The 126,886-nt window shown below is 44.3% G+C and overlaps 1 protein-coding gene across 1 annotated transcript; it reads right to left on the bottom strand.

Moving 5' to 3' along the window:
- Positions 1 to 14,686: 14,686 nt before the first annotated feature.
- Positions 14,687 to 67,726, bottom strand: GPD1L (glycerol-3-phosphate dehydrogenase 1 like). Its single transcript, XM_040353084.1, has 8 exons — positions 67,594 to 67,726; positions 62,118 to 62,295; positions 54,827 to 54,967; positions 49,526 to 49,664; positions 46,957 to 47,069; positions 29,705 to 29,938; positions 27,382 to 27,488; positions 14,687 to 15,638 (listed from the first exon to the last, which is right to left on the bottom strand). The coding sequence occupies exons 1-8, from the start codon at positions 67,635 to 67,637 to the stop codon at positions 15,542 to 15,544; spliced, it is 1,053 nt and encodes a 350-aa protein (XP_040209018.1). The 5' UTR covers positions 67,638 to 67,726; the 3' UTR covers positions 14,687 to 15,541.
- Between the last annotated feature and the right edge of the window lie 59,160 nt (positions 67,727 to 126,886).

Here is a 126,886-nt window from a genome sequence, read left to right on the forward strand (position 1 = left end):
ATAGCTGGAGTAACCTTACGCTTACGGAAACGACGTAAACTACGGTGAAGTGGCGCAAAAACGTTCGGGAATTGACGTATTCGGCTCATTTGCATATGCGACGGTGAAATCGACGTAAAAGCCACCTAGCGGCCAGCGTAGTATTGCATTTAGGATCCGACGGTGTAAGTGACTTACACCAGTCGGATCCTAGCCTAATTCTGGCTTATCTTGTTTTGAGAATACAAAACAATGATACGCCGGCGGGATTTTCGAATTACGCCGGTGTATCTGTAGATACACCGGCGTAATTCTTTTGAGAATCTGGCCCAGGGTGTTGAGAGGCAGTTCACCTTTTCCTTTTCATTTTTTGTGAAAAGGTGAAATAACCATTTAAACAGTTTTTTTTTTTTTAGTTTGCCAAAAGCTGCAAACTTTTTGCAAAGAGCTGCAAATAGTTATTGCGAGCCCTTCAATTGCAGCCCCCATACTTCTCTTATCGCAAGTTAATAAAAAAAAAAAAAAAAAATGGTAAGGGGTATATTTTATATTGCTCTAATGCTACTTTGGAGCAGTGTAGGCAGGAATATATGAATCAAGCTGCAGCTTTATAGTAAATCTGACTCGTAATCTGTCTCACTGCTCCTGTATAGCATTGCCTTACCGAGCAATAAAGTTGATAAATCTACAGCTCTATGTAAAAGTCTGGCAATAGACATGAAATATTTGGCTGATACAGAAACAGTTCAAACATTTTATAGAATAAAACACTGCATGTGTTTAGTGGACAATTACAATGGAAAATGTTGCTCACAGACAAGCCAAGCATAAACTGAGAACGCGTCTTTTCTCTGTAATAGGAACAGTTTAAATAGAAAACCTCCAACGCAACGAAGGAAGATTGCATCTGCCAGTGTTGTTCTGAAATCATTTCTTGCAATATTTTCTTAAAGTAACTGTAAAGCTTAAAGTGGATGTAAACCCGAAATTAAAAAAAAAAAAAAATGTATGTCACAATGTACAGTATAAGATTTCCTATCATCTGTGCCCAGTCTTGCCACACAGAGTTAATCCAGCTCGGAGCAATCCTCTTTTATTGTTCAGTGAAATAAGAGAAAAACCTTGGTCTGTTCTTCCCCCTTGCTGTGAGTGACACGTTATTTACATATCTCATGCACTAGCCTGGAGACAGGCATTATTTTTTAATTTCCACCCCCACTCCTTTTCTGAAGTCACTGGATTTTGACTGGATGTTAGTAATCAGAATTTAGTGTAAGGAATACACAGGAGAAAATGCATGTTGGCAGGGGGAGTGTAGAGGAGGACGGGGAGTCTACTGACATCACGACTCCTCCCACCGAGCTCCAGACAACAGATCCACCCACAGAATCTGCAATTTTTCAGTTATTATAACAGACAGGAGAAACATTTGACAGGTAAGGATACATGCAGGAGGCATGTATGTCCTTATAGATCAGCACTATGGCAGTAGTTTAGAAAGGATGAGAGTGGGTTTACATCCACTTTAAGACGATGGTAAACAGCACCTTGTAAAACAACCCATTCAGTTTAAAAAAAAAGAAGTATGGGGTTTGGGGTTTTTGCAGATTTATACTTACGTAGGTGGATGCAGCATTGGTCCAATACTGCATCTGTCCCCCGCCTCCTCTAACGCTGAGAACCGAGCGATCTAACACTGCTGATTGCTCAGTTCTCAGAGCTCCCTGAGCAGAGAGTGGTGACTGTCAGCCACTACTCTCTGCTCTGTCCCCGTCCTCACTCACTGGAGCGCTGGGCTGTGGAGAAGGTAGGGGCGGCTGGCTCAGGCTCTTAGCGGCTCGCTGAGAAGCCGAGCTGTGTGCCGGTCCAGGCCTGTGGGTGGATTCAGACCCTAGCGTTGCGATCTTGTCCGAGCCTGGACCGGCTCTGTGACATCAGTAGACTTCAGCCTGCTGTCTGCTGAAAACTGGGTCACAGGAGTTCCAAACGAACCCACTTCCTGACCAGGCCATTTTATTGCGATACGGCCCTGCGTTGCTTTAACTGTCAATTGCGCGGTCATGCAACATTGTACACAGACAAAATTTAAGTCCTTTTTTCCCCCAAAATAGAGCTTTCTTTTAGTGGTATTTGATCACCTCTGCGTTTTTTATTTTTTGCGCTATTAACAAAAAGAAACAGACAATTTTGAAAAAAAAACAAAACAATATTTTTTACTTTTTGCTATAAATCCCAAAAAACTAAAAAATGTCTTCATCAGTTTATGCCAATACGTATTGTTCTACATATTTTTTATAAAAAAAACTCAATAAGATTTCCTGCTGATCAAAATAGAGTCAGCCCTGTGTGGAAGTGTTACTAAACCCACAACAGTAAATCAGTCTGTATATGCAGCATATCATTCTTGTTATACTCATTGGGGGTTAATCCTCTGCATTATTTAAAAAGGCTGTTTGATCCTGTATACATAGATCCTTTCCCTCCTGCAATGTCTATCTGGGGAAAGCCAGCTAACACAGGCAGGGTAGCCGACCTGCACATGCTCAGTTGTGTCTTTTATGCTGGAGAGAACATTTACAGCATGTATACAGGCTGTAGTGGAAATCTCCTCCTACCTGAACTCTCAGCACTGGAGAAACTGTGCAGTTTATAATGTGACTTTGGTATGAAAATATATCCAAAAAGGTATATAGTGGCAGTATTTTAATGTAAAAAGAAGATTTTAAAGCTGTGGGGGGTCCGGACGGATGAACTATTTTCATATTACTGGATTTAGTAACACTTCAAGGATCAATAAGCTGCAATATAATACTTTTTTTTAACAATATTTATTTGAGAAGTTCACCCGAGCAGGAAAAAAACTGCTGTCAAGAAAAAAAAAATGTAAAGTAAGGGAGCCAAATCGACAAAGTTCTACATTGTGTATGATAGTGCACAATGTTCAAGGCAGTTTGTCAAGTTGCATATTACAAAACGTACTTAACACAATAGTATGTGATATAATGAGAGAGAACACATAGTACTGTTGGCATAGAATGTTCGGTAAATGTACTTACATTTTAACATTTCAGATGGTGCCGAGGGGAAGTTTCCAAGGCTTAAAGGAGTTGTAAAGGTAAAAGTTTTTTCACCTTAATGCATTCTATGCATTAAGGTGAAAAAACATCTGCGGATTAGAGGCCTCCCGAACCCCCCCTTTACTTACCTGACCCCTCGAAAGTCCCAGGCCGTGAACACGCAGGCTTCTCGGTCATCTTCCTGGCTTATTCATTGGTTGATTGAAAGCAGCGCAGCAATTGGCTCGCGCTGCTGTCAATCACATCCAATGACGCGGCGTGCCGGGCCGAGTGATACAGTCACTATGGCCGTCGGCTGTATTATGGGAGCGCAAGAATTCAACACCATGCTCGCTCGCTCGCATGAAGGTGTTGAGTCCTTGCGAGGGGGAGCCGAGACAGCCGCCGAGGGACCCCAGAAGTCCAGGTTCAGGGCCACTCGAAGTATAACATGTTTGTTATTTAAAAAAAAAATTATAATTTAACTTTAGTGATCCTTCAACATGGGGAAGTACGACCAAGGGATGAAAAAGCCCCAAGCCCAAATCTAGGGAAGTGTAGGGCACCAAGAAATTATAGCTGAAATTAAAAAAGAAAAGGGGGGGAATGTATTTTGTCACAATCTTCTGATGAAGTCACGAGACGTGACGACACGCGTCAGGAACAGCCCACGTGCCCGGAAGTGACGTGAGTCCGTCCCCCAGTCCGTTTGGATGCTATACCATTTTTTTCCTGTTGGTTTTAAATTTTCTACATGTAAGCGCATATCATACCTTTTTAATAAATAAGACATACTTATACGTACTTCACTATGGATATTTCTTCTGTTCATTCCGGTTTGGTTTGCTCATACATCTGATCTCTCGGGGAGTCTCCATTTTCCTGAAGCCCATCACAGCCTGTATCAGATACCTGCACACAGCAACCACGATCTGCCTGAGAGGCTGGAATTCAGCCATTTAAAGCAGTTTTTTCCCTGTTTCAAGGTAAGCGCTCTGTGAGCCCACTACCAGGAAGAATTATATTTGGAAAGTTCTTTCTGCTTGAATGTCAAGATACACAATATGGACTGTTTATGATACAGTTTATTGAACGCACCAGAAACCAGTGACCAGGATTCATTGTTGTTCATTGTTTACTTTTCAGGACACAGTTATTGCAGTATATTATTAGTTTGTTATGTTTTTTTGTTCATATGATTTTATTGATGGTGTGAACACTGAGCTCTGACTCAATGCAATAAGTTTGGAACACATTTAAAGGCACACACAATCTTTGTAGTTATTATTAGACACCATATGTGTAATTGTTATTGCGCTCATCAACCACTTTTTCTTTACCCATTCACAGTGATTTGTATTCACATAGATTTGAGCGGCAGTTTCATTTATATACACTTAACCTACCATTCTTTTATTTTGAGTTTTTCATTTATTTCACTTTGGCCAGCGCAGAAGACCCCTAAACACATTAATACAGGAATATAAAAGCAGGTACTGTATGCGTGAGATGAAAAGTACACTGTTCAAAAAAATTAAAGGAACACTTTTGAATCAAAATTCCTGGGATAGTTAAGTAGCAGAGGGGGAGGGGTGTATACAGAGGGGGTTGTTAACCGGTTAAGACCCGGAGCATTATGCAGGTTAAGGACCTTGCCCCTTTTCGCGATTCGGCACTGCGTCGCTTTAACTGACAATTGCACGGTCGTGCGACGTGGTTCCCAAACAAAATTGGCGTCCTTTTTTTCTCCCACAAATAGAGCTTTCTTTTGGTGGTATTTGATCACCTCTGCGGTTTTTATTTTTTGCGCTATAAACAAAAATACAGTGAACATTTTGAAAAAAAAAAACAATATTTTTAACTTTTTGCTATAATAAATATCCCCAAAAAAGATAAAAAAAAACATTTATTTTCCTCAGTTTAGGCAGATACTAGTGTTTTTCACTAGTTTTGCATTTGGCTAGGATCAGTGAAACTACTAGTAGTAGTACGAGGCGATACTTGCACCCTATAAAGGTTGCACAGGCAGTGCAATACGTGTCATTGCCAGAAGGTTTGCCATGTCTCCCAGCACAGTCTCAAGAGCATGGAGGAGATTCCAAGAGACAGGCAGTTACTCTAGGAGAGCTGGACAGAGCCGTAGAAGGTCTCAAACCCATCAGCAGGACCGATATCTGCTCCTTTGTGCAAGGAGGAACAGGATGAGCACTGCCAGAGCCCTACAAAATGACCTCCAGCAGGGCCACGGTGATACCAGACCCTTTGGTCTGGTATGGATTTTAAGTTGAACACCTACGCCGAAAAAACGGCGTGGGGGTTCTCCCAAAATCCATACCAGACCCTTAGCCGAGCACGCCGCCCGGCCTGTCAAGAATGGGGGTGGGGGCGAGCGGCCCCCCTCCTGAACCGTACCAGGCCGCATTGCCCTCAACATGGGGGGGGGGGGGGGGGGGTGGGTGCTTTGGGGCAGGAGGGGGGCACTGGGGACAAGGGCCTCTTCCCGACCAATCTGGAAGCCCCCTTTAATAAGGGGGCCCCCAGCCCCCCACCCTACGTGAATGAGTATGGGGTACATCGTACCCCTACTTATTCACCGGAAGGAAAAGTATCAATAAAATAAACACAACACAGGTTTTTAAAATCATTTATTTGTCAGGGGGTCTTTATATAGGCCTCTTATGACATCACAGTCCCAGCATGCTCCGGGTGGTGACGACATAAGGGGGCGGGGTAATTATGTCGTCACCACCCGGAGCATGCTGGGACTGTGACGTCATAAGAGGCCTATATAAATCATCGCGCACCGCACACCCGGCATTACAGCGTGAGGGAGCGTTGTGGCAACATCGGAAGAAAAGAAGAGGGAAGAAGGCAGAAGGCGACGAGGAAAAGCAGGCTGGCCGCCGCTAGTAAAAGAGCTGCAAGAAGCTAGCGGCGACCAGCCCGGAAGAAGGCACTGGAGAGCGGGAGAAGACCCCCGAAGGTGACAATAAAGACCGGGCTGGCCGCCGCAAGTAAAGAGCTGCAAGAAGATAGCGGTGGCCAGCCCCGAAGAAGGCACCGGAGAGCGGAAAAGACCCCCGGAGCTGACAAATAAATGATTTTAAAAACCTGGTGTTGTGTGTTTATTTTATTGACACTTTTCCTCCCGGTGAATGGGTAGGGTTACGATGTACCCCATACTCATTCACGTAGGGTGGGGGGCCGGGATCTGGGGGCCCCCTTATTAAAAGGGGGCTCCCAGATTCCAATAAGCCCCCGCCTGCATACCCCCGACAACCAACGGCCAGGGTTGTCGGGAAGAGGCCTTGTCCTCATCAACATGGGGACAAGGTGCTTTGGGGTGGGGGGGGCAGTGCCCCCCTGCCCCAAAGCACCCACCCCCCAATATTGAGGGCATGCGGCCTGGTACAGTTCAGGAGGGGGGGCGCTCGCTCGTCCCCCACCCCTATTCCTGACCGGCCGGATGGCGTGCACGGATAAGGGTCTGGTATGAATTTTGGAGGAACCCCTACGCTGATTTTTCGGCGTAGGTGTTGCCCTTAAAATCCATACCAGACCCAAGGGTCTGGTAGCATCCTGGGGGGGGGAACCTCTCGCAAATTTTTTTTTTTTTTTAATTTGCGCAGGGTTCCCCTTCAAGATTCATTGCACACAAGTCGCCCCGCAAGTCGGATCATCTTGATCCGACTTCTGGTGCGACCTATATTCAAATGAATGGGCTCCCATAGGGAACCATTGATTTTGAATAGAGAAAGAAAAACGTGGCTGAAAGCTAGCGCGGCAAAACATGCATTGAAATCAATGCAAAACACAGAAAAAAAATCGCGTTAAAAACGCCGCTTTTTTTCCTGGCCTCTGTACTAGCTTTACAGCCCGTTTTTTAAAATGTCAGTGGGCATGAGGTCTAATACTTACTCCTTGTTTCCACTTACTTATATTGTTAAACTGGGATCATCTCTATGATCCTTGCCTGGAGATGAACAAGGCCTATAAATGCCACATGTCATGTTTTAGGCGCATCCAAGGACTTTACTCATTTATGTGATAAACGAATATAAGCCATGTTACACAAAAGACCAAATTCTGCAAAAATCCATAGGTTTTTGCTTCCTTTAATAAAACTCAAATATCTAAAATAGATGTCAGCGCAACACACTATTCATGTTCTTGTATGAAAACATAACAATATTATCCACTTAACAACCAGGCCAATTCTGACACTTCGCTCCTACATGTAAAAATCATAATTTTTTTTGCTAGAAAATCACATAGAACCCCCAAACATTACATATGTTTTTTTTTAGCAGAGACCCTAGAGAATACAATGGCGGTCATTGCAACTTTTCATATCGCATGGTATTTGCGCAGAAATATTTTAAACGCGTTTTTTTTGGATCAAGTTACGCTGAGTAAATAGATACCTAACATGTCACACTTCAAAATTGCACACGCTCATGGAATGGCACCAAACTTCGATACTTAAAAATCCCCATAAGCGACGCTTTACATTTTTATACTGGTTACATGTATTTAGTTACAAAACATGCCCGGATGTTTTTAGTTACAAAGGAGGTCTAGGGCTAGAATTATTGCTCTCGCTCTAACGTTCGCGGCCACACCTCACAAGTGTGGTTTGAACACAGTTTTCATATGTGGGCTGGACCTATGTATGCGTTCGCTTCTGCGTGCAAAAACACAGGGACAGGGGCGCTTTAAAAAAGAAATAATTATTGTTAATTTTACTTTAAAAAAAATATTTTGACACTTTAAAAAAAATATATATAATTTCGATCAGTTTTATTCCTATTAGGCTCAGTTCATACCTATGCATGTTGCTTTTGAGCGTTTTTGCAGTGCTTGCTGCGTTTTTCGACAAGCATTTTTACCGCAATTTTAGCACGATTTGCGTTTCTTTTTTTATAAATTTTTTTGTCAACAACTTTTTTTTTTTTTTTACATTTCCTTTAACAACCAGCCAACCAAAAACGGAGCGAAACCGCAGAAAAATCACAGTACTTGCATTTTGGATGTGGGTCCATTAAATTCTATTACATGCAAAACGCTGCTTTTTGCGGGGAAATAAGTCCCCGACCCTTTCCAAAAACACAGAGGCACAAAAATGCATTTATGTGAACATATTCCATAGGAACCTATGTTAAAAAATGTCCCTGCATTTGTGCAAAATGCATCAAAAAATGCATTAGTGTGAATCGAGCCTTACAAGGAATGTAAACATCCCTTGTTATAGGAATATGGCATGACAGGACCTCTTTACAGTGAGATATGGGGTCAATAAGACGCCACATCTCACCTTTAGGCTGGGAAGACTAAAATAATAATAATAATAAAAAATAAAAAAAAAAGATCACCGTTTCACAGCCGAAGCGGCACCATTTTTTGGAATGCAGAGGCCAGGCGTGATATCATAACATCGCGCCGTCCTCCGACGATCATAGACTGTTAACACTTCTATATCGGAAGGCATTGTTAATTTACAGCATTTGTTTTTTTTTTTTAAAACCTGTGTAAAACTTTTGCGCACACACAAATACAGTTTATCATATATAAGTGGCTACATCATAAATAATGCTGTACATACAATAGTAACTTGGTTTGAAAATGTTTTGCAAGACAAGCAAAATGTTTAACCACTTGCTTACTAGGCACATATACCCCCCTCCTGCCCAGGTGAAATTTCAGCTTCCGGCACTGCGTCGCTTTAACTGACAATTGCGCGGTCGTGCGACGTGTCTCCCAAACAAAATTGACGCCCTTTTTTTCCCCACAAATAGAGCTTTCTTTTGGTGGTATTTGATCACCTCTGCGGTTTTTATTTTTTGTGCTATAAACAAAAAAAGCAACAATTTTGAAAAAAAAAAATCAATATTTTTTACTTGTTGCTATAATAAATAACCCAATTAAAAAAAAAAAAAAAAATCGCAATAAGCGCTTACAAAATATGGGACAGAATTATTATTTTTTTTTTTACTAGTAATGGCGGCGATCTGCGATTTTTTTATTGGGACTGCGACATTATGGCGGACACATCTGACACTTTTGGCGCCATTCACATTTATACAGCGATCAGTGCTATAAATATGCACTAATTACTGTATAAATGTGACTGGCATTGAAGGGGTTAACACTTGGGGGTGAGGAAGCGGTTAAATGTGTACCTGTATTGTGTTCTAACTGTGGGGGGTGACCGATCTGTGTCCCTATGTACAAGGGACACAGATCGGTCTCCTCTCTCCCCTGACAGGACGTGGAGCTCTGTGTTTACACACAGAGCTCCACGTCCCTGCTCTGTCATTACCGATCGCGGGTACCTGGCGGACATCGCGCCCGCCAGGCACGCGCGTCGGCATTTTGGGGGCGCACCCCCCAGTGGCCGCAGGAATCCAGGACGTCATATGACGTCCTGTTGGATTTTCAAAGCCACAATGAAGCCATCATTTTACAATGGCCCGGGGTTCAGGTGGTTAAATACCATTTGGACTTGATATACAAGCAGTGTCAAAACAGTCACATCCAAGTATGCAGGCATCCGGGGTAAAGTTGTCCACATAGACCATCCTCTGCACCACCAGTGATGTCATCCCTTCCATGCTGCACTCCACAAGCGATTCAGGCCTCACTTTCAGGGTAGTCTTCCCGGTCACGATTGCAAAATGACAGCGGTGAGAGTCGGCGGTGCAGAGGATGGTCTATGTGGATAGCTTTACCCCGGATGCCTTCATACTTAGATGTGACCGTTTTAATCATCAACCATGCAAGTTGCCAAATGTTATACCTTCATTAAATGTAACCATATTGCTACACTTGGAGGCACCTCTCTTCTCTTTTATACTCAGGAGCTCCTGCTGGATTTTGCTTCTAATCCCCTTGTGGAGGCTTCCATTTGTAAATGGACATTTTAGTGTTACACAACCAACAAATCACATTGCTATAATCTTTTTATATGGACTATAAAACTGAAAAAGAGCCATGAGTAATGGTTGTTGAACAAATCACCCGAGTTTCTATTATTTCTTATGGGGAAATTCGCTTTGATATACAAGTGCTTTGGATTCCAAGCATGTTTCTGGAATGAATTGTTTGCAGCAATCCAAGGTTTTACCGTATATCAAATACATATAAACATCTAAAAATATACATATCAGATGTCATAGTATAAAAGCAATTTTACTCCAGATAGCATCACACAGAGAGGGCGAGAACAGAGAAGGGGTCTTGCACCCCAAAATGCCAATATTGTTTGAGACTTCACTTAACTTCTTTACACTTTGCTTTATGTTGCATCTGATATGTATATTTGAAATGTTTAGCATTGCTTATACACTGTATAATGTGGCCACTTTGCTATATACAGTATCTCACAAAAGTGAGTACACCCCTCGCATTTTTGTAAATATTTTATTATATATTTTCATGTGATAACACTGAAGAAATTACACTTTGCTACAATGTAAAGTAGTTGGTGTACAGCTTGTATAATGCTGTAAATTTTCTGTCCCCTCAAAATGACTAAAAACACACCATTATTGTCTAAACCGCTGGAAACAAAAGTGAGTACACCCCTAAGGCTCCATTCACATCTCCGCGACAAGCAACGCCGCGTACGCGGCGTATTTTGCTGCGGATAGTGTATCTTTTTTTTTTTTTTTCAAATTCTTCCCATTGCTGTCAATGGGCGAACGCCAATGTCGCCTGGAAAAAAAGGGTCCGGGACTTTTTTTCAGGCGACAGGCGTACGGCGTCTATGAGATGTGAACCATCTCCATAGACAGCAATGGGAATTTCCCCCTCTAGCGGCACAAGCGGCCGGCGTCGGGCGTTTTGTCGCCTAGATGTGAATGGAGACTAAGTGAAAATGTCCAAATTGGGTGCAATTAGCCATTTTCCCTCCCTGGTGTCATGCGACTCGTTACAAGGTCTCAGGTGTGAATGGTGAGCAGGCGTGTTAATTTGGGGTTATCGCTCTCACTCTCGTCACTGGAAGTTCAACATGGCACCTCATGGCAAAAAAACTAAGGAGCTGAATTGTTGCTCTACATAAAGATAGTTTCTCGGCAGAATTCAGCCAGAAACTCGGTCGGAGCTGGATTCTGCCGAGAAACTCGGTCGTGTGTACACTTTTCAGCGAGGAACCCGTCGAGGAACTCATCGGGCCGAAAAGAGAACATGTTCTCTATTTCCTCGTTGTTCAATGAGGAAAGTTGGCCCGCCGAGCTCCTCGGCGGCTTCCACACTGAACTCGCCGAGGAACTCGATGTGTTTGGCACGTCGAGTTCCTCGGTCGTGTGTACGGGGCCTGAGCTTTAAGAAGATTGCCAAGACCCTGAAACTGAGCTGCAGCATGGTGGCCAAAACCATACCATGGTTTAACAGGACAGGTTCCACTCAGAACAGGCCTGGCCATGGCAGACCAAAGAGGTTGAGTGCACATGCTCAGGATCATATACAGAGGTAGTGATATCATCTGGGAACTGAGCTTGTAGTGCATGACTGAGCTGTAAATACCTAAAAGGCATATCATTGGCTCAAATTCCTCTTTCAGGGTTTGAAAGGTCTTTAGGCCTGGGTGCGATACCTGATGGGACATCCTCAAACGATAGGTGGAGGAGCGCAAGGTCTCCAACATCCACCAGCTCCCTAATGTAGTCATAGAGGAGTGGAAGAGGACTTCGGTGGCAACCTGTGAAGCTCTGGCGAACTCCATGCCCAAGAGGGTTAAGGCAGTGCTGGAAAATAATGGTGGCCACACAAAATATTGACACTTTGGGCCCAACTTGGACATTTTCACTTAGGGGTGTACTCACTTTTGTTGCCAGCGGTTTAGACATCATTGGCTGTGTGTTATTTTGAGGGGACAGCAAATTGACACTGTTATACAAGCTGTACACTCACTACTTTACATTGTAGCAAAGTGTAATTTCCTCAGTTTTGTTACATGAAGAGATATAATAAAATATTTACAAAAATGTGAGGTGCTTACGCACTTTTGTGAAATACTGTGTGTACACTGATAAACACAAACCCTTTAACTACTTGGTGCCCGTGCTATAGCCGAAAGACAACTACGGCTTAAATTGCTATAGCCGAAAGTCAGCTTAAAAATTGCCAGGAGGGCGTACATTGATGTCCTCCTGTGCTCACGCGATCCATGTGGCACATTCTGTGGTCACCAAGTCCTTGGGTATACACTCTTAATTTTGGTTAAAGGTGAGGGGGGGGGGGGGGGAGGGACCCGACAGATCCCTGCATCAACACAGATGTGTAATGTGGCAATCTCTCCTGCAACAAACCCAAATTTCCTGTCTAACAGTTCAAGTTAAAAACAATGGGTTTAGTTTGCACACATTTGCAAGTACATGTGCAAGCTGCTGCAGCCACATCATGGCACCCCAGTGAACTGCAGTCCTAACGCAATCATTTTGCCAGTCACCTTGGTTGCAACGTGAACTGCTAGACAAGGTCAATTTGGTTTGTTGCAGGCTGGCAGGCAAGTAAACTGGGAATTTGTGTTTGTTGTTTTTTTGACATGCTCTAACCACTCTAATTCACAAAATTTGCTGCATATCGCAGAGCATTGGCTGTACTAGATTACAGCAGGGGTTTTGAGCCAGGGTTATCTATATCCCCTGTGGGTATGGGATCCAAATCAGGGTATGAGACGGAATCTACACATAAAAGACTGAACACAAATCTACATATGGTGGACTTTTTCTGTAGCACAGCATTTCTAGAAATAAAGATTTCAGATTATCTCTAAACTGACAGCCTCCACAGTCCCTTTTATAGCTCAAAACACACACTTTTATATGCTGGGCATACGTTATAAAATTCTCTTCGATTTCTTTTAAGCCCTGTACACACGATCGGAATTTCCGATGGAAAAGGGATTATGCCAATGATATTTTTCTCATTTTTTACCTAAATAATTGATGTAAACAACAGTCGGCATAATTCTCATGTTATCAACTATTAAGAGTACAGTTAAAATTTTATTGAAATAAAAGTTATTTTATTCCCCCCCCCCCCCCAAAAAAAAAAACCACACACACAGACCTTACAATGCACTGTTCCATGCACACTAAGTTTCAAAACACTTTATAGTTTGTAAAGAACTAAAAAAAATTGCCACTTGTTGTGTTTGCAGCATATTTACTGAAATAAAAAGCTATTTCAAATCAAACATTGAACAACATTTAAAACATTTTAACAGGTCACATTACATTTTAACATAGGACCCCTTATTTGATAGCAGCTTCACAAGTCTTGTATCCATTGAACTTATGAGTTTTTGGACAGTTTCTGCTTGAATTTGTTTGTAAGATTTCAGAATAGCCTCCCATAGCTGCTGTTTGGATGTAAACTGCCTCCCACCCTCATAGATCTTTTGCTTGAGGATGCTCCAAAGGTCCTCAATAGGATTGAGGTCAGGGGAGGATGGAGGCCACATCATGACTTTCTCTCCATTATCCCCATAGCAGCCATTGATGCAGAGGTATTCTTTGCAGTATGAGATGGTGCATTGTCATGCATGAAGATGATTTTATTACAGAAAGCATAGTTCTTCCTTCTGTACCAGGGAAGGAAGTGGTCAGTCAGGAACTCCACATACTTTGCAGAGGTCATCTTTACACCTCCAGGGACCCTAAAGGGGCCGACCAGCTCCCTTTCCCATGATTCCGGCCCAAAACATGACTCCACCAACGCCTTGCTGACATTCATCAGGTATCACACCCAGTCCCAAAGACCTTTCAAACCCCGAAAGAGGAATTTGAGCCAACAATATGCTTTTTAGGTATTTACAGCTCAGTCACGCACTGCAAGCTCAGTTCCCAGATGATATCACTACCTTTCAATCTCTGCCCTTGATAGATACCATCACTGGCACAGAACCCACTAGATTGAGATCTGCTCTGTGCAGCCCCACTGCCACTCATACGGCCCACAGGGTAAAAATCTCAGTGGATGTTGGGTCTCTAGAGGATGCCGAGTAGGAGGTGGTACTGGAGGGCACCAAACTGGATTCATCTAGATTACCTAACAGACAGACTCATGCAACAGTATATTATACAAAGAGCATACCTAATTCCACTCTGGGTTTTTAGATACTGCCCAAACCACTGCCCATTGTGCCTCCACTGTCAAAAGGGGAAATGGGCACTCTTTCACCTACTGTGGACCTGTATATAGAAACATAATACAATCTGGGATAGGTGGCTTGAGCAGTCAGACACCTGTGCTGTATAAAATTGTGCTCAGGCTCTTATAATTCATTATGGGGTTCTGCATCTATGCTTGTACCCTTGTAATGTATTATGTGCAATGCCACTCTGTGTCCCTCTTCAATGATCAAACCTTTTTCTTCCCTTCCCTATCCTTGGTGCCCATTTTTTTTTACAGGATTCCCACTCTATGAACGTTGGTATTAAGTATTTCTATTACCATTGTACTTACTCTATTCTTTTATGTCGGATAACTCCATATTGTGACTTTATACTATGGAGACCACTTATGCGCCTTTTTTTCTTCTTCTATACACCGTACCATGCAATTGTATATTTAAATTTCTTCTTTACAATTAAAACTTTTTTTTTTCTAAATAAGAATAAAGGCAAGAATTTCCACACTGCACAAATTGTTACCGAATGATTTAATAGTGTGATGGTAAATCTCATGTGCGGATTACTGCGTTGTGGAATGGCACAGTACTAGGATTTTATAAAATATGCATCAATGATAAAATCATGAAATACAATAGAAGATACATGTTTAAAAGATGTACACTTAAAATAGGACTTCCCACTTAATTTGTCTTAGACATATAAAGAGTGCTCCTAATGTTACAAGTATGGTTCACAAAAAAAATAATAATCAAAAATATGAAATAATTTTGCCTTGTAGTAATAAAAGTTGATAACACCAAGCTGATATAATAACAAACTGATATAGTTGCACTGTGTTACAGCGTCTAGCTGGTACCTCGGAACTCAGGAGGGCCAACCTTACAATGCAAATGCAGCATGTAGATAATGGAATTTTGTGGGGGGAACCAGAAATACAGACAAATAGTTTAGTAATATTCATTCCCTTTCAGAGAAAGTAGTATAATTCAAGCCATGATCTCTAGGAGAATAGAATTCTGCACTAAAATAGGTTGTCAGCACAGGAATGTTCCCTAACACAAGTGTCAGCTGCCCATAGGAATAATACTTACAGCATTTGCTTAAACCATGCTTAAACATTTGCCTACAACATTCTGTATTACAAATTTCATGAGGTCCACGATTGGTCAATATAAAAAGGGGGCATTTAAATATATTGGTGTCCCCTTTAACCTTACTAGTCTGCAACCAGACCCAAAGCAAATGATAACATACTTTACACATTCATGCCTTTGTGCGTTAAAGGGAGCATTTTTCTCCAGGATTCTGCAGCATAAAAGAAAAAAAAAAAAAGAAGACTGGTCATGTTGGAGATTTGTCCCCAAGTTACATATGTTCTGGGTGACTCTGTAAACAAGAAATTACTTCCTCCACAGGTGTTTTCTCATAGCAAATTCGATAAACAGCAGTGAAAAGTGGAAATCTGTGGGATAAAGAAACAAATGTGTAAAAAATATATACTGCAACAGGAACCATTTTTTTCCTCATTAAAACCCTACTGAAGTCTCGCACCTTTTTTTATTTATACAGTAGTACATTATAAACGTCCCACGTTAAGATTTGTAAAATAGCTATGTTACTTGTACTAGAGTTTAGATTAGGCCTGAACATCTACCTGATAAAAAACACATAAACATGTGCAAAGAGGACCAGACAGCAACTCAAAGACGTGCTATGATGAGCATGAAAACATGCAGTGGTGATGGAAACAAGATGGGCAACCTTGAGAGAGTGAAAGTTGACAGCGGCATATCCCTGACATGCTCAAGGGGCAGTTTCTGAAGAGTTGAGACCCAAAAAAAGAGATTTTTAATACAGCTTACCTGTAAAATCTTTTTCTTGGAGTACATCACGGGACACAGAGTGGCATTCATTACTATATGGGTTATATGGAGTACCTTCAGGTGATGGACACTGGCAATCTCAAACAGGAAATGCCCCTCCCTATATAACCCCCTCCCATAGGAGGAGTACCTCAGTTTTGTAGCAAGCAGTATGCCTCCCAAAATGGTCCTCAAAAGAGGGGTGGGAGCTCTGTGTCCCGTGATGTACTCCAAGAAAAAGATTTTACAGGTAAGCTGTATTAAAAATCTCTTTTTCTTTATCGTTACATCACGGGACACAGAGCGGCATTCATTACTATATGGGATGTCCCAAAGCAATGCTTACAATGAGGGGAGGGAGAACATCTCCAAGACAAAAGGATTTAATTTAGAGAAATACTCAAATCATAATAAATCCAACTTAGTTGAGAAAAATAATCTTAAATTTTAAATTTAACTCAAAAAAGAGGAGCCCCCGGAATCCGAGGGTCTCAAACTGCAGCCTGCAGCACTGCCTGCCCAAAGGCTGTATCAGAATTTCTTCTTACGTCCAACTGGTAGAATTTTGTAAACGTGTGGACAGAAGACCAGGTTGCCGCCTTGCAAACTTGAGCCATAGAGATCTGGTGGTGTGCTGCCCAGGAGGCGCCCATGGCCCTAGTAGAATGAGCCTTTAATGATACTGGAGGAGGCAACCCTTTCAAGCCGTAGGCCTGAGTGATTAATTGCTTAATCCACCTAGAAATGGTGGACTTTGCAGCTGCCTGCCCCTTCTTGGGCCCATCCGGTAAAATGAACAGCACATCTGTTTTCCGGATCTTCTTTGTAGCTTTAAGATAGGCCTTCATGGCCCTGACAATATCCAAGGTATGCAGCAACCCTTCCTTTCTGGAAGTAGGTTTAGGGAAGAAGGATGGTAATACCAAATCCTGGTTCAAATGAAAACTGGATATAACCTTCGGTAGGAAGGAAGGATGAGGGCGGAGAACGACCCTGTCCTTATGAAAAATAAGATATGGTTCCTTACAGGATAAGGCCGCCAGTTCCGATACTCTTCTTGCGGAAACTATGGCGACCAAAAATACTAACTTCCTTGTCAGTAAAACCAAAGGAATTTCAGCCAACGGCTCAAACGGTTGTTTCTGTAAACTTGACAGAACAAGATTTAAATCCCACGGGCAAAGCGGGGATTTAACTGGAGGTTTAATACGCAAGACCCCTTGAAGGAAGGTCTTAACCAGCGAGTGGGTGGCCAGCGGCCGCTGAAACCACACTGACAAAGCTGAAATCTGTCCTTTGATTGTGCTTAATGCCAATCCTTTATCCACTCCTAGCTGGAGAAAACTTAAAACTATCAATGGTGAATTTGCGAGGAAGCCATAGCTTGGACTCACACCAGCCTACATAGGCCTTCCAGACCCTGTGATAAATCACCCTAGAGACCGGTTTCCTGGCTCTGATTAGGGTAGAGATTACTTTCTGAGACAGACCTCTACCCCTGAGAATCAGGGATTCAGCTTCCAGGCCGTCAAATTTTAGATGCCGTAAGGCAGGGTGGAGGATCGGACCTTGCGATAGCAGGTCTGGCCGTAGAGGAAGAGTCCAAGGGTCTCCCACTACCATCCTTAAGATTAGTGAGTACCATGCCCTTCTGGGCCATGCTGGAGCTACCAGGATAACTGGTATGTGCTCCACCCTGATCCTGCGCAGCAGGCGGGGTAGTAACTGGAGCGGGGGAAACGCATAAAGAAGTTTGAACTGATGCCAAGGGCAAACCAGCGCATCGGTTCCGCAGGCCATCGGATCCCTTGAGCGGGACATGAACCTGTCTAGCTTCTTGTTGAGTCTCGATGCCATGACATCCACGTCCGGCACTCCCCATCTTTGGCAGAGTGCTTGAAAGATTTGTGGATGCAGAGACCATTCCCCCGGCCATAGAGTCTGGCGGCTTAAGAAGTCCGCCTGAAAGTTGTCCACTCCGGGAATGAATATTGCCGATATGCAGGGCACATGAGCCTCTGCCCATAGGAGAATCAAGCTCACCTCTCTCTGAGCGGCTTGACTCCTGGTTCCCCCTTGGTGATTTATGTATGCCACGGCCGTGGCATTGTCTGATTGAATTCTCACCAGGAACCCCTGCAATTTTGACGTCCAAGCCCTGAGGGCTAGTCGAGCAGCTCTGAGCTCCAAGATGTTGATGGGCAACTGCTTCTCTAGCTTTGCCCAAGTACCTTGGCGAGTGCAACCATCCAAAATTGCTCCCCAGCCTGTCAGGCTGGCGTCTGTGGTCACCATCTTCCAAGCCACTGGGCTGAAAGATCTCCCCTTCAGTAGATTCTGAGGGTCTAACCACCAACACAGACTTTGTCGGACTCTTGATGAGAGCGGCAACGGGATATCCAAGGCCTGTGGCCTTCTGCTCCATGCTGACAGGATGGCTGCCTGCAGGATGCGAGTGTGACTCTGGGCGTATGGTACCGCCTCGAATGTGGCCACCATCTTGCCTAGTAACTTCATACATAGGCGAATAGTCGGTTCCTTTTTGCTTAGAACCAGTAGGATTAATTCCTTGATGGCTTTGACCTTCCTCAGAGGTAGAAACACTCTTTGTTGTTCTGTGTCTAATCTCATGCCGAGATATTCCAACTGCCTTGTGGGCAGGAAAGCTGACTTTTCTCGATTTAGGACCCAGCCGAACTTCTCGAGGTATTGGACCGTGAGGGCCACTGCTCGCTCCAAGCCGGGAGACGAGTGATCTATGACTAGGAGGTCGTCCAGGTATGCTAGGATCGTGACCCCTTGGATCCTTAGTTTGGCTAGGATTGGAGCTAGGACCTTCGTGAACACCCGGGGGGCCGTAGCCAACCCAAAGGGAAGCGCCACGAATTGGAAGTGACGCAAAGCCACCATGAAGCGTAGATATTTTTGATGTGGCTGATAAATTGGAACATGAAGGTAGGCATCCTTTATGTCTATGGACGCCATGAAGTCGTCCTTTTGGAGTGTGGCAGCTGCTGACCGCACGGATTCCATCCGAAATGAGCGGATCTTTAGGTATGCATTTACCATCTTTAGGTCCAAAATTGGCCTGACATCTCCATTGGACTTCGGGATGATGAATAGGTTGGAGTAGAAACCTAGCCCCTGTTCCAGGACTGGTACCTCTACTATTACTTCCTGGGAAAGTAGATGATTTAATGCCGACATTAATGCGGCTCCTTTCTCCGGATCGTTTGGAATCCTCGACTCCTGGAAATGAGGAGGAGGAAACTTTAGGAAATCTAATTTGTAGCCCGTGGCCACGGAAGACCGTACCCACTCGTCGGGAATGCTGGCTTCCCAAACCTCTGAAAAGAGTCGCAGCCTTCCCCCCACCTTCGTGGGTGGGGGCGCCCCTTCATAAGGTCGGCTTGGGGGCTGGTTTTGCTGGTTTGCGAAACCACTGCTTTCTGCCTCTAGCAGCCTGTCCTTGAGACTTGCTGTTGAAGCCGAAGTTTGCTTTCGCAGGAGGCCGTCGATACTGTTTGGCATTAGAGGGCCCCTGCCCAGGGGAGTACTGTCGTTTAAACGCAGGCCCCTGAAACTTCTTCTTAGTTGGCAAGAGAGTACTTTTGCCGTTTGAAATGGTCTGAATGTATTTATCTAGGTCTTCTCCGAAGAGTCGTCCTCCATGGAAGGGGAACCCTACCAGGAGCTTCTTGCATGGGGGCTCGGCCTCCCAGCTTTTTAACCATAAGAGTCTTCTCATATGGATAAGGGATAACGATAAACGTGACGCTTGCTGGATAGAATCCTTAATTGCGTCTACCGTAAAACATATGGCCTTAGGGACATCCGAAAATTCTTCTGCCTGCTGGGCAGGAATAAGTTTAAGCATCTGCTTAATTTGATCCGATAATGCTTGAGCAACCCCAATCGCAGCCACAGCTGGCTGTACTACTGCCCCTGCAGTAGTGAAGGAGTTCTTAAGTAGTGCTTCCAAGCGTTTATCAACTGGATCCTTGAATACCTGTATGTTTTCTACAGGGCATGTTAACGACTTGTTAACACATGAGATGGCTGCGTCCACTGCAGGAGTAGCCCATTTCTTGGAAAATTTATCTTCCATAGGATATAGGGCAGAGAATCTTTTAGGTGGTAAGAAGATTTTATCTGGCTTGTTCCAATCTTGGAACAAAACTCCCTCTAATAGAGGGTGGATCGGAAACACTGCATTGCTTTGAGGCGCCCTCAGTGAGCCCAAAGCTGAAACCGTCGATACCTGGAGATCTGGTACTGGCAAGTTGAATGCATTATGGACCAAGTCCGTTAAGGCTTGAATCCACCAGCTCTCCCCTTGGGAGACTGCTCCAGACTCCTCTGTATCCGGATCTTCGATCCCTGAACCTACTTGGTCCTTGTCCAAGAGGTCGTCCAATTCCCCTGAGGAAAGGACCTCCTCTTCTGAGGGTCCACGCTCGGGCGACGGAGATCTAATCCGTTTACTGCCCCGCATAGCTGTGGCTATCATTTTTCCCATTCTTTTCTCCATCTCTCTTAAAGAGGTGAGTAATACCTCGTCCGTGACCATCTTAGGGTTGGACTGACCCGCGCCAGCTCCAGCCCCAGATCCCGATGGCCCCAAGGCTCCCTGTGGGGAAAGCAGCGGCATAGCTTTGTCCGAGACCTCAGACTCTCTGGGGGAATCCCCACCTCTTGTACCCTCTGACCCGGATGCCATGGTACAATACCGAGGTACACCTGCTACTTATTGGTACTTGGAACTATAAAAGTTAATTGCCCAAACACCTGTTTGGGGGATAAAAAATGCTTCCTCTCCCCTAGATGACTTTCTTTTTTTTTTTTTTTCAATCTTTTTTTTTTTTGTTTTTGTTTTTGTTTCAAATCCAGGAAAGAAAAAGCATTCTGTCCCCCTGAGTAGTATTGCAAGAAAAACTATGAGATGGAAAAGAAACAGCCTATTTCTAGGCTTGAAAACAGTCTTCTGAAGACTGCAATATTCTTTCTGGCCACTGTGTGTCCTCGGCGCCCCGTGCTGCCGCTCTGGTCTTTCCTCCCCAGTTCCAATGTATTGAATGAGCTGTTTGGAACGAAAAAGGAAGGGCCGCCCCTTCCTTAAACCACTGACCCGCCCTTCCCCCCTCAGCTAAACGGCGCGAATTGCGCCTATAACACGTGAACGCGCGCCGATAGGGGGGGGGGGGGTTGGGGGGGAAGGGAGCCTCTCTGCTCCAGCAGGAACCACAAGGAGGTCAGCGTTCTGCCTGCTTGCAGGCTCTGAGGAGGAAGACTGATGGAGCATCGCCTGGAGGCTTGCAGGTAAGCATAGCTCTCTGACACACACATACACTTTATATCACACAGGCCCCACTCAATGCTTTTCCAACACTACAAGGGAGGTCACTTCTTATGGGGAATAATACACATAGAGCCATCCTATCATTAAGATATGTGACTAGTTTGCCAGATGCAGCGCATAACTTTAGGCATGTCCCCTGTGACCCCCCAGAAAAAACCTGCTAAGAACCAAGTTCCGCAAGTTTTCCCCTCACTTACCTGCTCCATGCCGCAGGACTTTGCCAAGCAAGAGGCCCAATCTTCCCCCATCTCCGTGGGGATGTCTAGACCTTCAGGCCCTGGGTTCCTATGAAGGATCCACTGTCCTGGGCCCATATAGCACTCTGGCAACAGAAAACATTAGGCACCCAAAGGTTTCTAAGTTCTGGGCCCAGGGTCCAGCTCTCTAAAAAGAAAAGCATTATGGGCTATACCCCAAGGGTTTGGGGTCCGGTTACTGACCACTTTAGCGCTGAGGCCTTTGGACAGAACCGGTTAGCTCACCTAATCCCAAGGATGCGGAGGCAAGCTAAACCATGACCAACACCTAAGACACTGGCGTAAAAAACTGAGGTACTCCTCCTATGGGAGGGGGTTATATAGGGAGGGGCATTTCCTGTTTGAGATTGCCAGTGTCCATCACCTGAAGGTACTCCATATAACCCATATAGTAATGAATGCCGCTCTGTGTCCCGTGATGTAACGATAAAGAAATATATTCAATATCCTCAAGGTTCCCCAAACTATGTAAAATATTCATAAAAAGGTTGAGAAGTCACTAGTAGAATATCAATAACCCAAAAAATTTATAACCTGGCTGAGAAAAAAAAAAACACTCTATAAATAAACCTTGTGAATACTCAAATATGCTGACTAATAGAGATGCCACTATACTATATATATATATATATATATATATATATATATATATATATATATATATATATATATATATATATATATATATATATATATATACTGTGCCGTGAGCTCATTCTGTCGTTGCTGGGGTGCTGTTCCCACCCCTGGGCGATAGGTGGCAGAAGTGGAGTCGAGGTCTGGGTGCTCTTCCCCAGCAGCCTATCGGGGGGGGGGTCACTCGCTGTGCATGCTGGGGGAAGGGTATTTATGAGACAGACGCCATTGGTCTGGGTCGTCTTCTTCGAGCGCGGCACCCACCTTTAGGATGACCGCATCACAGTGCAACGGCCTTCCAGGCCGGGGTGCGCGTGCCATGCGGTGTTCCTGGTTTCGGGGTCATGTTGGTCCGGAACATTTAAGCTGTGGCGAGGAGCCCAGTAGTCGACTAGGTTCCCAATCTTGAAAGATCCCAAGCGAGAAAGCTGTTCGGTGGGGAGTCCATATGAGGGGAGCCAATGAGAAGCTGGTGATCCAATAGGGTCTCGACAAACCACCAGGGATCAAGGTAACCGGACACTGAGAGGCTGGTCACCATTAGTCGGTAACCTGAAAACTACCTGAAGAAGATCCAGGCAACAAAATCTATTAAGGAGGATCATCTCCGCCATCACAATTCTGGGGAGGGCCTGTGGCAGAGACTTTTCCTTGCCAGGCCAGTGAGAGAGGCCTGTCCAGGTATGCTATACAAACTCTGGCTAGAGTGACGAAGAATTCAAAGTGTTGTTGGAAGCAGGACCTTTTCCTATTGTTACGCCTGAGTCTGCCATTTCTCCTACTTCATCTCTACTCTTCACCACAAGTTTTATTGTTTTTACCCGGCTGGGTAATAAAGAGCACAGAAAAAAAAAAAAAAAAAAAGAGACACCTGTCGTGGACATTCCGTTACTGTTACATACACCCCTAGGACGGCGGAGGAGCCACGAGGTAACGTGCCATACAAACAAACCAGCAGCTCCTTCGGGGGTAGTGAGACACACACACACACACACACACACACACACACACACAAAATTATATAAAAAATATATATATCACAACAAAATTTAGCCATGATGAAACGCCAAGAAGAAACAAAAAGCAACCCAGTTTAAAATAGAAAATAAAAAAAACGAAACATTTTTTGTATAGATTTTTTTTTTTTTTTTTTTTAAATAAGTTATCACATCCCCCCCCCCCCCCCCCCATGTTCCCAGCTGCATAAGAGCTGGGGGCAGGAGAAGCAGCAGCACATGAGCTTCCTAGTGAATGGCTGTGCAGCGGGGGCGTGTCAGGACAAGTCTGATCATTGGAGAAGAGTACACAGAGTTTTCAGCATAGCTAAAGAACTGACTAGAGTGTATTCTTAGTGTGGTCAGTTTTTAATAGGAAAGCAAGGGGACTAGCAGGAACACCAGGGATTTCACATAAAAAGAAAAGAATACAAAGAACAGGATACTTTCTCATACAAGAACAAGGTACAGCTGGCACATATCAGGAATATGATGTGTTGGGGTAACTAACGCTTAAAGGCTAAAAATGTTGAACCAGTCCCAATAGGAGAAAAGACAGGATCCATCCCTCATGTAGGAAACCCTGGGCATGAAAGTAACTAGGAGGAGGCACAGATATTTAAAGCAATGAGCCAGTTCCAATGCAAACTTCTGGAGGTTCAGGATCCCCCCCAAATCTGTAATGTTTGAACAGTCTGTTGTACATTAACTGATAAAATCTGTGCCGACTGTTACCTCAGCAGAAGGTTTTCCAGGTAATCCACTATGGGAAATCCCTGTGAACAAAGCAAGGCACTTTGGCAAAGGCCCGCAGTACAAGTGACATACCAAAAAGGTAGGGCAATGAACTGGTAATGTTGCACACCCACCATAAAATAGAAAAGGTTGATGTGCTAGGAAGATGGGAACATACAAATAAGCATTCTTAGCCAGGAAGTGCCCCAGCTGTAGAGAGGAGATGATTACCGACCTGGTAGATTCCATGCAAAATTTCTCCCCCAAAGAAAATAGTTGAGATGTTTTAGATCCCAGGTGGGCCATTGGGATTGAAAACAGATTTGAATAAAAAAAAAAAAAAAAACATGCGCATGCTCAGAATCAAGTAAGAGATGGGAGCGCTCCTTCTGGTAAAATTAGCGCTCGTAATGGCAATAGCATATTCCTCACGCTGCAAATTATTAAGTGCGAATCGTCTCTCAACAAACTTTTACTAACACGCGATAACACAAAATCAGCAAAAGCAGCCCAAAGGGTTAGCGCCAGTGGAATGGAACTTCCCCTTTATAGTGTTGTCGTACGTCACCACGCTTTGGATCGGCGGGATTTTGTATGACAGTCTGTACGCAAGACAATCTTGGCAGAAATCCCGTCTGGAAAACTGCCCCCCCCCCCAGACGTGCCAGTGAAAGGGTTTGTTTGGCATACAAATTTACATGGATTTACCCACCATGGCTTTCTTTTACAAAAAAGTTTTATTGTCATATAAACCAACAGTACTGGTTTACGATAAGATATTATAGTATACATCATACAAAGCAAATCCGGGCCTGCAAGCCCTAACCAACATAAAAGGAAGCAGGAGCCAAGCTCTTATGCTATACTCAAATATAAGATAAAAAAGTCCTTAGAACCATACGGTCTAGAACTCGGGCTATACCCGGCTGTCTGTAAACCTGTAGAACAAGTACATAATACACAACAAAAGAACCTAAAGGTTAGCATCCTCTAGAAAAGAGTAGAGAGGATTAACTGCCAAGAGAAAAAAAGAGACTATGGGAGAATGGAAAAAGAAGAAGAATGGAGCAGAGCGAGAAGAGGAGTAGAAGGCGAAGAGGGAACGACAGAGGAAGGGAGTGTGATGTCCATGGGGTGCGCGCAAGAGGAGTCCTATATTGACAGTAATGCAGTGTCAAACCGAGAAGGGTGGTGGTATGCAATCCAAGGCTGCCAAACCCTAAGAAATTTGTCATGCATATCAGAAAGTACCGCTGTCAGTTTCTCATTAACCATGACGTCATTCAGGCGGTTTTTGACTGCCTCAAAGCCAAGTGCGGGGGTTTTCCATGCCCTCGCGATTGTCAACCTTGTTGCAGTAAAGAGATGCTGGGCTAGTTGCCTCTCTGGGAGGCAGTCATTTCAATAGACTTACCAAGGAGTGCTACATAAAGGATCCCCATTAATGTTAATCTGAAATAGATTGCGAAGGAGAGTGTATACCCTAATCCACAGTCTGCACGCTCGCGGGCATGACCACCATATGTGTGCCATGGAGCCCTCCTGGGAGCACCCCCTAAAAACAGAGTGGGGAATAATTTGGAATAAAGCGAGCCAATCTCACCGGTGTGTAGTACCACCTGTACAGAACCTTATAGGCGTTTTCCAAGATCAACACGTTACGTGAGTACTTGGACAAAGTTAGTGTCATCGCTTGCCAGTCCTCAGGGTCCAACCGCTTCCCCAACTCTCTCTTCCATTGAAGGCGGTAGGATCTCACCAGGGGTCTCCTTGTGGATATCACAGCCGAATATATCAGTGAAATCAGGCCCGGTGAATGTGGTCTGGCTCTACAGAGACCCTCAAAGGGGGTCAAAGTATAAGGGGAAGGCTGAGACTTAAGACTCTGAAGAAAGTGGCGAAGCTGTAAATAGCGATACTGCTCTCGCAAAGGAATACTGTGAGAAGAGCGTAAAGCGTCAAATGTCAGAATCCTAGTAGGCCTCAAGAGTGAATGAACGTCTGGGAACACGTTCATGATCCACCATGAGAATTGGGAGGGATTTTCGTGACCCGGCAGAGATCGAGGGCAATGTAAATGTCGTAAGCATGGGAGATGAGGAGAGATCATCCCCGCAGAGTACTTTACCAAGGCGCAGAGAATAGGCCAGACAGGGCCCCATATCTGCTGGTCGATGCACAGGAGGGAACAGGGTCAATGTCAACCAAATCAAGCATAGCCCAGAGTGGGAGCCGACAAGTCTCATGAAGGCATGAGAGAGGTGCTATATTAGCTATATAATAGGCCCGTAGATTAGGAACCGAGAGACCGCCATTGATTCGCTTAGCAAACAAGACCTGTTTGCCAATTCGGGGGCGGGTCGAACCCATATAAAATTGCATAATTTTGCATTGATGTATGCAGAGAATATGCAAGGGAACCAGAACAGGCAAGACACGGAAAAATATATAGTAATTTTGGGAGGTAGGACATACGAATAGCCGTTATTCTGCCGAACCAAGACAAAGGCAAATGTGACCAGGACAGCAGCATATCCGTTAGCCTTTAAAACAAATGTGGAAAGTTAGCTTGGTACAATCCAGAATACGTAGGGGTAAGGTGGATCTCCAAGTAGGGTAGCGAGGAGACCCACTGGAAAGAGGATGCCGACTGTAAATCCCCCAACAGACCAGCAGAAAGATTGACCGATACCCACCATGGCTTTCAAATATCTGTAACTGGGAGAACCATTCAACTTTCCACTGGTAGTGCTTCTAAAGTAATGTCACAGACCATGCTGCAATTTGTGATCCAGGCTTGGTCCGATTAGACAGAAGATGCATGTTGAAGCCAAGTTTAAACTAACTGCGCAAGACCCTCAGTGGCCCCGACAAGGTTTCTTTGTAAAAATATTGTTTTTTTCCCACAAAGCTTAAACACAAAAAAAGACAATAAAGGTACAGCACGGACAGCTTTTTTTGTTACATTTGTACATTAGTGGGCACAGAGGTTACATTTTTTTGCAGATATGACAATTCTCAGCTATTCTACCATACACTGCACCTTCCTTTCTTCCGCTCCATTAAGAGTTTTTTTGGGAAGAAGGAAGGTCTGAACTGCCATATAAACAAGCCCTTTGGCAAGTCAAAGTCATCATTGCTTACAAAACGCTTTTATGAGAATGAAAGCAACATTTTATCTGCAACAATGCCTGCTCGCCAGCCATGTGCCATTTGTATATGGCATTCAGAACACAGTTTTCAAAAATGTATCCTTTGATCGGTAAGCACAAAAGAAACATCACGCAGTCCTTTGTATGCCGTGCCATCTCTATTTGCAGAAAATTCCACTAATAAAAAGAATGAATAAAAAGAAACTTACTTATCTACCATGCCTTTCTGCTGCAGGATGCGGTAGACTTCTGCTGAGGTCTGAGGACCCTGAAGTTTCTGTCCATTAAGCATTTCCTTCTCAAGCTGTTCAATACTCTGAAACAAACAAACACGCTTACAGTATTGCATTTGAGGTGATCATCAGAACGTTTGACAATTACAAAATGGTTTAAAAACCCAATATAAAAGATGACTGGTATAGAACAAAACATTGAAGATATTTATTGATACACAAGTTGTAGTAATGTAACCAAAAAGCTGTCTTTCACTACCGATTTCTCAGCTGCAAGGCTCCAATACCCCACGGCCAAACAGAATTGAGTCATCACAGGAAGATAATGCAGTGACAGCATACCGCAAAATTGAATCTTCCCAGTAACAAGAACACATGCAGAGGTATGCAAACTGTTAGTAAACTTGCAGCTTGCTGTGCACAATCAAAGACTGCAGGGGGATTCTGACAGACCCATGTCAACACTTTACAGGCTGTACGAACATCAGCAGAGTCGGCTTCTGGTGAAATAAGGTAACACAATGTTACAATATTGGGAACAAAGTGTATTTTATAATAATGTGGGTCTGATTTTAAATCCAAAGTCTCCTCTCTATTCTGGTGACAACTCAAAATATTGGATCTGCCCTGACAGTGGTCATAAGAACAAAAAGTGAATTTCCCTAGTGTTTCCCTAACCTCTCTTCAGTCCAATCAAAATATAAAGCATGCATGCCAAACTTCTCGGGGCCACATGTACTGTGACATACTGAAGCAGGGCAGTATTTCAACATGATAACGACCCCAAACACACCTCCAAGACAACCACTGCTTTGCTAAAGAAGCTAAGGGTAGAGGTGATGGACTGGCCAAGCATTTCTCCAGACCTAAACCCCATTGAGCATCTGTGGGGCATCCTCAAACGGAAGGTGGAGGAGCGCAAGGTCTCCAACATCCACCAGCTCTGTGATGTGGTCATGGAGGGGTGGAAGCGGACTCCATCGGCAACCTGTGAAGCTTGGGGGAACGCCAAGAGGGTTAAGGCGGTGCTGGAAAATAATGGTTGCCACACAAAATATTGACACTTTTTCAGACAACCACTGTCTCCTGAAGCATGTCCCCCAATCTCCAGAAACTCCTGTACCCTGTCTGCAGTTCCTGACCATCTCCTGTACCCCGTCTGCAGTCTCTGATCAGTTCCTTTAATGTCTCCAGTGTCTTACCATCTCTGCATACATTTGGCAGAGGTCTAGTGGCATATATGCCTCGACTGGTCAGGGCTGTTTTGGCACCAAAAAGGGGACCTACTCATCCCTGCCCTCCAGCTGTTTTCCAGTTTAAAAGTTAAACTTCCTTGCATAATTTTGCAGATATGGTTTGTGGCTCCTTGTTATTGGGATTAATTAAATTTACATTTTACTATCTTTTTAAGTTCCAACACACTATAATCTTTTCTGGAAGCACGTGTGGCTCCAAGACAGAATTCAGCCACCTTGAAGATAGTCCTCCTCTCCCACCGTCTCATCAAAGTTTGAAATGCCTGCTTAAAAAGTAAGCTCTTAAGTGCTCTATGCATAGTAGAAATGGTCAGCAGGCAACTACACTTACCTATTCTTACACTTAGGCCCCTTTCACACTGGGGTGGGAGGCGCGGTGGCTGTAAAGCGCCGCTATACCGTCGGAATTGCCGCGGGATTAAGCCGCTAGCGGTATTAACCCCCGCTAGTGGCCGATAAAGGGTCAATACCGCCCGCAATGCGGCTCTGCAGAGGCGCATTGCGGGTGGTATTACAGCGGTTTCCCATTGTTTTAAATGGGAAGGAGCGGTGAAGGAGCAGTATACATACCGCTCCTCTCACCGCTCCAAAGATGCTGCTTGCAGGAGATTTTTTTCTCTCCTGCCAGCGCATCGCCTCAGTGTGAAAGCCCTCGGGCTTTCACATTAAGACGGCTGGGCAGGAGTTTTTCCAGGCGGTATTTAGGCGCTATTTTTAGCGCTGTACCGCCTGAAAAACTCCTCAGTGTGAAAGGAGCCTTAGTAAGTTGTTGGGAGTTTCCTGAAAACACCAACACCTGCAGCAGTCCATTATCCAGATACCAACTTCAGCTAGGAGGTCGACACTTTGTGCTGCCCCTCTGCTGTGCCTCATAATTGGCCAATGACTCTACTTGGTGGCTTCACTGACCAATCATGAGGTACAGAAGAGGGAGGGTCAGAGGGCTAACTTCTTTCAAATTGAGGTCAGAGAGCACTTTAAGTGCAAGTTATCCACAGCTTTAAATTCATATAGTCAAGATAGAGCTCAGTTCATAGAAATACCTTGCCAGATTTCACAAAAGCCTCAGCAACTTTTCTGTTGCGTCCTCCATAACAAGTAGTGATGAGATCAGCCACGCCACAGCTCTCAAGGAACGTGGCAGTAGACACGTGGCCTTTACAGAAGATTTTGGCAAATGCAATCATTTCCATTAGTCCCAAACGGATCACTGCAGCTTTGGTGTTGTCTCCACACTGCAGGCCATCGCAAAATCCAGCACCGACTGCCACAATATTCTGCAGGAAAACACAAACATGGTAAAGACTGAGAACGTAACATGCCACATCTTGTCGATATGTAATGCATTTATACAAAAATAAAATATTCATACTATGAATAAAAGCTCACATACTAAGGCCCAAAATATAAATCAATAACATTTTAAACAAACACACACACACACCTTAAGGAAATCTGTGAAAAAAAAAAAAAGAAAAAAAAAGGCAACAAACCTGTTTTGTGAAGACTCAAATGGAAAACAGATGGATATTTGTCAAATTCACTGTAGACCAGGTAATAAATTTATTGCGGGCCAGTAAAAAAAGGAGTGGCAGTTAGTTTAAAACAAAAGGGTATTCACTGCCAAGTTCTACGGATTAGGGCAGTGTACCTGTAGAGAGCATTATATCTAAAATGAATTATCCTGCCTAGGATAAAGGCAACAATACCTACTTTATGATATAAACCAGAGACAGGTTCACCCAATAAAAAAATTCTGCATCCAGTCTACTACACGACCCAGAGACTTATTTATCACACGATGGATGAACACTGTCCAAAGTGCACTTGGCAGTTGGTACGTTTATTCATATGGTTTGGACCCATCCCTGAATACAGCAGTTCTGGGGTGAGGTGGGAAGAGATCTTGATGCCGTTATTGTAATTTGGTTTAGTATCAGCCTTTTGCAGTCCCTATACAGCAGAGCTAAAACTGAGGGGGGATAAGCAGCATATGGAGCAAACTGGTTTATGTGCAGATAAGAAGCATTCCAACAGGAAGAGAATAGAAGAATAGAGAGTTTCAGAGAGGCGAGCTTACCATTGTGCCGCCTTTCTTTCACAGGCCCCTTTTACACCGAGTGCGTTTTGCAGGGGCTATAGCGTTAAAAATAGCACCTGAAATCTGCCCTTAAACAGCTGCTCCTCACACTCCAGTGTGAAAGCCCGAGGGCTTTCACACTGGAGCAGTGCGCTGGCAGGGTATCAGAAAAAGTCCTGCCAGCAGCTTCTTTGGAGCGCATTAGCAGCGGTGAACTCACCGCTGCCAATGCGCTCCTGCTCATTGAAAATCAATGGGCAACGCTGCCGTACTGCCGGCAATAAGCCGCTGAAGCTGCACATTACGGCTGGTTTTAACCCTTTCTCGGCTGCAAGAGGGGGGTTAAAAGTGCCCCGCTAGTGGCCAAAATGCACAGCAAATCTGACAGTAAAACAGCGGCGTCTTACCGCTATTTTACCGCCGATGCTATGTGCGGCACAGTGTGAAAGGGCTCTTAGGTTCAGGACAACCTGTGCACAGGGAAAGTAGGTTAAATGATGCTGACCATCAAGTTGAGGACATCTAGGAGGCAGAAAAAAAGTACAGCGGAGGAAAGCGCTGGGCAAATGGTGAATATTAAAACAAATGATGGCTTTGTACATTTTTTTTTTTAATCTAGTCATTTTTGGCTGCTTTAGTTCTGCTTTAACTCACAAAGTACGAGTTCAGCTCAGCGAAGAGTAAAAGCCTTGTCTTAGGTCCAATTTGATCTGGTTGGAGCTTATACAGAGCAAAGAACATCTACCCTTATCTTCATATGCCAGCACTCAGGCCTTGTGATTGGCTGTCACATTGGTCAGTGGTGCATCATGAAAAAAAAAAAAAAAAAAAAAAAAAAATAGGAGTTTCGTACTCGCCATAAAATCCTTTTTTCTGAAGTTCATTGATGGACACAGCACTTTAATCTTGACCATAGGGACGTCCCCAGTTTTTTTCTGCCTAGTCCTCTCCTGAAGGTGGCGATATAACCCTAAGGTCAAAATTAAAGTGCCGTGTCCGTCAATGAACGAAAGAGAAATTGGAAATGTTCCTCCATTCCTGAAAGGGATACTGAATTTCACTTGCTCTAGCAACCTAGAAAGCAGCAGAGAGGCAAACAGAAGAAGAGTAACCAAGGTCAATGGCAACTAAATGAAGCTGTAGCTTTGTCCTGCATGGCATGCAAGGTGGCCTTGGGTGTTCCGAGAGGCACATATAAAATGTATTATTGTCAAAGCACAGGTTCATTTTAGGTGGATCCCCCCCCCCTTAAATTCAGCTTCCTCTCATCTATAGTACAAAACAAAAAAAATACACACACACACACACACACACCACACCACACCACACCCACAAAAGATTAAAGGCCATCCAGAGGAAAACAATTAAAATAAAAAATTCCAGACAATAATTATAAAACATCCCAACAATTACAGCTTTACAGAGGCAAAACCAATGCTGTGGAGTCAAGTGATGTGATGCATCACCAAGATCATAAAACCATATTAACAAGCTCTCACGGTTTATGAGGACACACTGGGCAGCCAACCTTGATTAAAAACACAGTAAAAAGAGAATAAAGCAGCCAAGTGTCTTTACAGACCCCACAGCTATGCTTATTTAGCAGCGATCGGCTTGGGTTTCCGCGATCTTGAATACAAGCATAGTGCATGGTTTTCTTTTTTTTTTTTTAACGACGTATTGTAATTAATCTTGCATTATCCATATCATTCTAACCCTATTATAGGAGACATTTAAATTCGCTTTTTTTTCTACTTCCATAAACTGAAGCCAAATTACGTTTTTAAGACATTTTGCAGTTATCAAAGGCTGCGTGTGTTTCCGAAGTCAGTGTGAAGATGGAAGAATCAGAGGAGTGCGTTCACTGACAGAATGGCATATGAATGTCAAACAGCAGAGTGCCTTTTGAAGAACAGTAAAGTGTATGTCCCCCTGAAGCAAATATACCTTTCAGCAATCTCACATGCTATGAAGCTGCTGGGTAATAATAATAATAAAAACTGGGAGTAAAAAAAAGAAAACAAAAAAGCGTGGATGTCTTATCTTTGCCGTTTCCGAGGCACTCCGACGCGGGCTGCATCCAAATGAGGCAAAAGCAATTTCTGTGTTTAGCACTGAGCTACGAGTCAGGATATAAATACCCTTTTAAGTAATGAGTGGCCACTGCAGCAGAGCACAACACAATGGGAAAAGACAAACAAATAAACAGAACATCAGTGGCAGATTAGGTAATGGGCAATTTTATATTTTTATAGGTAATAAGAGCTGGAGATATGTAATGATTTAAATGCAATGGAAGGTCTTAACATAGGCTTCTCGGGCACATTAACAGGCTGGTGGTGGTGAGCTGAGCAAGGCATGCAGGGGAAATGACTATTATAATGGAGCCCCATTATCTTTCATGTGCTGAAGATCAGGGGCGGATAAAAATATATAATAAAAGCATTACAGCAGGTTAACATCCTAGTAATCTTTAAAGCCAAATATCAAGGGAGTTGCCCAGTTTTAATGGACATCCCTGGTCTGCGTTTATTTAATAATGAGCAAAGGCTTCAAAGATTGCATTAGGAACAGAAAAGCACTCATCTTGTAGGTCTTTTCACTTACTGAAGGATGAAAGATAAAAAAAAAAAAAAAAAAAAAACACATTTGTAGAAAATCCCCCCACCCCACACACTTTAGACCAGGGGTAAGTGTATGTGAATTAAAAGATCAAGGAGGTGCCGTTACTTAAATTTTCTTCCAGTCAAGGTCCAAATCGAGTTTGTGCCATGACTATGATTGTAGTCATTGTACGTCTATCAAAAATAGATAAGGTGCCCCTTTAGACTGATTGAGCTCAAAGTTAACAATGTACTTGTACCGAATGGATAATTCCCTGTAATCAGGCAGGGGCAGGAGCAGAAGCGAGTTGCAGGGGGTGTGAGCTGAGCAGAGAAGAAGTTTGCTGCAGGGCACACACATGACATCATTGGTTGCTAGGAAGCCAGCGGTCCAAACAACAGTGATTCAGATTGGCAGACTGATGGTCCCGACAGGAGCATCACTTGGTCCGCCTGCCATTTCGTAACCACTTATTTTTTTAGACTGTAAGAGACGCAATACCTAATGCCATCTGTAGGAGTTTTGGCAAAGTGGTAGTAAACCCCAAAAAATTATATATACAGTGGAACCTCGGATTACAGGCATAATCCGTTGCAGGAGAATGCTCATAATCCAAAGTACTCGCATATCAAAGTGAGTTTCCCCATTGAAGTCAAAGGAAACTAAAATAGTTTGTTCCACATTGACTTCATTGGCATGCAATACCGCATAAGGCCAGGAGGTGGGGGCAACGGAGAGCCTCGGAAACGGCCGGAAAGGCCCGAGGTCACCTCAGAAAGACTCCGTTCCCAAGGTTTGCAGAGGTCAGCCGAGCCGTCCTCTGGCCTTTCCGAACGGGTTTGGCGCCACTCGGCTCCCCCACCTCAGGCCAAACGCGGTACTGCACACCGGTTTGGCCTGAATCCTGCTCATTTTGCGAGACAACACTCAAACAGAGTTAGGATTTTTTTTAAATACAGTGCTCGTATTGAGAAACGCTTGTTAACCGCGTTACTCGCAATCCAAGGTTCCACTATATTGCAGTTTACCAATCAATAGAGTATTCCCCCCCAATCATTTAATTTTCACCTGGTGATCTGGCCAGTAACACACCTAATTATTGGTAAGCGGCAATATAATAAAATGATTGCTTTTTGGTTAAACACCATTTTAAGCATTTACGCTAATGGCTCTGGTTTAAAAAAACTGCATGTAGGAATGTAGCCACTTTCTCTTGGTTGTTCTCTAGATCAGGGGTCTCCAAACCAAAAGGGCCAGTTTATTGTCCTTCAGACTTTGAGGGCCGGAGTGTGGCCAGCAAGGGCAGAAATGTCTCCGGCCTGGCATCAGTGAGAATAAATATGGCCTCAGGGTTGGTGGTCAAAGAGGTGGAGTAGTGCCCGGAGGAGTAGTGCCCGGAGGAGGAGTATCCAGTCATTGGTATCAGTGGAAGAAATAGTGAACCATTGTTGGTGTCAGTGGGAGGAATAGTGCACCAAGGGTCGGATAAAGGCATGCAAAAGGCCGCATTTGGCCCTTGGGCCAGAGTTAGGAGACCCCTGCTCTAGATGAAATACAGACTATGCCATTTGTAGTGTGCATAGAACAGGGGGGGGGGCATTTGCAGAGGCACCTGTGGGTCTATATGGTGAATGTTTACTGGAAATTTTGGAGGATTGTAAGAAGGGTGTAGAATTCCAGTCCTTTTATTTTAATAAATTAAACACCATATGACGAATTTCATGACAGGTTGTCACTTATTCAGATATGACATGAACACAAACTTTCCCAGAGGTTACGTCTGAGCGCAGCTCATTCATTTTCACTACAGATTGCTACAGACATAGAAAAGACTGGTATCTGGGACCTTTCTTACGAGCTTCCAAAATCTCTAGGGAACATACACCACCTAAACCCATGTTTGCTTCTGCTACTTTTTTTTTTTTTTTAACTCTGAACAGTTGACCTGATCATCCACATTACCCTTAAAAGGGTCTAGGATTGGTCTGTGGTACGCCATTTATTCAGTGTCGCACGTACCTGTACATTGGAAATCCGTCACCCCCTCCCATCTATTCAACAATGGCTACACCGATTACAGGACATTCGCTTTATGGAGAAATTTCCCAGTATGTTGAACGGTAGAGAAGAGCAATGGTATAACTTACCTCATCTGGGAATTAATATTCATCCAAGTAACAACTCCTCCTTACTGGCTGTACTTTACGACTCTTTCCTACGACTCTTCCTAAACTGTCCCCACTCCAGCTGGGTGTTCTGCACCAGAATCCTACAGGAACATGAATTTCATGTTTGTGCATTCCCCCATTCCTTCTTCGTCTTTCTAAATAGAGCATTGCGCTCTCCTTGCCCTCTGGAATTTATAATTTCCCCCATAGTTCCATAAGGAAGGTTCCGATGATAGATATCTGCATTCCTGGGATGCAGCATTTTTGATCAATTGACATAATTAGGACTTCATACAAGGGCTGTATGTGTATTGGACATCCCTTGAATTGTTCCTTCCTGAATCCCTGAATTTGTCCACACTAGCTCATTTTACATTGTATTCAATTACCATTGCTTTCTTTACATGCATCACTGACCAATCCCAGGTAATGTGTGTTTTTTTTTTTTTTTTTACAGAATATACATACACACCACATACACTAAAAAAAATTATATTTATACACACACACACACACACACACACACACACACACACAGTACAGACCAAAAGTTTGGACACATCTTCTCATTCAAAGAGTTTTCTTTATTTTCATGGCTATCAAAACTATGAATTAACACATGTGGAATTATACATAACAAAAAAGTGTGAAACAACTGAAAATATATTTCATATTCTTGGTTCTTCAAAGTAGCCACCTTTTGCAGCAGACACATCTCTAGAACTGTTAAGAGGAGACTGTGTGAATCAGGCCTTCATGGTAGAATATTTGCTAGGAAACCACTGCTAAAGAAAGGAAACAAGCAGAAGAGACTTGTTTGGGCTAAAGAACACAAGGAATGGACATTAGACCAGTGGAAATCTGTGCTTTGGTCTGATGAGTGCAAACTTGAGATCTTTGGTTCCAACCCCCGTGTCTTTGTGCGACGCAGAAAAGGTGAACGGATGGACTCTACATGCCTGGTTCCCACTGTGAAGCATGGAGGAGGAGGTGTGATGGTGCTTTGCTGGAGACACTGTTGGGGATTTATTCAAAATTGAAGGCATACTGAACCAGCATGGCTACCACAGCATCTTGCAGCGGCATGCTATTCCATCCGGTTTGCGTTTAGTTGGACCATCATTTATTTTTCAACAGGACAATGACCCCAAACACACCTCCAGGCTGTGTAAGGGCTATTTGACCAAGAAGGAGAGTGATGGGGTGCTGCGCCAGGTGACTGACTACCTCTTGAAGCTCATCAAGAGAATGGCAAGAGTGTGCCAAGCAGTAATCAAAGCAAAAGGTGGCTACTTTGAAGAACCTAGAATATGAAATATATTTTCAGTTGTTTCACACTTTTTTGTTATGTATAATTCCACATGTGTTCATTCATAGTTTTGATGCCTTCAGTGTGAATCTACAATTTTCATAGTCATGAAAATAAAGAAAACTCTTTGAATGAGACAGTGTGTCCAAACTTTTGGTCTGTAGTGTGTGTGTGTGTGTGTGTGTGTGTGTGTGTGTGTGTGTGTGTGTGTGTGTGTGTGAGTGTGAGTGTGAGTGTGAGTGTGAGTGTGAGTGTGAGTGTGAGTGTGAGTGTGAGTGTGAGTGTGAGTGTGAGTGTGAGAGAGATAGATATAGATATAGATAGAGATATATATATATATATATATATATATATATATATATATATATATATATATATATATAAAATAAATCCATTGTATGTAATAGGCAGCACATCTAATAGTATATTTAGCAGATCAAAAGAAAATTCATGGTTAGGGTTGCCATACACTTTAAGTGGCCTCTCCAGTCTGTATTACTGTATGTCATTTTAGGATGCCTCAAGATCTATGTAGCACACCTTTAATGACACTGCAGCTTGATGAATCAGGGCCATTGAGTCTCACTCCAAGACTAATCATAAAGTATGCAATTAGTAACTAAAGCCACAATAGAGCCTTTGTGTGCCATGGGATGACATCACAGCACACAAAGGGTATCAAGGAACTGATACCGATTTGTAATGTTAAAAAAGAATGCATAGTTTTTCCTTTTTGATTTTTTTGGTTCTGGATCCTATAAATCCAACTTTTGTAGTCTACCCCAATATTATACTCCTGTTTTTTTTTAGTATTTGAATTTAAGAAATCCTGTTTTCTTTTTTATACATACAGCATTCATTTGGTAGCAGATCTGGAAACCTCAAGTTTATATGGTAGTTTTTAACTGGGTAGAAATAGGGACAAAATTAGAACATGTCATTTTCAGAGCAAAAATTATGCGCAACGTGCAGAGCTTGAGATATTTACACAAAAATAAATAACTGATTAACCTGACTTAAGGAGATTAGAGTGATTTTGATATAACAAAATACAATGAACACCATTTGTATATATTGTTAGTGCAGCATTAAGACTCCATTAAGCATCAAGACTCCATTTGCACCGATATCAGTGCAACCCTAGGTGCAACTTGGATACGATATTGGCTTTGACCAGTGATAATGGACAACTGTTGCATTGTATTACATTCAGGTACAACTTTCATGCAGCTTGAGGGTTAACATTGAAGTCTATGGCCCACAAGTTGCATGAAAATCAGACGTGTAGTGCATGAACTACTTTGAGGTTGCTGTACCAAGTCGCACATACAGTGCCGATCCTGACCTCCCTGGGGCCCTAAGCAAAATGACATGGCACATTAAAGAAAGTTGAGAAGCGGGGGAAAGGGGTGTTCTGCTGTCGGAAATGACATCTTACATTAAATTGAGAAGCGGGGGGGTGCCGACTTCTTATCTCTTCTCCCATGCAGCCAGCGAATTCAGAAGCGGGGTGAGGGGGCGAAAATGACTTCTCACCAGGCGGGGCCTCTAGTAATTTGGGGGGCCCTTCGCAGCTTTGCGGGGCACTAATCGCCTTGCATAGTGAGCCTATAGGGTGGATCGGCACTGCGCACATATATAAAAAAATGGTCATCATTGGAAAACATGGGGAATGACATGTAATGCGACTTTGATGTCCAAAGCTGCATGACAAGCCGTGAGCCTAAAACAAGATCAAGTCGGGGTTTTCATAGATTGAAATGTTGCCATTGCATGTGTTTCTCAGATTTGTGACCGTTAAAATTCCATGAGAGGAACATTAGTCATGGGATTGTCCAAATCAAGCCATTGGGGACTGGATACTACCTCTTATTCACTTTTGCAGCTCACAATCAATATTTATCTATTGTTTGCCGTTAATAATAAATGTATCAATGCTGTAGTGATCTGTTTCTACAGGACATGCCATTAAAATCAACGTGGAAGCAATAATTTGCACTGTTCTGCTTTGAAGTGCTCTGTAGTAGTATCAAGCTCAGGAGCTGATCAAGTTCGTTTGGGGCTTATTGCTGGAATGCATTAGACATCCCTGGGATTCACCATATGAGATCTGGAATGGGGCTTGGACAAACAAAGGCTCAGGCTGGGTTCACACTGGTGCGATGCGGGAAACCATGCAAATCAGTGCCAGTTCCCGCATTACACCTGAATCACACACTGGTTCACACTGACATTTGTGATATGCTGGGGGTGTCAATGTAAAAGTTAATGACACCCCCAGATTGGTTTGCAGATTGAAGTTAAATGGTGCAGGAATCGTATAGCACAGGTGTGAACACCCGTGCGATCAGATTACAGAGCGGACCAAAAGAAAGGGTCCTGCGCCAATTTGGTGCAATTGCGATGCGATTTCAGACAGTTTTTCAGCAATGTCTAATCTCACTAGTGTGAACCCAGCCCAAACCAGCATTATTTTATAACTGCATCTGGAAAAATAGGTGGCTAATGTGTTTTAAAAACAGTTTCAGCATTTCCTTTATATAAACATATTAATAATATTATTATTATTATTATATTGCTGTACTGTTCCTTCACAATGCAAGCCTTTGGGGCCGATTCACTAAAGGAAAATGGCCTGTCTTCTTTCCTAAGGAAATTTCCCCAGTGCCTAGTGACAAGGTGAAGCTCTGCCGACTTCCATCGTCCAATCATGTGCAAGGAAAAATGCTCTGGGGAAAATATTTGCCTTTAGTAAAATCACCCTCACTTGCCAGCTCAACCGTTGAAAGCAAAAGCACTCCTTAGATGGCTGATATCTTGAATGTAAGAGAGACATGGTGTCTATATTACCTCCGTAAGGGCACATTTTTAGATTTAAAAACAAAAATACATTCAAGCAAGCACAGCCATATCAAAATTAAAGGTAAATGCTGCAATAAGAACTAAAAATGTTTGTTCATTGGAATTTCTCTCTCCCGTTAATACCATGACTGTAAAAATAAGCATGGCCACTAGATGGCGGTCATATATACAGGCTACCAAACAAGCCCATTTTATTTTGGAAATACTGCTGCGTAGACTTGAGCGCTTGTAATATATGGACCTGCATGGCTATGCACCCAGACAGTTTTAAAGGGAAACCTGTACTAGAAGTACAGAAGCTGGGATTTAGTCCCCTTTTACCTGGGGGCTTTCACACTGGAGTGGTGCGCTAGCAGGACGGTAAAAAAAAAAAAAAAGTCCTGCCAGCAGCATCTTTAGAGCAGTGTGTATACTGCTCCCGCCAATTGAAATCAATGGGACAGCGTGGCTATACGCCTCTGCAGAGGCACATTGCCGGTGGTTTTAACCCTTTCTCGGGCCGCTAGCGACCAAATAGCGCCACGAAATTGGCGGTAAAGCGCTGCTAAAAATAGCGGCGACTTACCACCGACGCTGCTCCCGCCCCAATGTGAAAGGGGCCTAAAAAAATAAAAAACACACACACACACACACACACACACACACACTATAAAAAACTGTGCAATGCACCAAAACAGCACATAGCACCACCCCCTCACTGACCAGCAAAACTGATACCAGCCCGATTAAGAATACAAAACGTTTTAGCACACAGGTAGTGTTAACAGGCCCTAAAGCAGCAATCACCAAAAACGTACATTACAAATGTAACCACACCTTGAGAGTCCCCAACACACCAATCATGTAGAAAAGCCTCTATATTGACTTTCAATAGAAAACTAAACAGCACTTATGCAGATTATATTGCAGGGACCAATTCCATTCAAATAATGGTCAAAAATCATAGCAGAATGTACAGATCTGTCAGCTACAGTACTGCTGACTTAGCATCAGTGCATTTAAAGGGCTGTAGCTAGAAAAAAAAAAAACCACACAGCATGGAGGTAGTTATCACATCATACTTAAAATTCACACCCTACCTCCCCGCCTCCACAGACACATTCACACTTTTTAGCAGGTAAGTGTATAATATAATATAAGGATATTAAAGGTCAGCAGCTGCTGACGTTTACATTTATTTTTTTCAAAACGGGCTGGAACTCCGCTTTAACCACTTGCCGATCAGCTCACGCAGATATACTGCGGCAGGTTGGCAACGCTGCACAAATCGTCGTACCTGTACGGCTGCTCGCGCAGTTCCATGGCTCTGTGTCTGCTGGCAGCCCACGATCACCTAGTAGAGAGGCAGAAGGGGGGAATCTGCCAGTGTAAACAAGGTGGATCCCCGTTCTGACAGGGGACATGTCAGATCTTCTGTTCCCAGTGATCAGGAACGGTGATCTCAGTCAAGTCCCAGTGAGCCCACCTCCCCCCCCCCCACACCCCTACAGTTAGGAACTGATCAATGTAATAATGTCACTGATTTTTTGATAGATAGATAATATTATCTATCTATCTCAATCACACACACACACACACACAACACTACATGCAAGTAGCAAACTTGCCCAGGGTACCCAGCCAAGACTCTCAGAGTTTATAATTTTTTTTAAGGGCAGCCTTGTCTGGTGTATATAAGAGGTACCCTACTAATACCTCAATACAGTTTTTTGCCCACCCATCTATAGAGAATAACTAAAAATGCAAAAAACTTTTATTTTTTTTATTTGAATACACTACTATTTTTTCAGCATCGGCAAATTCATTTGCTCGAATTATTATGATCCAACGATCATCAATGTCACAGGGAATTAAATGAAAGTGAGGGTAATGTGATCGGAAACTCCCTGAAAACTGAGCATGTGCAGAGTTGCCAACACTGCTCTGCAAAATCCCTACCGCAATTGGGGGACTTGGATAGACAGTGGAGATAGAGAGCAACAGGATCAACCAGGTTTTTTGCAGAATACCGAAAATGAATCTCATAGTGACTGATTGAGTATGAACAGCGTGCAATACGGCATTCACTGATAGTTTATGATGTGGATTCAGTGACACTTTAACAACAAGTCAGAAAAAAGCTTCTACCAAGTATGACACCGGCTGTTTAAAAGAAGAAGCAGCCGAGAAGGACGTGTGACTGATGAGCCACTAAATTACACTGTAAACCAGGATTTCGATTTTAAAAAGTTCATTTAACTCGCTGGCATAAGCAAAATAAATGAATGTCAACATAGCTGAAAATAAACATGAAAAAATAAAAACCCACAACAGTATTAGCAACAGAAAAATAAGCAATCTTCCAGCAAAACTCTAATGACTACTGATGCAAGAACACAGATTTCCTATCTGCCATGCAGGCTCCGAGTTTTAAATACGTATATTAGTCTTTCGCTGGAATTGACTTCTTCCTCTAATCTCAGGGCCAGAAATAAGAGTTATTTGGCAGGTCGCGTCTATAAACAGAATCACGATATGGATATAATGCTGTTCCCATGTAAGCAGCAAATCTTATTATACACTGCAGGCTGCACCAGATGATGGCAAAATGTGCGGCACTCCTGTCAACGGTAAACGTGGCTTATCTATTACTCAGCTGTGTAAACACTCAGTACATTGACAGGCTGCACACGCGTCAGGAGAAGGAAAACAGCAAGAATCACAGCAAAGTGTTCTCAAAACAAGCCAACGGTAAATTGCTTCAAATCTATTAATGTATGGAGAAATATCTGATTGGCTAAGAAAAACGCCAGCCTTTAAATGATGCAAATGCACGCCCAATCCACACATGTATTTCTGCTCAAAAGCAAGGTTTTTCGGCAATAGAACACTAATAAAATGAGTAATTAGCTAAAACCTGTTTTTTTTTTTGTAGAAAAAGGTTTGCAAGGCCCTTATTATAGTAGGGTTAAAATTCCTTTAAAAAAAGTTATTTCCATAAAAAAAAAAAAAAAAAAAATCCCACACAACATAAATAAAAGAAATCTCACTTCCATTAATTTTTCCCCCCCCCCATCGTGTTCTGTACCCCAGGGGACAAAATAAAACATAGTGCTTCCTGTGTGTTATCCAAGGCTACACTGGTCTACTAACTTTGGGAAATGATCAACCTCCGAGATAAAATGTGCCAATTCTTACATGTTTTGGATTAGATGAATTAGAAAAACAAGTGATAAAAGGAGCTAGTTGGCTAAAGATATTTAACAATAGAGATTTATACACAGGCGAGTAGGTTCTCCTACAAGGGAGGGAGGTGTCCGATGATCAAAGTGCGATAGAACAATGAGAATTGTACCACATGGAAGTTATTTTCACTTTGAGACTAAAGATTACCCAACTGCAATTTATTGTTATTTTATTGCAAGGTACATTTGTTTGGGTCAGGTCTACGTATCACAGATCTACGTATCACACAGTTACGTCTGGTGGCTTGTGCGATTGTGCCAAGCAGAAGCAGCCAAATATAGTGCTCAATATGGATTATAAATATGCATCGCAGCAGCCATAGATATCATAAATAAAGTGATTTGTGGAACAGCCTGTTGCACAAATCGCTTTATTTAATATCTATGCTTTTCTGCACAGTGGCACACAGCACACACAACATCATCAAGACAGAGTTGTACCTGCTCGGCTGCTGCTGCTGGTGACGTCATAGATCCCCGCTCCTGGCCTGGGGGAGATGATGCCGGCCGCGCAGAGGAGTCATCGCACGCCTGTCACTCCCAGTTTTCACACAGGCAACTGTTAGTGCGGGGGGGCACGAGAGCCGAAAAGTCGCCGGGGCTGGGGCCACTGGAGGCCTTGTCAGGAATCCGGCCCCACCCACGCGACATCACTTCCGGTATCGGAGCATTTTCACAAGTATTGATACTCTTAAAAATGCCCAGTATCTGCACCGATACCAGTATCGGTATCGGTATCCGTGCATCCCTAGGTCATTGCCTAACATTTCCAAGGAACGAACAGTTGTGTGGCATTTTCCCTCAGAAGCCAAGACGCCTCAAAACTTAAAAAACACACACATACTAAACTGCATATTGGGAGGATTGGATAATTGGCTGCAATACTAAGAACTCTCACTAGATGTCAGTGTACTTATTATTACTAATAATATATATTACTGATGATATGCATATAATTTTTCTACATGGGGATAATGGGTGGAATCAGGGCCGTCTTTAACACAGGGCAAAAGGGGAAGCTGCTCTGGGCCCTGCCATTGCTGTGGGGCCCAAAGTAGCTGACACTTAGGCCCTGCATTGCCCACAGTTTTCCCAGAGTAGCGGGTGCAGCTGATATCCCCCCTCACCGTCCCAAGCGGCAGGCACGATAAAAATAGGAGAGCGGGACATCTGCAGGCTTCATGTTCTTGAGCCCGCTCGTCCCGTTTCTCCATCTGTCAGAAGCTGCGGACCGGAGTGACAGGAAATGACAGAGTGGCGCTGATTTTTTTCTCTGCCCTGCGTGATACATACACCTCACAGTACACACTCCCAATCCCTGTGTGTCAGCCTGGACTCCCCCATCCCATCATCCTGGACTCTGCTATTTATATAGCGCTGACATTTTGCGCAGCGCTTTACAACATAAGGGCAGACAGTACCGTTACAATACAATTTATAACTTAAGTTTGTGTGTTTGTTTTTTACACATTTTTTGGGGGGAATGTTGGGGTGGAGGGGAAATTTGCGTGGAGGGGAAATTTGCATGCCCCCCCCCCCCCCCAAGAAAATGTTTGCCCAGGGCCCAATCAATATTAAAGATGGCCCTGGGTGGAATATTATAGTTAAAAGAAATGGGTTGAATATATTCCTATGTATGTTTAACTACAATATACCACCCATCATCCTCATGTAGAAAAATACTTATATGCACATTCTTAAAAGAAATAGGTTCAATGTTCCCATGTATGTTTAAAAATGTGCATATAATTATTTTTCTACATGGGGATGATGGGTGGAATATCATGGTTACACTTGACAAAAAAACATACTTAACAAGTTCTTGATAAGATAATGGATCAGAAATGGGATAAATAGGTTCCTATGTATGCTCAACTATGATATTCCACCCATAATCCCCATGTAGAAAAATAAATTATATGCAAATTGTTATCAAACAGGTTAGGTGTCAACATTAAATTCCACCCATAACCCCATGTAGAAAAATTATATGCATATTCTTATCAAAAATAGGCAAAATATGTGCCTATGTAAAAGTTGTTTAACTGCAATATTCCACCCATAATCCCCATGTAGAAAAAATATTAGTGTAGCACCCTGCTCCCATTGAGTGGGCGCTATATGTTAAATTATAGTTGCCTGAGCAGTAGTTTTGGCTCAAGATGATTATCCTAAATTGTTGGTTCTGTTCAGTTCAGCTGGGTTGCACAAGTTTCCCCCTGACAGTGGTTGTCGCTGTCACCGCAGGTCACGGTTGGAAAGGCAACAGGCTGAATGTATTGGGTATCTCTCTCAGAAGAGGCTCAGGTGGCGTGGTGAACCAGCTGTGCATTCTGGCGAGGGGAACTTAAGGGACAGACATCGTTTTGCGGGGTTCGTCTTCCGATTCCGACCTGAGGGTCCTCATGGCCTCAGGGATGCCGAGCCGTTTTATAGCCTTGGGGCTGGCTGGCCCGAGGCCTAGCAACTGAGAGTAGGCCCAGTTATTACTGGGGTCTACTGATCCAGGGATGGTCCTACGCTACCTTATCTAAAGAAAGGAGCTGGACCAGTGGGATTCAACTGATGGACATACCCTGGCGGAGTTACCTCACTGTACTGCCGGTCCGGCTGAAAGATTCCAAGCACCGTGAGTCGTGTAACTTTTGTTGGAACTATATTGAGTGTGCAGTCGGTTACATGATCTTGCGGCAAAAGATCGTGGGATGGCCTGACGTCACTTGTCAAGTCTGTGGCAGAGACGCTATGAATAAGCACTGTGCGAAACACGTTAGCCTTTTCCTGATTGTTTGCTGTGGCGTGTGATGTTCTGTGACCAGTTTTAATAAAAAGGAATGTTTTTGGAGTGCGGCTGTCCCAGCTTCTTCTCTTCAATGTGGCAGAGACTTTGTCGAACTTTGCATCAGCTGCTAGGCCGATGAGAGTAGGCCTATCTGGTGGTTGCTACAATCCAGTGTGGAGCCGAGTTAACCCTCTGGATCTAAGTGGTACCCGTGATCTGCAAAGCAGAAGTGTCCGAGTCTTTCCCTATCTCTCTACCCCTCTGTTGGGGAACTTTGTTAATAAAACCCTTGAAAGACTTTGTGTTGGTGCGTACATTCTTATGGACAACCCCTGAAAACGAGCGTATGGAACAGTAAGGCAACGGCAGGCCCAAATCTAAACCAGCAGCTCCTTCGGTAATTGGTTAAATATGTTCATTGTCAGGTGTTCACATGATATTCCTCCCATAAGCCCCATGAGAAATAATTCTACCCATATTCTCATCAAAAACAGGTCAAATGTAATTTTTCCATTACTTCTTTATAATTTACAATGATCCTGTTGTACATAATATATATATATATATATATATATATATATATATATATATATATATTTTATCACACACACACACATACACACACACACACACACACACATTGTGACGGTATGCGACCTCGCATACGTTCTATTATGAGAGACTGAACCGGAATCCGGTCCGGGTTTTACAGCCTCTGGGACTGGCTAGGGTTCCGGTCCGGATGTTTGGGTCCACTGGAGTCCAAAATCAGCTGGACTTTAAAAGACCAGGAAGAGAGCACAACAGGGCTCTGGCTTTGAGACTCAGGAAGGGACCTGAGTGAAGGGAGCGTTGAAATGTTGGACTAAAGAAAGGTTTGCTTTACTGCATGTTTTGTGGGCGACGGGGACCAGCCCTGCACTGTATAGAGAGGAGACTATTTGTTTAGTTAGCGCCGGACGGCAAGAATTTAATTTATTGTTTTCTTTATTTTTAACCTGCAAACCTTTTAAATAAAACCTGGCATCCGCCAGACTTAAGAAAGTGCCTGCTTGCGGACTATCATTCAGAAAAGGTGATCTCCGCGAGCTAATCTCCCATAATATACACACACACACACCATAATGCTATGCAAAACATAAAATACAAGATATTTTCAAAAAATCTGAACAGCATTTGATATGGAGACTTATACCACAGTTGCAGAGATGTACAAGAGAACAGCAGAAGTCACATGAAAATAAATAAATAAAATCTATATGTCACCTTTAAGGCACCACAAAGTTCCACAGTATCTGCATCTTCCACCACAGTTATACGGAAATTTGGGGTCTGCAGAAGTTCTTTAAATAAAAACCCTTGTTCAAGCACTTTGCTCCCTGGATAAAAAAATACAACAAACTGCATTAAAACACACATTCCACAAAATGGATAGAAATAGATTATTTTTTCAGAATCTTAGGTTCTGTAGTGGGTCCTGGAACCTGGAGACTTTGTAGAGTTTTGGGTGGGATTGAGCCTCCATTCCTAGGCCCACATCTTATCTGGTAGCCAGACCTCATTTAGTTTTAACTGTCCACAGGCCTTTATATATGTGTGAGCTGACTGATGTGCAGGGCTCCCTTCCTCTCTGCTGTGGGAGTACTGAACAAAAACACCAAAAAAAAAAAAAAAGCTAAGATTTCCTTGCCTCCAATTTCAGGCCCCACACACGGTCCTGTTCCCTACCTTGGGTTGAGTATTCCCAACGACCCCTGAGCACAGAAAATAAGTAGATAGGGGGATAGTTCTAAAAATACCCAAGCCACATTTAGCCTTTCAAAATTCCCAGAAGAAGTCGATTCACCAAATATCGATCTCAAAAGAAAGGGCACAATTATAATGTGGCTGAACAGGCAACATTAAAAAGATACATCAACTGCCCTGAACGGGTTTTAATGACCATTTTAATATACATATTAATAAACCTGAGCACTTTTAATGGGTGTCACATGATTACCTGATCTCCAAAGCATGAAATTGGATCGCAAGAACATTATGTTTCCCCATTTGTCGCTTTCAAGACATTCAGGAGACATAATGAAATTATGCAGGGCAAAAAATTCTGTGTCTGATTGCGCAGAATATATTCCTTGATTGGATATAAATAGCTTTTTATTGTGTACGCTGAGAGATATAGTTTAATGCGTTATATAATATGGATAATAATTCCATTACTACAAGTGGCCATACAGAAAATCTACTCTTTTTTTCCCCATTCATTTTTCCCCCCAAAGGTCTACATTAGCTGAGGCTTTTAAAACCGACAATGGACACCCCTATACCCCTATGCTCCGAATATTATATATATATATATATATATATATAAATAAATAAAAAGCAGCACAATATATAAAAAGCCGCAGGACAATGGACTGCAAAATGCACTAAAAATGCATAGGTGTGAATCCAGCCACAGGGAAGGGGGGGGGGGGGGGCCCCTTTACCCAACTCCGCGATTCTGTTTTTGCCTTTTTAATTTTTTCTGCCATGTTGGTATTTGATCTTTCACTTGGATGTTATAAGTTGCACTGAATATAGCTGGGTTAAAATAAAAATAATAAATGTATTTAATTTTTTTCTATTTTATTGCCATTGCTTTGATTTAGCTGTACACGCGTACTCCCTTTTCTACCTCACACCCCTCCCAGCAGCACTTTGATAACATGGAAAAACATTGTATGTTACCATTTTGTTATATCTTTAGTTATCAAAGGATGCCATTGACCATGGATGCCATCCTTCCTTTTTTTTCCCCCTCCAACTGACTTCGATTAGCAGCTGTGTCTTATGTAGTGTGTGTGTGTGTGTGTATATAAAACATATATTTTTACACACACACACACACACACACACTACATAAGGCAAAGTCAGTAAGAAGAAAAAAGAAAAAGAAAAAAGGGGAGGGGGGGGGGGGGTGTCATCCATGGTCAATAGTATCCTTCGATAACTAAAGATATAACATAATGGTAACATACAATGGTTTTCCATTTTCTCAAGGTGCTGCTGGGAGGGGTGTGAGGTAGAAAAGGAGTATGAGTGTACAGCTAAATAAAAGCTTGTGGCAACCAAATGGGAAAAATAAAAATACAATTTATTATACATTTTTATTCCCCCCCCCCCCCCCCATCTCCTGCAGGCCCCTTTGTGCTGCAAGGCCAAGGTCTGTAGTCACATCTTCCCCACAGTATAGCAGTCAGATGTTCTGTCTGCAAATAAAACCAATCAAGGGCTTACAGCCCTGCATTGGATGCAAGGACAACGAGGGACAGTCTACTGCTGAAGGATAGGGAAGCGCCAGATCAGGCAAGTAAAACGCATTTTACATCCCTTACACACAGAGCTTTTTTCCCTCAGAAAATAGGTGCAGGAACTCAACCACGACCCCGTTCAGATTTCACAAACAGTAGAAGGGTCTTAAAGGGGCATTAAATACCAGGATTGCATTACATACAGAGTGCAGAGTTCAGGGGGTTACACACAGTGCAGAGCTGTCACTTGTAAACACAGAAACCAGACTTCTGTGTTTTACAAGTGATTGTGGTGAGCAGGCACCAAAGGGTCTGAGCCAAAGGTGGTGGAACTGAGTTCCCCCTGAAAAAAAGCCCTGCTTACACATAAACAAGCACGCAACTCTAGCAGCACGGAGGCAGCCCCACTGCAAGGGTGGATATTTAACCCCAGAGTTGGGCATTAGAGTGTGCCTGCAGAACTATAGGGATACTTTGCCCGCCACACTCAGAACAGAGATCCTTCAATGTGAAAGTATACACAAGTATAGCTATCTGCAGCTTACCTATTGTTGTCTCACAAAACTTCTCTGCGGCCACTTCATTTGCAATGTTAGCCCCCATCAATACACTAATATCGATTCCCATTTTCTCACGAATAATGTCAGAAATTAGTTTCAGACCCTCTGGGCCTTCGTCTATACCCTGAAAAAATAAATAAATGGAGTGTAAAAATATTCAAGAGAAAAAACCGACTTTCTATATACAGTGACAGTGACATTTTTTTTTTTTAAAGTTGAATTCCAGATCCAATCCTTTTAGGTATTTTATTCCTCATAAAAACAGATCGAGTCCGTCTTGATAACTGCAACCTATAATCCACTGAATATCAGCACTGAGAATACATGCTGCCATGACTGACTTTAACCCCAGATTTCACAAAGCTCAGGTAAAAAGGACCTCTCTGGACATATCCCTGGTAGACGAGGACTGGTCAGAATTTAGTGACACATAAAAAACCTCTGTTATTGCTTCCCGGGACCACATCATACAGGTCAAAATTTTTCTTCAAACCCACCTCACTCAGGCTAGGTTACACAAGATGGGTGTCCTGCCCTCGGCTGCCGGTTTCGGTGGCTGTGGCCAAGAGGCCGATTTCTTACACTGCTTCTGGTCATGCCCGGTAGTCCGGGAAGAAGTAGGTGCTTTCATCTCATCGGCGCTAGGCCTCCCAAACATAATCCACCCCAAGAACTGCCCATTAGGCATTTTTTGGCGAATTACACCTATCAACACATGCCAAGAGACCGCTCCGTATACTCTTCTTCTATGTTAAAAAAGCCATTTTACTGTCCTGGAAGGGCGCACAAACCTCTCTGAAATCCCTCTGGTTAAAACGTATAAAATGATGCTATCCCACTGTATAAACTTACTTTTGAACTCCGGAAACAAAACAAAACCTTCCACAAAAATTTGGGGTAGATGGTTGGCGAGTCCGTTAACCCTCTCCCAGCACTGATTGTACTACTCTTGCTTGACCTTTGAAGGGCCGTGCCTCACGGATCTCTAATGTCTGGGCCTCCGCTTTTGCTATATTCAGGAGGTCCTTCAAAGTGCATAGCCACACCCATTGCTCCGCCCGCATGAGACATCATCCAGGAGAGCCCCTGCAACACACTGTGCCCGTGTACAGAGCTCCAGACTGTTCTTCAGCCGCAGCTATTCCTCCATCTGTGGGTATAGGATTGTATCTCCCCACCTTCTATTGGAAGCAATAGAAAGACTTGTGTCTTTTTTCAACCAGACTAACTATGCAACTCAAATAGATTTACACACATCTTTGAACAGTGCACAAGGCAGGCTGTGGTCGCAAGCTATATTTTAAACTAGAATGCAAGGTACAACACCTTGCTAACTGCTTGCCGACCAGCCGCCGCAGTCATACGGCGGCAGGTCGGCTCTGCTGGGCGAGATCACATAGCTATACGTCATCTCGCCGTTCAGCCAATAGGGACGCGCGCGCTGCCGGAAAAGCGCACGCGCGCCCCCCGCTTGTCCCCGACGACGACGCGCATGCCCAACCGGCGCGATCACCGCCGGGCACCCACAATCGGATTTTACAGAGCGAGAACCGGAGCTGTGTGTGTATACACACAGCTCTGGGTCCTGTCAGGGGGAGAAATTACTTATCGTCTGTTCATACAATGTATGAACGGCGATCTGTCATTTCCCCATGTCAGTCCCACCCGCCCTTCAGTTAGAACACACCCAGGGAACATACTTAACCCCTTCCCTGCCAGTGGCATTTTTATAGTAATCAATGCATTTTAATAGCACTGATCGCTATAAAAATGCCAATGGTCCCAAAAATGTGTCCAAAGTGTCCTCCATAATGTCGCAGTACCGATAAAAAAAAAAAAAAAAAAGGCTGATCGCCGCCATTACTAGTAATAAAAAAAAAAAAAGCCATAAAAACTATCCCCCATTTTGTAAACGCTATAACTTTTGTGCAAAACGAACGCTTATTGCGATTTTTTTTTTTTTTTTTTTACGAAAAATATGCAGAATACATATCAGACGAAACTGAGGAAAAAAATAGTTTTTTTAATATATTTTTGGGGGATATTTAATTTAGCAAAAAGTAAAAAATATTCATATTTTTTTCAAAATTGTCGCTCTATTTTTGTTTACATCGCAAAAACTAAAAACCGCAGAGGTGATCAAATACCACCAAAAGAAACTATTTGTAAAAAAAAAAAAACACGCCAATTTTGTTTGGGAGCCACGTCAGTTAAAGCAACGCAGTGCCGAATCGCAAAAAGTGGCCCGGTCATTGACCAGCAATATGGTCCGGGGCTTAAGTGGTTAAAGAAAGGTGTTTAAAATCTCTGTTCGACTAAATCTGCTGCAGCGGGGACATTTTTTTTTTTTTTAAAGAAACACACCCCATCATCTTAATGCACAGAACCTTCTCAATATGCGTTACTGTTTAAAATAAAAGTGCTATACTTCAGTTGTATAGCAAAATAGGTATATTTATACAATTATGCATGAAGGGTGTTCTTCCTGCAGTTTAGCTTAGTGCTTGTGCTCCCCCCCCAATGTTAATGTAACTGGTTTTACCTCAGTATTTCCAATTAAGGGTGCCATTTGCATTAATTAAAAAGTGTATACAAAGCCACAAGTTAATTTAGTTTTTTCATTTTCTCTTATTTTAGACTTGTTTCAGGTTTTTATTGCTGTGCAATGATGGGGCATCTCACTATCTCTATTTATCCAAGTGGTAATATGGACAATGCTCCAAGGAGGACAGTTCCTCCAGTGCCAACTGTCCAGAAAGGGCATTTTCTTCACTTTGGTGAGATTTATGCCGCGTACACACAAACGTATTTTCCGTTGGGGGGGCAAACACAATTTTGGATGTTTTTTTCCCTGACGGAATTCCATTCAAGCTTGGCTTGCATACACACAGTCACACCAAATTTCGACCGTCAAGACCGAGGTGACGTACAACACAACGACAAGCCAAGAAAAATTAAGTTCAATGCTTCCGAGCATGCGTCAAATTGTTTGAGCATGCATGTTTTTTCCCCCCCATCGGAATTACATACAGACGAACTGTGAGCCGTTTCGTGTGGGAGTGGAGCAGCAGGTTGGCTGGGAGATACGTATCTGGCAGCAATAATACAGGCTTTAATATAGCCTCTTTGAGGTAAGGGGCTTGCATGAACGTTTGATCTGTACATCTACACTGTGGAAAGCCTGGTGGTTGGTGGAGCACTTATGCACCTTTCAATTTTATGATTGAAATGTATTCATTGGATCTATCATATTTTGCACTGGACACAATATTGGAATTTATTCATTGGATTCTGCACTGGACACATTATTTAATTTTTATATTATATTTTTTTAATTGATATATTTTTTTATGACACGTTTTTTTGTGTTTTTTCTGAACTTTATGGGACATTGCACTGTACCTTATTTATGGATTGGGTTTTATTCACCCATGCATGTCATTGAATTTTTTCACTTATAAGGAATTCTGCTTATATGACTTTTATTGGACAACAACAGTTACTTGATCGCACATATGCACTTCTAGTGAATGGAGCACTTATACGTTTTTTTCACATATTAATTATCATATTATTTCTTTATGGTATCTGAATTTTTATTGTCAGTATTTTATTTATATTCACATATTATATTAATATTGTGCATATATTGGTACGTTTATATACCGGATTAGGAAATTTGGTTTTTATACCACTTTTTATACCCCCCACATTATTGTATTGATGTTTGGGCGGTTTCTTTATCACAGTTTGAGGATTTATTGTGTTTATTCTACATTGTGTTTTTATTTGGCACGTTTGTTCACTGAACAGGGATATTCTTATTAATATTTCTTCACTCCCATCACCCTCCACATTATTTCATTGATGTTGGATGGTTTTTTTGATTACATCTGGAGTGGAACACTTTTAGACACACAGGAAGTGGTGAATTTATTTTATTTTGGTTGCATAATTTTTTCCACCAACAGGAATTGCTATTATGATTATTTAGTTTTAGTTATTTATTGCAAGCGCCATTACACCCCCCTTATTTTCAGTCTGTTATCGGTGTGTGAGCACTACTAGTTGTGGCTGCTGCTTGTTAGTTATATTTATTTAGTTTAGCTGTATGTGCCCTTGTCAGGTTGGTTTGCGCATTGGTTCCCCCCCATTTTTATACAGACGAACGTATTTTCCGATAGGAATTTTTTCCGTCTGAAGAATTGAGAACCTGCTCTTTGTCAAAGTCTGTTGGAAAATCCAACGGAAAGTCTCCCATCTGACTTTTTCCATCGGGAATTCCAACCGTGTACGCTGCGTTACACTTATTTCCCATTGCGAAGAGACCGTTTCCTGCTATCTGTACATGCATAATAGATGTGTAGATTAATCGCACAGCATACACCATCCATTTTTTTTTTTATACACACACTTTATTTTTTTTAGTTACACATGCATACATAAGCACAGACATCCTTTGCGGCTGTCGGCTTGTAGTTCTCTGAACTACCAGGCGCTGTGCATTTATTATTTTATTTCTAAAAAGTTAACTTGCCCTTTAAATGTGTGCCCAACCAGGGTTTGTATATACACAGTAGTAGTGTTTCTCTCCCCCCCCCCCCCAAATAAACAAAATCCACCACATCCCTGCTGACAGGATGGAGCTCTGCATGGTTTATGAGCGAGTGAGTGAAAAACGTATATAGCGCTGCACATGCAAACTGAATCGCCTCTGGGCGCTTGTTTGACCATTTGTTTCTCTCCTGGAAAATCAGTGGGTGTCGGTGGACATCTATTGGCTGGCTCCCATTGATCGGCTTCTGCTGTGACTAATCACAGCAGAAGTTATACGCTCCGATGCAAAAAGTGCGCACACACACGATTCTGCACAAAACTGTAGCAGTAAATCTGCTATAGTACGGTTGGCAAGTGGATAAAACTATAAAAATAAATAAAAAGTTATACAAAACAGATCTAGAATTATACTTCCTTTCATGGCATTGGAGGAATAAGACAGGAAATAAAACCTGAGAACACACAAAATGGACAGGAAAACCCAAACTGAACCAGACCTACACCCTTTCAGCTTGACACATATGGGACCACAAGCCCTGCTCAGATATTACTGGGAATAGCTTTATACCAGTAGGTGTTTGTGTTGTACACTGACAAATGCATATCTAGAATGGTTGCAATACTAGTTATAAAGTTACACAGCAGAGAAAAAGAACACACTCAAATCGGCCCGCTTATTAAAACTGGCGCATCTCATCTCTCTTCCCATATTTGCTGAAAAATCATCACCTTAATAAGCGTTATTCCAAGAGCTTTGTTATGGACTTTCCCCGAAATCTCCTGGCAGATTTTATGTATAAACTGATGAGGAATGACAAACACTAAGAGATCGGCATCCTGTACAGCATCAATAAGATTTGGAACGGCAACCTAGAAGAAGGAGAAGAAATGTTTATTATTGAATACCATGCATCAAGAGAGATAGAGAAAAAAGGAACAAATAATATAGTGTATACAATTGCGACACAAGTCATATTGTAATTGAATGTCATTACCTTTCCAATCTGCAGCCTCTCTAATTTTCTAAAAAAGGAATGGAATATGGCTACCTGAAGTTGTTCTGTACATAGAGCGTGTACTGACCACTCCCCAGATAATATTATATATCCATGTGCTCCTCCCCTTATACTTAACCGAGCCCAATGCTCTGGCCTCTTAACCACTTAAGCCCCGGACCAAAATGCAGGTAAAGGACCAGGCCCCTTTTTGCAAATCGGGACTTCGTCGCTTTAACTGACAATTGCGCGGGCGTGCGACGTGGCTCCCAAACAAAATTGGCGTCCTTTTTTTCCCACAAATAGAGCTTTCTTTTGGTGGTATTTGATCACCTCTGCGTTTTTTTTTTTTGCGCTATAAACAAAAAAATAGAGCGTCAATTTGAAAAAAAATGCAACATTTTTTACTTTTTGCTATAATAAATATCCCCCAAAAATAAATTATATATATATATATATATATATATATATATATATATATATATATATATATATAAAATTGTATTCCTCAGTTTAGGCCGATACGTATTCTTCTACCTATTTTTGGTTAAAAAAACAAAACAAAAACAAAACAAAAAAAAAAACGCAATAAGCGTTTATCAATTGCTTTGTGCAACATTTATAGCGTTTACAAAATAGGGGATAGTTTTATTGCATTTTTAATTATTTTTTTTTTTTACTACTAATGGCGGCGATGAGCGATTTTTTTCGTGACTGCGACATTATGGCGGACACTTCGGACAATTTTGACACATTTTTGGGACCATTGTCATTTTCTCAGCAAAAAATGCATTTAAAATGCATTGTTTACTGTGGAAATGACAGTTGCAGTTTGGGAGTTAACCACAAGGGGGCGCTGATGGGGTTATGTGTGACCTGAAGTGTGTTTACAACTGTAGGGGGGTGTGGCTGTAGGTGTGACGTCATCGATTGTGTCCCCCTATAAAAGGGATCACACGATCGATGACGCCGCCACAGTGAAGAACGGGGAAGCCATGTTTACATACAGCTCTCCCCGTTCTTCAGCTCGAGGGACCGATCGCAGGACTCCAGCGGTGATAGGGTCCGCAGGTCCCGCAGCTTCGGACCTGGGTCGCGGGGGCGCGCACCCGCGACTCCACGGCTGGGCTTAAAGGGCAACGTACATATACGTTGATGTGCCCAGCCGTGCCATTCTGCCGACGTATATCGTCGTGCAGCGGTCCTTAAGTGGTTAAGGAAGATTGATAGCATTGGCTCCTGCCAATCAAATCCAGTGATGGAGGGAGCAGGGGGCAGGACGGAGCCGAGCCACACTGTGCGTCGATGACACAGACAGCGCAGTTTGGGATCGAGCCCACAGGTGTGCCACATTAGAAACCAGCTTCCCATTGTGGCACACTGAGAAGAGGAGGAGCCAGTAGAGAACCTGAGAAGGAGGATCAGGGCACAGGGATGGCAAGTACAACATGTGTGTACCTTTATATTATTTAATCACTTTAAAATGTGATGTCCTTTGGAGACTTAAAATCTTATGATCATTCCACATGGAACTGAGCAGACCAGGTGTTAGAAATGTTTAAAGTGTTATGCAAGCATGATTGTTATACAAAAACTACTTTAAACTTTGGCTGTACAGTCCCTACCCAAAATTAGGCTACAGTGCCAATATCTGAATATGACAGACTTGAAAAGGTACAGAAGTTTATTACCCAATTATATTGTAATGTATTAGCAAGGATGCCATCTTCTTATCAATGTATGCAACAAGAGGATTTCATTTTCACCACCAGAAGGTGCATCACTTTATTTTGTGCAATAACCATGACAAAACAAAGTCTTAGTAACTTCCTCGTTATACTCAAAGATATACGTACAAAAAAAAATACAATAAATAAAAGGGGGGGGGGAGTGGCAAAAGATCAAGAGACGATCTAGTGCTTCAACCATAAGAGTTACAAACTGAAGCGCATCAAAAAAAAAAAAAAAAAAAAAAGGGGGGGGGGGGGGAGACTACGACTAGGTTGCCACCTCCTGCTTTGGGATGGTGGTTTGGCATGCCCAGATCGCAGGTTGCCGACCTGCCATCCCAGAGCATCATTGTTGTGAATGAAGCCGGCGGTAGAGAAAGCAAGCTGCTGCGGAGCCGCATAAGCTGATGCTTTCTGTATAGCGTCACAATCGATACCAAATACCCTTAACCACTATACTACCAGCCGCCGTCAAATGACGGCAGCAAGGTAGCTCAGTTATTCTGACAGGACGTCATACGACGTCCTCATCTTTTAAAGCCGCTAGGGGGGCGCGCGCACACCCGTCGCGTTACTGGGAACCAGGCCCGTCCCTACAAGGCAGGCAAACCAAGCAATTGCTTGGGGCCCCGAGCTGGCCTGGGGCCCCAAACAGTGCCCTTGCTTGCCATCCTTCCTACAGTGATCAGACATCCCTGGATTATGGCTACGATCCCCGGACCCCATTCAGTACTTGGGCAGCCAGGCTGCGGCTGTTTCCCGGCCAACGGGGGGGGCGTTTCCCGGCCAACGGGGGGGGCGTTTCCCGGCCAACGGGGGGGGCGTTGTCCATGAGAGATAGCACATGCAGAGCTGTGTAGTGGAGGAGCTGGAGCGACTCCAGCCAGCCTATGCTGTGCTAGTTGTAGTAGCGTAGCCGCCGAACCTCCTCAGCTTAAGATTCCATCACATGACCGCCCACTCTTCCAGCATGCCGCCCCTCTCCCACCAATGCTTCCTCCTCCAATCGCACTCCTGGCAGCATAGGGGAACAGAGTACAGAGTTCCTCCTCTTCCCTCCCTGCAAGGTACTATGGGAATTGTAGTGAAGAAGTAGTACAGAGTGAATGGCCACAAGCAGGTGAGTTTTTATGCTTGCAGGCTAACATAAGTAATATTTTTCCTTCACTGGTGGGTACCGACATGCGGCACTGATGGGCACTCATGTAGTGGCACTGGCAGGCATTTATGTGGTGGCACTGGCAGGCGGCACTGATGGGTAGTCATGTGGCACTGATAGGCGGCACTCATGTGGTGGCACTGACAGGCGGCACTGATGGGCACTCATGTGGTGGCACTGACAGGCAGCAATGATGGGCACTCATGTGGTGGCACTGACAGGTGGCACTGACAGGCGGCATTGATGGGCACTGGTGAGGCTGCATTGATGGGCACTGACGAGGCTGCAAGAAGGACACAGGGAGGGGAGTAAGAAGGATATAAGGAAGGGGGGGGGGGGGGGGGGGGGGGGAGTAGTAAAAATAACATGGGGGGGGGGGGGGGGTCTCCATGTCCATTTTGCTTGGGGCCCCCAAATTCCTTCAAACAGCCCTGCTGGGAACACGATGTGCGTGCCACACACAGAGATCCACGTCCTGTCAGGGAGAGGAGATCGATGAGGTGTCCCTTGTACATAGGGACACGGATCGGTCACCTCCCCAGTCACCCCCTCCCCCTACAGTTAGAATCACTCACTAGGATACATATTTAACCCCTTCCCCGCCCCCTAGTGGTTAACCCCTTCCCTGCCAGTCACATTTATAGCACTGTTCACTGTATAAATGTGAATGGGCCCCAAAAATGTGTCAAAAGTGTCCGATATAATGTCGCAGTCCCAATAATTTTTTTTTTTTTATGTCCCCTATTTTGTAGATGCTATAACTTTTGCGCAAACCAGTCACTATACGGTTATTGCGTTTTTTTTTTTTTTTTAATGGGATATTTATTATAGCAAAAGTAAAAAATATTGTGTTTTCTTTCAAAATTGACGCTCTTTTTTTGTTTATAGCCCAAAAAATAAAAGCCGCACAGGCGATCAAATACCACCAAAAGAAAGCTCTATTTGTGAAGAAAAAAAAAAAAAAAACACACGTCAATTTTGTTTGGGAGCCAAGTAGCACGACCGCGCAATTGTCAGTTAAAGCGACGCAGTGCCGGAAGCTGAAATTTTGCCTGGGCAGGAAGGGGGTATATGTGCACAGTAAGCAAGTGGTTAATAAGTCTTTCATTCAGTTTTGTGTAAGTTTATTACTGAAGTCGCAGTGTAAATATGGGCCCATCTGTTCTGCAGCAGTTACTGGGCAGCTTTCAAACTAATCTGCAGGTGCAGCACAGTGCATCTGTGGGTTACCTGCACTGAGCCATAGACTTCTGTTATTACCTACGGGTTTGGTGTGCTTTCAGAAAGTGCACCACACCTGCAGGATATAATAGAAGTCTATTGCAAAGTGCAGCTAACCTGCAGGAAAGCCACAGGGGCACGTGGTGCATCAGTGTGAAACCAGCCTTAGGACCCTATAGCGTGGGCTGTGTCCGTGCCCGTTCTGGCTTTCATGGCCATCACTCTTCAAAAGGTTGGGCGCCCCTGTCCTGCATGTACTACAGAAAAGCTGGAGCCTGGGTCTAGTGCACAGGCTTTAGCCTACAAGAGTGAAGCAACCTTCTTTAGTGGTCTTATAGATCCTATAGACAGCACAACTATCTGGAAAAATTACCATCTCCTTCAACAAAAGATGGAGAAAAGATTGACCTCTCACCACTTCACATTCATTATGGGTAATATACACACTGCACAGTATAGTAGAGCCTCAAACACAGCAACTTCTATTCTTACCAATGTACAGCTTGGCTGTCTTTCATAAAGATGAAGAACATCAGTTCTCTGCAGCACAGAACTGGCACTCATTGCAATATTGTGAGTAATGCAACCTTGGGAGCTTGCCCAAGGATGCCAACTCCTTAACAAATGTGACACAATGTCCTGAAATAAAGCAGCCTGCATGTCTACCCCATTCAGACACAGATTTATGATGGCATCCAGAGCACTTTTCAAATGAAAGTGAAGTTTTAGCACAAAGCTGTACAACATATGCGAGTGAAGTACTGCTATACCCTAGAAAAAATAAATTAAAAAAAAAAAATTATAATTTTTTTGCTCGTCGTAGTAGAGGACATCACAGCGTTCTTGCCATTCAAAACAACGGTGGTTCTTTTGAATGGCTGTCTGTATGCACGGCAAGCTTGCAAAGAATCCCGTTGGGAAAACCAACGTTTTTTCTGGACGGGATTCCCAGCCGTGTGTACAGGGCTTAACAGAGAAAAATTCCAAGCAGTTTGTAGAGCTTTCCTTTCACTTCCAGTTGGGTCTACAAAGACAGGAACTAAAAGGGTAATCCCCCCAAGTGGACAGTTTTTATTTTTTTAACTGACAAGTGTTTTAAAATAGTGGTGCAACGGATTGTCATTAATCCGTGATTGCACGGATCAATGACTACGGATCGGCACACACATGATCCTGGAGCGCAGGTGGAGGGGGGCGAGCAGAGCGGTAAAACACGCTGCATAGGCCGACACTGAAATAGTCTCCACTCTGCTCGCACAGCCCCGCCTCCTCCTTACTCCGCGCTTGTATACACAGAATGGGCACGGCAGCCAATCACCTTCTGGTGTGTCCGGCCACTCCCCCAGCGTGGATAACTGCTGAAGGAGTGATGGACGCCGCTGCAGGTGAGCGGCTGTCCCGCAGTAAACTGTGAGAGAAGCGGGGGGGGGGGGGGGTTCGGTGCATGGCGGCAGGTGAGGCTCCATGTGTGGGGGGGTCGCGTAGGTATGGAAGAATTTACCTCCCAGGGGGGGAATGTTTATCCCACCAGGAAGGAGAGGGGGAGCAGAGGGCACATGACACCAGCCTGGGGGGGTGATATGCAGGCTGCATGAGTGACAGACATATGGAGGGAATATAGAGGTATAGACCCGACTGTCCTCCACCACCTGGGGGGGGGGGGGGGGGGAGGAGACATGCCCATGGGCTAAGGAGGGTCAGGGGAGGAGATGAGCATCGGGACGAGAAGGTGGAGGAAGAGAGGAGCGTCAAGTAGAGGTGAGAGTGAGGCGGCAATGGGGGCACAGTGAGGCTACGATCCGATCCGTGAGTTTTTTGATCCGTTGCACCCCTAGCAGACTGGGAGATGAGAAGTCCGGTGCTGCAGACACGCCCCCTCTACGAGAGTCACACAAGCACTCATCTTGCGCAGGTACTGACAGAAGCAGTGGACGAATGGAAGCTAAAGAGGCCCAGTACTAATATCCCAGTCACAACAGATAATGCCAAAAATCTAATTAATGCCGTGATTGAGGCAGGACTGGGCCCACAGATAAGGTGCTTTGCACATGTCGTGAATTTGGCATCTCAGAAGGGAATCTGTCAGTAGGATGGACCGCCTCCTTGGGAGGATCAGGAAGGTGGTTTCCTACTTCCACCGAAGCACAACAGCTGCTCATGTGCTTAAAACAAAGCAAGAAATGCTAAAGCTGCCTAAACACAAGCTCATAAATGATGTGCCAACAAGGTGGAACTCCACTTATGATATGCTGGAGCGTTATCTGGAGCAGCAGGCAGCTATATACTCTGCACTGACTGACAAGACCCTAAAGAAAATTGTTTTCTGCAGGGTCAAGCTCAAGCTGCAGAGCCAACAGGAGCAAACTTGGACTCATCATCTCTTCCACAAAAGAAGTCGGCGATGGCAGAGCTTTTTTTGGAGAGACCTTTGCCAGCAAAGACAACAAGACTTCTGCTGACATCATCAAAGAGGAGGTGGAATCCTATCTGCTAGCAGCAAGCGGCATTACAGTGGATGGTGATCCGATGACATGGTGGAAAAGCAATGAGTGTAAATACCCTCATGTTGCCAGATGGCAAGATGCTATCTCGCTGTGCCAGGCTCTTCAGTTCCTTCTGAGAGAGTGTTCTCAACAGCAGGGGACATAGTGACTGCACAGAGGTCCACACTCTCCCCAGAGAATGTAGACATCCTTGTCTTTTTTAAAAAGAATTTGAAATTATAAGCTCAGGAATGCATTGCTTTCTTTCTTTTATTCTTCTTTGATGTGAGTTTTTTGATCCGTTGCACCCCTAATTATATATGGGTGTACTTTCATAACTAGACACTATAATAGTCCCCCCCCCATTCTCTCTCTCGTTTGCTTCTATATAAAAATACTGGCAATGCAAAGGAGTTGAAAAAAGAATCTCACCACATTCTCAGGCAGCTTATACCCTGGGAGATATTTAACATTCTCATGCTCCGTATTGATGATCTCTGTGAGTTTTCTCCCATTAATATTTTCTTCAAACACCCACATATTGACAGTAGGAGCAAACTTCTGCAGCTTCTTTACATTGTTTCCTACGATTTTCGCAATAGCAGATCCCCTTGACACAAGAAAAAAAAAAAAAAAAAGAAGAAGAATTATGAACAGGAACAAATGAACAATGTCTAAATGTAAAAACACATCAATAGTAAGGATTATATGAAAAGTTCACCAATTAAGGATTGGTGGAGAGGAATTTCAGGTTTCTTTATAAAAAAGTCCAGCGTGTTCTTTCTCTTGTGCCCGGAAGGATGATGACTAAACACACAAAGATCAATGCTCAGGGGTTGGGTGGAATGGAATTTGGCACATAGTAGAAAACAGGTTGTTTCACAGAGTCTGCTGGTACTATTGTAAACCAAGCAGGGGCCTTGGTAATGTAAATTAAAAAAAAGTTAAAAATTGTACAGATATTATAAAATTCTACTTGTGTTACTAAACCCAGAACAGTAAAATCGAACTGTATATGCAGTAAAGCTTGCTTGATATACTCACTGTGGAACCTAAGGGGTTAATCATCTACATTGTGAAAATAGGCTGTTTGATCCTGCCTGCTCCGATCCCCCCCCCCCCCCCCCTTCTTCCACTGTCCCCAATCCTTCTCCTGATAGTACAGGGCCCTGGGGGCACTCTGCACATGCTCAGTTTGGTTTGTATTGCTAGAGAGTTCTAGTGATCAGTACAGCCTCATAGGACAATCAGGGGAGAATGAAAACTTCTACTACAAGCTTTAACCAGTGATCTGCTGGACACCGATAGAAGTCACAAGAATGCTTTATACTGCTGATGAGAAAAAGGTATTTAACAGTTTAGAATTAGTAAAATAAAATTGCATTTCTGTGTACTGCGAGAGACCAAATCTAGTGAATGCAGGGTCCTGGATTTGGTAACACTTTAAAGAGGATGTAACCCCCCACCCCCCCCCAAAAAAAAATACATCATGCAAAACAAAGTCATAACGAGCTAGTATGCATAGCATACAAGCTCATTATGAATTACTTACCTGAGATCGAAGCCGCCGCAGCGGTCCCCGTTCCTCTCCTCCACCATCTTTCCCAGAGTGACTTCCTCATATCACGGCTCCGTCGCTGTGACTGGCCGGAGCCACCATGACATCACTCTCGTGAATGCGCGCGGGAGCTGTCAGGGACGGCACGATCCCATTCAGAAACGACACGCTCAGTGCGCATGCGCCGTAGACATTGGTGCGGTCTTTCTTGCAAATATCTCCTTAACCGTGTAGGTTAAGGAGCTATTTCTTGCACCTACAGGTAAGCCTTAATCTATACAGAGAGAAGCACCCGTTTGCCAACGAAGCAGAAGATCAGCTATGTGTCGGGGCATTGCATCCGGACAGTGGCGCCTGCTGCTTTCAGAATACAATGATCAGCAGCCACCGATTGGAGAAAATGTTTCCAACTTGTCCGTTTGACAGAAATCAATTTAATGGTCAACTATTGTCAAGAGGGGGCGGACCCACACTGATCAAAATTTGTCGAGTCCCTGCTAGACCAGCCTCAGTTCGATCAGCATATGGCCAGCTTAAAGGGGTTGTAAAGGTTTGTTTTCTATTTTATAAATAGGTCTAAATTTGTCATTAATAGTCCCTCTAATCAGATTAAACACATGAATGACAGGCTGTTATTGTACACACAGAGACTGGTAATTATGGCAACACAACACCTCCAGGGCATTATAAGAAGAAAGCTAAATGCAAAAGGCCAGACTCCCTAAAAAAAAACAACAACTTTAAAACAAAGATTTTAAATAATATAGAGGCAATGGTCAGCTCTTAGACCCCTTTCACACCGATTTCCTACCCCCCCTTTATATTCATGCTAACACAGTCCTAGGGCATACAAGCCAAGGTCCCTACTTCACATGCGTACACAATAGTGCCAATTCGGACAGGAGGCAAATCAGAAGGATGCAGTGGGGTTGATTTACTAAAACTAGAGAGTGCAAGCTCTGGTGCAGCTGTGCATGGTGGTCAATGAGCTTCTAACTTTAGCTTGTTCAATTAGGCTTCTACAGAAGTTGTGTTCTGCCTGTAGAAGCAACTCAATGTTATCCTATGTGTCCATGCACATTATGAGGTTTAGGGCCCTTTCACACAGGGCGGATCAGTAATGATCCACCTCCGTGTGTCTGTAAAGCTCAGTGGGGATCCTCCGTAAAATCCCTGCTAAGCCGTCGGCTGACAGGGCGGTCCCCGCACACTGTGCAGGGACCGCCCTGTCTTTCCTCCACTCTCCCCTATGGGGGGGGGGGGGGGGGGGGGAGGAGGAATCGGATGAACACGGACCGTATGTCCGTGTTCACCCGATCCGATCTGCCAGACGGAAGAAAAAAAAATAGGATTTTCTTCTGTCCGAAAAATCGGAGCTTTGCGGAGGCGGGTGATTACGGGTGTCAGCGGATGGTCATCCGCTGACACCCACAATCACATAGGGACCAATGTATGTCCCGTTTTCATCCGCAACGGATGGATGAAAATGCGGACATACGGTCCGCACATCTGAAAGGGGCCTAAGAGGCATATTTTGGAGAATAACGTTTAGGAGGCACGAGAAAAAAAAAAAAACCTTCTCATTCGCGTTTGATTGAAGCTCACCGGCAGAAAAAAAAAAAAAAACATAAAAAACTCTCCTAAACTTTGTACAAAAAAAAATGCTCTATACAGACGTTTTTTTTTTTGTTTTTTTAAGGCCCCTTTCAGACGTCCACTCCGCCTGTCCGTTAACAGACTTGTAATACATCCCTATGGGATCGCGTCCGTTAGCGGATGGAGCATCCGCTAACGTCCGCGTCCGTCGGGATCCGGTTTTCGGACAGAAGAAAACCCTATTTTTCTACCGTCCGGCGGAACGGAACTGATGAAGACGGACAGACGGTCCGTCTGCATCCGGTTCCCCATAGGGCAGAGCGGAGCTGAGACAGGGCGGTCTCTGCACTGTGTGCGGGGACCCCCCTATCCACCGACAGCTCAGCGGGGATCCCCGCTGAGCCGACGGAGACACACGGAGCGGACCCAGAAACGGTCCGCTCCGTGTGAAAGAGCCCTTAGGCCATTGTGTATGAAGCCTAAAGCTTGCCATACACCAATAGATTTTTTTTTTTCCAGACCGCTAAACAAACAGATTTCTCCATCCACACAAACCAGATGGATGAAGGCATTCCCTCCCAACAGACATTACATTCTGAGAAATTTTCCAACACGTCCCCTCAATGAAAGTCATTCAAACAATAGTCCCTGCTGATCAGTGTATGGCCAGCTTTAGTGTTATGGGTAGGGTTGTCCCGATACCGATACTAGTATCGGTAACGATACCAAGCATTTCCCGAGTACTTGTACTCTGGGAAAATGCTCCGATACCGGACTCTACCTCCATGCTCCTGTGTCCCCCCTCTGTGCCGCTGCCGTCCTCTGTTTTGCTCTCCCCCACCGTGCCGCTGATCCCCCCCTCCGTGATCTGTGTCCCCCCTCCGTCAGGATGGAGAGCGGCGGTAGGAGCCGCTAAACCCGGCTCCTACCTTTTCTGAATGAACAGAGTCAGTGATCACTGACTCTGTCCATTCATATGACTGAGCATCGTAAACTGTGTTTATTATGCTTCAGTTTATGAATGGATAGAAGCCTCTGTCTCCTGTCCATTCATTTCCAGTGCAGCTGAGAAAGGGACTGGGGAATCTGTGTCCCTAGTCCCTTTCTCTGTCTTAAAGGGGAGATGTCAGAGGTCTGTTAACACCCAATGTTAATTGCAGCCATGCAATTAACATTGGGTGTACCATTGATTGTTTTTCCAGAACGGCTTCACTTTACCATAGATGCAAACATTTTGGCTTAGTAGTTAGCACTTCTGCCTTGCAGTACTGGGGTCCCTAATTCAAATCCCAATCAGGACTCTACCTGCATGGAGTTTGCATACCTCCCAACTTTTCGAGCTGGGAATGAAATGAGGGACACCTACTGGCAAAAGTATGCAAGCATAGGACAAGTCCCCCTGCCACGCCCTTTTAAAGCAGAATTAACCCCCCCCCCCAAAAAAAAAAGAAGGATTAGTTAAACCTACAAGTGTTTTTTTTTTTTTACCACTACTATTCCTTTATATTTGCTTTTGAAATATACCGTATTTATTGGGGTATAGCGCGCTTCCGCGTATACCGCGTACCCCTAAAGTTGCCCCGAATTCCTGTGGAAAAAAGTTTTTTTGTACTTACAGTTTTGGTGTCTTGCGCACGGTCCATCGGCGGCCTCGTCGTGTCTGGCGTCCGTCTGCGGCTTCGGGTGTCCTTTTCGTCAGGTCCGGCATCCTCGCGTCCTCCCCGCTCGTTTCCCCGCGCCGAGTTTGAATACTGCGCGGACATATACAGAGCGCAGTACACTCGTGTATTGTCGGGCAGGCTCGGCTACTCTCGCGCTGACGTCCTGTACGTTCAGGACGTCAGCACGAGAGGACCCAAGACTGCCCGACAATACACGAGTGTACTGCGCTCGGTATATGTCGGCGCAGTATTCAAACTCGGCGCGGGAAAGCGGGTATCGGCGTATACCGCGCACCCACAATTTTGCCCTGATTTTCAGGGCAAAAAAGTGCGCGGTATACGCCGATAAATACTGTAGATGAAAAGTTTAGCACTGGGAAACACTTTAATGATAAATCGTGCATTTTATATAATGCTATATAGATCAGACCGAAACAAGGGACAAATGAGGAGGAAAGGCGGACATTGCATCAAATCAGGGACAGTTGGGGGTTTGCATGTTCTTCCTTTACTTGTGTTGTTTCCTCCCACACCTCAAAGCCCTGCTGGTAGGTGAATTGGCCTTTGGATGCAAGTGAGGGACCTTAGATTGTAAGCTCCTTGGACGCAGGGACTGATGTGAATGTACAATAAGCAGGGCACTGCACAGGTGTCTGCCATGATCCCTGTAATAACAATGTATGCCTGGACACAGTGATGACATGTGCTGCTCTCAGCACCAGTGGGGGAGGGATGGCACATGTGGGTAGGGGATGAGGAAGAAAGATACTGACTTCCCTTTATCTGGGCTCCAGGTCTGTATTATTATTATTATTATAAAATAATTGACCAAAAATGCTTTGGCTGTGACAGGAAGCAACACTCAGGATCAGTTTAGTAATTTGGCACAGGAATATAAATCAGCCTCCTAGGTCTCAGACCACTCATAGGGATCGCTGTATATCTGCAGGGAGTGTGCAGACATCTGTACATGTCACTGTAAAGAGTACACATTGCTAGGAGTGAGCTGACCCGACCCAGCCCTGCACAGCGCAGAGGACCCTCCATGCCCTGCCCTGTGCCCTCTCCCCCCTGCACCCAGCACCCCTCTCACCAGTTCCCTGAGCCCACGATGCACACTTTCAGAGGTCCTGCCATGCTGTATACTGGGTGACTTTGTCCGTTCAATGACTCTTGCCGCACCCGGCTTGTTGTTATCGTTCCCGTGTTTGCAGAACTAACCAATCACAGAGCAGGAACCGCCTCCACCCCGCCTATGTCACTTATGGGCGACAGCAAAACAGCGCTCTGCATTGTGGGTATTGTAGTCGGAGCGGCATACAAGGCATGGTCTGGTCTGGAAGTGTTTGTTATCAGTGAAGAGGGGACAGGTGGATTTCTCATAGACATAGACGTCATTGCTGGATATTTCTTCGTTATGCCTGTTTATCCTCAATGAAATCGTCTCTTTAGATCAGCCTTATTTTTTTGCCCCTGACATAATTTTTAGCTATGGGGGAACCCCTCCTAAAAATCTCCATCTGCAGTTCACGGTACATTGTGTGATCAGTGGGGTAGATTCAGGTAAATTACTTGCGCTACGCTTCATTCACGAAGCAGTAGCTCCGTAATTTGCGCGTGCGCTCCGTAAAACTGGCCGGCGTAAGCGCGCGTAATTTAAATGATCCCGTAGGGGGCGTGGATCATTTAAATTAGGCGCATTCCCGCGCCGAACGTAGTGCGCATGCTCCGTCGGGAAACTTTCCCGACGTGCATTGCGGTAAATGACGTCGCAAGGACGTCATTTGCTTCAACGTGAACGTAAATGGCGTCCAGTGCCATTCACGAACGCAAACAACGTAAAATGCGAACGCCGGGCGCGCGTACGGTTGTGAATCGGCGTGAGTATGCAATTTGCATACTCTACGCTGACCACTACGGGAACTCCATCTAGCGGCCAGCGTAAAATGCAGCCTACGATACGACGGCATAAGAGCCTTATGCCAGTCATATCTTAGGCTGCAGTCGGCGTATCGAGCTTTCTGAATACAGAAAAGTCGATACGCCGGCGCAAATTAGCAATTACGCTGCGTATCTATGGATACGCAGGCGTAATTGCTACCTGAATTTACCCCAGTGTGTTGTAGGGATAAATAAAAGTAGGGCTTTTTTTCACGCAGGGGAACGCAGTTTCCGGCACTTCCGGGGTTGCCACTTTTTCTCCAAGCCAAACCCAAACACTTTAGCGACGCACAGTTATTTTTTTTAGTATACGCTAAGGATGAGCTCCGGCGTGTTCGCACAGTCCATGTGCAGAGCCCGCCAGGAAGTCGGCACCGCGCTGCGCTAATCACAGGCAGGGAGACATTATCCCGATGCTCAGGTGCAGAGATCGGAAAGTGTCTCCCTTTCTGTGATTAGCGCAGCACGGTGCCGACTTCCTGGCGGGCTCTGCACATGGACTGTGCGAACACGCCGGAGCTCATCCTTAGTATACACCATAGGATTGTGACAGACTTGGGACACCTTTGGGCACTCCAAAGAGAATAGTAATGTGGCGCACATAGTGCCCCCTCACCCTCCAGTCAAGCCCTGTTCCGAACCACATTCCTGTCTGAATAATGTGTCCGGATTTAAGGTGGACTGAAACCCGGACACATGATTCAAAAACCCAAACTGTCCGGGTTAATCCCGGACAGGTGGGAACCCTACCTCCAGCACTGAATGTATGTAAAGCAAGGGGAGCTGGAGAGTCCATGGCTGCTGGGGGATCTATTGTTCCTGGAGAAGATCTATTCTTCCATGGCTGGGGAGGAATCTATTGTTGCTGGTTTGGCTTGTGTTGTTGGGGGGAGTGGTTAATTGTTGCTGAAAGGAATCTATCGTTGAGGGAGCAGTCTATTGTTGCTGGGGAGGGACCTATTGTTGCTGGAAGGGATCTACTGTCAAGAAAGCAGTCTATTGTTGCTGGGGAAGGATCTATTGTTGCTGGTTGGGCTTGTGATGCTGGAAGGGATCTACTGTTGAGGGAGCAGTCTATTGGTACTGCGGAGAGAGATCTATTGTTGCTGTATGGGCTTGTGTTCCTGGAAGATATCTACTGTTGAGGGAGCTGTCTATTGTTTCTATGGAAGGATCTTTTGTTGCTGGTTGGGCTTGTGTTGCTGGAAGGACTTGTGTTGCTGGAAGGGATCTACTGTCGAGGAGGCAGTCTATTGTTGCTGGGAAAGGATCTATTGTTGCTGGTTGGGCTTGTGTTGCTGGATGGGATCTACTGTTGAGGGAACAGTCTATTGGTACTGGGGAGGAACCTAATGTTGCTGGAAGGGCTTGTGTTGCTGGAAGGGATCTACTGTTGATGGAACAGTCTATTGTTGCTGGGAAAAGGATCTATTGTTGCTGCTTAGGCTTGTGTTGCTGGCGGTCAATTTTTGCTGAAAGGTATCTACTGTTGAGGGAGCTGTCTATTGTTGCTGGCGAGGGATCTATTTTTGCTGGTTGGGCTTGTGTTGCTGGGGGGTCAGTTGTTGCTGAAAGGGATCTACTGTAGAGGGACGGGTCTATTGATGCTGGGCAGGCTGCTGGGAAATCTGTTGTTGATGCCAGGGTCTATTGTTGTTGGGGTCCATTGTTGCTGGGAAGGGATCTATTTTTGCTGGTTGGGCTTGTGTTGCTGGGGGGTCAGTTGTTGCTGAAAGGGATCTACTGTAGAGGGATGGGTCTCTTGTTGCTGGCTGCTGGAGAGTCTATTGATACTGGTCAGGCTGCTGGGAAATCTGTTGTTGATGACAGGGTCTATTGTTGTTGGGGTCCATTGTTGCTGGGAAGGGTCTATTGCTGCTTTCTACAAGAGATCTACTTTACTGCTTTTCTTGTTGTTAGTAACAAATTCCATACAAATGACTTATCACCACAAAATTATACTTGGTTCTGTATTCTCTAAAAGGGGCGGTACTAGGAGGTGGGTAGGGTCTGGAACCAGGGGATTGTGGTCGGAGGTGGGTAGGGGGCAGAGACGAGAAGTAACTCAGAAGGTGGAGTTCCTGCACCTATTCTCTGAGAAATAACAGCGCTGAATAAAAGGATAAAGAATTTGGTGTACCTAGATTACCCAACATCAGTCTGGTTTCACAAAACATCCAGGATCTATTAACAATTATTATAGGTAGGTGAAGGGCCTCCTTACAATAAAGGTCAGTGGAGACGTGACCCCTCACATTGGTGGTTAGTGGAGACGGACCCCTCACATTGGTGGTCAGTGGAGACGTGACCCCTTACATTGTTGATCAGTAGAAGAGAGACCCCTTACATTGATGGCCAGTGTAGAAGTGACCTCTTACAGTGGCGGTCAGTGGAGAGGTGACCCCTTACATTGGTGGTCAGTGTAGACGTGACCCCTTACATTGGTGGTCAGTATTAAAGCGACCCCTTACATTGGTGGTCAGTGGAGAAGTGACCCCTCACATTGGTGGCCAGTGGAGAAGTGACCCCTCACATTGGTGGTCAGTGGAGAAGTGACCCCTCACATTGGTGGTCAGTGGAGAAGTGACCCCTCACATTGTTGATCAGTAGAAGAGAGGCCCCTTACATTGGTGGTCAGTGTAGAAGTGACCTCTTACAGTGGCGGTCAGTCGAGAGGTAACCCCTTACATTGGTGGTCAGTGTAGACATGACCCCTTACATTGGTGGTCAGTATAGAAGCAACCCTTGGTGGTCAGTGTAGAAGTGACCTCTTACAGTGGCGGTCAGTGGAGAGGTGACCCCTTACATTGGTGGTCAGAGTAAAAGTGCCTCTTACATTGGTGGTCCGTGTAGAAGGGACCTCTTAGTTTGGTGGTCAGTGGAGAGGTGACCTCTTACATTGATGGTCAGTGTAGAAATTACCCCTTACATTGGTGTTCCCTGATCATTGTAGAAATGACCTCTTACTTTGATGGTCAGTGGAGAGGTGACCTCTTACATTGGTGGTCAGTGTAGAAGTAACCCCTTTTTTTGGTGATCAGTAGAAGAGACACCCCTTACATTGGTGGTCAGTGTAGAAGTGACCTCTTACAGTGGCGGTCAGTGGAGAGGTGACCCCTTACATTGGTGGTCAGTGTAGACATGGCCTCTTACATTGGTGGTCAGTATAGAAGCGACCCCTTACATTGGTGGTCAGTGTAAAAGTGACCTCTTACAGTGGCGGCCAGTGGAAAGATGACCCCTTACATTGGTGGTCAGTGTAGACATGACCCATTAAATTGGTGGTCAGTATAGAAGCGACCGCTTACATTGGTAATCGATATAGAAGGTCCTCTTACATTGGTAGTCAGAACAGAAGTACCTCTTATGTTGGTGGTCAATGTAGAAGGGACCTCTTAGTTTGGTGGTCAGTGGAGAGGTGACCTCTTACATTGGTGGTCAGTGGAGAAGGGACCCCTTACATTGGTGGCCAGTGTTGTAGAAACTACCCCTTACATTGGTGGTCAGTGTAGAAATGACCCTATACATTGGTGGTCAGTGTAGAAATGACCCCTTACAGTATGATGCACCTGGAGTGTACTTAGCTGATTTAAAGTGGATGTAAACCCGATTCATGAAATTTGAGCTGGGCACATTTATCTGCAGTATTTTGTTATCTCTTTTCAATGAGCCAAGTCTTATAGCTCTCTTCTAAAGGGTTCCTCTGTTATCAGCATGTGAACTCCTGACATATTTTTTGACTTTTTAGACAAAAGTAGCCTGAATCTTTTGTCAAAGGAGGTTGCTAAAATAGATTAGCAGAGAGCAGCTCCTACTACAAAACAGCTCTGAGAGTCATCACTCTGTGTTAACCAGGAAGAGACAATCTCCTAACACAATCTAAGCTTTCTAAACTGTATATAAATGTGAAGACAGCAGATATACATATAAACCCATGTAGGGAGATTTGGTTAATCTCAGTGGGGCAGATTCAGAAAGAGATACGACGGTGTATCTCCTGATACGCCGTCGTATCTCTGAGTTCTGCCGGTCGTATCTATGCGACTGATTCAGAGAATCAGTTACGCATAGATATCCCTAAGATCCGCCAGGTGTAAGTGTCTTACACCGTCGGATCTTAGGCTGCAATTCCAGGCCGGCCGCTATGTGGCGTTTCGTTTTTTTGACGCAACTAATATGCAAATGAGGATTTCCACCGATTCAGAAACGAACGACCGCCCGGCGCATTTTTTTTACGTCGTTTGCATTCGGCTTTTTCCGTCGTAAAGTTACCCCTGCTATGTGAGGGGTATCCTATGTTAAGTATGGCCGTCGTTCCCGCGTCGAATTTTGAAATCTTACGTTGTTTGCGTAAGTCGATTCAGAAAAGGGCTGGACGTAAGTTACGCTCACGATGAAACCAATGACGTCCTTGCGACGTCATTTGGAGCAATGCACGCTGGGAAATTTGACGGCCGGCGCATGCGCAGTTCGTTCGGCGCGGGGACGCGCCTGATTTAAATTTTACACGCCCGCTACTCGCGGAATTTGAATTCCGCCGGGGGATTCACGATACGCCGCCGCAAGTTTACAGGCAAGTGCTTTCTGAATAAAGCACTTGCCTCAAAAACTTGCGGCGGCGTAACGTAAATGAGATAGGTTACGCGGATCTAAAGATCCGCTCACCTATCTGAATCTGGCCCAGTGTATCATCTGAGGCTGTTCACTTCACTGGGTGTATGGGGGGTTTACATCCACTTTAAACTGAAATATAAATTGAGCTTTAAAGTAATCTCAGGAGTCTACTAGAGCTACTGCAGTTCCTGTGACAGCCTATTCTACATTTTACAATAATGAACCCGTTCCATCTAAACCCAAGACCAGCAATTTAATACAGTACATTTCAGCTTAGCACTCCTTAGCTGCTGTGGCTGCATTCGTTTTATTTTTTGTTTTAATTTTTTTTGTCTTTATTTTACCAGGTAATCGACACATTTCCTGTGCTAAGATGACCAGTCTTGCTTACTATTCTATGGGCCAGATTCACGTACCGCGGCGAATCTATAGTCGGGCGTAGCGCATCTCATATGCGCTACGCCAACGTAACTTAGTGAGGCAAGTACTGTATTCACAAAGCACTTGCTCCCTAAGTTACGGCGACGTAGCGTATATGGGCCGGCGTAAGCCCGCCTAATTCAAAGTAGGCTGGTAGGGGGCGTGTTGTATGGAAATGAATCGTGACCCCATGTAAATGAAGCGCCTAACGAACGGCGCATGCGCGCGCATGCTCAGTATCAAATCAAATTTTCTCCCTAAGTTACGCCGGCTCAATGCCTGTGACGTGAACGTAACCTACGCACAGCCCCATTCACGTACGACTTACGTAAACGACGTAAAAAGATACGCTTGTGCCGACGTCCATACTTTGCATTACCTGCACCTCATATAGCAGGGGTAACGTTACGCCGGATGTAAGCCCTACGGAAACGGCGTAGCGGGCGCAAGTACGTTCGTGAATCGGCGTATCTAGCTCATTTACATATTCGACGCGTAAATCTACGGAAGTGCCCCTTGCGGCCTGCGTAAATATGCACCCAAGATACGACGGCGTACGGCAACTTACGTCGGATGGCTGAAGCCAGATTTCAGGCGTATCTAGGTTCCAGAATACCGCGCATAGATACGACGGCGCATCTTTTAACTTACGCGGCGTATCAATAGATACGCTGGCGTAAAAGCTTTCTGAATCTGGCCCTACATCTATAGAGAAGCAGCCCTAAAGAATGAAGCTTTGATAAAGACCATAATCCGCAGAACACAAGTGTTAACTGAATGATTATTGACCAGTCACCAGATCTCAATGTAAACACTTCTGGGAGCTTCTGGACCTCTACAGCAAACAGCTTTTTCCACCGCCCTCAACAAAACAGCAGCAGATGGAAACGTGCTAAAACAAAGCTTATTTAAAATAGCTAGAGAAATGACATATGGAGAAGATAAAATAAGAAATATGCTCCCACAACTCGGTCTTCCCAGGACAGTTTCACCTTGCCAAGTATCTAACTAGTTAGACATGTTCTCTAGACTTTTATATTCCTGATGCACTTCGATTGACGGAAACAGCAAAGGTAAAAATGTATATTCAGTCTTCACCTCCTGGAATATAAGAAAAAGTGAAGGACAGTAATGAGCTGAAAACTTGATGTCAAATGTAAATCCTCTTATTTAGCAATGTTGCACATACAGTACACTCTGTGCATATGCTGTAGGTGGGTGCTGGGCTGGGCTGCGCTCCCCCATCAGATTTCAGTTATGCCCCCCCCCCAGGTGGGTCACCCCATGGATATTCTGCCTGGCTGCTTCCCATCCCCACTTAGGACCGGGGCAGGTGGAGGGCAGCCTGATGCAAGTAACTAAAGTGAAAAAGTCTGAAGAGAAGTGATAGCGGCATACAGCAGAGCCAGTGAACCTAGTGATCCGGAACAGCGATCTCTCTCTACTCCCTGTTAGTCCACGCCCCCCACAGTAAGAAAGAACCTCCCTAGGAAACACTTAACCCCGTGATGACCCCCTAGTGTTAACCCTTTCCCTGCCAGTGTCCTTATACAGTGATCAGTGCAGGGCTCAAGTCCTGCGGAAACGCGTGGGAACGGAGTTCCTGCACTTTTTCCACAGCAGGAACGCAGTTCCCTTTGCAGGACTAGAGCAGCCGAGCCGCCTGAGCCAATCCTTCACTAAGCGGCGATTCCAAGCTCTAGTCACTGTCAGGGGCAGGCAAACCTTAGTAATCCTTTATGTTACTGGCTGCTTCCTGTATATGGATTCTTTGGGTAGTGTGCGGGTATTCCGTCACTTCCTCGATGCCGCAATGACTCCTGGGAGCTTTTGTCATTGTTCCCAGGAGACATTGCGGAGGTCTGCCGTGAGTTATCGTGGGATTTACAAAGAACTTTCTTAAAGTTCCGGCGATAACATAAAGGATTACTAAGGTACAGTGTATCGAAAAAAAACATGCGGTTTAGTAATTATGCATATGAGCGTATAATTTTTTTTTTTTGTTGGTGGGGGAATGGATCTTGGGTGGGAGTTCCCACACTTTTTTCCCCAGGACTTGACCCCTGGATCAGTGCATTTTTATAGCACTGATTACTGTATTGGTGTCACTGGTCACCAAAAAGTGACACTTAGGGTCATATTTCTCCTCTGCCATGTCGCAGTCCTGCTAAAAATCGCAGATCGCCACCATTACCAGTAAAAACAATAAAGAAAATTCAAAGTCCCTAAATTGAACCCCTATTTTGTAGACGCAAAGGGCCAGATTATTGTAGAATCTGCGGCGGCGTAGCGTAAGCCATTTACACTACGCCGCCACAACTTACTGGAGCAAGTGCCGTATTCTCCAAGCACTTGCTCCGTAATTTGCGTCGGCGTAGTGTAATTGGCCCGGCGTAAGGCCGCGTAATTCAAAGGGGGCGGCTTGTATTTAAATTAAGCTCGCCCCCGCGCCGATCGAACTGCGCATGCGCCGGGCTTAAAATAGCCCAGTGCGCATGCTCCAGTTCTCGACGGAAAATATCAATGACGCCGACGTGGGCGTCATTGACGTAAAGTCGTATTCGCGGAAGACTTAGGAAAACTACGTAACCGACGGAACAAGCCGACGCTGACCCGACGCCATACTTAACATGGCATACGACGGACCTACGTAAACTTGCCCCTCATATTAGCAGGGGTAAGTTTACGCTTACGTAAACGTCGTAAATTCTCTGCGTCGTTCGCGCGTACGTTCGGGAATCGTCGTAAATTGCTAATTTACATAAGCGAAGGGGAAAACTACGTCGGCGACACCTAGCGGCGAAAAAAAAAAATGCATTTAAGATCTAACAGCGTCAGATCTAAGGGATATCTATGCGTAACTGATTCTAAGAATCAGTCGCATAGATAGGCCGGGCCAGATGAGGACTTACGACGGCGCAAATGGTCGTAACGCCTTTGAGAATCTGGCCCAATAACTTTTGCATCTACAAAATTAGTTATTTTGAGGGGACAGAAAATGTACATTGTTATACAAGCTGTACACTCACTACTTTACTTGTAGCAACGTGTAATTTCTTCAGTGTTGTCACATGAAAGGATATAATAAAATATTTACAAAAATGTGAGGGGCATATATACCATAGCTATTTTTTACAGACTAAGGCCCCTTTCACATGTGCAGGTCCATTTTTAAGGGCATCCGCTTGCTCAGCGGGGATCGCTCCGTGGATCCCCGCTGAGCCGGCGGATGACTAGTCCGTCTCTGCACACTGTGCAGAAATGGACCAGTCAGATCTTCGCTCTCCTCTATGGGGGCGATCGGATGAAAACAAACCCTCTGTCCGTTTTCATCCGATCTGATCCGCCATATGGATGCAAAATAGGGTTTGCATCTGTCACACTTTAGCGGAGAGGATCGGATCGGGGCTGATCGGATGTAAGCGGACATGTCACCGCTGACATCCGACGCTCCATAGAGATACATGGAGCTCCCATTCAGGTCCGCCTGATAAAACTGACAGGCGGATGTGAACGGTTTGCATGTGTGAAAGGAGCCAAATATACACTGATTTTGATTATTTTCACCAAAGAAATGTTGCAGCATGCATTATGGCTTAAATTTATTAAAGCGGGGGTTCACCCTATCAACGCAAAAAAAAAAAAATTTTTTTCTTTTACCATAAAATCAGGCATTGTAGCGCGAGCTACAGTATGCCTGTCCCGATTTTTTTACCCCCGTACTCATCTTGTACTCGTACATCGAAGATACCGGGGAATGGGCGTGCCTATGGAGACGGAGGATGATTGACGGCTGGCTCTGGCGCGTCACGCTTCTCCGGAAATAGCCGAAATAGGCTTGGCTCTTCACGGCGCCTGCGCATAGCCTGTGCGCAGGCGCCGTGAAGAGCCGAGACCTACTCCGGCTGTCTTCGGGGAGAGTGACGTGCCAGGGCCGGCCGTCAATCATCCTCCCTCTCCATAGGCACGCCCATTCCCCGCGGGAGCCGAAATCTACAATGTACGATTACAAGGTGAGTCCGGGGTTAAAAAAATCGGGACAGGCATACTGTAGCTCGCGCTACAATGCCTGTCTCGATGGTAAAATCAAGTCAGTGAGGGTGAACTACCGCTTTAAGAACGATTATTTATTTGCAAAATGTTATATATTTATTTAGCACAAAATAAAAAAAAACAGTGGTGACTAAATACCACCAAAAGAAAGCTCTATTTGTGTGGAAAAAATAAAATAAATTTAATTTGAGTAGTGTTTCATGACCGCATAATTGTCATTCAGAATGTGACAGCACTAAACGCTTAAAATTGGCCTGGGTAGGAAGGGGGTGAAAGTGCCCTGTATTGAAATAGTTAAGGAAGAAGATATTCTTTTTTTTTTTTCAAGGAAGTGACACAAACACTGCATTTCTGGCAAGATCAACGTGATTTTCTGTATCTGAAAAGTGTTCTTAGGAACACTAATGCAGTGACCACATATAGGGGCTGTAAGCTGCAGCTTACAGCCTCTATATGTGGTCACTGCATTAGTGTTCCTAAGAACACTTCCAGGTACAGAAAATCATGTTTGTTTTTGGGTTTGGTTATCCTTTAGGCTGGTTTTAAACCATTGCGAATTGGATGTGGTATCACTGCATCCAATTCGCAATAGAGGGAGATTTTGACCGGCTCTCACATATCTCCGAAGCAGGTCCAGTGCGTTTTGCAGAAAAACGCGGTGTGCGTCTTTTGGTCCGTTTCAGGTCTGAATTCAGCCAAAATTCTATCTGAAATCGGAACTGAAATGGTGAACCAGCACGCACTGGACCCCTGCTGTGAGTCGCATGCAGGTCATAAGTGAACCAAGCCTAAAATATACTTTAAAAGTACAAGCCATGTGTCACCACGTCAATAGTGTATGCATACATGTGGGGTAACAGGAGGGTTGTTCAATAGGCTTAAAGAGACACTAAAGGCAGATTTTTTTTTTTTTTTAAATAACAAACATGTTATACTTACCTCCGCTGTGCAGTTCGTTTTGCACAGAGTGACCCGGATCCGTGTCTTCTGTGGTTCCTCGGCGGCTGTCTCGGCTCCTCCTCGCAAAAGCTTTCCACGTTCATGCGAGCTCCCTCGCATGGTGGAAAGCTTTTGCGAGTGCACTCCCGTGATACATCGGCGGCCATAGCCGCCGACTGTATCACTCGGCCCCGCCCCCTGGCGACCCGCGTCATCCGCTGTGATTGACAGCAGTGCCAGGCAATGGCTGCGCTGCTATCAATCCGCCCAGCCTAGCCAACCAACGGCCAGGCTGGGACCCGAGCAAGATGACAAGCATGCGCCCGGGACTTTCAAACGGTGAGGTAAGTAAATGGGGGGGGGGGGGGGCGGTGCTGTCAGATGTTTTTTTACCTCAATGCATAGGATGCATTAAGGTAAAAAAACTTTTACCTTTACAACCCCTTTAATTAAATTGGTTCTAATGTCTTAAGGTTTTCACCTTAATGCATGCTATGTATTAAGGTGAAAAACATTCTGTGCTGCAGCTAACCCCCCTCCCCCTTCTTCCTACCTGAGCCCGATCCGATCCAGCTATATGCACGAGCTCCAGCCGCTGTCGCTTTTCTCATTTAATAGATTAATAGCAGCAGGAGCTGTCAATCAAATCCTGGGGGGGGGGTCGCCAAGTCCTGCTGTGGCAATGGATGCAGCAGCGGGACTCGGGAGAGAGCCCAAACGGGTGACCCCAGGGAAAGCCACTTTCTTTGGGGGCAGTCAATGAAGAGGAGGGGCTTGGAGCACCAACGGGTGACCCCGAAGAAGAGGATCAGGGCTGCTCTGTCCAAAATTATTGCACAGAGCAGGTAAGTATAGGGATGTTTGTTATTTTTATAAAAAAAAAAAAAAACACGAAGGTGTATAACCACTTTAAAATATTTGCACAAAGGTCTCAGGGATCTATCTGCATGCAAAGGGTCATTGTACTGCCTTTGTGGGGCCTATAGCCTCTCTTTACAAAGTTAGACACATTCAGAGATTTACACGAGTTCACTTACTGGAGGACTGGAGGCAAAGGCAAACAAGTGGAAAAACATAAGCTGATTACTTTTTTGTTTGTTGAAGAGCTGCACTAGCAGATATGTAATTATTACAATTTATGTGTGCATCCAACTTAAGACACCTAACCTATTTATCCATCACAGACGGCATCCAAATCATAACAGAATGAATGCATAGACAGATGGTCCAAAGACCAAGCAAACACTAAACACATCTATTTTTGGAGTCCATTCTGTTCGTGCAACAAGGAAAACAAGCTCTGAAATTGACTTTAGGTAGTTATTGCTAAACTTTTTTATATCAAACAAGTATTAACTTGATTTTGATGATTGTAGCAACAGATAAAAACTGTGGTTACATTCATCAAAATAAAGTTTATTTTTTTTAAAATTGCAAATAAAATATAAAAAAAAATCTAGGTACTATAGATGACTCTAATATGGATATGTGTATATAGTATGTCCTATAGCCAAGATTGATATATATTGTAAGAAAAACAATCAGCGCCACAATACTAATAAATGACTCCTATAATAGCGTGAAAAAAAAAGAAGCAACAAATATAACCCTCTGGCCGGGTACACACGGACAAACATGTATGGTGAAAGCGGTCCGTCGGACCGTTTTCACCATACATGTCTGCCAGAGGGCTTCTGTACGATGGTTGTACACACCATCGTACAGAAGTCCGCGCGTAAACAATACGCGGGGCGTGTCCGCGGTGTCGCCGCGTCGATGACGCGGTGTCGCCGCGACAATGACGCGGCGACGTGGGCGGCCCGCCTTTAAAATGCTTCCACGCATGCGTCAAAGTCATTCGACGCATGCGAGGGACGGCGGGCGCCTGGACATGTACGGTAGGTCTGTACTGACGACCGTACATGTCCGAGCGGGCAGAATTCCAGCGGACTGTTTTAAAACAAGTCCAGGAATATTTGTCTGCTGGGAAAAGGCCCGGCGGGCAAATGTTTGCTGGAATTCGGCCCGCTCGCGCCCACACACGACCAAACATGTCTGCTGAAACTGGCCTGCGGGCCAGTTTCAGCAGACATGTTTGGTCGTGAGTATGGGGCCTCTGAGTGTCTACACAGCTGCTGAACACCTATAGTGATACACCACACCTATTGAAATATACATTTTGTGAAAATAGTGAAGCGCTGCGTATTTATATAAACAAATAATTATACATTCCATAAAACAATTTATGAAAAAATTAAATCAATTATAAAAAACTGTTTATATGTAGGTTTCCAAAACTGTCACCGCTGTGAAAAAATCCTATTTAAATGGATCCAATATTCAGTGCATACCACCATCTGCTAAAATGCCTGCTCACCTCAGGGATGAGTATAAAACTCATAGACAGATCACTCCATGTGTCCACCACGATCCATCCACTTTACCAAGGGTAGTAATTCCTACAGTCTCCAGACTGCACCTCTGTGTGGGTAATCAACGTTTAAATTGTCTCCAAACACCACCTTCCTCCATTCGCTTTTTAATAATCAATTCCACTTATATATCCAGGGGTTAAAGGGGAGTTCCAGCCATTTGTGTGTTTATTAAAAGTCAGCAGCAACAAAAAGTGTAGCTGCTGGCTTTTAATAAACAGGCACTTACCTGCTCCAGCGCTCCAGCGACGCGCCGGCCGGGGCTCCGCTCCTCTCCCCCCCTCCCCGGCCGGCGTCTTCATCTTCAGTGTGGGCACCCGGCCGTGACAGCTTTCGGCTTCACGGCCGGGCACCCACTGCGCATGCGCGAGCGCGAGCGGCGCGGCACTGCGCATGCGCGAGCGGCGCGGCCCGGCGCCGCGCCGTGTAATTGGCCAGGAGATCGCCTAGGACCTGTGACGTGTCCTAGGCGATCGCCAACAGCAGCCACTTCCTGAAGGCGACTAAGCTTAGTCGCCTACAGGAAGGAGGAAGTGGGACAGGAAGTCCCACTCGTGCTGAAGCCCCCACTCCCCCCCCAAAAAAATTACATGCCAAATGTGGCATGTAAGGGGGAGAGGAGTGGGTTAAGAGGAAGTTCCAAATTTGGGTGGAACTCCTCTTTAAGGACATGAAACAAAAAACACAAGTACCATAGTGTTCTCTGCTTTTGAATTTATTAAAAAAGCCCCCCTAAAAAGTTACACTTACAAGAAATAACAATAAAAACAACATGTATCAAATCACCAGCTCATTCACCGCAGATCTAGACTCATGGGGCCAAATCCACAAAAGGGATACGACGGCGTAATTGCTGTTACGCCGTCGTATCCCTGTTCCTAACTATGGAACTGATCCACAGAATCAGTTTTCCATAGTTAGGCAGAAGATCCGACATGTGTAAGGGACTTACACTGCCGGATCTTAGGATGCAGTACCGCATCCGCCGCTGGGGGCATTTCGTGTCGAAATGCCGCCTCGGGTATGCAAATTAGCACTTACGGAGATCCACGAAGCTTTTCAGCTTCGTTTTTTCTCCGTAAGTTTTAGTTTGCATACGCAAAATTAGGGCTGCTTTTACAAGGTGTAAAGTTAGTACACCATGTAAAAGCAGACCTTTCTGTCCAGCGACGCGATTTTTTTTTAATTTTGATTTTATTTTTTCCACCGTATCTTTTTTTTTTTCCCGACGCAACTTTATTGAACAAAGCTCGGCGTAACGTAATTTCACGCTATGCACGTCGGGAAAATTACGTCACGAGCATGCGCAGTACGGCCGGCGTGGGAGCGCGCCTAATTTAAATGGGAATCGCCCCCGTGAAAATAGGAACGTCTTGCGCCGGCGGAATTTAAGTTACACAGCACAAAATTTCTAGGTAAGTGCTTTGTGGATCGGGCACTTAGGTAGAAATTTTAAGGCAGTGTAACTTAAATGGAAAAAAATAAGTTACGCCGGATCTTTGTGGATTTGGCCCATGGTGCTTTGCCTGACATCACAGATACGACTCCTCCCTTTTAAACGCGTGTCGGCCTCTCATTGGCCTTCATCAGTAGATCAGTAGTAGATCAGTAATAGTAGTAGTTCTACTGATGAAGGCCAATGAGAGGCCGACACGCGTTTAGAAGGGAGGAGTCGTATCTGTGATGTCAGGCAAAGCATCTTGAGTCTGGATCTGCTCTGAATGAGCTGGTGATTTGATACATGCTGTTTTTATTGTTATTTCTTGTAAGTGTAACTTTTTAGGGGGGCTTTTTTAATAAATTCAAAAGCAAAGAACACTATGGTACTTGTGTTTTTTGTTTCATGTCCTTAACCCCTGGATATATAAGTGGAATTGATTATTAAAAAGCGAATGCAGGAAGGTGGTGTTTGGAGACAATTTATACGTTGATTACCCACACAGAGGTGCAGTCTGGAAACTGTAGGAATTACTACTATTGGTAAAGTGGATGGATTGTGGTGGACACATGGAGTGATCTGTCTATGTGTTTTATACTCATCCTTGAGGTGAGCAGGCATTTTAGCAGGTGGTGGTGTGCACTGAATATTGGATCCATTTAAAGGGATTTATAGGATTTTTTCACAGCGGTGACAGCTTTGGAAACCTACATATGAACAGTTTTTTATAATTTATTTATTTTTATTTTTCATAAATTGTTTTATGGAATGTATAATTATTTGTTTATATAAATACGCAGTGCTGCACTATTTTCACAAAATCAAGATTGATATATACCATCTGGCTATTTATATTATACAATTATATTTAGATATAATCAACAAAGGGGTAATATATTGCGCTAAGGAAATTAATTGAAATGTGAAAAACCTGATACGTGAATATATACATGTAACAGAATAAAAAACAAAAGGGAATAAGGTTGCGCTAAAAAACACCACAACCTGACCATTGTGTGTATGTGAATGAAAAAAAGTGTATAAATAAATATAAATATCCCTTTAAATGATAAAGACTGATGTCATAACCTTTAAAACAATAAGGCTAAATCAAACGTCAAATGAATGAAAAAAACTTACGATTTCAAAGGTAATCCAAACAGTAAAAAAGTTTTGAGAAAACAGTCCACCACCGATTCAGATAAGGTTGATTGAAAAGAGGAATTCCTCAAGGACACACCAGGGAAAAAGGTAAGTAATTTTTTTTTTTAACGCCCCTGTCCCCAGTAGCTCTCGCGCAGAAGCGAACGCACACGCAAGTCCCGCTGACATATGTAAACGCTGTTTAAACCACATATGTGAGGTATCGCCGCGTGCGTTAGAGTGCCAGCAACAATTCTAGCACTAGACCTCCTCTGTAAATCTAAACTGGTAACCTGTAAAAAATTTCAAAGCGTTGCCTATGGAGATTTTTAAGTACCGAAGTTTGGCGCCATTCCATCAGTGTGCGCAATTTTAAAGCGTGACATGTTAGGTATCGATTTACTCGGTGTAACATCATCTTTCATATTTTACAAAAAAATTGGGCTAACTTTACTGTTTTGTTATTTTTTTAATTCATGAAACATTTTTTTTCAAAAAAAAAGGCGTTTGAAAAATTATTGAGCAAATACCGTGCAAGATAAAACGTTTCAATGACCGTCGTTTTATTCCCTAGGGTGTCTGCTAAAAAAACATATATAATGTTTGGGGGTTCTGCGTAATTTTCTAGCAAAAAAAATATGATTTGTACATGTAGTAGAGAAGTGCCAGAATAGGCCTGGTATGGATGTGTGTATAACAGCCCGGTATGGAAGTGGTTAAAGTGGTTGTAACCCCCCCCTGACCTGTTTTTACGTATAGGTAAGCCTATAATAAGGCTTACCTATATGTACTGAAAAATCTCTTAAACGTGCGCCGTTTAGGAGATATTTGCCTTGGAGGGCACCAATGTCATTTGGCATGTAATTTTGGGGGGGGGGGAGTGGGTACTTCTTTTAGTGGGATTTCTTTTGTCCACTCCCTCCTTCCTCTCCTCAGCCACCTAAGCGACTTCTCCTCTCGCCCTAGGCGGCCACTTCCTACCAGCAATCTTCTGGGCACGTCACAAGTCCCAGAAAATTACCTTTGCCTATAGCGTGACGCGCGCATTCGTAGTGCGTGCCCCACCGTAAAGCCCGTGAGCTGTCGCGGCCAGGTGCCCACAGTTGCAATGGTGGCCCTGCAGAGAGGAGGGGGAGAGGCGCGAGCTCTGGGCGCCTGCATGGCTGGACCATGGGACAGGTAAGTGTCTGTTTATTAAAAGTCAGCAGCTACACTTTTCTCTTTCGTTCATGGACGGACACAGCCTTAATCTTGACAAAGTAGGAAATAGCCTTCCCTTAGGAGTGACTAGGCAGAAAGTGTTAACAAACTTCAAAGCTAGACAGCCCCGCCCCGGGTGCGGTCCTACTGGCTATATCCCCTCAGCCTGCACCAAGCAGTTCAGTTCAGTTTTTTTCTGCCTAGTTAAGGAGAAGACATGGCTCCCTTCGGGCCCATAGGCCTGGAGGCTTTATTTCAAATCTACTTTGCATTTTTTGGTTTATTTTTCAATAATTTTTTTTCCTGTGATCTTCAACAACTGCCGACTGGGCGAAAGGCTGGATCCCAGATCCTTGGAGTCCCTCCAGTTTTGGCCATCGAGCGTGTGCCGACCATAGTTGCGCACCGGGTCGTCCATGACATACCCGTCACTCTACGGGTGGCCTGTGAGCTAGACGCTCCAGGGCACGCATATGACCAGTCTATAGGGCCGAATCGCAGCAGCCGGGCCGACAGTCCCCTCCGTTAACATGCGGGAGATGGTCTGTCTAGGATGCTTCCAGCACAACCCTCAGGAAAGGTAAGTAGTAATCCCCTGCTTCGGCAGGAAGACAGAGCTGGGCATCCCTGGAGAGGTGAATAAAGGGCCTTATAGATCTGGGGTTGATTCTGGACTCCTCAGAGGCAAAGTTTTTTTCCCTGTGGAAAAGTTGCAGACCCTTCGGGCTGCGGTATGGCAGTTGACATCCCAGAAAGGGTCGTCACTCCACTTTTGCATGCTAGTGCTGGGCCTCAGGGTGGCCTCCTTCGAGGTGGGACCATATGCTTAATCTCACACACAAGTGCTACAGAAGGAAATTCTTATCAAATCCAGGTGAGCCACTTGATCAGGACCTCCCTTGTTGGTGGCTGACCTCACTGGCACTTCTGTCCGGTAAGTCGTTCCTTTCCTTTCACTGGATAGTCATCACGACAGACGCCAGCCTTACCAGTTGGGGGGGAGTCAGGGGGGGTTTAGTTGACCAAGGGTCACTGGTCTCCAGAGGATTCCCACTGGCCGATCAATGTCCTGGAACTTCAGGTGATCAGGCTGTGCCTCTCCACATGGTATCAGAGGCTACAAGGGCATCCAGTCAGGATCCAGTCGGACAACGCTACGGCAGTGGCATATGTCAACTGTTAAGACTTGCAGTGGTTATGGTACTGCAGCCTTCTTTCCATCCCTGAATCGGCGAGCATAAGTGATTATTGCTACCATAGAAGGTAGAGGGATAGTGGAGATGAATGCAGTTTCCAGGATGATTCTTCCCAATGGTTAGAATATTCCCCCAAACATGAGCCAAGACTTCATGAAGGGTGTACCAGGCATAGAACAACTTTATTGAGAAGGCAGGCTCTTATATACACCAAAAAGAATACTTGCAGTAATCAAATAGACAATGACACACTCCACCCACAACATCACACAATGGGTAATAACGAGCCTCCAATACACATCCTTTAGGAGACAGACATTCTGTCTCCGAGATAATCTACATGATCTAATTACTAATCATTTACCCAGACAAGGTGAGATAAGCTCTTCTCACCTGCTATACAATACACATTTATCATCGATAGAAACTCACACAATACAGTGTCAATTAGCATCACACAATGAAAGGTTCTTGAGAGTCAGGCTAAGGTTCATTTACATGACAGTAGCAGACGACATTAAACACCTTAACAGTCTGTGTTCCCACATTGAATTAATCACTCTTTCTATTGACCGGGTTGGGTTTCGAATCAACAACCTGTAATATTTCAAGATATCCTGGAATACATTGTGAATTATCATTACTGTCCCATCTCCTGTAATCCAAGATATAATTTCTCAGTTATCCTATGCCCCTAGTGGACATAGGATGACTTTAGACACAAGATTCATCGGTGAAGCTGAAATAGGAGTACCCCACACCCGCCCTCTCTCTGCCTGGGAGATATTGAGATCAGTTAAGGAATAAACCAATTATCTCCAGGCAGAGAGCACACAATTTTCCCAAAAGTTGGAACACCCCTTTCCACACAAGGTATCCCTACAATTACATATCCCCTAATAGCCCCGATCTGGGGGACCAACAAATTTCACCCAGATAGGTCCAGGGGTTCTTAACAAAAACAGAACCTATGAGAAAATACAGAATAAAGTCTATTTTCTTCACATCAACCATCACGGAAACAAGAAGCTTGGCTGCAGCTTCAGAAGTCGCTCACATCCTAAGGTGGGCAGAAAGAAGCATACCGGCCTTGTCGGCCATATACATACCGGGCGTGGAAAACTGGCAGGCGGACTACCTGAGTCGCCAGATGCTGGACCAAGGAGAATGATCTCTGCACCCGGATGTGTTTCAGCTCCTTTGCCCAAGATGGGGCACGCCAGACGTAGATCTCCTGGCGTCTCGACTCAATCGGAAGGTATACCCATGGGTCAAGATACCCATGGGCAGACAGGACAGATGGGTTAGTGGCACTGTGGAGTCAATATCGGCTAACCTATGCCTTCCCTCCTCTGAAGCTCCTTCCTCATCTGCTTCGCAGAGAGGGGATTGCTCTGATCCTAATTGCTCCGGATTGGCCTTGACGTCCTTGGTACGCGGGCCTAGTGCGTCTAGTAGCAGACGTCCTTTGGTGTCTACTGATAGGAAAAGACCTGCTGTCTCAAGGTCCCGTATGCCATCCTGTTTTACAGTCAGTGGCTTAATGGCAGGGATATTGAGAGCCAGGTGCTAAGAGACCGGGACCTGTCAGACTCAGTGATCTCTACCATGAGGAGTGCTCGGAAATCGTCCTCCAGGAAGATTTACCATCGCACTTGGAAGACCTATATATCCATTCGTGATGGAAATGAGGTGACATAAGTACAATTATGGGGCAGATATCTGTCCTGGCTGTCTTTTTTTCAAAGACCCCTGGCGGCTCACTCTCTAGTGAGAGCGTTTGTATGGGGGGTTCGGCATGCGGCCCCTCCGGTCCGTCCTCCACTACCTCCGTGGGGATTTGAATAGCAGACATCCCTTGGCGTCCACCGCTACGAGAGTACCTGCTGTCGCAAGGTCCCATACGTCATCCTGCTTTACAGTCAATGGCCTTAAGGGCATGACCTTTAGGTGCCTCAGAAACCGCAGTTTGAGAACATTAGGGAAGTTCCCTTGTTGACACTTTCTCAGAAAGTGGTCCTTTTGGTGGCTGTTATGTCAGTTAAGATGGGTTCTGAGCTGGCAGCCTTGTCATGAAAGGCTCCTTATCTGATCTTCCACAAGGATAAGGTGGTGCTGTGGCCGCAGCCTTCTTTTCTTCCTAAGGTCATTTCGACCTTCCATCTCAAGGAAGTCATTGTACTGCCATCCTTGTGTTTTCATCGTTGAATCCTAAGGAGACGACGTGGCATTCCTTGGATGTTGTCCGAGCTCCGAGAATATAATTGTCTGTTACTGCTCCGTTCCGGAGTTCAGACTCACTGATTATTTCGGTGGCTGGTCCCAAGAAGGGCCCAGCGGTCCCATCGGCCGCCATTTCGAGGTGGATCCGACAGATCCTGAACAGGCTTATGCCATAAAGGGTCAGGCGCCTCCCTGTCACGGTGCATTCGACCAGGGCAAGGGTGCCTCTTGGACTTTCTGACATCAAGCGTCTGTTTGCCAGGTGTGTAAGGCGGCGACCTGGTCGCCCGGTTACACTTTCACTAAACTTTACAAGTTGATGTGAGTGCATCTTCGGATGCTTCTTTGGCCGCAAAGTTTTGCAGGCGCTGTTTACAGTCCTCCTCAGTTTGATTTGGGGTGAAGTTTAATTTTATGCTGTTCCTACCCCTCATTTTGACACTGCTTTGGGACGTCCCACTTTGTCAAGATTAAGGCTGTGTCCGTCCATGAATGAAAGAGAAAATAGGATTTTATACTTACCGTAAAATCCTTTTCTCTGAGTTCATGGACGGACACAGCACCCACCCCTTTTTTTTTAAGTTTGTACTGCTTGCTACAAACTGAACTGCTTAGTGCAGGCTGAGGGGATATAGCCAGTAGGACCGCACCCGGGGCGGGGCTGTTCAGCTTTGAAGTTTGTTAACACTTTCTGCCTAGTCACTCCTAAAGGAAGGCTATTTCCCACTTTGTCAAGATTAAGGCTGTGTCCGTCCATGAACTCAGAGAAAAGGATTTTACGGTGAGTATAAAATCCTATTTTTGTGAAAAAACGAGTGGAGCTCCACTTTAGCCCTGGTTCACACTGGTGCGATTTGACATGCAATTTGACATGTCAAATCGGCAGCATTTGCCGGCAATGGCACTGTCCTAATTGGTGCGCCACCGCCTCTGCGGCGCTGCACCGATTTCAAAAAGTAATTTCTGTACTACTTTTTGTGATTTCGGCCCACGATTTACATTTACATCTGTGCAGAAACCTGCACAAATGTCTCTATAAATCGCGACCGAAATCGTGCCAGTTCAGCTGAACTCGCACAGCTTCAGTCCCGCAGCCCAGTCAGAACCTGGGCTTAAAGTCATTATATCAACAGTTCATGGTATATTATATACAGTATATATGGTGGTTGTCAGTAGAATGGTTCTTCTCTGAAAAATTATCCATCACGGATGGTGAAAGGAGGTTTGCTGCCGCCTGATGCCTGCTTTTCATTTCTTTTGCCGAACAGCAATTTTGCATTGGGGGACTGCACCGCAACTGCAGCTTATTCACTTGGGAGAGCTTGACAGGTGGTGTTAAACTCGGCATGTAGCATAAAATTGCTGTGGCAATTTGTACTCAATGCCATTCCCTGGCCACCCATGTGAAAGAAGCCTCAGACTTCTTAGGTCTTCTTAAGACCTAGGTCAAGAGAATAAGTTTGCTTCTACTTTAGCAGGAGACAGTGGAGGTCAGTTGAAAGAGTACCCTGTTACATTGGTGGTCAATGCTGTACCTCCTGCCGAGTGTTCTGTACTGAAAATTAGTATACTGGTCATGGAACCCCTAGTAATCTCTGGAAGAACCCCAGAGTTCCACAGGGAGAGACTGCACTAGGAAAGTGACTCCCTTTGATAAAAACTCCATCCTTGGTGTCATGTGATAATTTCAGTACAAACTACCACCACTGGAAGCAGCATGTTGTACGCTTTACATGTACAGCTATTTTTCAATTTTACAGACAATTAAACAAGAGAAAGGGGAGATGTTCCCTGGTTCCTGAATTATCAAGAACCTTCTGATGATTCCTGGACTCTCTTAACCCTACAGGCCTCTAGCCACAAATATCCAAAGATTGTTGGAAAAGCAGCTTGCTATGGAGGCACCCAAGCAGGCTCGTTCTGTTCATTTACACACAGAGCCATAGCTCATCCCCGCCCATGCCAATGGCATTTCCATTCAATTCTATGGTGTCAAGAACATAGATTTATGCCTCAAAATTAGCCTACACAGCTTTTATAGCATCACGTAATGTGTAAGAGCCGGTTCACACTGGGGCGACTCATCAGGCGACTCAGCCGCCTGACAAGTCGCGTCCCATTCTATTCAATAGAACTGTTCTAAGAGGAGCGACGCAAGTCGCTCCGACTTAGAAAAAGGTTCTTGTACGACTTTAGGGGCGACTCGGGGCGACTTGCATTGACTTCTATACAGAAGTCATTTTGCAAGTCGCCTCTGAAGTCGTTTTCAGGACGCCTTGCAGAGTCGCCCCCGAAGTCGTGCCGCCCCAGTGTGAACCGGCTCTTACTGGCATTTGAGAGTACAAATGTGAACAGCCACCATTGAAATACATGAGATGTTGAGTGTTTTGGAATTTCAATAAAACCGCTCAGGTGTGACTGTGGCCTAAAATGCAGAAAGCTTTATTGTATCAATAGAATAGCCACTAGTCACATTAAAGATGCAACTAAAATACATGTGAAGAGCTACAGTACGTAAACTGGCTTTAGTAAAGAACTCAGATTCGGGATTCAAATATGGAAGTTGCCATTGCAGACTTGTTTTTCATGGTGAAACTTTATCTCTCCCCACCATCAACGTTTCCAAGTAGACAGGTTTTTTTATTATTGCAAACGAGACATACTATAACTATTCTACAATAAAACATTTCCACTTGCCTGCTCAGAAACATACTTTGAATGTACACTGACCTACACATGCGCAGCTAAATGTACCTTCCTGTCATGCCTCGATGCCGAGATGAATTAACTTCTGTGCTCATGTGTGGGACTTACAATTTACACAAAAGATACTGCTGTGATATACAACAAGTCCCAGTTGTTATTTGACAGCTGGGAATTGCTGGCAAGAGCGGCTTGGGGGTGGCAGCAGGGGCTGAGAGACAGGGCATATGTTCTTCACTTCACAGGGAATTCACTGAACACCCTTATTCCTCAATTGATTAAAATGAACCTAGCATTAAATAAATGTTTTTTCATACCAAAATTGTGGAAACTGTGTGCAAAAATGGAAAACAGAGAGAGAGCAAAGAGATAATCCTGCAATGAATCTTTCCCGATTACTGATTTATAATGTAATGCTGTGTCAAGGTGGCCCCTTTGGTAAAGGCAGGGCTTTGCTTCCTTGTGTCTGAGTTGCTCCTCTGATGACTGGTGAGCTAATGAGTGGGGGGAATATTCAAAAATTAGCAGAGACACTGATGGCACAGATTCATAAAATGGATAAAGCAGAAGCATGGAGATCTGTGCACTACCAGTCCTCAGGTACAGCTTCCTCTTTAGTCATCAGGTACAGCTTCCTCTTCAGCAAGAAAAACAGTGAGCAGCACAATAGTGACAATCCGACTTCAAATCTCCAATCTCATGAGATTAGAAATCAGAGCAACAGTACCTTTGCTCTCACGCTGCATACAGTACACAGCTATAATGCTCAGAGCACAGGAGAACCTGGCTACAGGATGTACAATGCTATTTTTCAGGAGCATATCAAGGTAACTATCTCTGCATTGCTTGGGCACATTTAACATTTACAGGTGTCCTCTATAACATAGTGAATCTTCACTTTTTAAGTTCGGGTTCACTTCTAGTCCATAATAATAAGTAATATATAATTGGAACACTTAAAGCGGAGGTTCACCCTAAAAAACAAGTTTCTACCATGCCATCCAGCATACTAGCGTGAGCTACAGTATGCCTTTATTTATTTTTTTTGCGCCGTACTCAGTTTAGTCCCTTAGTTAAGTTTCAGACTCCCCGCGGGGAGTAGGCGTTCCTATGCAGAGGGCAACATGATTGACGGCCGGCTATGGCGCGTCACGCTTCCCGAAAATAGCCGGAGTAGGACTCGGCTCTTCACGGCGCTATACGGCGCCTGCGCAAAGACTAGGAGCTGACTGCGCAGGCGCCGTGAAGAGCCAAGTCCTATTTCGGCTATTTTCGGGAAGCGTGACGCGCCATAGCGGGTCGTCAATCATGTTCCCCTCTGCATAGATACGCCTACTCCCCACGGGGAGTCTGAAACTTAACTAAGGGATTAAACTGTGAGTACGGCGCAAAAAAATTAAATAAAGGCATACTGTAGCTCGCGCTAGTATGCTGGATGGCATGGTAGAAATTATTATTTTATTTTTTTTTTCAGGGTGAACCCCCGCTTTAAAGTTTGTTTATTACTTCTAATGCCTTGTACACACGATCGGAATTTCCGATGAAAAAAGTCAGACGGAATTTTTTCATCTGATATTCTGACCGTGTGTGGGCCCCATGTGACTTTTTTCCGTCGGAGTTTAGAAATAGAACATGTTTTATTTTTTTCTGATGGAAATCGGAAATTCCAATCGTCTGTGTGGAACTCCGACGGAGAAAAAGACACACATGCTCAGAATCATGTCGACGCGTGCTCGAATGCATTGAACTTCATTTTTCTCGGCATGTCGTAGTGTTTTACGTCACCGCGTTTTGGACGGTCGGAATTTGGTCTGACAGTGCTGCAAGACAGCTTGAAAGGAATTCCATCGGATCTTATCCCATCGGAAATTCCGATCGTGTGTACAGGGCATAACAGATCAGAGTAACCCCCCCCCCCCCACGATAATGTCTTCATCTTCTCTTCTCTCCAGAAAAACAGAACCATCTTTGTTTAGGCATTATCCAGGGTCAACATCTACTTGCTGGACTGATGTGCTGATTAAGAGATGATGCCCCCATGTTAATCCTAGTACCTGTGCAGTTCCTGACTGTGTTAAGCAGACTAATGATGTGATCGCCCCCAGACTGTGAGGTCATACGGGGGCGTGGTCACTGGGTGGCATCACCCGGTGACCACACCCCATGCCTATATAAATCGTTGCACACCGTGCAACCGGCATTACAGCCGGACGGATCGTCAAGTCAACATCTCAAGAAGAGAAGAGGGAAGAAGGTGACTAGGAAGACCGGGCCCCCGCTAGTAAAAGAGCTACAAGAAGAAAGCGGTGGTGCCCAGCAGAAGGAGGAAAGCATTGGAGAGCAGGAGAAGAGGCCAGAGAGTCGGAAGAGACCCCTGAAGTCGAAAGAAGACCCCCAAAGTCGCAAAAAGACCCCCAAAGTCGGAAGAAGACCCCCGGAGCTACCTAATAAATTAAAAACCTGTGTAGTGTTTTTTTATTGACATTTGTTTCCACCAGGTGAATGGGTAGGGGTACGATGTACCCCATACTCATTCACATAGGGTGGGGAGCTGGTATCTGGGGGCCCCCTTATCCAATAAGCCACCACCCGCAGACCCTGACAACCAACGGCCAGGGTTGTCGGGTAGAGGCCCTGTCCTCATCAACATGGGGACAGGGTGCTGTTGAGGTCATGCGGCCTGGTACGGTTCAGGAGGTGGGCGCTCGCTCGTCCCTACCCCCTTTCCTGACCGGCCGGGCTGCGTGCTTGGATAAGGGTCTGGTATGGATTTTGGGGGGGACCCCAACGCTGTTTTTTCGGCATAGGGGTTCCCGTAAAAATCCATACCAGACCGAAGGGCCTGGTATGCTCATGGAGGGAAACCCATGCCGGTTTTTTATTTAAAATTTGGCGTGGAGTTCCCCCTCATGATAACAGCGGCGAGACTTCCCTCCCCTCTCCAAGGTCATCAAATCCGCAGCTTAAATGCAAATGAACCGCTGAACAGCTGAGTGAGAACTAGGCAAAGAAAACGGAACTCAAAAACACAATGCACTAGTGTGAATCCGGCCTAAAAGCTCCACTTTAAGTTGTATGGCAAGAAAAAGTCGAAACAGGACCTAACTGGCCATTTCACTTTGTCCTGTAATGTAGGACATTCTGACTTTAGAACATTTGCAGTGCTTGCTGAATAGCATTAGATAATTACAAATCAGTGCCTAAAATAACCTGTTAACATTTTTTCCTGTTTCTGTGTAATAGCAATGGATGAAGTGCCCGGCTAACTGGTATTGCGGCAAGCTGATTTGAAAGCTTGCTAACTGGTATACACTAATGCCTTGAAGTAACATCTCCTACAGTTTATTAAGAACTATAAAAAAAAAATCCTATTATAAAATATATCTGTATCTGTCGGTCCCTTTGTCTTCCTTACCGGAGCTTCCTTTCTTTTAATAAACGCTATAAAATGTTCTTTATCATATAATAAGTATTTGCCAGTTTCCATTTTCCAATTTATTAACAAGAAGTGCCTGGTCTCCCTTGTGGAATCAACAATGAATTATGCAGCCTCAGTACTGTTGTTCTTTATTATCTTTAGGAAAATTTCATTTTCTCAGCAGCAAGATGTATATAAAATTGTATACATAGGAACAAATACTTCATTAGCCACTTTTGTAGTAAAAGCACAGATTTATCATGAAAATGTCCAATTAAATAGTTCCGACGCTGCAGTATTAAATCACACATTTGTATTTGTGTGCTCCTTCTGTAGTTCTTAGTCTTTAGATTTAATACACTAAATAGCAGAAAGGCAATGCTAAGATAATTAGATCTGAGCATGTGTGCTGCCTGCTTGACAGCTGTAAGTTAAGTCGGTCTGCTCAGCAGCGGGGCTGGCTCCATAATACTTCCAGCGTTTATATATTTTATGAGCAAATAAAAAGGAAGCTGCGTGTTCCATTTCATGAATCTATTCAGGTGGATGTAAGAACTATGTTTCTAAATGTCTTAATCAATGTTCCCATACAGGATTGAGGTAGATTAGTAAAACAGCTTATTTTCCAATATATTCCTTTAACTCCTACTTAATGTTGTCCTTGGAATGCCTTGAATGCTATTAGATGCAATCATCTTTTTTTCTATTTAAAGGCCAAATCTACTCAGGGAGTTTATGAGCCAATAAGTGATTGTGCATTATTATAGATGACAAGGAGCACACTGGCTTAACCACTTCAATACCAGGCACATTCCCCCCTTCCTTTAACTGAGAATTGCACAGTAATGCGATGCTGATTTTTTTTACCCACAAATAGGGCTTTCTTTGGGTGGTACTTTATCACCTCTGCGTTTTTTGTTTGCGCTATAAACAAAGAGCGACCATTTTGAAAAAAAAATTAATGTAGCAGTGGCGGAACTACCGCCATAGCGACCCACGCGGGCGCTATGGGGCCCGCAGCCGAGTGGGGCCCGGTGAGGATGAAGAATAGGATCCGCGGAGCGCTCCGGAGCCTCGGCCTAGGAAAGTCCCCGGCTTCGGCCTAGCTCCGGAGCGGCAGCCATCTTGCTCCACCCAGTGTGTGTTGCCATGCGCCCGTTCTGAAGCCGGCCGAGCTCAGGGAAACGTGTTCACGCTCGGCCGGGCGGCGCACATGCAGTAACGCGATGGCGCCACTGGCGCCATTTTTAAATAGATCACAGGGTCTGGAGGGGATGTGCCCGGACCGCAGCAAGATGTCGGCGGAGGTGGTCATGGACGGGCCGGATGAAAAATGGGGACACCTGGTGGCGATAGTCCTGGCCCGGGGAGGCAGCAAGGGGATCCCGCTAAAGACCATCCAGACACTGGCTGTGGGAAGTCGCTCATCGCCTGGGTACTGCGGGACGCCATAGACTCCTGACAGCTTGACAGGTCAGTGACACGCCCCCTTTTGCAGCAAGCCTCCTCTGCAGATTTAATCATTAGGAACATTCTTCTGGTGCATGCTGGAAGATATGAATTATAAATAAATGATGTTTATTTAGTGTTCCCCTGCAAAGTCTAAACGCACATAAACAAATCGGTTCTGAATCCTAAGAATTAAGACAAATACCAAATGGTGAAAATCGTCATGTATACTATCTATAGAATTGCACTATCCTTTTAAAGGGTTTCTATTTTGTTAGGAACCTCTTATAACGTTATAAATTATACTTCTGCTAATTTATCACCAGGAGAAGGGGTGCCTCACTACTGTTTGAAAGGTAAAAAAAAAGTGTAATCCTGAAGCTAAATTTTTTTTTCAACTTTGGTAGATATTGGCCTGCTAATAAGATAATGGGTGAAGTAGGTGTTTAGCTTCCACTTTTGAATGGGGTAATCCTTTAGAGTGAGAGTTGTACTGAACTTTTGGAAATCCTATGTTGTGTTGTATTCTTGGGTCACTCAAAGATGTAGTTTTATGTGTGAAATGGTTGCCAAATGCCATAAAGCAACTATAAAATGTGTGTGTGTATATATATATATATATATAATTTGGACCGATCATTTTTTTTTGGAGGGGGGGGGGGGGCATACAACATTTTGCTATGGGGCCCTGTGATTTCTAGTTACGCCCCTGGAATGTAGTAAACCCCAGAGGGAGCTGCTTTTGTTTGTTCAGTCCGTTACTCTTCCTTTCAACCCCAATGAACTGTCCCAGCCCCTCTGGCACACCTAGCAATGTGATTAATGGAATATGTCAACATGAATACACAACACAGTTATGTTTGTAGTTTACTTGAAGAAAAGTAAAGTTCAGGTTAACATTAGTCAGCCAGGACCTGTGTAAGTACTCAAAATGAGCTGGATTTGTCTAGTTAAATGCCTTAAGCCTATAAGCCTGAATGTGGACATTGAGGTTAATGCATTCATAGATAATTCTTAATACCAGACATGGACCCTTTTGAATTTTAAAAGCCAATTGGTTAATTTAATTTATGTACTACTAAGGCAGTGTTTCTCAACTCCAGTCCTCAAGGCGCACCAACAGGTCATGTTTTCAGGATTTCCCTCAGATGAAATGGCTGTGGTAATTACTAAGGCAGTGAAACTGATTAAATCCCCTGTGCAAAATAATGGAAAGCCTGAAAACATGACCTGTTGGGGCGCCTTGAGGACTGGAGTTGAGAAACACTGTACTAAGGAATATTGTTATGTGCAAACAGAGGTTGAGTTTCAATAAACAACTCTCAGCTATGGGTATGATTTCGAGCTTGAATTAACCATGTTGGTTGATATCTATATCAATCCTTTTCCATTATTCATGTTTAATTTTATTATTCAGTGTAATATCTATCAGTATGATATTTGACATAGGAATTTACTATTTAAGCTGCCCTTTTTCTTTTTGACCACTAGAGGGCTGGATTGGTTATGTGGTCCTTTAATTTGGAATATAAGGTCTATTTATTTAAAGCGGTAGTTCACCCTCACTTACATCATTTTTCCATCGAGACAGGCATTGTAGCGCGAGCTACAGTATGCCTGTCCCGATTTTTTTACCCCCGTACTCACTGTGTACTCGTACATTAACCACTTCCCGACCCCCGCATGTACATATACATCCACAATATGGCACGTACAGGCACATGGGCGTATAGGTACGTCCTCGCCTATTAGCGGGTGGGGGGTCCGATCGGGACCCCCCCCGCTACATGCGGAGGTCGGGTCCGCTCGGGGAGCGATCCGGGACCACGGCGCGGCTATTTGTTTATAGCCGCTCCGTCGCGATCGCTCCCCGGAGCTGAAGAACGAGGAGAGCCGTGTGTAAACACGGCTTCCCCGTGCTTCACTGTGTCGGCGCATCGATCGCGTCATTCCCTTTATAGGGAAGACACGATCGATGACGCCATTCCTACAGCCACACCCCCCAACAGTTGTAAACACATACTAGGTGCACCCTAACTCCTACAGCGCCCCCTGTGGTTAACTCCCAAACTGCAACTGTCATTTTCACAATAAAGAATGCAATTTAAATGCATTTTTTGCTGTGAAAATGACAATGGTCCCAAAAATGTGTCAAAATTGTCCGAAGTGTCCGCCATAATGTCGCAGTCACGAAAAAAATCGCTGATCGCCGCCATTAGTAGTAAAAAAAAAAAAATTAATAAAAATGCAATAAAACTATCCCCTATTTTGTAAACGCTACAAATTTTGCGCAAACCAATCGATAAACGCTTATTGCGATTTTTTTTACTAAAAATAGGTAGAAAAATACGTATCGGCCTAAACTGAGGAAAAAAAATGTTTTTATATATGTTTTTGGGGGATATTTATTACAGCAAAAAGTAAAAAATATTGCATTTTTTTCAAAATTGTCGCTCTATTTTTGTTTATAGCGCAAAAAATAAAAACCGCAGAGGTGATCAAATACCACCAAAAGAAAGCTCTATTTGTGGGGAAAAAAGGACGCCAATTTTGTTTGGGAGCCACGTCGCACGACCGCGCAATTGTCTGTTAAAGCGACACAGTCCCGAACTGTAAAAACCCCTTGGGTCTTTAGGCAGCAATATGGTCCGGGGCTTAAGTGGTTAAAGATTTCGGCTCCCGCGAGGAATGGGCGTGCCTATGGAGAGGGAGGATGATTGACGGCCGGCCCTGGCACGTCACTCTCCCCGAAGACAGCCGGAGTAGGTCTCGGCTCTTCACGGCGCCTGCGCACAGGCTATGCGCAGGCGCCGTGAAGAGCCAAGCCTATTTCGGCTATTTCCGGAGAAGCGTGACGCGCCAGAGCCGGCCGTCAATCACTTTCCGTCTGGATTGGAATGCCCATTCCCCGTGGGCAGACGGAATCGTCTAGGTCGGATTAAACAGTGAGTACAGGGATAAAAAATGTAAGACCGGCATACTGTAGCTCGCGCTACGATGCCGAATTTTATGATAGAATAAAAAAAAAATTTTTTTTTTTATTCTAGGGTGAACCCCCGCTTTAATTGAGGCCATAAATTTACGATTATTTGCAAACATCTCCATGTGCTGTAAGTATTATGTACCTTCCTCTTTTTCAATTATGAGGTAGACTGGAATTAATTTTAGATGGAATATCAGCAAATGATATGCAAAATATAAAGTTTTGGAAGAAATCTAGGAAATGAACAGTATTACAAATCATTTATACACATTTATACTATGTTCTGCTTTCTCCTCATCAGGAAAAATAAATATTATTGTTCACACCAATATTAAGAACCCCTGAAGAAGGAACTCTCATATGGTTTATGAATTAAGGTAACCATCTGCTTCCGAAACATGTTGGACATTATCCACCTCGTTATGTTTTTTGACCTACCTGTCAGCATTCTGGGTGTGGATTTCTACATATTGGTGAATTTATTTTGTATGTCAACTTTCTTGTTTTTAATGAAATTTTGCATATTGTAATTATCATGATCCTTGTTAAATAAACCTTTCTATTATATACCTTTTGTCAATTCCATTTAATTGCTACAATCCGCACCATCCCAGGGACCTCTTTCTCCTACAAATGTTTAAAGTGGTTGTAAAGCCTTACCTATACCTAATAAAGTGACCTCAGGTGATACACAGAGATTAAACAAATCCTCCACATCACATTTTTTCTCTTGGTGTCAGGAAAATGTGTCAGAAGTGATTCATGTGAATAGCAGAGGAACGAAGCAGCAGATAGAAATCACACATGATGCTCTGGATTGAGACAAGTACACACTAGGGATTTGCTTTGTTTATATTTCATTACAGCCACTTTGACCCTGACAATGATAACCTGCTGTGCCTTACTGTGTGCGTTGCAGGAGGTTGCAGAGCAGTTACGTCCATTTAAAACTTGTGTACAGTCCCTGAGTGGCTGCATCACCTTGTCTAAGTGGGCAGTCGTGCAGTAGAATTGTAGCTTAACCGCTTGCTGTTACCACTGCCCCACCTGCCTGTGTGAACAAGCCCTAAGGCTACAAAGACAGCTGTATGGGGTTATACACATGCTATGCATTCCCGCAAAAATAATCCCCCTTGTTGCTTGCAGAGGACAGTACCACTCGCTGAACGTGACCCGTCCCCCCGTAGTAGGAGTGCTAAAAGGTAAATATAGTGAAATGAATCACAAGTGTGCAAAAAAATCACAGTGATAAGTCCATCAACAATGATATGTGAATAATCACAAATGGTGCAAGTGTCCCAAAAGACAAGGTGAAATTGTCCTTTAACCACTTAAGACCCGGACCAAAATGCTGCTAAAGCACCTTGCCCCTTTTTGCGATTCGGAACTGCGTCGCTTTAACAGACAATTGCGCGGTCGTACGACATGGTTTCCAAACAAAATTGGCGTCCTTTTTTTCCCACAAATAGAGCTTTCTTTTGGTGGTATTAGATCACCTCTGCGGTTTTTATTTTTTGCGCTATAAACAAAATGCAATATTGTTTACTTTTTGCTATAATAAATATCCCCCAAAACTATCTAAAAAAAAAATGTTTTCCTCAGTTTAGGCCGATACGTATTCTTCTACCTATTTTTGGTAAAAAAAAATCGCAATAAGCGTTTATCGGTTGGTTTGCGCAAAATTTATAGCGTTTACAAAATAGGGGATAGTTTTATTGCATTTTTATTCATTTATTTTTTTACTACTTATGGCGGCGATCAGTGATTTTTTTCGTGACTGCGACATTATGGCGGACACTTCGGACAATTTTGACACATTTTGGGACCATTGTCATTTTCACAGCAAAAAATGCATTTAAAATGCATTGTTTATTGTGAAAATGACAGTTGCAGTTTGGGAGTTAACCACAGGGAGCGCTGTAGGGGTTATGTGTGACCTCATGTGTGTTTACAACTGTAGGGGGGTGTGGCTGTAGGTGTGATGTCATCGATTATGTATCCCTATAAAAGGCATCAGACGTTCGATGACGCCGCCACAGTGAAGAACGGGGAAGCCGTGTTTACATACGGCTCTCCACGTTCTTCAGCTCCGGGAACCGATCGCGGGACTCCCGCGGCGATCGGGTCCGCTGGTTCCGCGGTCCCGGAGCTTCGCAGCGGGTCGCACGCGCGCCCGCGACCCACGGCTGGACAACAGCACAGCACGTACAGGTACGTGCATGTGCCCAGCCGTGCCATTCTGCCGACGTATATGTGCAGGAGGCGGTCCTTAAGTGGTTAACAAGTGACAGTGCAATGACATCAACATATACACCGGATATGAGGCAAGGTTCATGTAATATATACGTGGATAAAATTTCCGTCAGGAACAAAAACACCATCCGATGAGAAGAATTAAATACCCTTACTGGATTTGGTTGACCCTAAACACCATATGGTGGTAGGTCTGGTAAGCATGGACAGCCCAATGACTGGTCTGGATGGTTGCGTTGTCACGTTCCTCGCTTTTGACATGGCAGTTTTGGTGGTATGCCGAGCACATCGCCATCCTGCCTTGTGCTATAAGCACACACTTCATCTTAGTGAAATAATCCATCTTTAAGCTAAAAGTTTCATCCCCCTTTCATTCATACAATAAGACACCATTACCACCAGCTTGTGCTTATCTCAGCATCCTCACAAGACTGCCTGCCGACGCCCACAGCCTTCACAGACCACAGCTGATTGGAGGAGATCACAGCATGTGACCATAGAAAGTGATGTCACAGCATGTGACCTCCTCCATGGGAAGCCAGGACACAGCATGGGGGCTCCACACAGCAAATGCCCATATATGGATGGGACAATACTACAATATAATACAACAACAGCATGATAGAATAACGAGACAGTAATAATAATACGATACAGTAATAATACAATAACCAATGAACACAGTTCCTGATGAGGGGAGATTATCTGCAGGTGTATGCTCACATCACAAAACAGTGTTGATCAGGCACTGAGAGATGACAAAAAGCATTCATCCGCTAAACCGACAATGCTTTTGGCAGAGAGGACGCATCCCACAGGCAAATATCTGTGCATGACACAGGGGCCCTTTCGCCGGCCGACACCCCTACTCCACAAACACCCTTTTTCAAATCAGGAAGTGTATCTTAACCAGTCTCAGTCTGCCCCAGTCTGCTCTTTAGAGCGGGCTGCGGGAGAACCAACAATGGGTGACACTATGACAATACATTTTAAATACATCTTCATGAAATTTTCACAACACTTTCCACCGGGGTGTAGATATCCGCAGTAAATTATCCAACCTGCTTCAATCCCCTTATCGTGATGGAAAATATCACTCTCCCATTCAGACCATATATGGTGAACTCCAAACACAGGAAAAAGGAAAAAACAAGAGAGGAGGCCTCCTCATAGTGTAAAAAAGAGACAAAAAAATTATCAAAATAGAAAAAACTCCATCCACAAAAAAAAAATCCATATAAAACGTCCACATCAGGTAAAAAAGTAGAAAAAAGTTTGCACAGTATTGGAATGGCTTTTTTCTACTTTTTTACCTGAAGTGGACGTTTTATATGGATTTTTATTTTATTTGAATTAGGAAATAGAAAAAAATTTGAATTAGGAAATAGAAAAAAAAGAGAAATTCTTTGGCTCTATACACCACCACAATTGATTTGAAATGAAACAAACAAAATGTGTTTTAACTGCAGACTTTCAGCTTTAATTTGACGGTATTTACATCCAAATCCAAGTTTGTATATGCGCCTCCCACTTTTTAAGGGACCAAAAGTAATGGGACAGATTAACAATCATAAATCATACTTTCACTTTTTAATACTTGGTTGCAAATGCTTTGCAGTCAATTACAGCCTGAAGTCTGGAAGGCATAGACATCACCAGACGCTGGGTTTCATCCCTGGTGATGCTCTGCCAGGCCTCTACTGCAACTGTCTTCAGTTCCTGCTTGTTCTTGGGGCATTTTCCCTTCAGTTTTGTCTTCAGCAAGTGAATTGCATGCTCAATCGGATTCAGGTCAGGTGATTCACTTGGCCATTGCATAACATTCCACTTCTTTCCCTTAAAAAACTCTTTGGTTGCTTTTGCAGTATGCTTCGGGTCATTGTCCATCTGCACTGTGAAGCGCCGTCCAATGAGTTCTTAAGCATTCGGCTGAATATGAGCAGATAATATTACCCGAAACACTTCAGAATTCATCCTGCTGCTTTTGTCAGCAGTCACATCATCAATAAGTACGAGAGAACCAGTTCCACTGGCAGCCATACATGCCCATGCCATGGCACTACCACCACCATGCTTCACTGATGAGGTGGTATGCTTTGGATCATGATCAGTTCCTTTCCTTCTCCATACTCTTCTCTTCCCATCACTCTGGTAAAAGTTGATATTGGTCTCATCTGTCCATAGGATGATTTTCCAGAACTGTGAAGGCTTTTTTAGATGTTTTTTGAAAAACTCTAATCTGGCCTTCCTGTTTTTGAGGCTCACCAATGGTTTACATCTTGTGGTGAACCCTCTGTATTTACTCTGGTGAAGTCTTCTCTTGATTGTTGACTTTGACACACATACACCTACCTCCTGGAGAATGTTCTTGATCTGGCCAACTGTTGTGAAGGGTGTTTTCTTCACCAGGGAAAGAATTCTTCGGCCATCCACCACAGTTGTTTTCTGTGGTCTTCCGGGTCTTTTGGTGTTGCTGAGCTCACCGGTGCATTCTTTCTTTTTAAGGATGTTCCAAACAGTTGATTTGGCCACATCTAATGTTTTTGATATCTCTCTGATGGGTTTGTTTTGTTTTTTTCAGCCTAATGATGGCTTGCTTCACTGATAGTAACAGCTCTTTGGATGTAATATTGAGAGTTGACAGCTACAGATTCCAAATGCAAATAGCACATTTGAAATGAATTCTGGACCTTTTATCTGCTCCTTGTAAATGAGATAATTAGGGAATAACACACACCTGGCCATGGAACAGCTGAGCAGCCAATTGTCCCATTACTTTTGGTCCCTTAAAAAGTGTGAGGCACATATACAAACTGTTGTAGTTCCTACACCGTTCACCTGATTTGCATGTAAATACCCTCAAATTAAAGCTTAAAGTCTGCAGTTAAAGCACATCTTGTTGGTTTCATTTCAAATGTATTGTGGTGGTGTATAGAGCCAAAAAGATTAGAATTGTGTCGATGTCCCAAGATTTATGGACCTGACTTTGAATAGGCTGATAAATATGTGATAATGAAGAGCAGAGTGAAGGACTGCAGAGAATGTGCTAGGCTGCATTACGGCAACAGGACAGTTAGAAGAGGTAAAAGTATGCTGGGATGGGAAGGGTCTCAGACAGATGGGTGTATAGACTCCTAGTTTGGAATGCCCAGTACTGAGGCAGGTGGCTGCAGGGATGTGTGCAGTACAGATTTATATGAGCGGCGAGCAGATAGAAGGAGAAGGGTTTAAGTGAACATGGTAGAGGGGCAAGAGAATTGAAGCAGAAAAGTCTGACTCACTGCATGGCTGTACAGGGAAGGTAAAGAGAAGGTGGAGGTGAGATGAGCCGGACCAAGTGGGAATGACTAAACAGGGAAATTGATGTGACCCAGGAAGGAGAGAAAGTTGAGAGGAGAGGAGAGTGAGAATAGTTGCAGTAGATAGGAGAGATAAGGAGAGTGATGAATAGTTGCAGTAATTAGGAGAGATAAGGAGAGTGATGAATAGTTGCAGTAAGTAGGAGAGATAAGGAGAGTGATGAATAGTTGCAGTAGGTAGGAGAGATAAGGAGGGTGATGAATAGTTGCAGTAAGTAGGAGAGATGAGGAAAAGTTGGAATGGCTGGAACTAAGAAGTTGGAAAATAAGTAGATTGTGCAGTAAATATGAAAGAGAATGATTGTCACTCAGCGGTGGAAGCTCCCAGTGCGCCCCCCTTGTAGACAGGTGCAGTCTACTTTCTCCACTACAGGTGCGCTCTGCTGCAGCGGCACTGTTGTTGGAGAGGAAGTGAAGAGGAACAGGGTATGATTTCCTGGGTCACTGGGGAAGCTACTCCACTCCACTGCCACTCCATGTGACTCTGGTGGCCATCTTGGGTTAGGCAGAGCCTATTTAGGTCCCTGGCTCCTGGGTTTGGTGTGCATTTTGTGAATGGGCAGTATAAGGACGGTACCCTGCCTGTTAGGGACAGTACTAGCGAAAAGGAAAGCTTCCTGATGAGGAGGGAAAGTGTAGGGTCTGCAACTCCTCTTGACATCTTCCTTATTGGCACAAGATGGCCAGGCTGCATTCTGCCCTCTTTACAGGTGCTGCAAATAAGGTGGCGTATCGCTCTATTCACATTGCTGGAAACCTTGAGCGTACCTGGATGGCAGTCTTCTCTCCGGGTTTTGTGCTAAACTGTTACTTCAATACAAGTTCCCTATTGCGCCTTTGTAAATTATTGACACGGCACCACGCTACACAAAGGAGAGTAAGTTGAGATGAGTGCAGCTTGGTGAAGGGGGAGAGTGATAAATAGTTTCACTAAGTAGGAGAGATAAGGAAAAGTTGGATTGTCTGGAATTAAGGAGTTGGGAAATTCAGTACATTGTGCAGTAAATAGTGTATGAAGGAGAATCACTCAGCAGTGAAAGCTCCCAGTGCACCCCTCTCACCACATATTAAAATTGTGCCTGAAGCACTTTTCCCTACCTCGTCCCTGCCCTGTATGTATGCTGTCATTCCTGACCATTTCATGACAAAATGCGAGTTGACTGATTATCATGCTTGCAAGGAGGGGAATAAGGTTGCTGAGGTGGTGGTCACATCCTCCAGGTTTCCCTCCACGTTGAGGGCCAAGCAAGAGTCACATGAGAGACCTTCCCCGGGGTGGGTTCTTCTGGCTACGCTATGCAGCTTGTACAGGGTCGCTTTACTACACATGGGGTACCTTTGCTTCATGCCATTTTCATCAATGCCCTGGGACAAGACTGAGTCTGCCATTGGGAAAACTGTCTCTGTTCTCCAGTTAACTTTAAGGTCGCCGTGACAATGTACACCTTCTCCATAACTTGCATTTAGGAGGGCCACGCTGAGCCTTGTCCACATGTCCAGCATTTTCCACTACTATTCCCTGGTAGCGAAGTGGACACGGCCATGCGCCCTGGGCAGCCTCAACACCTGCACTTGACTCAACTCTTAAACCTCCGTACAGGATGGGGTCTTCTGCGGCACAAATCCCCTTCCTTTGCTCTGGGAGACAGACTACTGGTCGAAGGAGTGCCGACAACATCTCCCTTGCTACTAGATGCCATACCACCTATAACAGTTGCACTCTACCGACAGGCTGCTGTAAAACTTCCATTACACAGGGTAACCACTTGTGTCTTCACACTGCCCCACTCCACACTCATGTCTTCATACCTCAATGTGCTTAAGACCCACTCGGGAGACTATGTGTTCCGGTTACTTGCATTATACCCCTTTGAGTGACTGCAGACCAAACAACATTTTAAACACTACTTAGAAAAGTGACAAAGGCCAACTACACAGTCCAACATTCAAAGACATAAGTCTTGTTCCCGAACTCTAACTACAGGCTGTGTGCTGCCCCTGCATACCTGCAATGGTAGTGTAATATAGAGTCCAACAGAAGCATTCTTCCAGTGGCTGGTGTCCTCAGGGCAAACCCCAGATTCTGATGACTTTACATCCAGATCGTAATGAGCAGCATCCTTCTGCTCCTCTCAGGCATTGTTCTCCGTCCCTCTCCCATACAGGCACATTCTCCACTTTCTTGTAGGGACTTTCTCGTAGCCTCTTCACTAGCCTCTCTCTCTGGCCCTCGTACCAGACCACTGTCCCATATTTATCTCACAGGATTAGTGTGCCAGACCCAGAAAATAACAAAAAAAAAAGACCAAGGGCCAGATCCACAAAAGGGATACGACGGCGTATCTACTGATACGCCATCGTATCCCTGTTTCTATCTTTGGAACTGATCCACAGAATCAGTTTCCAAAAGATAGGGAGAAGATCCGACATGTGTAAGACACTGTCGGATCTTAGGATGCAGTACCGCATCCGCCACTGGGGGGCATTTCGAGTCGAAATGCCGCTTCGGGTATGCAAATTAGCACTTACGGAGATCCACAAAGCTTTTACGCTTCGTTTTTTCTCCGTAAGTATTAGTTTGCAATCGTAAAATTAGGGCTGCTTTTACAAGGCCTAAACTGTTTAGGCCTTGTAAAAGTAGACCCTTCTATCCCGCGTCGCCGTCTTTTTTTTTTTATTTATTTTTTTCCCGCCGCAACTCGTATTTTTTTTTTTACGCCCGTCGCGATTCTCAAAACCCGGCGCAACGTAAAACCACGCAAAGCACGTCGGGAAAATGACGTCGTGAGCATGCGCAGTACGGCCGGCACGGGAGCGCGCATAATTTAAATGGGACTCGCCCCATTTGAAAAGGAACGCCTTGCGCCGGCCGGATTTAAGTTACACAGCCGAAAATTTCTAGGTAAGTGCTTTGTGGATCGGGCACTTAGGTAGAAATTTTCCGGCCGTGTAACTTAAATTGAAAAAGTTACGTTGCGCCGGGTTTTTGTGGATCTGGCCCCAAGTAACCAGGAAAGGAATAAACTACTACTAATTTCAACATGCTGATCCATTGTCTTTAATACTTTCTAAGACATTGATCAAGAGCAACTCAGGTCAGGAGTTTGTCTTCACTTATTGTACAGTATGTGTATTCAGGTCATTGACTCACAAAGCACGCTAGTCATTATATTACCATGACAGCCCTGCAACTGGCATTTCTAGTTGCCTGACTCGGCAATGGCAGCCTGCCTATTATCCCCAGCATGGGCATCCTCCAGCTTTCCTGCTTGTGCACAAAATAGAAATTAAAAACATTTCTGCTACTGAACTGCATATTCCTCCGAATTATCTTAGACCTTCTGTTTGTCGATGTTTGTATCATTAATATGGAAATTCAAAATACTGTAGCATAGCTCAATGTGAGAACAATGTTAATCCTTTATTTGCAGTTAACAATGCAAATTTAGAGCAATTTTTGCTGATATTGCGAGAACAAATATATGTCCATTGAGTGTAACAACTCTATAAATGGCAAATGGTAGAGAGAGCATTTACTGCTAAAGCAACATGTTTGTTTTTATGCTGTGTATCCAAAAGGTTACAGCTTCTCGCTCTGTCTTTATCTTCACCTCCTGGCAGAGACTTGGTACAAATAAAAGTAGGAGAGAAGCCAAAGGACATGATAAGTGAGCCTCTGTCAGGCTGAAGATCATTTTGCTGGCACAGCTTTCCATTTTCCAGCACATAGCTTAGGAATGGTTTCTGTATTACTGTATACATCAGGAAGGAAACACAGGATAAAGATACATTACATAATGCACATTAATTTGCGCATTGCTTATAGATAAATATATAGTCATACAGTATATAGGCTTATTTGGAATGATTAGATCTATTCAGACAACTTGATAAAACACTGAAATTTGTAATTGACCATTGCTGTCTTTTTTTTTTTTTTAGGTGATAAGTACAAGGTTGGAACTAGCATGTGCATATCAGATGTAAAATAAAAACCTCACACACACATTCTATGTACATGCCAATTCTGGGATGAGACTAGATCAAGGACGAGAGAAATGTTGCTTTATGCATTGACATACCTCATTAGACCCAGCCTGTCCAGGCGTTATGGTTACCCACTGACTTGGCACCATCCACAGGCAGCTTAACTTTTCAGTAAGACACAGAAGTTGAATGTAACGCAATTTTACTTCAGCTAATTGCAGTAAAAATTATGTTTTTCCAGTTTTTTGAAGTGTAAAAAGACAATGCCTTTCCTAAACCCTGTCTCTGCAAAGTACTAACACTGACTGAGGGAGCATGAAAGAAATGGGGAGGTCTACCTAGGACTGAACTAACTAGCACAAAACAGGAGGAGAAGAGGACAGAGGGAGAAACCAAAATCACAAATTAAACAAGTTGTAAAGAAACAAAACCACCTCTGGATGTCAGCAAGATTATTAGAACAAGAATACAAGTCTTATATACAGTTAAAGAGGAGGTTCCCCCCTCCTGCTCATATTACTCTAACAATACACCTGTAACCGGAAACAATAATAACCTCATACAATTTAAAATGGTATTAAAGGTTCAGCTTTTTTTTACTTTTTATTATAATATTTATTATACAGGATTTATGAAGCGCCAACAGTTTGCGCATCGCTTTACTACATGAGGGCATACAGTGCAGTTACAATACAATTTAAAACAGTAGGAATCAGAGGACCCTGCTCGTTAAAGCTTACAATCTATGAGGAAGGGTCAAGTTATACAAAAGTAACAGCTGTGGGGGATGAGCTTAAGCTGTGTGGGGGCAGAAAAGGCTTCGCCAACGCCTACCTAATAAAAAAATAAAAAAACTCCTCCCCCACTAATACTCCTGCCGTTTTGTCAGCTCTCGTGTCTAAGGCTGCGTACACACGATCGATCCATCTGATGAGAACGGTCCGAAGTACCGTTGCCACCGGTTTACCGATAAAGCTGACTGATGGTCTGATGTGCCTACACACCATCAGTTAAAAAAACGATCGTGTCAGAACGCGGTGACGTAAAACACAACAATGTGCTGAAAAAAACTAAGTTCAATGCTTTCAAGCATACGTCAAATTGATTCTGAGCATGCATGGGTTTTTAACCGATGCTTTTGCATACTAACGATCGGTTTGGACCTATCGGTTATCAGTCCATCGGTAAATTTTAAAGCAAGTTCTCATTTTTTTGACCGAAGGTTAACTGACCGATGGGGCCCACACACGATCGGTTTGGACCAATGAAAAGGTCCTTCAGTCTGTTTTCATCGGTTTTGACTGATCGTGTGTACGCGGCCTAACAGTTCTTATACAGCTATGGGTCATGGCCATGCAGGGATGTCACCCAAAAACCCTGCCCCACGGACCCATCATGCCTGGGGCGGTGACGTCACAAGGGGGCAGGGTCACCGGTTGACAACACCTAAGGATCCGGTATAGATTTGGGGGGGCTCATGCCATTTATTTATTTTTGTAAATTTGGCATGGAAATCCATACCAGTCCCAAGTCGCACTCATCTCAAAGTCGGATCCTGTTCATTAAAGTCACATGGAAGTCAGATCGATGTCAGACCAAAGTCACAGGGCAAAGTCGGATCGGAAGTCGCATGACTTTAGTCCAGTAAACTTGTCAAACAATGGTGCTCACTTCATATATATTAAAAACATTATGGGTATTATTTGTGAATTTTGCGCCAATGCGCTAAGCCTATTTTTAGATCTCTAAGTGAACTTTGATAAGCTACATATTAGAGCTGCACGATTAATCGCGGAGAATCGTTATCGTGATTCTCCGGCCCCTGCAATCTCACCTGCTGGATTTGGCGATTCTCGGCGTGCGGAGTGAGGCTGCCTGTGTCCCTGTGTTGGAGTAGAATCATCGACCGCGACGGAGCCAGCGTGAAACGCAAATGGCTCGGAGATACCGGAACTGACGGCAGCTAAGACCAGGAGATACAGGAACTGACGTCTGACGTCAGTTCCGGTATCTCCGAGCCATTTGCGTTTCACGCTGACTTCGTCGCGGCCGTTGGGCAGCAGGACTATTCTTCCCAGGGGACAGTGCAGCGAGTACAAGGCAAGGCAAGCCTGTACATGTCACACAGGCAAGTGTAAGGCCCCGTACACACGGCCGAGGAACTCGACGTGCCAAACACATCGAGTTCCTCGGCCAGTTCAGCCCTGAAGCCGCCGAGGAGCTCGGCGGGCTGAGAGCTCCCATAGAACAACGAGGAAATAGAGAACATGTTCTCTATTTCCTCGTCGAGCTCCTCGTCGGCTTCCTCGGCGAAATTGTACACACGGCCGGGTTTCTCGGCAGAATTCAGCCAGAAACTCGGTCGGAAGCTGAATTCTGCCGAGGAAACTGGTCGTGTGTACGGGGCCTATGGCTGTAAGCTGCTGCTAGTATATAATTTATGTATGTATTCTCTCTGGCAAATATTAATTTTATATATTCTCTGGCAAATATTAACTTATATATTCTCTGGCAAATATTAACTTATACATTCTCTGGCAAATATTAACTTATATATTCTCTGGCAAATATTAACTTTATATATTCTCTGGCAAATATCAATTTTATATATTCTCTGGCAAATATTAACTTATATATTCTCTGGCAAATATTAACTTATATATTCTCTGGCAAATATTAACTTTATATATTCTCTGGCAAATATCAATTTTATATATTCTCTCTGGCAAATATTTACTTAAATCTCTCTGGCAAATATTAATTTATATTTTCTCTCTGGCAAATATTAATATATCTCTCTCTCTAAAATAATTAAAGTACCACCGTCCCCGTGAGTTTGCACGCAGAACGCATACGCAAGTCTCGCCCGCATATTTAAATTACGTTAAGTTTTTGAGAATCGTGAGAGAATCGTGATCTTCATTCTAAGCAAAAGAATTGCGATTCTCATTTTTCCCAGAATCGTGCAGCTCTACTACATATACTCGGTGTGACCAGAATATGGTGGGAACACGAGGGGGTGGTGATAAATGAATGAAAATAATATCAGTATTAAGAAATGGTTTATATAACTTAGTGTACCATAAAGCCTCCATGAACACTGTAATAAAATACTGCAATGCACATTCAGTAATTTTCCAGAGGCCTTCTTTGCCATGCTAGTCACAATGCCCGCAAGCAGAACTGCCTATATGTCGGAGTCCTTGCATTTTATTTATTTTTTACCAAGGTCTTAAAGTAACTGTCTCTGGTTTCCGGAAACAAAATGCAAGACATCTAGAGGGGCTATTACATAGTTGTAATCCTTTTGTAACCATACAGTAGGTCATGAATACCTAGTTGCCAAGGCCAAATTCTGCAGTATCAGCATGCATCATTTAACAATATTAACTAATTTACACACCTAAATAATTGCATACATATATTTTAAGTACATACTGTATAAGATTTGAATTTGGTACACTGTTTATTTAATGAGAAAACTTGCTCTGTTCTTATTGCAGGCTGATAAATGTGAAAAAATATCAAATTATGAAAAACTTTTTATTCTATTATTCATAAAGAATTCCAGGTATGGCATTTTTATATAGTTCCATTTCCAGCAGTGGTGGCTGGCCATACCCTATACGAAAATATCGGCCAAACCTATTTTCGGAAAACAAACATTTGGCCTTGAGCACAAATGATGGTACCATCATGTAATGATAAATCGTTCTGAGGACATAAATAAAATAAAAACATATATATATATTTTTTTACGTATACCTAGTACAGACAGTTCGGATGGGAAACACATTAACCTTTCAATTTATCGTTCGTTCGAAAGAAAATTTCCAAACTTGTTCTTAGTTTTTTCGGCTCAAAAACGTCCAAACAATTATCGATTTTGTGCCCACCAACTGTCCGAAAAACGAACAAACTGCCTAAATGACCGAAATTCGGTAGATTTTTCGTATAGTTTATGGCCAGCACTACCCCATCTAGGGAGTGGGCCTGCGTCTCCTGCTCGGCGTCTCCTCCTCGTCAGCTTCACCTGCGTCTCTTCCTCCTCGGCGGCCACTATGATTGCTTCTCCTCTCGGCCAGTCGGGGCTCAGGACCTGCTTCCTGATTGGCCAGGTGGAGAATCAGGAAGACAATAGCGAATATTAATTCGCTATTGTCACACAACTGGGTGGGCTCAGGGCGCAGTGCTCTCCGCCCCGTGCACACCCTTTTTTAAAGCCAATTAGAGCCTCTAGCAATCTATGCATCCGGCGCCCTGCATATAATATAGGGGGACAACACCCCTGCGTCCCATATGGACGGGCCACCACTGATTTCCAGTTTGGACCAGTGTAACATTCCATATACCATACCTGTGGGATCCCTTTAAAATTTGAAAATCGTTGTAGTAGTCATAGCTACTCCAGTAACTTCCACTAAATTCTGTATCCCCTGAAAAGCGACTGCATTCTGAATACAGGAGGTTGGCCTGGGTGTCATTTAGAGAATGCGTTGCATTTTCTTAATCTCCTCTGATTGGACAATGTGGAGAGCGTGACGTCACCACCCTGCCTATCCATCTGGTCTAATAAGATAGTGCTTTGCATTCATTTGGAAAATAAAAAGCGATCTCTGACTGACCCATGTGTTTAGCAGCCGACCTCCTGAAGATGAAACTGTTCATTTGCAGGCTAAAGGCTTTCCTTTTTTGTCAATGAAGCCTCCAGTCTTCATGTGGTCACTTAATGACATGGTGATCACATAAGATCAGAGTGGTTCCCATCGTTATTATGCCAGGATTGAGAGCTAGAAGTTGAGTGTCATAGTTCAGAATGATTATTGTTATGTCCTTGCATGAACACTGTACCGGGGAATTTAAACATACAGGGCTAGATTCACATAGATCAGCAGATCTTTAGATCCACGTGACCTATGTGATTTAAGATCCGCCGCCGCAAGTTTGAGAGGCAAGTGGGTAATTCACAAAGCACTTACCTCCAAACTTGCGGCGGCGGATCGTAAATCCCCCAGCGGAATTCAAATTCTGCGGCTAGGCGGAGTGTCGCATTTAAATCAGGCGCGTCCCCGCGCTGATTTAAATGCGCATGCACCGTCCGCGAATTTTCCCGGCGTGCATTGCTCCCAATGACGTCGCTAGGACGTCATTGGTTTCGGCGTGAGCGTAACTCGCGTCCAGCGCGTTTGAGAATCGGCGTACGCAAACGATGTAAAAGAAAAAATTTGACGCGGGAACGACGGCTATACTTAACATTGGCTGCCCCTCATAGAAGCAGGGGTAAGTATATGCCGGGAAAACCGCTACGTAAACGTCGTAACAACACTACGTCGGGCCCGCGTACGTTCGTGAATTGGCGTATCTCGCTGATTTACATATTTCTCAACGTAAATCAGCGAGAACGCCCCCACGGCCATTTTTAAATTGCAGTTAAGATCCGACGGTGTAACACAGTTATACCTGTCGGATCTTAGGCATATCTATGCGTAACTGATTCTATGAATCAGTCGCATAGATACGACCGGCCTAAGTCAGAGATACGACGGTGTATCAGGAGATACACCGTCATATCTCTATGTGAATCTGGCCCACAGACTTCAGGCAGGAAGGTGAATAACAAACATCTTCATAGGCTTTCTGATAACGGAAAATTTATTACCAAATACTTACCGTAATTTTCCTTTCCTGATAGACTCCATGGCAGACTACGTGTGGGTTAACCCCGCCTCCTCTCCTACTATAGGACCCCCTACCCATAAATTTGAGCTCACCTTGCTGGATGGTGTTCCGTAACTAGCCGACTCTTAGTCCAATCTCATATTATAGCTCATGGGTGGGAACTCCGTCTGCCATGGAGTCTATCAGGAAAGGAAAATTACGGTAAGTATTTGGTAATAAATTTTCCGTTTTCCTGACAGACTCCATGGCAGACTACGTGTGGGAAATAACTAGCCAATCCACACGGGAGGGTATGCTGAACAAAAATATTTTAATTTCTCCGGTCAACTGACAGGATTCTTAGACCAAAATTAACAGAAGACAGGGAAGCAGGCTCTACACAATAGTGAGACATGAAAGTGTTGATCGAAGACCACGAGGCTGCCTTGCATATCACATCAGGAGCCACATGTCGAGCCGCTGCCCATGAGGTCGCCATGCCTCTGGTGGAATGAGCCGTCACCGCCTCTGGAGGAGCCAAACCCTTTGCCCTGTAAGCTTGCTGAATAGCTTGAACAATCAAGGGCGCTATCGTTCTTGAAGAAGCACGTTTTCTTCTATTGCTGCCAGAATGTAGTAAGAACAGATGATTGGAACATCTGAAAGATGAAGTGACTCTTAAGTATTCTCTCAGAGTTTCACCCACATCCAAAGGATGTACTTCCGTGGATTCTGGAGACTTGAAAGTAGGAAGCACTATCTCTTGGTTTTCGTGAAACACGGAGGTAACTTTTGGCTTGGATCCAAGCATGGGAATAAGAACCACCCGGTCTGGAAAGAAAGTCAGAAAAGGTTCCTGACATCCCAAGAAGCTTATTTCTGACACCCTTTTAGCCGAAGTGATGGCCACTAGGAAGGCCAGTTTAATTGACAAGTCCTAACTGAAAGATCTTTGTTGTTGAGAGTTGACAAAGCATCAAGGACGAATGGAAGATCCCATTTGGGGAACCTAGGTTTCCTCTGAGGCCTGAGTCTTGAAGCCCCACGAAAGAACTGCCGTATCAGTGGGTGAGTTGCCCATGAAGTTCCTGAGAATGCTGATAAAGCTGAAACTTGCACCCTGAGAGAACTGATGGATAACGGAAGGTCCAGGCCAGACTGGAGAAAACTGAGAATGTCTTGTACCCCCGGATCTCTGTATGATCTTCCTGCAGAAGTAGAGAAGTTAACGAACCTAGTCCATATTCTACTATAGATTCTGTTGGTATTAGGCTTTCTGGAACTCATGAGGGTGGAAATGACTCTCGAGGCACACCCTAGAGACTCTAGCCTCTCCCTTTCAAGAACCAGACCATCAGTCTCAGTATCGCTGGACAGGGGTGCAGGGTCGCCCCCTGAGAGAGAAGGTCCGGTCTGAGGGGGAGAGGCAACGGGTCCCGGAAGCTCATCTGGATCAGGAGGGGAAACCACGGCCTGCTCGGCCAGTAGGGTGCTATTGTCACCACTTCGATCGTCTCCAATTGAAGCCTCTGGAGGAATTTCAGGATGATCGGAGGAGGAGGAAAGGCATATGCCCTGCTGAAGTTCCACTGGCTCGTTAAGGCATCTATTCCGAAGGCCTGACTGCAACGGACTCAAGTGTAGTACTTGTTGAGTTTGTGGTTGCAGGGAGATGCAAACAGATCCACCTCGAGATCGATTCCCAATGACAGGATCCATTTGAAGGTCTGTGGATGCAGTGACCACTCGTTGTTGTCTAAACTGTTGCGAGATAAGAAGTCCGCCTGAGTGTTCTGCTCCCCTGGAATAAAGACCGCTGACAGATTGAGCAGGTTCTTCTGCGCCCAGGTCAGGATGGGCTCGACCTCTTGGAGGAGAGCGGAACTCCGAGTGCCCCCTTGTCTCTTCACATACGCCACGGCCGTGGTGTTGTCCATCCTGAGTAAAACAGATTTCCCTTTCAGGAGATGAGAGAACGACTGAAGGGCACACCATGCCGCACGAAGCTCTAGAACATTTGACCCTGGAATGTGGAGCCGAGCATCCCATTTCCCTTGCGCCAGTTCTTGACCACAATGGGCCCCCCAGCCCGCATTGCTGGCATCTGAAGTGACAGGCACCCATTGGATGGGAACAAGTGAGTGGCATGTCCGTAGGTTTTTGCGTTGGAGCCACCAAAGAAGACTGTTCTTCATCAATAGAGTAATCAGAATCCACTGATTCATGTCTTCCGACTTACATTGTTGAAGGAAGCCCGCTTGGAAGGGACGAAGCCTCCACATCGCCCATTTGACCATAGGGGCTGTTGCCACCATTGTGCCGATTATCTTCAGACACTGCGAAGCTCTCAGGTGTGAAGAATCCAGGGCTAGGGAGATTCTTTCCCGAATGACCAGAATCTTTTCCTCTGGAAGAGAGATCGTATTTTCTATGGTGTCGAACTGAGCTCCGAGATAAATTAGGCACTGTGTTGGTTCTAATTGGCTTTTCTCTCGGTTTAGGAGCCATCCGAATTCCAAAAGTGTGGAGATTACTTGTTCCTTGTGGACTAGAAGTAGTTGCTTGTCTTGAGATAGAACTAGCAGGTCGTCCAGGTAGTGGTACAGTCGCACACCTTTCGTTCTGATAAGGGACACTACTGCCAACAGGACTTTGGAAAAAACTCTTGGAGAGGTCGTCAGACCGAATGGAAGGCATACAAACTGTAGGTGCTCTTGACCAACCCGGAAACGAAGGAACTTGTGGAAATTTCCCGCCACTGGAACATGGAAGTAAGCGTCCTTTAAATCTATAGAGATTAACCAGTCGCCCGGTTGGACTATCTTCTGGATGGTCGAAAGTGACTCCATTTTGAATTTTTCGTGCCTTATGAACTTGTTGAGGAACGTAAGGTCTATCACCGGGCGCCAAGAGCCGTTCTTTTTTTGAACCAAAAAAATAGGAGAGTATACTCCCTGGAATTCCTCTTCCCTCGGAACGGGCACTACTGCTCCTTGATTTTTCAGCGTGTCTATGTAGGATAGTAGAATTTGTCGTTTTTCTTCCAACCTTGATAGTGTCGTGGACATTGGTCTGTGAGGAGGAATTCTGATGAAGGACCAAGTGTGGCCTGTGGAGACCGTTTTGATGGTCCAATAATCCGAGATCGAGGCCACCCAGACGTGCCGGAACTGATGTAAGCGAGCCCCTACCCGACCCGCCTGGGCGGGCCCAATCTCAAAAAGATTTTGTTGGCTCGCGCCCACCAGAAGTTTGCTTGTTGGCGGACTTCTGAAAGGAAGACTGTCCTTGATTCCAGTTCCAGTTTCTCCTGAAATTTTGGCCTGGTCTATAGGAGCGAGCTTCCCTCGAGCGCTCTGTACTGCGCCTACGTCGAGGCCGTATTTGGTTAAATGGGCGCCTGTCCTGGGGGAGGAACCCCGACTTCCCACCTGTGGCCTTAGAAATGGCATTATCCAATTTGTTACCGAACAATGATGCCCCTTCAAATGGAATTTTGCACCATGCCTGTTTAGAGGCTGGGTCAGCAAGCCAGGGGCGCAACCACAAGGCCCGCTTGGCCGTGACTGACGACAACATTGTTCTGGCCATCAGGCGAACAAGGTCAATCGTTGCCTCCCCCAAAAAGGCCACTGCCATTTTAATCTCTTGAACTGCCGATCCTTGAGCTAGATCTTCTGACACTCCCTTCAGAACTGAGTCCACATTTTCAACCCAGGCTTCCATAGCTTTGGAGGTGACCGCCAGTGCCAAAGCTGGTTTGCAGGCCATTCCGGCCAAGTTATAGATCCTTTTAAGATCCTGATCTATTTTGCGCTCCAGGCCATCCTTAAAGGATACTGAATCTTCTAGCGGAAGAGTCACGTGTTTCGCTAGGCGCATTACTGCTGCATCCACAAGGGGAGCATTTTCCAAGTGTTCAGCTTTGAAAGGATAAAGCCTCGAAGTTTTATTTGACATTGAAACTTTTTTATCCCCTTTGCTCCATTCTTCCTCAAACACATCTTTCAGTTCAGAGGGAAGTGGAAAATTAGAACGTTCTTTTACTAATCGTTTGAACAGTTTCCTCTGTTTCTCTGGGGGAGCAGCAGTATCCTCTAGTTTTAGGGTCTCCTTGACAGCTTTAATTAATGGGGAGACTAAAGCGTAGTCAAAACCCACAGAGTAATCATCTCCCTCCATCTCGCTGTGCGAGGAATCATGGGAGGCATCATGAGGCTGGAATTGGCCGGGATCCTCCTGGGCCTCGTCAGCCAAGGAGCCAGAAAAGGTGGTGGACTGGCTCCTCGTGTGGGAGGTGTCTAAATCTTTCATGGACTGTTGCACCACACGTTTGACAAGAGACTCCAGATTTTGTTTTTCCGTCTCTTTCTCACCGACCGCTCGGGCGTAACATGGATCGCATAGCGACTTGCCCTCTGGGATACTGGTTTTACATCCCCAGCATGCTCTATGGTCAGAGCGACTATCGCGGTGGTGGTAGCGATGACTAGAGGAGTAATGGGAACGTCTCCTATATCTAGAGGGGGAATGTGAGCGTCCCCTATGATGGTGAGACCCAGACGGGGTGTTTTGTCTGGATCTAGAGGCTGATTGATGACAGTCCCGTGGCCTGGCAAGGTCTCTATCATGTGGCCGATGAACGGAATTAGTCGGGCTGTAGTGAAATAAACAGTATAGACAGAGGGAGGGGAAGAAAAGCAATAAACACCTTTAGCCATCCACATTGAAAATACAATATTATCCATCCCCCTCCCCCTCCGCACATACCTTGTGCGGGAGGGCTGGCCACAAGGCGGTGAAGGATCCATAATGGAGGAGAAGAACATCGATGCAATACCAGGAATAAAGACCGAATATCACTTAGGCTAAGGAAGTATAATGATAAATAAATAAATAAATGACATTTTTTTTTTTTTTTTTTTTTTAAGTAAAAATCATTTAACATGTCCCCTTTAAGGGACTAAAATGCCATAGTCCCCCCCCCCAGACAGGGCTTACCTTGCCCAAGTGATATGGACGCTCCGGGATGCCGCCGCTATTGCCCACAGGTAATCCCACCTGTATAGGGCACTTCAGCGGTTTAAAAACCCCGCCGGAATGACGTCACGGCCGATCTTTCTCTGGAAACCAAGCCTCGGTTTCACCGCGGTTTCGCGCATGTGCGGACGTACGGCGACCCGGGAACCAGGAAGAGGGGAGACGTCCTGGAACGCAGAAGCGCTCCACACACACCAGGCCTAACAAACAATGTGGGGCAACAATTTGCAAAAAGACAAACATACACACAAAAACGCTGCAAAGGAGAAAAGAAAGGTAATTTTCTTCAGACCTGCCAGCCAGCTGCCCATCCATCCTGGTACACTGGGCCACATCCCTTCCACCATAGGGGTATAATCAGCCCGAATCCACTCGCCCGCTCTTAGCTGGGCCCTGGGAGCACCGCAGTCATGGTACCAACTCGGACAGGAATCCTGAAGTGCGCAGAATCGCATGATGAAGGTCCATGTGAGGAGGACAAAAAAGGAACACCATCCAGCAAGGTGAGCTCAAATTTATGGGTAGGGGGTCCTATAGTAGGAGAGGAGGCGGGGTTAACCCACACGTAGTCTGCCATGGAGTCTGTCAGGAAAACCCAGTATTCTGTATTGTGCAAATTCTTACTTCAGTTGAAGGGGAACACTGGTCTGCCCCACTCCTGTTACACTATTGGTATATTATTGTGATAGGCAGCCTCAGTAACTAATAGTGGGGTTATAGGATGTGGGAGGCATGGTCTAGCTCTTGACTTTACAAGAACCTGGAATGAGCATATTAGATTGCATCTGGCTTTGGGGCTAGGAGTTTCTGCATTTTATGCAACAAATCAGTTTGATAGCATTTAAAGAATGACATGCTTTCCGTCCCCACAAACCCTTCATCTCTGCCAGTGCAGCAAGGATTTTGATCACCAAGGCCTAATGCACACTTGAGCTCAAAAACCCAGATTTGACAGGCTTTTGATCTTTTTTTTCTCTACCTCTACACTCCCCTTCATGTTGACCCATGTGTACATGCACACTATAAAGCCTCGTACACACGATAGGTTAACCAGAGGACAATGGTCTGAAGGATCGTTGTCCTAGGTTAACCGATGAAGCTGACTGATGGTCCGTCTCGCCTACACACCATAGGTTAAATAACCGATCGTGTCAGAACGTGGTGACGTAAAAAACACAACGACGTGCTGAAAAAAATGAAGTTCAATGCTTCCAAGCATGCGTCAACTTGATTCTGAGCATGCGTGGATTTTTAACCGATGGTTGTGCCTACTAACGATCGGTTTGGAATCCATAGGTTAATTTTAAAGCAAGTTGGCTTTTTTAAACCTATGGTTAAATAACTTATGGGGCCCACACACGATCGGTTTTGACAGATGAAAATGGTCCTTCAGACCATTGTCCTCTGGTTAACCTATCGTGTGTACGAGGCCTAAGTGTTTACAGGAGAAAAAAACATCACTTGTGCATTCAGGAGAGGAGCTTTTGAGCATAAAAAACATCTGACGCCCCCAAATGGCAGGTAAACACATATAAACACATCTAAACATGTGTTAACGCTAGGATCTTTTAGCGATTGAATGTTTTTTAAATTCCAATGATCAAAATAAATTATTATTTTGGCCACTGAAATTAATAAACACACAAGCGCTTGACGCCCTTAAATGAACTTGAAAAAACGTGGCCTAGGAGCTTTTTTTTTCTTCCTTAAAGAAAAGTAGTTATAAGAGCCCCAGTGTGCATGAGGCCTTAAAGTGTATGGGCCAGATCCACGTAGATCGGCGCTTCTCTCCGCCGGGCGTAGCGTATCTAAGATACACTATGCCGCCGTAACTTTTTTTTTTTCGAATCCTCAAAGAATTTGCGCCGTAAGTTACGGCGGCGTAGTGTATCTTTGGCGGCGTAAGGGCGCGGAATTCAAATGGCTGTTATTGGGGGCGTGTTTTATGTAAATACGTCGTGACCCGACGTAAACAACGTTTTTTTTGTACGACGCATGCGCCGTCCGTGGGGGTATCCCAGTGCGCATGCTCGAAATTAAACCGGAACAAGCCAATGCTTCCGACGGTGATGTCATTCTACGCAAATCCCTATTCGCAAACAACGTAAAAAATGCAAAATTCGACGCGGGAACGACGGCCATACTTAACATTGAGTACGCATCATAATAGCAGGGGTAACTATATGCCGGAAAAAGCCGAACGCAAACGATGTAAAAAACTGTGCTGGCCGGACGTACGTTCGTGGATCGCCATAACTAGCTAATTTGCATACTCGACGTGGAATTCGACAGAAACGCCACCTAACGGCCGGCAGGAAAAAATGCACCCAAGATCCGACGGCGTACTAAGATGTACGCCTGTCGGATCGATCCCAGATGCCGTTGTATCTTGTTTTGTAGATACAAAACAAAGATACGACGCGGGAACTTTAAAATTACGTGGCGTATCAATAGATACGCCGGCGTAATTCTTTTGTGGATCTGCCCCTATGTGCATAGTCTTGAATTGACTGAAGTTGAGCATGCACCTCACCTACTGTATTTCTCAGTGGAAATCCCCTCCTTGTATACTGTATATCTTCTTGCCTTACAGGAACTAGTTAATAGACATTTTAGAATCAAAAAAATAAATTATAAGAGTGAATGAATGACTTCCTCTCAAGCAACAGTCACTCACAATCCCATCAAGATTTGTAAAGAATAAAAAAGGAGTTTGGCATATATTGGGGGAGGACAGTTCCTCTCCGAATATAGGGATTTTTTAAGTGAGATGTGTTGCTCTTGGTATATAAGGTAGGCGCACAAAACACAAAGTTTAAAGTAGTATCAAAAATAATTTAATTATGACAATATAAAATATCATATTTCATATAATTTACATAATAAGGTATACATATGGTCATAAACCACAGTTTCATGAAAAACAAAGTAAAGGGAAAACAGGTTATTTGAAGGAAGATTCATGCGAGTTTGCCAAATAACCTGTTTTCCCTTTACTTTGTTTTTCATGAAACTGTGGTTTATGACCATATGTATACCTTATTATGTAAATTATATGAAATATGATATTTTATATTGTCATAATTAAATTATTTTTGATACTACTTTAAACTTTGTGTTTTGTGCGCCTACCTTATATACCAAGAGCAACACATCTCACTTAAAAAATCCCTATATTCGGAGAGGAACTGTCCTCCCCCAATATATGCCAAACTCCTTTTTTATTTTAGAATCAAAGTTATTTTTAGGATTAAAAATTTTACATATAATGCTTTTTTGGATTTTTTTCTAAACTAATGTCGTTTATTTAGTATTATAATGTAATTTAATATAATGATAAAATATATTAAAATAAAATATAATATAATAGCTTTTAAATAAACTGTGGCTCCCATTTTCAATATCAATTAACCTGTAGTATTATACTACTTATAGAATTAACAAATATATTCATGTAGAGATCAACCCCGAGGAGCCGTTGGAAATAAACCAGGTTTCCCTTACCTGTTGTTGGAAGGCAACATGATTTAATATCATATTTTTGGTATTTCACTCCCCGGATGATACAGACAGATGGCCCCCGAGTTGGAATGTAGCTAATTACGCCTCTAACTTTGTATAACAAAAGCCTGGCTCCTGTCCGGCTAGTGCGATAAGATGGAAATCATTGATTACCACTGGCTGCCAAGAGGATTGATGACGGTGGGTGACAAAAATCAAAGGAGCAACAGGCACCTGGAGATAATACATGGACAATGCTGCCCCTAGAGGCCAATACAGCAGGATGGACAGAAATATAATATATTAAAAGGACTACCTCTTGGCAATATCTTATTGGACAGGAGGCAAGTGGGGGTGGTTACGAGTGGGTGTGAATGAATGTGTAAAAAGTACACTTTATCTTTGATGCTTTGTTGTTTTACTTTCCGTGAGGCCTTGTACACACGGTCGGACCAAACCGATGAGAATGGTTCGACGGACCGTTTTCATCGGTTCACCGCTGAAGTGGCCTGATGGTCTGATGTGCGTACACACCATCGTTCCATAAAAACCAATCATGTCAGAACGCGGTGACGTCAAACACACGACGTGCTGAATAAAACGAAGTTCAATGCTTCCAAGCATGCGTCGACTTGATTCTGAGCATGCGCGGGTTTTGAACCGATGCTTTCTGTACTAACCATCGGTTTGGACCGATCGGGCATCGGTCCATCGGTTCGGTTTTGAAGCATGTTTTAAAATTTTGGACCGAAGGAAAACAGACCGATGGGCTATACACACGGTCGGTTTGGACCGATGAAACTGAACCTCGGTCCATTCTCATCGGTTTTGTCCGACCGTGTGTACAGGGCCTCAGTGTTTCATGTTAGCAGTTCCCTATTTTCGTGGAAAATAAATAAGATATTGTTTTACTAAGCAGTAGAGCTGCACGATTCTGGCCAAAATGAGAATCACAATTTTTTTGCTTAGAAGGAAGATCACGATTCTCACGGCGTAAAATCTTTTACATTTATACAAAAAAAAAAATGGGCTAACTTTACTGGCTAGTTTTTTTTTTTTTTATTCATTAAAGTAATTTTTTCCAAAAAAATTGCATTTAAAAAGACTGCTGCGCAAATACAGTGCAACATAAAATATTGCAACAACCGCCATTTTATTCTCTAGGGTCTCTACTAAAAAAATGTATAATGCTTGGGGGGTTCTAAGTAATTTTCTAGCAAAAAAAATTAATGATTTTAACTTGAAAAGAGCTGTCAGAAAAAGGTTTGGTGTTTAAGTGGTTAAACGTTCCTAATTTACATACAGAAGTCAATGTGATTCAATGTTTAGACCTAACTTTCCACTGATAAACAATGTTTTCAAAACTTGGCAGGCTGCCCAGACTTGGCAGATTGCCCAGAATTTGACTTTTGGCTGAGAGCAGAGAGGAAATTCTTTGCATACCAAAGTGCAGAGAGAAAATTATTTTCATGTCAAAGATCGTGAAACCCTGTGTCAAGAATCGCAATGGAAAAAGATCGCGATAACGATTCTTGGCGATTAATCGTGCAGCTCTACTAAGCAGTGTGTTTATTTTCATAGCTAACCTTATATCATTGTGCTTATCAGAGTCTTAAAGTGGTTGTGAACCCTATAAAAAAAACACTGCAAGACAAAGGCATAATGAGATAGTATTCATAGCATACTAGCTCATTATGAATTACTTACCTCACATCGAAGCCCCCGCAGCAGTCCTCGTAACCCCCTCTGGCCGGCGACATCTCTCCCGGGGGTTACTTACGGGTATTGCGGGTATCCACAGCGCCGGAGCCGCGATGACGTCACTCCGGTGCATGCGTGCGGGAGCCGCCGGTAATGGCACACTGACTGTAGCAACGGCACATGCACACTAGAGCAAACTAAAGCAATGGCACGTATGTGCCAATGACATCGGCATATGCAGGGGACAGGGGGATATCTCCTAAACCATGCAGGTTTAGGAGATATCCTGGGTAGCTACAGGTAAGCCTTATTATATGCTTACCTGTAGCATAAAGTGGTTGTAAAGGGTTAACAACCACTTTAATAGACTAGCTAATTATATGTATAGACAAATTACTACAATATGCAATAAATAGAGTGAATCCGTAAACAACTTTGGAATAATATTTATTGTAGCAATTACTAAACCTGTCCAGAGCCAGATACCAGTTCCCAAGCACACTGACAAACACAGGCTCAGGTGTCTTTTTTGTAGTTTTTTTACAGTACTTAAACGGGAGAGAGGGATGAGGGTGCAGGACACTCCAAAAACACAAACAGCTACAGGAGGACAGATTCTTAAAAAAAACTTTAGTATTACAGGGGTGGAGGGGCCAGATAGTAATTCTAAAACTCTGAAAGGACAGTCACTATCCTGGTAGCAACCTCTGGTGTCTAACCCTCAAAGCACAGGTACACCTGAAGAACTAGTCAAGTTTCTACTCACAATGTCCAGATACAGCATGATCGCCCCAACCAGCTTTACCGTGGCACTCTTTAATGAAAGGGTTTCCTATACCAGCGCAGCTTCGAAGACAGTGTTCTCCAGCAGATTTACCTACTGGTGTATTATTACTGTGTTGGTTGTATTCATTGGGGTAGATTCAGGTAGGAATTGCTCCCTCTTACGGAGGCGCAGCATACCGTTTTAACACTGCGCCTCCGTAAATTAACTGCACTACGCTTCATTCATGAAGCAGTAGCTACGTAATTTGCGTGGGCGCTCCTTAAAACTGCCCGGTGTAAGGGCGCGTAATTGAAATGATCCCGTAGGGGGCGTGGATCATTTAAATTAGGCGCGTTCCCGCGCCGAACGTAGTGCGCATGCTCCGTCGGGAAACTTTTACCGACGTGCATTGCGGCAAATGACGTCGTAAGGACGTCATTTGCTTTAACGTGAACGTAAATGGTGTCCAGCGCCATTCACGATTCACTTACGCAAACAACGTAATTTTTTTAAATCGCGACGCGGGAACGACGGGTATACTTAGCATTGGCTGCCCCTGCTAATAGCAGGAGCAGCCTTACGCGGAACCCGAGGAACGCAAACGACATAAAATGCGTACGCAGGGCGCGCGTAGGGTTGTGAATCGGCGTTAGTATGCAATTTGCATACTCTACGCTGACCACTACGGGAATGCCACCTAGCGGCCATCGTAAGAATGCAGCCTACGATACGACGGCATAAGAGCCTTATGCTAGTCATATCTTAGGCTGCAGTTGGCGTATCGAGCTTCCTGAATCAGGAGCAGTCGATACGCCGGCGCAACTAAGCAATTGCGCTGTGTAACTATGGTTACGCAGATGCAATTGCTTACTGAATCTACCCCATTATTTCCTGGTCTAAGTGTGTTTATGCTGGGTAAGTTGCACTGCTTAGTCAATGTTGCCCAGCAGAAGTGGTGCTGTTTGGTAGGCAAGGGATAACACTGCTAGCCAGGTTTTCCCAGGCTTCTCTGAGGAACACCACCCTCTGCTGGACAAAGCATATGAGAAGGGGAACTTTATCTAAGTCGTTGCATGTTACTGGGCTAGATTCAGATAGGTTAGCGGATCTTTAGATCCGCGTAACCTATCTGATTTACGATCCGCCGCCGCAAGTTTTTGAGGCAAGTGCTTAATTCAGAAAGCACTTGCCTCTAAAGTTGCGGCGGCGTATCGTAAATCCCCCGGCAGAATTCGGAATGTATAATTTAAATCAGGCGCGTCCCCGCGCAGATCGAACAGCGCATGCGCCGTCCGCAAATTTTCCCAGCGTGCTTTGCTCCAAATGACGTCGCAAGGACGTCATTGGTTTAGATGTTAACGTAAATTACATCCGGCCGTATTCACGAATGACTTACGCAAACGACGTAAAAAATTCAAAACTCAGCGCGGGATACGCCGCACTTACCCCTCCTATAGCAGGGGTAACTTTCCGCCGGAAAAAGCCAAACGCAAACGACGTAAAAAAAAAAGCGCCGGGCGGTCGTTCGTTTTTGAATCGGCGTAAATGCTCATTTGCATATTCGACGCGTAAAAGACACGGAAGCGCCACCTAGCGGCCGGCCTGGTATTGCAGCCTAAGATCGGACGGCGTAAGTCACTTACACCTGTCGGATCTTAGGCATATCTATGCGTAACCTGATTCTATGAATCAGTCGCATAGATACGACGGCCGGACTCAGAGATAAGACGGCGTATCTTCTTTCTGAATCCGGCCCACTGTCTGCATGGGAAGAGAAGGAGTGTGCTGCTGAGGATGTAACTGACAATTTTGCTATTTTTGCCACCCCCTTGTGGGAACCCAATTGGGGTTCCAAGGAATATGGACTTTGCATTCAAATAGACCTTTAAGCCCTGTTTGCACCTGAGTATCGCGTCATTTGTTTTTCTTTGCAAGATTTTGTGGTGCGTTTTTGGCGTACCACTATTCA

The sequence above is a fragment of the Rana temporaria genome, chromosome 5 (assembly GCF_905171775.1).
Source record: "Rana temporaria chromosome 5, aRanTem1.1, whole genome shotgun sequence".
In the NCBI taxonomy this organism is placed as follows: Eukaryota; Metazoa; Chordata; class Amphibia; order Anura; family Ranidae; genus Rana; species Rana temporaria.

Bases quoted from the DNA above. Each gene is read 5' to 3' on its own strand.
- GPD1L (XM_040353084.1), bottom strand. From the start codon at position 67,637: ATGGCAGGACCTCTGAAAGTGTGCATCGTGGGCTCAGGGAACTG. The intron at 62,296-67,593 runs GTGAGAGGGGTG...TCTTGTGTCAAG, and splicing joins ATCGTGGGCTCAGGGAACTG to GGGATCTGCTATTGCGAAAA. The intron at 29,939-46,956 runs GTGACATATAGA...GTTTTCCTGCAG, and splicing joins AACTTTGTGGTGCCTTAAAG to AATATTGTGGCAGTCGGTGC.